Source organism: Chamaea fasciata, unplaced genomic scaffold (genome assembly GCF_029207755.1).
Source record: "Chamaea fasciata isolate MVZ Bird 193981 ecotype frontalis unplaced genomic scaffold, bChaFas1.0.hap1 SCAF_52, whole genome shotgun sequence".
NCBI classification, from domain to species: domain Eukaryota; kingdom Metazoa; phylum Chordata; class Aves; order Passeriformes; family Sylviidae; genus Chamaea; species Chamaea fasciata.
Window position 1 is genome coordinate 193,664 of NW_027094137.1, and position 142,422 is coordinate 336,085.

The 142,422-nt window shown below is 50.2% G+C and overlaps 1 pseudogene; it reads left to right on the top strand.

Moving 5' to 3' along the window:
* Positions 1-18,369: 18,369 nt before the first annotated feature.
* Positions 18,370-108,127, top strand: LOC136304145 (inhibitor of nuclear factor kappa-B kinase subunit beta-like; annotated as a pseudogene).
* Positions 108,128-142,422: the final 34,295 nt, after the last annotated feature.

Sequence of the window (142,422 nt, forward strand, 5' to 3'; positions counted from 1 at the left end):
ATATGGCTCTTTAAATAGGTATATTGGTATTCCTAGAAGTAAATATATCTAGTTTTCTATTTCCATATGTGTATTGACTTCTGTATTTTGAGGTGGGTGTATCTGGGTGTATCTTTCTATTTAAACGTGTATGGAGATGTATAGTTGTGTCATTGTATCGATTGAGATCTTTGTAGACGATGGTTTAGATAGAAATACTGATATTTTTGTATTCCTAGATGGGCTTTAGGCTTGCAGTAATACGTAATAAATTAAGTTGCTAAACACCTAATTGATCTTTGTGTCTAGTGACTTGTTGTAGATGTTGGCAATAAATTAAGTTTTCTTAACTGAAGTGGATATTTCTATATTTTTACATAGCATTGTAAAAATCTAATAAATTCCTTTTTTTAAGACTCAAATTGACATCGGCATAGTTCTGTATTGTCAGCGCAGGTGTAGCAATTTGTAATAAATGACATTTTTCATGTGAAATCAATTCTTGTGTATTTGTCGATCAGCAGTGCAGCTGTAGGAATCTGCAAGAAATTACAATTGTCAACTGCGATGGGTGTTTTGTGATTTGTGCTGTCCAGAGCAATGAGCAGTTGTAAATACTGGAGGATTTTGGCCATGGAAATCTCCATCCATGCCCAGCACATGCCCCACTTGCACTCAGGCTGGCCAAGGCAGGTGCAGATTTGGGATGGCAGCAGAGCCACACCTTGGCTGAGAACTCGCTCCAAAGGCCGCTGAGAAAACTCCGGGATTCCACGGAGCATCCAGCTCCAACCAGAGGCACCCAGGGAGGACAAATCCACCCGCCATGCCACGGGCAGCTCTTCAGGAAGCGCTCCAAGTGTCCCTCTGAAGGTCATCCTGGAGCCCAGGAGCCAACAGGGATCCTGAGCCAGCTCCGCTGCCTTTGGCAGCACTTTGCAAACGAGCTGCAGCAAGGGGGAGGCCGCAGGGCTGTGAGTGCTGCAGGCTGGGGATGAAGGAAGGGCCATGGACACCTGTGCTGACATGCTCCAGAATCCACAAGGATTCTGGGGGAGAACTGGCAAGCAACAAGTTCCCACAGCCACGACAGTGATGGAAGCCCTTGCTGTGAAGTTCCCTGGAGGAACTCCCAGGGGAGTTGCTGCTATAAGAACTAGTACCAGAAGGCACAAATGTAGGAACACTAGGAGATGGCCTCTAGGACCCACAGGCAATAGCTTAGGGAAAGATCAACTCTATATTTGATATATTCTATTGATTATGGCATATCAAAATATAGAATATGCAGCATTATATTTGATAAATTGCATCTATGATACATATAAATATGTACCATTGAGTGCAGTTTCATAAATATTTTCATTTCATATAGATCTGATACATTCTTCCCACTTGGGGGAGTGAAGATGTACTGCTGTTGAGAACCTTCTGCCCACACAGCAGCCAGCCCACAGGGCTGTGCGTGCACACCCACCCACCGTCCTTGTTCTTCTCGGCATCTTGGGGCTGCTGTTGGCACAGAACTGGGATGAATTGAACTCGACACACCTGTCCATGTCCAGCCTGTCATCAACGCTGATGTGGCAGGGCACAACACACAGCTCTCAAATCACTCACATTATCATACATGCTTTCATTCCTGCTGGGGAATGGGGAACTTAGAAACACCAAAGACACAGAAAAGAGGTGGAAAAAGTTGGGATCTTTGGTACACTGCTGGTACCCTCATGGAGGAACATTTGTTGGGTTTTTTAAGGTCATAACTTTCCAAAAACTAGCAAAGCTGCTCAGCATCGGTCACCCAGTTGTGAACGGTTTTCTTGACTCGGCAAAACTGCAGTGTTAACTGCGGACTCCGTCCTTGGTTCAAACCACCTGCCCTGACCTGCAGACAAAAGCACCAGCACCAGCAGAAGCTACATCAGCCACTTTTCTCCAAAAGCTCTCTTCAATATGCCAGAGGAAAGGAAAACATGTCAGACAGTGTGGACTAATGACAAGACTCTGAGCAACAGTTAAAAAGCCAAGGGCCGCAGCATTCTGGGACACCCCTCGTGCTCCAAGGCAGCCAGGCCGCCCTGGCTGCCCGGGACCCTGCGCTCCACGGGCTCTGCAGAGCTGCACAGCGGGGAGGCAGCCTCGGGCACCTCAGGCCCTGGGCACCAGTGGCCTTCTTGGTCTGGACGGCTGCCTCTGGGCAAATGCAGCCTGCTGGCCCTCTGCTCTTGGCCCTAGCCCGGCCTTGCAGGGCTAATCCTGCTCCCGCTCTGAAACGTGCTCAAGAGGGACTCATTTGTTTCCAGCTTTCCAGGGCATTGATTTGCACCACAAAATACTGAAGGACTAAGGCCTGAACAACAGGTCCTGAGCTAAATCTGCCCTCTGGATGACCCTTCCAACCAAACGTTCAATGGATCTGCTCCTTAACCAAGTGTTACTATCATTAGGATCTATGCATTCATTCATTGGTGAAACACGTCTTTTTCTTTCAGCATGAAGAAATCAGACAAGGCCACATCTGGCCTTGGTTCCTCTTTGAGCCCTGGACAGGCTCAGGGAGAAAACCAAGAGGAGAAGGAAATCAGATCTCCTGCCCCAGAAGGTCTGTCAGATTGCTCGTTCACCACTGTCAAAGCTGGGCTACTCTCACAGTGCAGTCAGAAGCCTGGTGGCCAAGAAAGGGGGAGGCAGTGTAGGATTTCCTAGTTCCTCGCAGTGACTTTCCCGAGCTTTGCTGGGACAGCTTTCCCCACCTGATGAGTGGATCTGGATGAAGGATAAAGTAAAAAGGGTGTCTGCTGATGTATCTTTCTTAACCACTAGAGGCAACCTTTTGTACCAGTGATAAGGTGCATTGCTTACCTTCTTCTTTTCTGATTTGTCTTTGCACTCCTGCATGATAGTAAATGACACTGTTGCTTCAGCTGGTGTCTGTGTCTGTGTCTGTGACTCTCCCTGTTGCAGACAGGTAAAAAATGTTATTAAAGAAAGGTCTTATGGAATACGGATGAGGCCATGCTACTTTAGCTAAGCAGCGAGCAATAGCCTGCAAGCTCCCAGTTGAAAACTGTTTAGAGAAAGAGAAGTTTGTTCACACAACAGCCTATTCTTAGGGAGAAAAACAAGTGCATCCGCATAAATATTAGCTCTGTTCCATCAGAACCCACCAAGGAAAAATGGAAACAACCTGAAACTTAGCATATACACACAAATGACCTTCTGACCAATAAATGAGGCAGTAAGGAAACTACCCGCCAACGGGTGTGGTGCATGAGGTCCCTGAAAACTGGACAAAAGAAGCGATGTGAATAAAGAATTGGCTTTTCCTGCATGAAGGCTATGGAGTCTTGGCTGATTCATTATAACATCTCCCCACCACCAAAACAAACACACAGCCAGTTGAGCACAAGACCTGCCTCTCTGCCAGCCCATTTCTTGGAAAACACCCGATTGCCATTTCTGCAAGTGCAATCCCCACTTTCCAACTACCTTTTCTGCAGCCAGGCGAGAAAAGTAGTCGCTCTCAGCTCCAGACACCTCCAGACACCAACTGCTTTCAGCAGTCACAAGCCTGAAATATCAACTTCCTTACTGAACCAGCCCACTGGGAGCTCACACAGGGAGGTCTTTTGTCCAAGGATACCCACACAAGAGCTCGAGGCTGGAGCAGTTTGAAATGCAACACCTCCAGAGTTTAAACCTCCCTTTATCAAATGAGAACATACCAACCTGCCCCAAAGGGAAAGGAAAGAGAAGCTCTTCTCCCGCAACAGCAAGCTCTGTGCTTCCTTTGGTTCCAGTGGAGAGTGGAGGCCATGGGCTACTCCTCACTTTGGGAAGGAACCCTGGGAAATGGCCTGACCTGGGAGACCAGCAGAGGGAAGTTCCCCAAAAGGTATGGAAAAGGATCTCTGCAGGGAAAAAGAAAAAAAAAAAAAAGAAAAAAAAAAAATAAAAAAAAAAAAAAAAGGTTAATTGAAACTTTTCAAAAAGTTCTCAGACAGAAATTTCTGCCCCAACATGACAACCCCAAAGTCTCTGTGGTTTTACAGGACACATCATTTTTGTCAGTGCCCCCAAGCACAATCAGCTCCCCAACAAGACTTCAAGACTAAAGGACAAACCTTCCCCCTCACCTCTCCACACCAGCTCTAGGGAGTCTCTGTCCATTGCAAGATCTCCTTGGTCAGTCTGCATTGGCAAGAGCTGGCTGCAGGAGGCATTTGCATTGGAAATCTCCCCAGATGGGGGGAAAAACAGAAGAAGCGATTCCTGAGGAAAGAAAATGGCAACGTCATTTGGGAAGACACCGGCGTGAGCGCCCTACAAGTGAAGGCCTTTCATCCCTGGCATAAAGCAACATCCATCCATGGGGCAGCACTAGCGTTTTGATGACAATGCTGACAAAATCACTGCCCCTTCCTGCTTCTGCTGCTGACTCCAAATCATGAAAGATGTTCCAACTCTGCAAAAAAACAGGCAGAGATGGCGAGAAAAAAAACAGTTAGTCTGCTGAAAAGGTGGCCAAAAGAATGCTTTCTCATGTCCCCTTTTCATCCTTTCCCCAGCCAAGACAAAGCAATGTCCTTTTCCCCCGTCACCGACGGTGACCCAGGCACAGGATGCAGCGTGGGGACAGAGTCCACCACTGCTCCCAGAGCCCACCCTGGCCACGGGCTTCCCGTGCCCTACCTTGCCGAGCCGAGTTGTGCTGATCTGTGCCGAGCCGTGCTGTGCTTGGCCGTGCCGTGCCGAGCCGAGCCGAACCGCAAAGTGCCGAGCCGTGCTGTGCTGCGGCCGTTGCCCTCCGGCCGTTGTGGCCACTGCTGGCGATGGACGCCATGCCGGAGCTGCCGCTGCCCGTTGGGCTCAGCGCCGGCACCTTCCCCGCCAAGCTGTGGCGCCTGGCAAACAGCCCCCGCGTCCGCTCCGTGCGCTGGGATAGCCAGGCCCGGGGGCTGCTCATCGACCGCTCCCTCTTGGAGCGGGAGCTGCTCGGCCCGGGCGGCTCCCAGGGGCCGGCCCCGCACACCTTCCGGGCCACGCAGTTATGCAACTTCCTGCACCAGCTGAACCGCTACGGCTTCCGCAAGGGGCCGGGTTGGCTTGGCGATGCCGGCGCCTGGCTCCACTACAGGAACCCCTGGTTTCGCCGCGACTGCCCCGACCTCCTGCTCCGCATCAGGCGCCGGAGCGCGGCCAACAGGCAGCAGCCGGCGGCGGGGCGGGAGGGGCGCAGGCGCCCGCCCTGCGGCTCCCAGCAGCTCCCCAGGGCGCGGCTGCTGCCGGACGGGCGGGACGGGCGCGCTGGCTTCAAGCCGCTGCCCAGGGAGCGGCTGTCGCTGCCGCCCGGGCGCCCGCCCTGCGGCTTCCTTCTGCTGCACAGGGACCGGCAGCTGTCCTGTTGTCCGCGGCAGGACTTTGTCCCTGGGGAGACCTGCTGTCTGCGGTCGGACTTGGTCACTGGCTGCCGAATGCCCCGGGGTAGACCTGCTGTCCGCAGCAGGACTCGTTTCCTGGGTAGACCTGCTTTCCGCCGCCGGACTTGTTTCCTGGGTAGACCTGTTATCCACGGCAGGGCTCGTTTCTTGGGGTAGACTTCCTGTCCACGGCAGGCGTTTGTCCCTGGGTAGACTTTTTATCCGCCGCCAGACAGTGCCTGGGGAGACCTGCTGTCTGCGGTAGGACTTGGTCCCTGGCTGTCGAATGCCCCGGGGTAGACCTGTTTTCCGCGGCAGGACTTGGTCCCTGGGTAAACCTGTTATCCATCGCCGGACTTGGTCCCTGGCTGCCGAATGCCCCGGGGTAGACCTGCTGTCCGCGGCAGGACTTGGTCCCTGGCTGCCCAGCCTCGGGGAAGACCTGTTGTCTACCGCTTCACTTGTTTCTTGGCTGCCCAAGTTCCGTGTAGACCTGTTTTCCGCGGCCGGACTTGGTCCATGGCTCTCCAACCCCTAGGTAGACCTGGTATCCGCCGCCGGACTTAGTCCCTTGCTGCACAACCCCTGCTTAGACCTGTTGCCTGCGGCAGGACTTGGTGCCGGGCTGCCCAACACTTGGGTAGACCTGTTGTCCGCCGCCGGACTTGGTCCCTGGCTGCCGAATGCCGGGGTAGACCTGTTCCCCCGCGCCGCCCGCCAAACCTGGCTCCAAAATCCTGGCTAGACCGCTCGTCCCGTCCCTGGACCTCCAGGACCCTGGGTAGACCTGTTGTCCGCTGCCGTTCTGACCCAGGACTTGGCTGGTGAATCCTGGGTACACCTGCTCTCCCGGGTCAGCCTTCGGACCTGGTTGGCGAAGCCCGGGAAGACCCATTCCCTTGCGCCAGCCCCAGCCCCAAAACCCCGCCTGCACGAGTCGTCCTCGTCCTGCCCCCGGACCAGACCGCCGCAACCCTGGCTACACCTGATCCCCTGCGCCGGGAGAGATGACAGTGAGATACAGCCATGGAAATTCCACGGCAATTCCGCCATTCCCAAGTGCCTCATTTCTCAAGCCCACATTCCCAGAGGAATTGCCCTTCCTCTCCCAAACCCACCTCTCTGCTCCACAGCTTCCTGACCATATCTGATGCCTTTTAGGGGCTCTTCCACACACGTGTGTTGCAACTAATGCTTCATCTGCTCCACCATCATCCCTTTGCATTCCCAGCACCTTGGGGTCATCCAGTTGGAACCATGGGACACTGCAAGGCTCCTGGATCCCAGCTGGAAGGAGATCAAATCCTACCCCTTGCAGCTGTACTGGGGGGATCCATGGATTCTTCATTGGAAAGGAGGTCACAGCTGGAAACCACCTGCACCGTGTGGAGACCTGGGAACAAGAAGAGAAGGGACCCATGGAGCTGTGTCCCAGCCCTGTTGGAAACCAGATAGAAATCTCCCAGGACCCCGTGCACACAGGCTAAGAGGCAGAAAAGAATGCAGGGCTTGCTTTGAAACTCTCAGAAAAACTGAGATCCATAAAGTCACACGGGCAAGAAGTGGGAATGGAAGTTTTAGTTTTAGGTGAGTAAAAAGCTGCCTTAAGTGCCTTAAGCACATCGGACACTGTATTAGTGGATAGAAAAGCCCTGAAGTCCAGTTTAAACTTCAGTAGCATTACCTCGCGCAAAGTTCACTAAGTCCTAGACATATCATAAACATAACAGAGCATTGCTGACATTGCTAGACTGAATCGAAAGGCTGTAGGCGTAGGCCCTTGTGTAAGAAACGACCACCATTGTCCCACAACTGTGTTAGACCAGGACAGGTGCAAAAAGACAGGAAGAGCATCGTGTTTGTAGCAGATTGGATGATTTAGGAATAGAATGCATTGGATTGGGGGTGCTGCTGCTGCCGCTTCTGCTTGGCACATGGGGACTCTGTGCTAGAAGCCATTTTGCAGAATGGCACAGACTGTAACGCTCTGACCTTGGTGAGACTTGTGTAACCATGTCAAAAACTACTTCTACAACAAGCAGCAGCCTCTCTTGATCCTCGCTTGGCCCGCTCCAACTTGCCAGCTGTCCCCACCAGCAATGTGCCCGCTGCTCCTGCGCGCTGCCAGCCCTTCCCTGGTGGTGACAGCAGCAGCTGCTCCTGCCACCGGCCAGCTCCTGTGCCTGGAGTCCCTTCCCGTGCTGGCAGCACAAGCTCCTTCTTGCCTTGAGCCCAATGCCAGCCTGCAGCTTGGGCTGGCTTTGCCAGCTCTCTTTTCCCAAGCCTTTGACTCCCAGGCTTCTGCCCCAGCCCAGGACATTTGTTATTTCCATCACCTGCTAGTTTGACACCATGAACCATTCTGGTTTTACCTAAGAGGTGAATCGTGAGGATTTGGGGGCTTTTTTTTGTCCACAATGTCCTGTTAAGAGCAAGAACACACTGTTCTTACACCTGGAATTGTGGCTGTTCCTACACCAATGATTCCGCACTGCATGACTAAAGAAAATCTCTCCTTTTCCTTACTAAGCTGAAGCTACAGCTTAGTGCAAATAGGTGTTAAAAGAGAATGAATGCCATAATCCCCCTTTTCTATTTTGGTCGGTTGTGGATACCTCCTCGAAGGATCCAGAACAACTCCAAAATGTTTTGCATACAGTGAAGAAAAAGCAAGCCAAAATTCCCTCTGGATGACAAGGTAAGAAAACCTGTTTGAATCACTGTCACTGTTTCTCACCACATCTGCTTAAACTGACAAGAAATTCAGCTGATTTTCTCTGAGAAAAACACAGTTCAGTTTTTGTTAAAATTTTAAAAGTTTAATAATAAACAATAAGAAGAGACATAAGAAAAGCAAAACTACAGCCGTCTGGGTGCCTGGTGTTTCCACCCAAAGCACAGCTTGCTAACAAAGGATCTTTCCTTTAAATACCATAGGTTATTGCGTATTCATAAATTTCGTATGTGATTTACACATTCCTTTTGACTTTAGGTGTTCCTGCTTAATTGCAACTTTTCTCTCCCACCATTCTTTCTTGCACATAAATTTTTCATGCCTCCACAAAGTCGTAAATCTCTTGATAACGAAGGCAATAAATTCTTCCCATTGGAGTCGTCGGTGTCCTTGCTATTGTGTCTATCCACATGAGATTATGTGAGGAATTTCTTCATTGCTTCTCCAATTTTTTTGTAATTTTTTTAACTAGTTACAAAAAGCATCTGCTATAGCCTAAAAACTGTATTTATCCCACTACTACAAGAGGGTATATTACTGTAGCATAACTTTCTACCATAACACATCTAAGATTAATTTTCATATTTGTAAAAAGACAAACACTTAATATGTATTTATAACAATGCTGAGGCAGTTTTGCAATGAAGCAGCAGCGTGTCATGGTGCTAAATAGGAATTTGGCATTACCTCTAATGTTCACTGCTGCAAAGTATAGTAGTACACAGCAAGGCAGACTGGGTTAGCACAGTCATTCCTCCCCTCCCCTTCCTCCTGTCCATCCCATTGTCTCCTCTGCAGAAGATGCAGGCTATGAAAACAAGGCAAGGTTGTTACCCATTTTTCTTCTGCCACAGGACTTGTTAGACACTGTGTTTTTTCAAAGGACTGCATGTGCCTCTCCCCAGTTTGCTTCTTTCTCATTCTACAGAAGAAGAGAGCTGAAGGAGTTTCAGGCATGTGAGTGCCTGATCTGTCTTTCCCTCTAAAGTCTGTGCCTCCCAAAGCCCTGGTTACCTGCTGTGCTTTGGCATGAGAGCCGTTCCAGCCCGAAACACAAGGGCAGTGGACTTCAACTGCAAAGCCTCTCTCTGCAATGGGATTGCTTTGAGCCTGCAGCCTCCATGGGCAAGGGCTTTGTGGGGCAGGGGCCATCACAGCCTGTGCCCTGCACACAGAGCAGGGAAAAGGAGCAGATCCTGCTGGCTTCTGCTGCTGCTGGTCCGAGCAGCAACTCCCTTGGGAGTTCCCCCAGGGAACTTCACACCAAGGGCTTCCGTCACTGTTGTGGCTGTGAGAACTTGTTGCTTCCCAGTTCTTCACCATCCTTGTGGATTTCTGAGCAGGTCAGCCCAAGTGTCCATGGCCCTTCCTTCATCCCCAGCCTGCAGCACTCACAGCCCTGCGGCCTCCCCCTTGCTGCAGCTCGTTTGCAAAGTGCTGCCAAAGGCAGCGGAGCTGGCTCAGGATCCCTGTTGGCTCCTGGGCTCCAGGATGACCTTCAGAGGGACACTTGGAGCGCTTCCTGAAGAGCTGCCCATGGCATGGTGGGTGGATTTGTCCTCCCTGGGTGCCTCTGGTTGGAGTTGAAGGCTCCGTGCAGTCCCGGAGTTTTCTCAGCCACCCTTGCAGTGAGTTCTCAGCCAAGGTGTGGCTCTGCTGCCATCCCAAATCTGTGCTTTTCTTGGCCAGCCTGAGTGCAAGTGAGGCATGTGCTGGGCACGGATGGAGATTTCCATGGCCAAAATCCTCCAGTATATAAAACTGCTCATTGCTCTGGACAGCACAAATCACAAAACACCCATCGCAGTTGACAACTGTATTTACTTGCAGATTCCTACAGCTGCACTGCTGATCGACAAATACACCAGAATTGATTTCACATGAAAAATGTCATTTATTACAAATTGCTTCACCGGCGCTAACACTATACAACTATGTATTTAATTTAACTATATATCTCAATTTAAGTTAAAAAAGGGATTTTTTAAATTTTTACAGCAATGCTATGTAAAAATATACAAATATCCACTTCAGTTAAGAAAACCTTAATTTATTGCCAACATCTACAACAACTCACTAGACACAAAGATCAATTAGGTGTTTAGCAACTTAATTTATTACATATTACTGCAAGCCTAAAGCCCATCTAGGAATACAAAAATATCAGTATTTCTATCTAAACCGTCGTCTACAAAGATCTCAATCGATACAATGACACAACTATACATCTCCAGACATGTTTAAATAGAAAGATACACCCAGATACACCCACCTCAAAATACAGAAGTCAATACACAGATGTAAATAGAAAACTAGATATATTTACTTCTAGGAATACCAATATACCTATTTAAAGAGCCATATAACTCCAACTGCATAAACAGAAATACTTACACAACTGTATTCATAGGAAATAGAATTAAAACACACATAGAACAGCATACTTACATATACATATACTTACATCCATATATACATATGTTATTACAAAGATGTATGCATATATACAGACACATATATATGTAGCATACATTTATAAATATACCAAGATACATACAGAAATATTCCTATACAAATAGTAACTTGCATATATAAATATCCATGAAATTATTCCTCTCTATGCTACAGTCCATATATCTTTAAACAGAAATCTAAGCAGAGGGATTCCCGCCGCCCCATCTTCAAAGCCTTTCACTCTGTTCTTGCTTCCTCCCCTGCAGAGCAGCACCCCTGGACAAGGACAGCAGATGGCACTGGCTCAGGGGACAGTGCCTGGGGCCACCGGCAGCTCCCAGCGCTCCAGGGACAGCCGGGGCTGGAACTGCTGCTCCGCCCGGCCCGGCCGCCAGCTCGGACCCAGCACAGCAACAGGGGACACAGGGGGCACAGGGGGAGAAACAAGAGCTGAAACAGGCAGCTGAGGGGGGGAAAAGGTAAAAATGCAGCCTAGACCAACACAAACATCACTCTATCCGTCTCTATCGATTCACAGACCATCACGGGGCTTTGTTTTGTGATGTCAGGGCACGGTTGCCACGTGGTCATGGTGACATCGCAAGGTTGCCTTGGTGCACGGAAGGCCTCAGGGGTGTCAGAGCAGCTCTTGGGCTTGCTTGGTGCAGGAACTTGGTCCTGTGCTTGAGGCTTTTGTCAGTGGGCAGCTGCTGACTGACAGGAGACTCCTTTTAGCTAGCGTTAGAGCGCACTCTGCAAACTTGCACAGCAGTTGCCACAATGATTGGGCAACTCGCCGCTGCAGTTTTCACTGTTTATGGAGTTACTTATTCCTGCTATTTCCTGACTAACCTGGCAGGTAAGTAGAGGTTTTCCCTGAGTGTCACCTAACCTGGTTTTTGTGTCTTCCTGCTCTTTCTTAGTGACTGAGTTGATTTGGAAACAGAAAGGCCATTGGGATGCCGCTTGGGTAAAGCTCCTGTCAACATGTTCAGCTCAAAAGGGGGCGTGTGTAGCCACGGCCGTGCGGGCAGCATTTGCAAGGGAACCTGCAGGGGTTGCGTTCCCTCCGTGGGAGAGTCTGTGGCAGCAGAGTTTGCCAATTCCTCCATTGCTGGGTCAAGCAGGACAACTTTGAAAATGTAGACTGGGAGGCCTTCTTGGAAGGTCTTCTAAAAATGCCGCGGTTGTCTCCAGTTTTCTCAAAGCATCTGCTTCATTTTCCCTTGTCCACTGCAGGTCACCTGAGCCGGGTATTCAGAGGTGCTGATCCCAAGGTGAGTAAGGAAAGAACATTTGATGTTCTTGGCGTTTAAGAATTGTGCAGCAAGCTGTGAGCTTGGCCTGTGGCAGTAGAGTGTAGAGGGCCAGCTGAGTAGGCTGCAAGAAAATCCATTTCCATGTCTACAGCAGCAAGAGCAGAGGCATCACTGCCTATTTCCTAATTTTCCATTCCAGAGCTTTAAAAGAACTAAAAGATCAGCTTTGCAGAGAGAATGTGCTTCCTGATAGTAGTCAGGGGGGAATATGTAATTTGGAGCAATTTGCAGTGTCCAGTTGAATCAGCCCATTAGAATTTAGTCTGAGGGACTTAGAATCCCCTTGCTCTCCAAGTTGATGATTTGTGCTTAGTAGAGCTGGTTCTAGAGCTGAAGAGAAAGAAGGTTCTAAATGATAGGTCATAGCCTGTGTCTCACGCTCCTGTCTGTCCACAGATCACTGAAGGAAGAACAGACTCCCCTCCGGCTTCCTCTGCTCCTGGACAAGAAGCCGAAGAGGAGCCAAATGACCACAAGGCTCCAGCTGTGGTCACACCACAGCCGGAACTTTCCCAGACAGTAAGTGCCACTTCTGGAGGGTGCTGTCTTTAGTGCGAGGCAGAGCTGCAAGTTTCTGAGCAGCCAGCTCTTGCTGTTGGTGGCTGAGGATGCTGAGTGCTGCAGTCCTGCCAGACCTAGCCATTCCCCTCAGCCAGTGACAGCTGGAAAATGGGCTTTGAGCTGCCATGTTTAGGCCCCAGCTTGCTGGGATTCTGATAGGGGCCAGCCTGGAGCAGGAAGGTTCCCTGTCTGCAGAGGAGGGAGCATGTCAAAGGCACTGTGCTCAGCCTTGGTGGATACGTAGGGGACGCTGTGGCCTGGGGACACCTGCCCCCTCCACAGACGTGCCAAGTACCCACAGGCACCAAAAGTCTTGATCTGAGAACACAAGCTCTTTGGGGTGGTTTGTCCCCGGGAGCTTCTTGGCTGTGCTTACCCGGGAGCATTTCAGAGACACACTGGGGACGTGGAGTTGCTGTTTGAAGACAGGGATCTTGGTGCCTTTGTTGCCAGTTTGTTCTTTTGCCTCTTCAGGCAGAGCAGGCAGTAGCAGAGCTGGCAGGCACTCGGAGTCCACCTGTCTTTTGGCTTTTAATAAGCTGCTAAGAGATGATGTGTTGTCCGTGAATCTTTGGGGGGCCACTCTTCTCCTGTGTGGCAAAAGACACGTTCCCTGTCAGCTTCCGAAGAGGCTGTTGGAGCTTCAGACCCAGATGGAGGCTGATTGTACTGCTAGTGTCACAGTGGGACAGAGTGAAGGGCAGGGAGAGGGGAATTCAATGGAGCTCCTGGGACTGAGGAGGCCAGGAATCCCCCAGGCACTGAAAGCACAGAGCCTTGTCATCTGCAGAGATCAGCACTGGGACAGGAGGGTTACAATGGAAGCAGAGGTGGGCAGGGAAGCAGAAAGAAGTGGCTGAATGAATATGATTTGTACGCTGAAAAAGGAAAAAGCTGAGCCTGATGGCATCTCCCAGTCACTTGCTCTGCATTTGTGTGTACAGAACATGGAGGCAGAGGCACAAGCAGAGCCGCCCAAACCTCCGAGTGACACGATGGCAGCGAGGAGGAAGAGCAGGGAAGACATCAGAAGAACTGAGGATCAATGGAAACTCCATCAGGAGAGGGGCAATCAACAAAACCATGTAAGCGGAGGAGTAGTAGCCACTCCCCTGATGGAAGGTTCTGTCTCCTGTTCTTTACGGAACTTTGGAGACAAGCTGCAGGCAGAGCTGCAGAAAACTCGGGCTAGGATCAAGGCATGGGAGAAGAGGCTGGAGGAAGAAATGGAGATTCAAACAGAATGCCGAGCGAAAATTTGTCTCCTCCTTGAGAAGCGAGAGGCTCTACAGAAACAAGTGAGTGAATGAGCAATAGCCACTGCAGTCACCAACCTGGTGCTTTCTGCCCTTCTTGCCTTTCCCCTGCAGAGCAGCAGGGGGGTGGGGTGATGCCTCTGAGTGCCATCCTGCTCCAGTGTGTGTCACAGGCACTCTGAAGGACACTCCCTGCTCTGCTGAATCTCAGCTGCTGCCCTGCACAGTGGCACTAGTGCTTTGGCCTTTTGGCCAGCAGTCATCTGAATGCATTCCTGCTGGCCTCTTCCTGCTCTCCTTGTTTCTTGAGGTGTTCTTGCAGGTGAACACGGTGACCCAGATGGATCTGGAAAGAAGCTGTCTGTATCCCTTGTGAATCTGGTCCTCTCCCTTTCCTCACAGTCGATGACTCTTGGCTTACCAGGACAAGCTGGACTCTCTGACTGCTTTGTTCTCTTTGACTTGAGGTGGAAGTGTTGACATCTCGCCTGGCAGCCTGCAAAGATTTCCATCAAGTGACTGGCAGCAAGGAGCCCCAAGATTCCTGTGAGGCACAGAAACTGTCCCAGGCAGCAGCGCTGCCGGTTGGGCACGTTCAGAAGATGCCGGAGGAAAAGAGGACTCCATGGGAGAAGGTAGAACATTTGAACAAAGAGCTGCAAGTGTGTCTGCAGCCCTTGGAGGAGGAAAAGCGTCCTTGGGAGAAAGTGGAATGGTCATTTTGGCAGTCACCCTTCAGAAAACCCACACAAATGCATTTTGGAGAAAATGGACAATGAATCTGGCCTTGCACTCCAGTCAAACCAGCCTTTGGCTTTGAGCCATCCAGTTTGAGGAGTGGACATCAGAACAAACCCATGGCAGAGCCCTGCATGTGGCTGACAGCATCTTGCTAAGGGCTTGCACTTGAAATGGGATCTGGGGCTAATCTCTGCCAGCCACTTTTCTTTCTGACACAAACTCCTTTGTTGTCTCAGATCTCCACAGGCTCTTCTGTTGAACCTGCAGCAGCAGCAGTGTCACCTGAAGGCACTAGTGCTGGCCAAGCTGTGCAGTGGAACCCGGGCAGTTCGTTCATCTCCAGCACTGACACGGCTTCTGCTCAGCAACAGGCGATGGAGGATGATGAGGATGAGTCCCTGGAGCTCCTGAGTATGTCTTGTGTCTTTCTTCTCTGAGTGACAGTGTATTGTGTGCACGTGCCAGCACAGCTGGACCCAATGATCCTCCTCCCTTTGGTGTCCCAGGAGCATTTAGGGCTCCCCACAGGAGAGGCTGTGCTCCAAGGCAGCAAGAGAGTGCTCTGGGTGTTCCCGCTGCCTCTGAGGGCAGCTTGGACGTGCCTGGGGTTTGCCTGAGCTTCCCCAGCTGCTAAAGGCAGAAGCAGGGGTTGTCCTTGCATCAGCAGAAGGCTGTGAGCTAGCAAATGATCTGGGCAAGTCCTGTGTGCTAGTGGCCAAACTGGATAGAATAGTCAGCTTCCTAAATTCTCCTTAGACTCCTGACTTCTCATCCGCCATCCGAGCAAAAAAAACCTTCACGGAAATTGATTGGTTTTGGCATTTTGTCTTTTGGTTGTGGTTTTAGTTTGGGGTTTTTTTCCGGATTTTTTTTGGGTAGAGGTTTTTCTCCATCTTGAAGGAGCTCTTCTGCCCCATGTGTCTTAGTGGCGTCATTTTGATGACTGTTCTTATTTACCACTACTACATCTGCAGGGTTTTTAATGAGAATATTTTATATTTGTCAGTGAGGACTCTTTGGAAAGAACATTAGGTGACAGCAGAAACAGAGAGCAAGAGCTGGTGTTTCTGGGCCCCCAATGAAAAAAAACAGATCCTTTTATTACAATCTGTATTTAATATCCTAGTTTTGTTCCTAGAAAGATACATCCAAGAGACATAGGCCTGGGACATGATCAGATAAAAGTGCACTGTAGGCATTTCTCAGGAGTGAGCCTCCAGCCCCTCTGCTGTATATTCCTCAGATCCATGGCACTTTTTCCTACCTGATTCCCAGTCATTCCCATGACTGTTAGAATGCTACCCACTGGCCCAAGCCCTGCTCAGATCAGTCTCTAGGAAAACACATCAAGCCCTTTGTGATTCTACAGCACAAGTCATTGAAGCTGCTTCTTGCCCAGAGCAGCTGCCGGTCCTGTGCCCTCAGATAAGACCTGGTGGGGCTGAGAAGAGAGCCCAGCTGACTCTCTGTCTCCCGTCACCTGTTGGCACAAAAGGGCACTGACGTGCACCTGGGTGTGTCTGCTCTCCAAGCCAATCCTGCCGTGTCCTCAGTGGGGGCAGCAGCTTGGAAGGGGCTGGGTGTGGCCGTGCCTTCTTGCCATTGCTTGTCAGTGCTGGTGCCTGGGCTTTGGCAGCTTTGTGGCGGTGGCTGCCCTGGCCCTGAGGGCTGGTGTGAGTGCCGAGGCTGGAGCCTTCCTTAGCTGGGAGAGTCCCGCTGCCGGCCGGCCGCTGCAGCGCGGAGCTGCCCCGAGGCAGCAGCCCCTGCTCTGGGCCGGCTCCTGCACGGCCTGGGCTGGGCTCACAGAGGGTCAGCATCTCCTCTGGGCAGCTGTCCGTGTCCCGCCGGCACCTGAGGAGCACTGCTGTCCCTGCTGCCCTTGCCCGCTGCGGGAAGGTGGGCACGTGTGCGGGGCTGAGAGGGCGAGTGCAATGGCAGGGACTGATCCCTGCTGTCAGGGGGAGGAGAAGCAGTGTGGTTCTTCACGTGGGCCACGGGCAAGGGCGTCTTCCAGCTCAGCCTGCTCATCAAGGGTGAGGGTCCTGCTGCTGAAGGCCCCTTGGGATTGGTTAGAGCATGAGCTGCTTGGGTTTACAAAGGGAAAGGCATTCTTTTGGCAAACTGCTGCAAGGTGGGGAAGATGCCCTCCTCTCCTGGGAATGCATCTCCCTGTGCTTTGTTTTCTGCCAAGGCATCTCTTCAAAGGACTGTAGAAATCAGTGCTGGCCTGCTTGTACTGCAGAGCTGCCTGTCTTGTTGCAATTGTTGTTGTTGTTGTTGTTACCCAGCTGGCCACAAAGGACTCAGAAGCCCAGACTCTAGAGCCCCAGCAGGGCTGCCTTTTATATCTCCTGGATAGTGGGATCTCTGCTTTCAAGTGAGCATCTTGCATTTTGTTTCCCTCAGGGCAAATGGGGAGCATGGAAAATCCCCGAAGGAAATACATTGAAGAGGAAATTGTTGGCAGAGGGTGAGTCCAACCACAGTTACTTGTACGCAATCATGGGGCAACGATTTGCTGCTGGAATATCTGTCAAGGGTGAAGTCAGGCAAGATGCAAACATATTCAGACACTGGGGTTAGTCTGCCCCATCTCTCAGTACCGGCCAGAATTTGGAAGTGTGGTCAGAAGGAATTGTCAGACACTTGGATTTCATTGCCAGAAACAGCAAGCACCCCTTTTTGTAGCAGGCAGATAACTGTTGCAAGGAACATTTCTTCCCAAGAGTTTGCTGAAGGAAATAGTGTGATCAGGATAAAAACTGCCCAGTTTAGAAACTGAAATCCAAGATGAAAGAATCACCTGGCCTTTTGAGCTGAGGCACTAAACCCCAATGCTTCAGAAACAGGCTCAGTGTCCATGCACTGGAGAGGAAAATGCATCATCTGCCTTCTGGCAGAGCCCTCCTGCATGCTGCAGGTTCGAGGCATTTCCAGCAGACATCTCCTGTCTGGGCTGGCTTTCACTCCAAGGTCTAAATGGCTTCTCCTTTCTTTGCTGCTGTTTTGTTTCTAGGGCTTTTGGAGAGGTTTGCAGAGCCATCGACACTGCCACAGGAAGACAGGTAAATGTCAAGAGCCCCTGCAGATTCTGCTGCTCTCCAGGGCTTTCCTCTCTCGTGTCAGCTGTGGCTGCAGCTGTGGCTAGAGCTGTGCTGCAAAGGCACAAGAAGCACAGACTGGTGCCAGCCTGCCAGCTGCATTTGGGACAGTCTTTGTCCTGCTCAGCTGCCAGAAGGAAGGCAAGGAGGGCAGCGGTTCCTTTCAGAGAAGGACGCTCTCCCTGGCTCTCAGTTGCTCCAACAAAGGTGGTGCCTTGGAGCATCTCACTGCTCTCTGGGGCTACGGCTTCAGAGTCCTGAATTCCCATTTCTGGCTGCCAGCAAATACATCTGAATGTTCCTGGCAGTTCCTTAGCCACCTGCAGTGCTGCACTTGGGAACTGCACGTAGGGAGAGATCTGCAAGGCGTCCCTAAAAGCCCCAAGCCCTGCCTATAGCCCGAGATGTATCCACAGAGTACCAAGGCACGCATTTCTTCCTCTGAAGTACAGACAGAGAAACAGAGAGTGTGCTCAGAGCTTTGGGGGGTGAGAGTTGACACACCATTTTTTACAAGTGGACAAGGCAAATTGTGGTCAGTGGCCACGTGTCCTGGAACTGGCCCCCAAAGGAGCAGAGAAATGAGCTGTAGGAATGTCAGTTCCTAATTACTCCTTTGTCTAATCGCAAGGCACTTTGGCAGAGCTCACCTGTGTCATTGCAAAATCACTCGCTCCATGTGTGTTGCGGTCTCATTCCACCAGCTTCTAAAGTTACTGATTTTCTGTGTCATTCTAGGTGGCCATTAAGAAAATCAATCTTCAAGGACCGAATAGGAATCAACAAGCGCTTAATGAAATCATGGTCATGAAGAAGAATAAGAGTCCCCACGTTGTGGATTATTTAGACAGGTGAGTGGTCATGGTCTCCTCCCATGAAGGTCTGTTTACATAGTAAAAGCATGCGAGGTTAAAACCCCACTTTGGACACTGGCAGAAAATAGAGCTGTTAATAATCAGTTAATTATTATTTCTCTACTCATCTCCAATGGATGGGAAGAGAGTGTATTTTGCCTGCATGTGTCTTCCCTGGCTTTCAAACACTGAGTTGGAACATTGGCCAAAAACCTGAATCAACCCTCCCATACTAAGTCAATACCTTGTAAGCTCACTGCCTCCATGTTGTCTCAGGATTGATTTTTTCAAGTTTCTTCAATGCTGATGAAGCATGCTAGAGAGGATTTCCCTTGGATTGTTGCCTCTTTTCCAGGGCTGGCTATGCCAGGAACACTAGGTGCTCCTTTCCAGAAATACCATGCGGGACAGGTTTTTCATCTTGGCTGATACTAAACTGTACTTTTTGCTTGCTGGCCATCTAAAATATCTCCTTTTTCACAAATGTGCTGTTCTCCTTGAGACTGCACAGACTGCAAACAATGCACAGCCTGAAGGGAGTGTCTATTCCTTGAATTCTGTCCTTGTCACAAAGGGACCCGGAAACAAGAATCAAGCAAAGAAACCAATGTATGCATGTTCATCTGCATGGCCTTGTTCCCTTCTTTCAGCTACCTTGTGCTCGACGAACTCTGGCTGGTGATGGAGTACATGGATGGAGGCTCTCTGGATGATGTCATCGCTGAGGTTCGCATATGTGAACACCACGTTGCAACCATCAGTCGAGAGGTGAGGGATCCCATCTGTGCGTCCCAGGGCTTGGGCAGGATTGTCTGGGAAAGGGGCTCAGGACAGGAGCGATTCCGTGAGCCAGGCTTTGTTTCTGTGAGGCTGATATGCTCTGGGCAAGCAAGAGCATCTCAAGCGAACTGCCTGCCAGTGCCCCTGCACTCACTGGACTCTGTTCTTGTCCTCTTCTCTCCTGCTGTTGCACTTTCACTCTGGCTCTTGTATTTGCTCTTCTCCATCTTGCCTCTCTAAACTTTGGCCTGTCTGCGCTGCATTCCTTGCCTGTAAAAGCAAAGGTGGGGGTGGCACTGTTTGAAAGGAGCAGCAAAGAAGAAAGACTCATTTCTCTGAGTCCTCAGCTGGAAAGGTTAGCAGTGCAGCCAGAGTGCTCTGTACTTCTGAGCACATGCACTGCAGCAGCAGTCATCCTGGCTGGTTTGCAGGGCAGAGTCTACACCAGCAGTTGCTGTTGCTCTTTGGCAAGCTGACATGCCTTTCTTTAGAAAGGTGCTGCTCTGCCTGTGTTGGAGCAGCGAGCTCTTGCCCTCAATGGCACTGTCTTCTGCCATTACTCCCCATTCCCCTGCAGAGGGAATCTTGGAGAGCTCTTTCCTTTGTTGTGTGATAAAATCACATCACTGATTTTTGCCCTCCCGTTTCTGGTTTCTCTCTCAGTGCCTGCAAGGACTGGATTTTCTCCATTCCAACCACGTGATACACCGAGATGTGAAGAGCCTCAACATCCTCCTCAAAACGGATGGCTCTGTCAAGCTGGGTCAGTATATTCTCGGTCAGGTGCAGCGTTCCAGGGATATGTGGGCTGTGGGGCTGCTTTTGAGTGAGTGCCAGCCCCCCCAGAATGGTGCTGGTGGCAGTGCAGGGAGCCTGTTGTGAGCTGACCACGCGGTGGCAACGTGCACAGACCTATGGCAAGGATCGAGCAGTGCACAATGGCATTGCTCTGTGTGTGTCCCTTCCAGAGGGAGGGGGCTACAAGTCTAAAGCTTCAGGGGAAGAAAAGACACTGCTGGAGGCCGTGTAAAAAATGTGGGGATTTTTGAAGCAGCCAATGCCATATTTCCTTGGCTAAAGTCCTGAGGAAACAGAGCAGGGACAGTTGTCCAGGAGATTCAGCAGCACATTCTCCAACTTCAACTGGGCAATTCTTTTCCTTGCTTTCCTAATTGCACAGGATTCAAATCAAAACGGTCTTTTGCTCTCTCCCCAGCTGATTTTGGCCTCTCTGCTCAACTCACCTATGAGCAGAGTAGACGGAGATCGGTGACCGGGACTGCTTGGTGGATGGTGCCTGAAATTGCAAAAGCTGAGTCCTATGGCCCCAAAGCAGACATCTGGTCTTTTGGAATTGTGGGCATTGAAATGGTGGAAGGAGAACCTCCTTACGGGAATAAAGGTCCTCTCTCGGTAAGGTGTAAATACTCTCTGATCCCGCTGTCTTTCTCCCCCATCCCACGTTCTGTGTGCCATTGGACAAAATGCCATTGCCATCTGCTGGAACTACTTCCACCACGGTCCCTTTCTGAAAATGTCCCTGCAGCACATCAGCATCTGCTGGGGTTTTGGTTGCATCCATGGGGGAACTCAAGCCTTAGCCCAGGCAGACAATCTCCCTTCTCAGGCAACACTGGGCTTTGGCTTAGAAGTCCTTCCAGCTCTTTTGGCCGTGTAGATGGCCCTACTAACAGGAAACAAGCATCTTAGAGCTGCTGTTATCTTTCCTGAAATGAAGGAAAGTAACCCAAACCCAACAAAGTTTCTAAAGCAGTGGTTTGGAGAGAAGTGTACCCCCATTCTTCTCACAGGGAAACTTGCCTTAACTGAGGGATTTCCTTTCTTTACTTTTAATTACCATTGTTTTCAAGAACCAAGGAAAAAGCTTGATGACTTTTATAGCAGCTGTGCTTAAGGGACCAACAAGTGCTGCAGAGATGCTTTTCATGTCATACTCCTTGGAAATACTAGAGTGAGTTAGTAGAGCAAAGTCCCTCTTCCAACTAGCCTGTCAAGCTGGTCAGGTGAATCCTCAGAGAAGCAAAGGTGCTTTTGCTGATGTAGTTTCCACTAAGGAGGTCAGTCAATGAAATCAGCTGCCAGGGCAAGATCTGCTGGATGCTGGAAAAGCTGTGACTGCATCAGGCTTTGGGTTTTTTGTTGGTCCAGGAAAGTCATCTCTTCCTCTGTGCCACGGCAGAAACTGCCACTGCAGAGTGCAGCTGAAACAATGGGATCTGGGAGAGCAGTTCCAGATGTGAAAGAAGCAGCTGAGAGACTCGTCTTTCCTTTTTCTCCAGGCTCGATTCCTGATAGCCACCAAAGGGATCCCAAAGCTGCAGCAGCCCAAGCTTCTCTCCCCTTTGCTGCGTGACTTCCTGAGCTGCTGCCTGCAGAGAGACGAGGAGCGGCGCTGGTCTGCCAAGGAGCTGCTGCAGGTAAAATGCCAAGGGGCTGCGGGGGAAACAGTGTCCCAGGGACGGGCTCCTCCTGCACTGAACTGCCAGGCATCAGATGAGCCTCGTCCTCCTCGCCTCCACTCTTGGTGCTGTTCAAATGAGAACAGCCAGGAATCCTAGACTGGGCTGGGCTGGCAGGGACCTGTAAGGGTCATCTGGTCCAAGTGCCCTGCAATGAGCAGGGGCGTCTTTCAAGAGATCAGGATGCTCAGACCTGAGATATTTCCAGGCCTGGGACATTTAGCAGCTCTTGCAGTAAGCTGTGCCACTGTTGTCCCACTGTTGCTCCTTAGACCTACTCTGACTCAATCCCCTTTTCATTGAAAAAAAGATTACCCTGCCTTTGGGGCTCTTAGCTTGGAAAGTAATGGTTCATTCTTGGCTTTTTTGTTTTCCTTTGTGCAGCATCCATTTGTAACATCGGCCAAGTCTACATCCAGCCTGGTGCCACTCATCCTTACCTTTAAGAGGTGGAAGGAGTTGACAGGAATGGACCAGTCACTTAAAAACTTTTTCTTCCATCACCAGCATTGTAGTAGATTGTAGAGTAGGATTTTAGCCTAGGATTGTAGGGTAGTATTTTGGCCTAGGATTGTAAATAAAGTTTCTGAAACCTCAAGTCATTTTGAAGATTCTCCTCCTTCTGAGCCTGTGAGAATGCTCAACATTTCCTTCTGAACTGTCCATTTTTGCTTAGAGGTGGAAAGTGACATTGATGCCTTCTTTGGTACGGTTTGAAGGGGGAGTAGGCTCTTCTTTCGTCATGCTCTCCGGACCGCAGTGCCTTTGGAATATGGCCCAGGGGCTGGGTTTTACCCAGCTGTGGCACTTGTGTTTGAGGCAGAAAGGGCAGTGGCATTTGCAGGCAGAACCAAAGGACGAGTGGGGCAGCCCAAATACCCTGTGCAGATGCAGGCCTTGAGCTCTGACTCGAGAGCATTTGGGTTGCTGCCACTTGCATTTGTATCCCTAAGTGCAATCTCTTTGTCTGGGGGAGAGTTTTGCCCAAGTGAGACAGCAGAAAGATCAGGGAGGCTGCTGGGAAAGGCGCAGAGCTGGTGCAGAGCTGTCAGCGGCTGCAGGGTGAGCCCAGGCCCCGCCTTGCCCAGGCTGGAGCCCCAGCAGAGCCCTGGCAGAGCCCGGAGCAGCCTGAGCCGGGGCAGAGGCAGCTGCAAGGAGGCCCTTGGAGCTGCAAGAGGCAGCAGCCCGGCCCTGGGTGCCTCTTGGGGGCCCCGGGCGAATCCTGCGCTCTCAGAGCCCAGCTGGCAGCCGGCTGCTCCCGAGGGGAAGCGTGGCCGTGCTGGGCACAGCACAGACCGGTGGCATCGGCCGTCCGGAGCGTGCACAGGAGCAGAGAAAGGCAAACCACAGGCGAGGGCTGCAGGCCTGGCTGAGGATTGCCACCCTTGTGCCGGCTGCCCTCTAACTCCTGGCCAAGGTGAGCAGTGTGTGCAGCGCTCTGGGCACAGGGGAGGGAGCCGGGCTGCTCCGCAGGCTCCGGCACAGGGCAGCCTCCTTCAGGCACGGCGCTTCTGCCGGGGGAACCGAGGCCAGCGGCAGGCAGGGACAGCTTGTCAGGTCACATCTGCAGGAGCCGGGGCCTCACACGGCTCTGGGAGGAAGCGCCTGCAGTGCTGGAGTTGTGCACTGAGCCAGAGCAAAGGGGTGAAATGCGGAGTGTTCTGCAGAAATATTCCGGGGCGCCAGGCCAGCCTGCTTTGAGCTCTCTGGCACACAGCAAGCACTGTGCAATGCAGCCCTGAGCTGCTGGGAGAGGGGTGTTAGAAAGGAGCCAACTCTTAGATGAAATTAAATGGGGAAAAAGTCCTCAAAGCCAAAGAGAACTGTTTCTGAGGAAGGATTCACCTGAGCTGGGTGTGTATCTCCCTCTCCCAAGAGCCAAACACACACACAACACACACACAGAAAATGCTGCTTTTTATTGCCTTTCCCAGCCCAGGGCGAACCGTGTCCCCTTTCCCTTTGGCGGGGAAATAGGAAACTTTTATTCTGTCCCCACCGCCTCCTTTTCTGTCCCCTCCCCTCTTACCCTACTTCCCTTTTGGTCTGGTCTTCACGCTGGCCCCTCTCCCAGCTCACAGCAACACCCAACAAATCAACTAGAACAAATCCAAACCCTAAATAACAACACCTAGAACCAACAACTTTCCTTCTTTCTTCTAATAACCCTTCAGCTGAAGCAAAATATTACCTCCTATCTCACTGAGGGAATCGGGTATGAGCCTGAGGCTTGTGCTTGAGCAGTGAACAGATTTGGGATTAGAAAGGTTTCAGTCAGCAATTTGTGTTTTTCTTTCTGAATTGCTGAAGGAAAGATACAATGTGGCTTCAGTCAGCAAAAACTATTTCAAGGTGCATTGAGGAAATGCTTGTGAGCAATTCCCAGAGAAAGAAAGTGTTGAGAAAATGTTGAACTGCAACAAATCGTGGATTCCCTTCCCATTAACAGTGTTGAACCCTCTATTCCCCCAGTGCAGTGATTGATGTGTGCAAGTGGCTACCTTAGCCTTGAGAATAGAGTAGTCTTCCTAAGAATGTAGCTGGAATGAATTCAAGGGGAAAAGAGTGGTTGTAGGAGGCTCTTGGGCATCAGAGGAGAATTGCAGGAATGGGATGTTCCCCAAATGACCACCAGAGACTCTCAAGAGAGCCCTACTCTCCTGTCAGTAACTTCTGAGAAGCGATTTAAATATGTCAACTAATTTGAGGGAATGTTTAACCTGTGAGTTTCAGCACAGTAATGAGTAGGTCTTGTTTCCATGGTTACAAATGAGTAGGTGGGATTTCTGGCTGAGCACGTGTTAGGAAAGTGATTCCCCACGCACCCAGCACTGAAATAAAGTCATGCCTCCTTTCTCACACCGAGCTGGCACCAGGGATCGGAGCCCTTCTTGGTAACTTTGATTTTAGTCGCTTCTATTGAAAGGTGAAAATGAAACCTTTTCCAGCTGTTCCCCTCGGGTTTACATTTCTGGGGGCCAAAGCTCTGTGCTGCAGGTGGCCCGCGTGTGTGCAGAGCAATGCAGCCTCCACAAAGCCCTTGGTTTCCCCACAAGTCATCATGATTTGTTGCCAGGTGTGCCCAGCTGTGGCAGGAGAAAGAGCCCGCAGTGCAGTGGGCGCCGTGCCCTGCCCAGCCAGGGCTCTCTGGCACAGAGGAGCAGCAGCAGCACCTTTCAACCCACTCCTGCCCTGGCCTCACCTGGGACACAGAAGCCTCTGGAAATCAGCACCAGCTGGCCCCTTCCCAGCCTGGAGCAGCTCCTGCTGGTGGGCACATCCTGCACTTCTGCTGCTTCCGAACAGGAATCAAGGCACAGGGGGAGACGGACATACAGAGAAGCCCTGGGCTAGTGCAATAAATGGGCAAATGCATGGGGGAATGTGTTAGGAATCATTTCAGCTGTCATGCCAATACTGCCTTCTCTCCTTTTCTCCCTTCACATTTCCTGTTCTTTTCCCTCTCACATTTCCACCCCTTCCCCCTCTCGAGTCTCACAGTTTTCCTGTCATGTTTGCCGCCCAAGTTTTACTTCTTTTCCCCACCCATTTCAGCTCCCTTTCCTCACACTTTGCCTCTCGCACTTCCCCAGCTTCCCGCTTTTTCCTGCTTTTTTGTTCTCTCACGATTCTCACAATTTCCCCCTCACTTATCCTGCCCTTTTCTCCCCTCATGCTTTTCTCCTTTCCTCAGTCATTTTTCTCCAAGTTGTCTCCTCATGTTTCTCACTTTTGCCCTCGTGTTTCCCAGGCTTTCCCTCTCCCATTTCTCCCACTTTTCCCCTCATGTTTATCATTCTTTCCCCCTCATGTTCCTAATACTTTTCCTCTAGCATTTTGTGCCCTTATTTCACTCCTGTTTTCTGTCATTTTTCCCATCCAACTTCCCACGCTTTTTTTCCCCCTAATGTTTTCTGCCTTTTTCTGCCCTCTGGTTTCTCCCTCTTTTCCCCTCAGGATTCTCACAATGTTCCCCTCACATTTGCTGCCTGTTTCTCTCTCTCTGCCAGTAATTTTCTCACTCTTTTCCCCTCACATTTCCCTCCATTTTTTCCTCTATGTTTTTCAGCCTTCCTTGATCATGTTTCTTAGAATTTTCCCGTCATATTTCCTGCCTTTTCCTCCTCTCACCTTCCTCTCCTATTTTCACTCACGTCTTCACCATTTTCCCCTCAGTTTTCTCAGCCTTTCCCACTCAGGTTTCCTTCCCTTTTCCTCCCTCACACTTCCCTCCTTTTTCCACTCCCATTTCTCACACTTGTCACCTCATGTTTTCTGCCTTTTTTCCCCTCACATTTCTTAACCCACTGAGTCCTGTCAGTGACTCTTCCTCTTCAGTAGTTGATGAGCTTCTTTTCTTCTTTCCTGCAATCCCCTCCTCCAAAGAATGGGTGCCAGAGCAGCGCTCCAAGAAGCCCCTGCCCGTGTGTCTGCTGAACAGAATGGCTGTGCTCGACTTGAACAATCTCGTGAAGAACAACCTAAACTGCAGTGGACTTTCAATTCCCTCTAGTCTTCATAGTGTTCTAAAGAAATGGGTACCCTGAGGGATACACGTCGCAGGTGCGCAGCCGCTGCACCATCCGCCTCAAGCAGATCCCATCTCCGTTTTCATCACCTCACACTCACTGTGACTCCTGCCTGGACGAAACCACTTGTGATGCTGCTTGATGCTAATTGGAGTCCATGTGCACAAGAAGTGCTTTTAGCCCTCTTTCAAAAAAAAAAAAAAAAAAAAGTTTTTATTTTAAAACATTCAATGCCTGGAGTTTCGTTCTATTTTCCCCTATTTGAATTGCCTTGACATCAAAGTACTGCCAGTTGGCGTTCCAAACTGGCTGGTCTGTGTTTGTGTGCACAGAGCAAAGGTGCCAGACCGTGTCCTTTTCCCGGGTGTCCGTTAATGTCCATTCCAACAGACACTGCAGGGGGGCTCAGCCTGCCCCACGCAGGATGGCAGCCAGAGGGCTGAGGCTGCGCCTCCTAGTGAGATCAGCCGCCCTGGCAGCCCGGCCCCAGCCGCCATCTTGTGTGTAGTTCTCCAGCCCTGGCCGCCATCTTGTGTGTGGCTCCCTCAGCCCTGGCCGCCATCTTTTGCACTGACCTAGTCCAGCTCTTAAGCGAATGTGTTGCTGTTGTGTCGGCAGTCAGGGTCCGCCCCAAAGACACCAACACCAGCAGGACCGGCTACAGGGAATGGCACGGGTTTGGCTCAAAGCAGCCAGTCCTGACTTGTCACTGTCCTTTATCCATGAACACGTCCCCATATGCAGCCACAGCAAATGTCCAACAGCAGCTCCATCAGCCACTTCCTCCCGCTGGCGTTGGCAGACACGCGGCAGCTGCAGCTCCTGCACTTCTGCCTCTTCCTGGGCATCTCCCTGGCTGCCCTCCTGGGCCACGGCCTGGTCACCAGCGCCGTAGCCTGCGGCCACCACCTGCACAGCCCCATGTTCTTCCTCCTGCTCAACCTGGCCCTCAGCGACCTGGGCTCCATCTGCACCACTGTCCGCAAAGCCACGCACAATTCCCTCTGGGACACCAGGACCGTCTCCTACGCAGGATGTGCTGCACTGCGGAGGATTTCGGCGAGGGAAGAATGCAATCAATCAATATGATTGCTAAAGCATTGTTCAACTTTATTGCTCATAACATCCGTTCTTATACTTTTGCCCGAAGCGTTCAGCATACTTGTCAAATTATAGTTGGTTAGCATACACTACTCATCTATACTTGATTGGCTATATCAAGCGTGAGAAGGTTCCTCCTCTTGGCATGCTGAAAACTTTGTATACGTGCTTACTGCTATGCTCTATTAACCACAAGTTCTTTTATCTTTGGCCTGTGTCCGTGCTTACTGCTGTCCCAAGGACAGCTTGTCTCAGCAGCGCGTAGGCTGCTAGCACTTGGTATCGGGCCATGAGGCCTCTAATGATCCGTGGCCTTGCACTGCTAACCATTCTTCAACAATTCCCTCTTTTTTATTTTGTGCAACAAACGCAGTGTGTTGAGTAGTTACTGTTTCTGCTACGCGATACATCATCTGTTGCAAGCAGCAAAAAAAGCAAGGTACCAAAAGGACAAGCAGTAAAATAACAATCACAATATTGATTACATGTTGCAGTAGGGAGGTTATCCAAGGCCCTCGCCCGAAAGATCTTAGCCAATCTGTTAAAGCCAAGCCTGTGTCTTGCTGCAAATCACTAGTGAGTTCTTGCAACTTAGCTATTTGGGTATGAATTGACATGGAGTGATATCTCTGTACTGCCTTGTCAAACTGCCAGAGCAGTTGTAGGTTTTCTCTTGCCCTTAAGTCTTCAATTAAGTGTACCGCCTCTAACCCTGGCTGTCCAGTATCGATGTGACTCTTGCAGGGTCATTAGCAGGACGGATCCATTTACTAGGTATCCATTGGGGCCCTGTGGGGGTAAGAACACAAACATAACCTCTACCCATGTACTGAACCTCTGCGGGACCTTCCCATACTCCAGTTTTGGGATCTCGGTACATGACTTTAAACAATGGCTTAGTTGCTTCCTCCTTTACTCCGCCTGAGTGGATGACCGCAGGGGGCTCCGAGTGGTCCCCCATTACACACAGATAGTTTAATACAAATAGTGTTTTTGATAGCATGGTCTGCACATCCACCTCCTCCTTCTATTTTAACAGATAATCCTTGAGTGTTTGGTGGGCTCGCTCCACAATCGCCTGACCTGTTGGTGAATGTGGGATACCTGTGATGTGTGTCACACCCCACTTCTGTAAGAACCTTTGGATCCTGCTGCTCACATATGCAGGGCCATTGTCTGTCTTAATCTGTTCTGGCACCCCCATCACCGCAAAGCAAGTAGTTAGGTGTCGTACCACGTGGAGAGCTTTCTCTCCCGGCTGCGCTGAAGCCCAAATAAATTTACTGAAAGGATCAATTGTAACATGCACATATTTCAATCTACCAAAGGAGGATACGTGAGTTACATCCATTTGCCAGATGTGATTGGCTCCAAGGCCCTGTGGGTTTACTCCCATCCCTAGTCCAGGCCCATGCTGACTACAGAGAGGACAGGATCTGACAATACCACGGGCATCATTCAGAGATATGCGAAACTGTTTCTTTAGGCCACGTGCATTCTGGTGAAAAGTCTCATGAGCAATACGTGCCTGCTGAAATCTGTCTTGTGGTACTGCAACAGAAACCAACTGATCAGTTATGGCATTACCCTGACCCAAACCTTCTGACCATTTGTGGCTTCGAATATGCAAAATTGCAAAAGGAGCTGAGCGCAGCCAAACAGCTTGCCTCAGCTGTCTCAAAAGTTCCCATAACCTGTCATTCTTTATATCCTTTATCAATGCATCCTCAATCCGCAGCACCACCCCTACTACGCATCATGAGTCTGTGACAATATTTACACCCTGACCAGGCCAATTCATAATGATCCAAAGGACAGCCCTTAATTCTAGCGTCTGCAATGTGTCCTCAGTAGTCGCGTCCACGTGCCCTCCTCCATCCATCCAGATCAAGGCAGAGCGTTTGCTTTGTGATGTCAGGGCACGGTTGCCACGTGGTCATGGTGACATCGCAAGGTTGCCTTGGTGCCCGGAAGGCCTCAGGGGTGTCAGAGCAGCTCTTGGGCTTGCTCGGTGCAGGAACTTGGTCCTGTGCTTGAGGCTTTTGTCAGTGGGCAGCTGCTGACTGACAGGAGACTCCTTTTAGCTAGCGTTAGAGCGCACTCTGCAAACTTGCACAGCAGTTGCCACAATGATTGGGCAACTCGCCGCTGCAGTTTTCACTGTTTATGGAGTTACTTATTCCTGCTATTTCCTGACTCACCTGGCAGGTAAGTAGAGGTTTTCCCTGAGTGTCACCTAACCTGGTTTTTGTGTCTTCCTGCTCTTTCTTAGTGACTGGGTTGATTTGGAAACAGAAAGGCCATTGGGATGCCGCTTGGGTAAAGCTCCTGTCAACATGTTCAGCTCAAAAGGGGGCGTGTGTAGCCACGGCCGTGTGGGCAGCATTTGCAAGGGAACCTGCAGGGGTTGCGTTCCCTCCGTGGGAGAGTCTGTGGCAGCAGAGTTTGCCAATTCCTCCATTGCTGGGTCAAGCAGGACAACTTTGAAAATGTAGACTGGGAGGCCTTCTTGGAAGGTCTTCTGAAAATGCTCTGGTTGTCTCCAGTTTTCTCAAAGCATCTGCTTCATTTTCCCTTGCCTACTGCAGGTCACCTGAGCCGGGTATTCAGAGGTGCTGATCCCAAGGTGAGTAAGGAAAGAACATTTGATGTTCCTGGTGTTTAAGAATCGTGCAGCAAGCTGTGAGCTTGGCCTGTGGCAGTAGAGTGTAGAGGGCCAGCTGAGTAGGCTGCAAGAAAATCCATTTCCATGTCTACAGCAGCAAGAGCAGAGGCATCACTGCCTATTTCCTAATTTTCCATTCCAGAGCTTTAAAAGAACTAAAAGAGAAGTTTTGCAGAGAGAATGGTGCTTCCTGATAGTAGTCAGGGGGAATATGTAATTTGGAGCAATTTGCAGTGTCCAGTTGAATCAGCCCATTAGAATTTCGGCAGAGTGACTTAGAATCCCCTTGCTCTCCAAGTTGATGATTTGTGCTTAGTAGAGCTGGTTCTAGAGCTGAAGAGAAAGAAGGTTCTAAATGAGCCTGTGTCTCACGCTCCTGTCTGTCCACAGATCACTGAAGGAAGAACAGACTCCCCTCCGGCTTCCTCTGCTCCTGGACAAGAAGCCGAAGAGGAGCCAAATGACCACAAGGCTCCAGCTGTTGTCACCCCACAGCCGGAACTTTCCCAGCCAGTAAGTGCCACTTCTGGAGGGTGCTGTCTTTAGTGCGAGGCAGAGCTGCAAGTTTCTGAGCAGCCAGCTCTTGCTGTTGGTGGCTGAGGATGATAAGTGCTGCAGTCCTGCCAGACCTAGCCATTCCCCTCAGCCAGTGACAGCTGGAAAATGGGCTTTGAGCTGCCGTGTTTAGGCCCCAGCTTGCTGGGATTCTGATAGGGGCCAGCCTGGAGCAGGAAGGTTCCCTGTCTGCAGAGGAGGGAGCATGTCAAAGGCACTGTGCTCAGCCTTGGTGGATACGTAGGGGACGCTGTGGCCTGGGGACACCTGTCCCTCTCCACAGACGTGCCAAGTACCCACAGGCACCAAAAGTCTTGATCTGAGAACACAAGCTCTTTGGGGTGGTTTGTCCCCGGGAGCTTCTTGGCTGTGCTTACCCGGGAGCATTTCAGAGACACACTGGGGATGTGGAGTTGCTGTTTGAAGACAGGGATTTTGGTGCCTTTGTTGCCAGGTTGTTCTTTTGCCTCTTCAGGCAGAGCAGGCAGTAGCAGAGCTGACAGGCACTCGGAGTCCACCTGTCTTTTGGCTTTTAAAGAGCTGCTAAGAGATGATGTGTTGTCCATGAATCTTTGGGGGGCCACTCTTCTCTTGTGTGGCAAAAGACACGTTCCCTGTCAGCTTCCAAAGAGGCTGTTGGAGCTTCAGACCCAGATGGAGGCTGATTGTACTGCTAGTGTCACAGTGGGACAGAGTGAAGGGCAGGGAGAGGGGAATTCAATGGAGCTCTTGGGACTGAGGAGGCCAGGAGTCCCCCAGGCACTGAAAGCACAGAGCCTTGTCATCTGCAGAGATCAGCACTGGGACAGGAGGGTTACAATGGAAGCAGAGGTGGGCAGGGAAGCAGAAAGAAGTGGCTGAATGAATATGATTTGTACGCTGAAAAAGGAAAAAGCTGAGCCTGATGGCATCTCCCAGTCACTTGCTCTGCATTTGTGTGTACAGAACGTGGAGGCAGAGGCACAAGCAGAGCCGCCCAAACCTCCGAGTGACACCATGGCAGCAAGGAGGAAGAGCAGGGAAGACATCAGAAGAACTGAGGATCAATGGAAACTCCATCAGGAGAGGGGCAATCAACAAAACCATGTAAGCGGAGGAGTAGTAGCCACTCCCCTGATGGAAAGTTCTGTCTCCTGTTCTTTACGGAACTTTGGAGACAAGCTGCAGGCAGAGCTGCAGAAAACTCGGGCTAGGATCAAGGCATGGGAGAAGAGGCTGGAGGAAGAAATGGAGATTCTAGCAGAAGACCGAGCGAAAATTTGTCTCCTCCTTGAGAAGCGAGAGGCTCTACAGAAACAAGTGAGTGAATGAGCAATAGCCACTGCAGTCACCAACCTGGTGCTTTCTGCCCTTCTTGCCTTTCCCCTGCAGAGCAGCAGGGGGGTGGGGTGATGCCTCTGAGTGCCATCCTGCTCCAGTGTGTGTCACAGGCACTCTGAAGGACACGCCCTGCTCTGCTGAATCTCAGCTGCTGCCCTGCACAGTGGCACTAGTGCTTTGGCCTTTTGGCCAGCAGTCATCTGAATGCATTCCTGCTGGCCTCTTCCTGCTCTCCTTGTTTCTTGAGGTGTTCTTGCAGGGGAACACGGTGACCCAGATGGATCTGGAAAGAAGCTGTCTGTATCCCTTGTGAATCTGGTCCTCTCCCTTTCCTCACAGTCGATGACTCTTGGCTGACAGGGACAAGCTGGACTCTCTGACTGCTTTGCTCTCTTTGACTTGAGGTGGAAGTGTTGACATCTCGCCTGGCAGCCTGCAAAGATTTCCATCAAGTGACTGGCAGCAAGGAGCCCCAAGATTCCTGTGAGGCACAGAAACTGTCCCAAGCAGCAGCGCTGCCGGTTGGACACGTTCAGAAGATGCCGGAGGAAAAGAGGACTCCATGGGAGAAGGTAGAACATTTGAACAAAGAGCTGCAAGTGTGTCTGCAGCCCTTGGAAGGGGAAAAGCGTCCTTGGGAGAAAGCGGAATGGTCATTTTGGCAGTCACCCTTCAGAAAATCCATGCAAATGCATTTTGGAGAAAATGGACAATGAATCTGGCCTTGCACTCCAGTCAAACCAGCCTTTGGCTTTGAGCCATCCAGTTTGAGGAGTGGACATCAGAACAAACCCATGGCAGAGCCCTGCATGTGGCTGACAGCATCTTGCTAAGGGCTTGCACTTGAAATGGGATCTGGGGCTAATCTCTGCCAGCCACTTTTCTTTCTGACACAAACTCCTTTGTTGTCTCAGATCTCCACAGGCTCTTCTGTTGAACCTGCAGCAGCAGCAGCAGTGTTACCTGAAGGCACCTGTGCTGGCCAAGCTGTGCAGTGGAAGCCGGGCAGTTCGTTCATCTCCAGCACTGACAGGGCTTCTGCTCAGCAACAGGAGACGGAGGATGATGAGGATGAGTCCCTGGAGCTCCTGAGTATGTCTTGTGTCTTTCTTCTCTGAGGGACAGTGTATTGTGTGCACGTGCCAGCACAGCTGGACCCAATGATTCTCCTCCCTTTGGTGTCCCAGGAGCATTTAGGGCTCCCCACAGGAGAGGCTGTGCTCCAAGGCAGCAAGAGAGTGCTCTGGGTGTTCCCGCTGCCTCTGAGGGCAGCTTGGACGTGCCTGGGGTTTGCCTGAGCTTCCCCAGCTGCTAAAGGCAGAAGCAGGGGTTGTCCTTGCATCAGCAGAAGGCTGTGAGCTAGCAAATGATCTGGGCAAGTCCTGTGTGCTAGTGGCCAAACTGGATAGAATAGTCAGCTTCCTAAATTCTCCTTAGACTCCTGACTTATCATCCGCCATCTGAGCAAAAAAAACCTTCACGGAAATTGATTGGTTTTGGCATTTTGTCTTTTGGTTGTGGTTTTAGTTTGGGTTTTTTCCCAGATTTTTTTGGGTAGAGGTTTTTTCTCCATCTTGAAGGAGCTCTTCTGCCCCATGAGTCTCAGTGGCGTAATTTTGATGACTGTTCCTATTTACCACTACTACATCTGCAGGTTTTTTAATGAGAAGATTATATATTTGTCAGTGAGGACTCTTTGGAAAGAACATCAGGTGACAGCAGAAACAGACAGCAAGAGCTGGTTTTTTTGTGCCCCCAATGAAAAAAACAGATCCTTTTATTACAATCTGTATTTAATATCCTAGTTTTGTTCCTAGAAAGATAAGTCCAAGAGACACAGGCCTGGGGCATGATCAGATAAAAGTGCACTGTAGGCATTTCTCAGGAGTGAGCCTCCAGCCCCTCTGCTGTATATTCCTCAGATCCATGGCACTTTTTCCTACCTGATTCCCAGTCATTCCCATGACTGTTAGAATGCTACCCACTGGCCCAAGCCCTGCTCAGATCAGTCTCTAGGAAAACACATCAAGCCCTTTGTGATTCTACAGCACAAGTCATTGAAGCTGCTTCTTGCCCAGAGCAGCTGCCGGTCCTGTGCCCTCAGATAAGAGCTGGTGGGGCTGAGAAGACAGCCCAGCTGACTCTCTGTCTCCCGTCACCTGTTGGCACAAAAGGGCACTGACGTGCACCTGGGTGTGTCTGCTCTCCAAGCCAATCCTGCCGTGTCCTCAGTGGGGGCACCAGCCTGGAAGGGGCTGGGTGTGGCTGTGCCTTCTTGCCATTGCTTGTCAGTGCTGGTGCCTGGGCTTTGGCAGCTTTGTGGCGGTGGCTGCCCTGGCCCTGAGGGCTGGTGTGAGCGCCGAGGCTGGAGCCTTCCTTAGCTGGGAGAGTGCCGCTGCCGGCTGGCCGCTGCAGCGCGGAGCTGCCCCGAGGCAGCAGCCCCTGCTCTGGGCCGGCTCCTGCACGGCCTGGGCTGGGCTCACAGAGGGTCAGCATCTCCTCTGGGCAGCTGTCCGTGTCCCGCCGGCACCTGAGGAGCACTGCTGTCCCTGCTGCCCTTGCCCGCTGCGGGAAGGTGGGCACGTGTGCGGGGCTGAGAGGGCGAGTGCAATGGCAGGGACTGATCCCTGCTGTCAGGGGGAGGAGAAGCAGTGTGGTTCTTCACGTGGGCCACGGGCAAGGGCGTCTTCCAGCTCAGCCTGCTCATCAAGGGTGAGGGTCCTGCTGCTGAAGGCCCCTTGGGATTGGTTAGAGCATGAGCTGCTTGGGTTTACAAAGGGAAAGGCATTCCTTTGGGAAACTGCTGCAAGGTGGGGAAGATGCCCTCCTCTCCTGGGAATGCATCTCCCTGTGCTTTGTTTTCTGCCAAGGCATCTCTTCAAAGGACTGTAGAAATCAGTGCTGGCCTGCTTGTGCTGCAGAGCTGCCTGTCTTGTTGCAATTGTTGTTGTTGTTGTTGTTACCCAGCTGGCCACAAAGGACTCAGAAGGCCAGACTGTACAGCCCCAGCAGGGCTGCCTTTTGTATCTCTTGGATGGTGGGATGTCTGCTTTCAAGTGAGCATCTTGCATTTTGTTTCCCTCAGGGCAAATGGCGAGCATGGAAAATCCCCGAAGGAAATACATTGAAGAGGAAATTGTTGGCAGAGGGTGAGTCCAACCACAGTTACTTGTACGCAATCATGGGGCAACGATTTGCTGCTGGAATATCTGTCAAGGGTGAAGTCAGGCAAGTTGCAAACATATTCAGACACTGGGGTTAGTCTGCCCCATCTCTCAGTACCAGCTAGAATTTGGAAGTGTGGTCAGAAGGAATTGTCAAAGACACTTGGATTTCATTGCCAGAAACAGCAACCACCGCTTTTTGTAGCAGGCAGATAACTGTTTGAAGGAACATTTCTTCCCAAGAGTTTGCTGAAGGAAATAGTGTGATCAGGATAAAAACTGCCCAGTTTAGAAACTGAAATCCAAGATGAAAGAATCACCTGGCCTTTTGAGCTGAGCCACTAAAGCCCAATGCTTCAGAAACAGGCTCAGTGCCCATGCACTGGAGAGGAAAATGCATCATCTGCCTTCTGGCAGAGCCCTCCTGCATGCTGCAGGTTGGAGGCATTTCCAGCAGACATCTCCTGTCTGGACTGGCTTTCACTCCAACGTCTAAATGGCTTCTCCTTTCTTTGCTGCTGTTTTGTTTCTAGGGCTTTTGGAGAGGTTTGCAGAGCCATCGACACTGCCACAGGACGACAGGTAAATGTCAAGAGCCCCTGCAGATTCTGCTGCTCTCCAGGGCTTTCCTCTCTCGTGTCAGCTGTGGCTGCAGCTGTGGCTAGAGCTGTGCTGCAAAGGCACAAGAAGCACAGACTGGTGCCAGCCTGCCAGCTGCATTTGGGACAGTCTTTGTCCTGCTGAGCTGCCAGAAGGAAGGCAAGGAGGGCAGCGGTTCCTTTCAGAGAAGGACGCTCTCCCTGGCTCTCAATTGCTCCAACAAAGGTGGTGCCTTGCAGCATCTCACTGCTCTCTGGGGCTACGGCTTCAGAGTCCTGAATTCCCATTTCTGGCTGCCAGCAAATACATCTGAATGTTCCTGGCAGTTCCTTAGCCACCTGCAGTGCTGCACTTGGGAACTGCACGTAGGGAGAGATCTGCAAGGCGTCCCTAAAAGCCCCAAGCCCTGCCTAGGTCCCGAGATGTATCCACAGAGTACCAAGGCACGCATTTCTTCCTCTGAAGTACGGACAGAGAAACAGAGAGTGTGCTCAGAGCTTTGGGGGGTGAGAGTTGACACACCATTTTTAACAAGTGGACAAGGCAAATTGTGGTCAGTGGCCACGTGTCCTGGAACTGGCCCCCAAAGGAGCAGAGAAATGAGCTGTAGGAATGTCAGTTCCTAATTACTCCTTTGTCTAATCGCAAGGCACTTTGGCAGAGCTCACCTGTGTCATTGCAAAATCACTCGCTCCATGTGTGTTGTGGTCTCATTCCACCAGCTTCTAAAGTTACTGATTTTCTGTGTCATTCTAGGTGGCCATTAAGAAAATCAATCTTCAAGGACCGAATAGGAATCAACAAGCGCTTAATGAAATCATGGTCATGAAGAAGAATAAGAGTCCCCACGTTGTGGATTATTTAGACAGGTGAGTGGTCATGGTCTCTTCCCATGAAGGTTTGTTTACATAGTAAAAGCATGTGAGGTTAAAACCCCACTTTGGACACTGGCAGAAAATAGAGCTGTTAATAATCAGTTAATTATTATTTCTCTACTCATCTCCAGTGGATGGGAAGAGAGTGTATTTTGCCTGCATGTGTCTTCCCTGGCTTTCAAACACTGAGTTGGAACATTGGCCAAAAACCTGAATCAACCCTCCCATACTAAGTCAATACCTTGTAAGCTCACTGCCTCCATGTTGTCTCAGGATTGATTTTTTCAAGTTTCTTCAATGCTGATGAAGCATGCTAGAGAGGATTTCCCTTGGATTGTTGCCCCTCTTTTCCAGGGCTGGCCATGCCAGGAACACTAGGTGTTCCTTTCCAGAAATACCATGCGGGACAGGTTTTTCATCTTGGCTGATACTAAAGTGTACTTTTTGCTTGCTGGCCATCTAAAATATCTCCTTTTTCACAGATGTGCTGTTCTCCTTGAGACTGCACAGACTGCAAACAATGCACAACCTGAAGGGAGTGTCTATTCCTTGAATTCTGTCTATGTCACAAAGGGACCCGGAAACAAGAATCAAGCAAAGAAACCAATGTATGCATGTTCATCTGCATGGCCTTGTTCCCTTCTTTCAGCTACCTTGTGCTCGACGAACTCTGGCTGGTGATGGAGTACATGGATGGAGGCTCTCTGGATGATGTCATCGCTGAGGTTCGCATATGTGAACACCACGTTGCAACCATCAGTCGAGAGGTGAGGGATCCCATCTGTGCGTCCCAGGGCTTGGGCAGGATTGTCTGGGAAAGGGGCTCAGGACAGGAGCGATTCCGTGAGCCAGGCTTTGTTTCTGTGTTGTTGATATGCTCTGGGCAAGCAAGAGCATCTCAAGCGAACTGCCTGCCAGTGCCCCTGCACTCACTGGACTCTGTTCTTGTCCTCTTCTCTCCTGCTGTTGCATTCTCACTCTGGCTCTTGTATTTGCTCTTCTCCATCTTGCCTCTCTAAACTTTGGCCTGTCTGCACTGCATTCCTTGCCTGTAAAAGCAAAGGTGGGGGTGGCACTGTTTGAAAGGAGCAGCAAAGAAGAGAGACTCATTTCTCTGAGTCCTCAGCTGGAAAGGTTAGCAGTGCAGCCAGAATGCTCTGTACTTCTGAGCACATCCACTGCAGCAGCAGTCATCCTGGCTGGTTTGCAGGGCAGAGTCTACACCAGCAGTTGCTGTTGCTCTTTGGCAAGCTGATATGCCTTTCTTTAGAAAGGTGCTGCCCTGCCTGTGTTGTAGCAGCGTGCTCTTGCCCTCAATGGCACTGTCTTCTGCCATTACTCCCCATTCCCCTGCAGAGGGAATCTTGGAGAGCTCTTTCCTTTCTTGTGTGATGAAATCACATCACTGATTTTTGCCCTCCTGTTTCTGGTTTCTCTCTCAGTGCCTGCAAGGACTGCATTTTCTCCATTCCAACCACGTGATACACCGAGATGTGAAGAGCCTCAACATCCTCCTCAAAACGGATGGCTCTGTCAAGCTGGGTCAGTATTTTCTTGGTCAGGTGCAGCATTCCAGGGATATGTGGGCTGTGGGGCTGCTTTTGAGTGAGAGCCAGCCCCCCCAAAACGGTGCTGGTGGCAGTGCAGGGAGCCTGTTGTGAGCTGACCACGCGGTGGCAACGTGCACAGACCTATGGCAAGGATCGAGCCGTCCACAGTGGCATTGCTCTGTGTGTGTCCCTTCCAGAGGGAGGGGGCTACAAGTCTAAAGCTTCAGGGGAACAAAAGACACTGCTGGAGGCCGTGTAAAAAATGTGGGGATTTTTGAAGCAGCCAATGCCATATTTCCTTGGCTAAAGTCCTGAGGAAACAGAGCAGGGAGAGTTGTCCAGGAGATTCAGCAGCATATTCTCCAACTTCAACTGGGCAATTCTTTTCCTTGCTTTCCTAATTGCACAGGATTCAAATAAAAACGGTCTTTTGCTTTCTCCCCAGCTGATTTTGGCCTCTCTGCTCAACTCACCCCTGAGCAGAGTAGACGGAGCTCGGTGACCGGGACTGCTTGGTGGATGGCGCCTGAAATTGCAAAAGCTGAGTCCTATGGCCCCAAAGCAGACATCTGGTCTTTTGGAATTGTGGGCATTGAAATGGTGGAAGGAGAACCTCCTTACGGGAATAAAGGTCCTCTCTCGGTAAGGTGTAAATACTCTCTGATCCCGCTGTCTTTCTCCCCCATCCCACGTTCCGTGTGCCATTGGACAAAATGCCATTGCCATCTGCTGGAACTACTTCCACCACGGTCCCTTTCTGAAAATGTCCCTGCAGCACATCAGCATCTGCTGGGGTTTTGGTTGCATCCATGGGGGAACTCAAGCCTTAGCCCAGGCAGACAATCTCCCTTCTCAGGCAACACTGGGCTTTGGCTTAGAAGTCGTTCCAGCTCTTTTGGCCGTGTAGATGGCCCTACTAACAGGAAACAAGCATCTTAGAGCTGCTGTTATCTTTCCTGAAATGAAGGAAAGTAACCCAAACCCAACAAAGTTTCTAAAGCAGTGGTTTGGAGAGAAGTGTACCCCCATTCTTCTCACAGGGAAACTTGCCTTAACTGAGGGATTTCCTTTCTTTACTTTTAATTACCATTGTTTTCAAGAACCAAGGAAAAAGCTTGATGACTTTTATAGCAGCTGTGCTTAAGGGACCAACAAGTGCTGCAGAGATGCTTTTCATGTCATACTCCTTGGAAATACTAGAGTGAGTTAGTAGAGCAAAGTCCCTCTTCCAACTAGCCTGTCAAGCTGCTCAGGTGAATCCTCGGAGAAGCAAAGGTGCTTTTGCTGATGTAGTTTCCACTAAGGAGGTCAGTCAATGAAATCAGCTGCCAGGGCAAGATCTGCTGGATGCTGGAAAAGCTGTGACTGCATCAGGCTTTGGGTTTTTTGTTGGTCCAGGAAAGTCATCTCTTCCTCTGTGCCACGGCAGAAACTGCCACTGCAGAGTGCAGCTGAAACAATGGGATCTGGGAGAGCAGTTCCAGATGTGAAAGAAGCAGCTGAGAGACTCGTCTTTCCTTTTTCTCCAGGCTCGATTCCTGATAGCCACCAAAGGGATCCCAAAGCTGCAGCAGCCCAAGCTTCTCTCCCCTTTGCTGCGTGACTTCCTGAGCTGCTGCCTGCAGAGAGACGAGGAGCGGCGCTGGTCTGCCAAGGAGCTGCTGCAGGTAAAATGCCAAGGGGCTGCGGGGGAAACAGTGTCCCAGGGACGGGCTCCTCCTGCACTGAAGTGCCAGGCATCAGATGAGCCTCGTCCTCCTCGCCTCCACTCTTGGTGCTGTTCAAATGAGAACAGCCAGGAATCCTAGACTGGGCTGGGCTGGCAGGGACCTGTAAGGGTCATCTGGTCCAAGTGCCCTGCAATGAGCAGGGGCGTCTTTCAAGAGATCAGGATGCTCAGACCTGAAATATTTCCAGGCCTGGGGCATTTAGCAGCTCTTGCAGTAAGCTGTGCCACTGTTGTCCCACTGTTGCTCCTTAGACCTACTCTGACTCAATCCCCTTTTCATTGAAAAAAAGATTACCCTGCCTTTGGGGCTCTTAGCTTGGAAAGTAATGGTTCATTCTTGGCTTTTTTGTTTTCCTTTGTGCAGCATCCATTTGTAACATCGGCCAAGCCTACATCCAGCCTGGTGCCACTCATCCTTACCTTTAAGAGGTGGAAGGAGTTGACAGGAATGGACCAGTCACTTAAAAACTTTTTCTTCCATCACCAGCATTGTAGTAGATTGTAGAGTAGGATTTTAGCCTAGGATTGTAGGGTAGTATTTTGGCCTAGGATTGTAAATAAAGTTTCTGAAACCTCAAGTCATTTTGAAGATTGTCCTCCTTCTGAGCCTGTGAGAATGCTCAACATTTCCTTCTGAACTGTCCATTTTTGCTTAGAGGTGGAAAGTGACATTGATGCCTTCTTTGGTACGGTTTGAAGGGGGAGTAGGCTCTTCTTTCGTCATGCTCTCCGGACCGCAGTGCCTTTGGAATATGGCCCAGGGGCTGGGTTTTACCCAGCTGTGGCACTTGTGTTTGAGGCAGAAAGGGCAGTGGCATTTGCAGGCAGAACCAAAGGACGAGTGGGGCAGCCCAAATACCCTGTGCAGATGCAGGCCTTGAGCTCTGACTCGAGAGCATTTGGGTTGCTGCCACTTGCATTTGTATCCCTAAGTGCAATCTCTTTGTCTGGGGGAGAGTTTTGCCCAAGTGAGACAGCAGAAAGATCAGGGAGGCTGCTGGGAAAGGCGCGGAGCTGGTGCAGAGCTGTCAGCGGCTGCAGGGTGAGCCCAGGCCCCGCCTTGCCCAGGCTGGAGCCCCAGCAGAGCCCTGGCAGAGCCCGGAGCAGCCTGAGCCGGGGCAGAGGCAGCTGCAAGGAGGCCCTTGGAGCTGCAAGAGGCAGCAGCCCGGCCCTGGGTGCCTCTTGGGGGCCCCGGGCGAATCCTGCGCTCTCAGAGCCCAGCTGGCAGCTGGCTGCTCCCGAGGGGAAGCGTGGCCGTGCTGGGCACAGCACAGACCGGTGGCATCGGCCGTCCGGAGCGTGCACAGGAGCAGAGAAAGGCAAACCACAGCCGAGGGCTGCAGGCCTGGCTGAGGATTGCCACCCTTGTGCCGGCTGCCCTCTAACTCCTGGCCAAGGCGAGCAGTGTGTGCAGCGCTCTGGGCACAGGGGAGGGAGCCGGGCTGCTCCGCAGGCTCCGGCACAGGGCAGCCTCCTTCAGGCACGGCGCTTCTGCCGGGGGAACCGAGGCCAGCGGCAGGCAGGGACAGCTTGTCAGGTCACATCTGCAGGAGCCGGGGCCTCACACGGCTCTGGGAGGAAGCGCCTGCAGTGCTGGAGTTGTGCACTGAGCCAGAGCAAAGGGGTGAAATGCGGAGTGTTCTGCAGAAATATTCCGGGGCGCCAGGCCAGCCTGCTTTGAGCTCTCTGGCACACAGCAAGCACTGTGCAATGCAGCCCTGAGCTGCTGGGAGAGGGGTGTTAGAAAGGAGCCAACTCTTAGATGAAATTAAATGGGGAGACAAAGTCATCAAAGCCAAAGAGAACTGTTTCTTAGGAAGGATTCACCTGAGCTGGGTGTGTATCTCCCTCTCCCAAGAGTCAAACACACACACAACACACACACAGAAAATGCTGCTTTTTATTGCCTTTCCCAGCCCAGGGCGAACCGTGTCCCCTTTCCCTTTGGCCGGGAAATAGGAAACTTGTATTCTGTCCCCACCGTCTCCTTTTCTGTCCCCTCCCCTCTTCTCCTACTTCCCTTTTGTTTTGGTCTTCATGCTGGCCCCTCTCCCAGCTCACAGCAACACCCAACAAATCAACTAGAACCAATCCAAACCCTAAATAACAACCCCAAGAACCAACAGCTTTCGTTCTTTCTTCTAATAACTCTGCAGCTGCAGCAAAATATTACCTCCTATCTCACTGAGGGAATCGGGCATGAGCCTGTGGCTCGTGCTTGAGCAGTGAACTGATTTGGAAGGGAGCAGAAGGGTTTCAGTAGGCAGTTTGTGTTTTTCTTCTGAATTGCTGAAGGAAAGACACACTCTGGCTTCAGTCAGCAAAAACATTTTCAAGGTGCATTGAGGACATGCTTGTGAGCAATTCCCAGAGAAGGCAGGTTTTGAGAAAATGTTGAACTGTAACAAATTGTGAATTCCCTTTGCATTAACAGAGTGTTGAGCCCTCTATTCCTCCGGAGCAGTGATTGATGTGTGCAAGTGGCTACCTTAGCCTTGAGAATAGAGTAGTCTTCCTAAGAATGTAGCTGGAATGAATTCAAGGGGAAAAGAGTGGTTGTAGGAGGCTCTTGGGCATCAGAGGAGAATTGCAGGAATGGGATGTTCCCCAAATGACCACCAGAGACTCTCAAGAGAGCCCTACTCTCCTGTCAGTAACTTCTGAGAAGTGATTTAAATATGTCAACTAATTTGAGGGAATGTTTAGCCTGTGAGTTTCAGCAAAGTAATGAGTAGGTCTTATTTCCATGGTTACAAATGAGTAGGTGGGATTTCTGGCTGAGCACGTGTTAGGAAAGTGATTCCCCACGCACCCAGCACTGAAATAAAGTCATGCCTCCTTTCTCACACCGAGCTGGCACCAGGGATCGGAGCCCTTCTTGGTAACTTTGATTTTAGTTGCTTCTATTGACAGGTGAAAATGAAACCTTTTCCAGCTGTTCCCCTCGGGTTTACCTTTCTGGGGGCCAAAGCTCTGTGCTGCAGGTGGCCCGGGTGTGTGCAGAGCAATGCAGCCTCCACAAAGCCCTTGGTTTCCCCACAAGTCGTCAGGATTTGTTGCCAGGTGTGCCCAGCTGTGGCAGGAGAAAGAGCCCGCAGTGCAGTGGGCACCGTGCCCTGCCCGGCCAGGGCTCTCTGGCACAGAGGAGCAGCAGCAGCACCTTTCAACCCACTCCTGCCCTGGCCTCACCTGGGACACAGAAGCCTCTGGAAATCAGCACCACCTGGCCCCTTCCCAGCCTGGAGCAGCTCCTGCTGGTGGGCACATCCTGCACTTCTGCTGCTTCCGAACAGGAATCAAGGCACAGGAGGAGACGGACATACAGAGAAGCCCTGGGCTAGTGCAATAAATGGGCAAATGCATGGGGGAATGTGTTAGGAATCATTTCAGCTGTCATGCCAATACTGCCTTCTCTCCTCTTCTCCCTTCACGTTTCCTGTTCTTTTCCCTCTCACATTTCCACTCCTTCCCCCTCTCGAGTCTCACAGTTTTCCTGTCATGTTTGCCTCCCAAGTTTTACTTCTTTTCCCCACCCATTTCAGCTCCCTTTCCTCACACTTTGCCTCTCACACTTCCCCAACTTCCCGCTTTTTCCTGCTTTTTTGTTCTCTCATGATTCTCACAATTTTCCCCTCACTTACCCTGCCCTTTTCTCCCCTCATGCTTTTCTCCTTTCCTCAGTCATTTTTCTCCAAGTTGTCTCCTCATGTTTCTCACTTTTGCCCTCGTGTTTCCCAGGCTTTCCCTCTCCCATTTCTCCCACTTTTCCCCTCATGTTTATCATTCTTTCCCCCTCATGTTCCTAATACTTTTCCTCTAGCATTTTGTGCCCTTTTTTCACTCCTGTTTTCTGTCACTTTTCCCATCCAACTTCCCACGCTTTTTTTCCCCCTAATGTTTTCTGCCTTTTTCTGCCCTCTGGTTTCTCCCTCTTTTCCCCTCAGGATTCTCACAATGTTCCTCTCACATTTGCTGCCTGTTTCTCTTTCTCTGCCAGTAATTTTCTCACTCTCTTCCCCTCACATTTCCCTCCATTTTTTCCTCTATGTTTTTCAGCCTTCCTTGATCATGTTTCTTAGAATTTTCCCGTCATATGTCATGTCTTTTCCTCCTCTCACCTTCCTCTCCTATTTTCACTCACATCTTCACCATTTTCCCCTCAGTTTTCTCAGCCTTTCCCACTCAGGTTTCCTTCCCTTTTCCTCCCTCACACTTCCCTCCTTTTTCCACTCCCATTTCTCACACTTGTCACCTCATGTTTTCTGCCTTTTTTCCCCTCACATTTCTTAACCCACTGAGTCCTGTCAGTGACTCTTCCTCTTCAGTAGTTGATGAGCTTCTTTTCTTCTTTCCTGCAATCCCCTCCTCCAAAGAATGGGTGCCAGAGCAGCGCTCCAAGAAGCCCCTGCCCGTGTGTCTGCTGAACAGAATGGCTGTGCTCGACTTGAACAATCTCGTGAAGAGTAACCTAAACTGCAGTGGACTTTCAATTCCCTCTAGTCTTCATAGTGTTCTAAAGAAATGGGTACCCTGAGGGATACACGTCGCAGGTGAGCAGCCGCTGCACCATCCGCCTCAAGCAGATCCCATCTCCGTTTTCATCACCTCACACTCACTGTGACTCCTGCCTGGACGAAACCACTTGTGATGCTGCTTGATGCTAATTGGAGTCCATGTGCACAAGAAGTGCTTTTAGCCCTCTTTCAAAAAAAAAAAAAAAAAAAAAAAGAAAAAAAAAAAAGAAGAAGTTTTTATTTTAAAACGTTCAATGCCTGGAGTTTCGTTCTATTTTCCCCTATTTGAATTGCCTTGACATCAAAGTACTGCCAGTTGGCGTTCCAAACTGGCTGGTCTGTGTTTGTGTGCACAGAGCAAAGGTGCCAGACCGTGTCCTTTTCCCGGGTGTCCGTTAATGTCCATTCCAACAGACACTGCAGGGGGGCTCAGCCTGCCCCACACAGGATGGCAGCCAGAGAGCTGAGGCTGCGCCTCCTAGTGAGATCAGCCGCCCTGGCAGCCCGGCCCCAGCCGCCATCTTGTGTGTGGTTCTCTAGCCCTGGCCGCCATCTTGTGTGTGGCTCCCTCAGCCCTGGCCGCCATCTTTTGCACTGACCTAGTCCAGCTCTTAAGCGAATGTGTTGCTGTTGTGTCAGCAGTCAGGGTCCGCCCCAAAGACACCAACACCAGCAGGACAGGCTACAGGGAATGGCACGGGTTTGGCTCAAAGCAGCCAGTCCTGACTTGTCACTGTCCTTTATCCATGAACACGTCCCCATATGCAGCCACAGCAAATGTCCAACAGCAGCTCCATCAGCCACTTCCTCCCGCTGGCGCTGGCAGACACGCGGCAGCTGCAGCTCCTGCACTTCTGCCTCTTCCTGGGCATCTCCCTGGCTGCCCTCCTGGGCCACGGCCTGGTCACCAGCGCCGTAGCCTGCGGCCACCACCTGCACAGCCCCATGTTCTTCCTCCTGCTCAACCTGGCCCTCAGCGACCTGGGCTCCATCTGCACCACTGTCCCCAAAGCCACGCACAATTCCCTCTGGGACACCAGGACCGTCTCCTACGCAGGATGTGCTGCACTGCGGAGGATTTCGGCGAGGGAAGAATGCAATCAATCAATATGATTGGTAAAGCATTGTTCAACTTTATTGCTCATAACATCCGTTCTTATACTTTTGCCCGAAGCGTTCAGCATACTTGTCAAATTATAGTTGGTTAGCATACACTACTCATCTATACTTGATTGGCTATATCAAGCGTGAGAATGTTCCTCCTCTTGGCATGCTGAAAACTTTGTATACGTGCTTACTGCTATGCTCTATTAACCACAAGTTCTTTTATCTTTGGCCTGTATCCGTGCTTACTGCTGTCCCAAGGACGGCTTGTCTCAGCAGCGCGTAGGCTGCTAGCACTTGGTATCGGGCCATAAGGCCTCTTATTATCCGTGGCCTTGCTCTGCTAACCGTTCTTCAACACCTGCCTTCCAGAGGAAATTAAAAATCTATGAGTTCTTCACCTTATTAAGCTATAAAATAAACTAAATGACAGTCACAGTAGCTTTAGTTATTAGGCCCATGTTTAGATAAGGGCCTGCAAATGGAAGCAATACAGCCACAACCACATGTCATCCAAACCAGGCTAAGTTAGACTACATGATGCAGCCTAATAAGGTTTTTATATCCAACGCACACAAAAGAAAGTACTAGGTTAGTTAAGAACCACTATTTCTCTTCCCTTTTCTTTTCTCAGTGCCCTCAAGCCCCACACTTGGGCGCCAAAATCTGTCTTGGTTTGGGAAGACAGGTATTTTCCAGGTAAAATTACAATCAGAGGCTCTTTGGCAAAGATTTGGGAAATAGCAATAGCAGTTCTTTACTAGTATGCAATACAAAGCAAACAAACACAACCCCCCCCCCCCCCCCCACCAAACAACTACAGCATTAATGATGAACGACAACAGTACCAAGAACTTTGAGGGCTTTGTTTCACAAAACCCAGGGCAGTTTGGTTTCGCTGTCCCTGCAGGATCCTCAGAGCACCAAGCTGGAACAGTGGAAAAGTCCCGGGCTGATAGCTGGGATGGCAGGGTGTCCCGGCAGGCAGGGGCAGGATGTCCCGGCAGCGCAGGGAGTGCAGGGTCACGCTGCAGCAAGAGGAGCAGCGCCAAAGAAGCCAAAGGCGAGGCCGTGCCTGGACCAGCTCCCGCGGGTGGCAGGAAAAACTCAGGATTCAGGCCAAACCGGTGATAGTAGATTTCCCAGGACTGGATCCCTTTGGCCACACAGTGAAACTCCTCCAGCCAGCAACAGCCGTTCTCTCTCTCCCCGAAGGCCGGAAAAAAGAAAAGCCCGCAGCTGCCTCAAGCTTGGTTTTTTATTTGCGTTATCTCCCCCTTCCACCTTTGCCCACCACTGTTTCGGTTAAGTACTCTCAAGTATCCAACACTTGGTCTCCTTGGCAACTTGTGGGGAAAAAAATCTTAAGAGAGAAAAGGAACAAACCTAACCCCCAACACCAGCTCAGGTGAATCCTTCCTAAGAAACAGTTCTCTTTGGCTTTGAGGACTTTTTCCCCATTTAATTTCATCTAAGAGTTGGCTCCTTTCTAACACCCCTCTCCCAGCAGCTCAGGGCTGCATTGCACAGTGCTTGCTGTGTGCCAGAGAGCTCAAAGCAGGCTGGCCTGGTGCCCCGGAATATTTCTGCAGAACACTCTGCATTTCACCCCTTTGCTCTGGCTCAGTGCACAACTCCAGGACTGCAGGCGCTTACTACCAGAGCTGCGTGAGGCCCCGGCTCCTGCAGATGTGACCTGACAAGATGTCCCTGCCTGCAGCTGGCCTCGTCCTTTGGTTCTGCCTGCAAATGCCACTGCCCTTTCTGCCTCAAACACAAGTGCCACAGCTGGGTAAAACCCAGCCCCTGGGCCATATTCCAAAGGCACTGCGGTCCGGAGAGCATGACGAAAGAAGAGCCTACTCCCCCTTCAAACCGTACCAAAGAAGGCATCAATGTCACTTTCCACCTCTAAGCAAAAATGGACAGTTCAGAAGGAAATGTTGAGCATTCTCACAGGCTCAGAAGGAGGACAATCTTCAAAATGACTTGAGGTTTCAGAAACTTTATTTACAATCCTAGGCCAAAATACTACCCTACAATCCTAGGCTAAAATCCTACTCTACAATCCTCCACAATGCTGGTGATGGAGGAAAATGTTTTTAAGTGACTGGTCCATTCCTGTCAACTCCTTCCACTTCTTAAAGGAAAGGATGAGTGGCACCAGGCTGGATGTAGGCTTGGCCGATGTTACAAATGGATGCTGCACAAAGGAAAACAAAAAAGCCAAGAATGAACAATTACTTTCCAAGCTAAGAGCCCCAAAGGCAGGGTAATCTTTTTTTCAATGAAAAGGGGATTGAGTCAGAGTAGGTCTAAGGAGCAACAGTGGGACAACAGTGGCACAGCTTACTGCAAGAGCTGCTAAATGTCCCAGGCCTGGAAATATTTCAGGTCTGAGCATCCTGATCTCTTGAAAGACGCCCCTGCTCATTGCAGGGCACTTGGACCAGATGACCCTTACAGGTCCCTGCCAGCCCAGCCCAGTCTAGGATTCCTGGCTGTTCTCATTTGAACAGCACCAAGAGTGGAGGCGAGGAGGACGAGGCTCATCTGATGCCTGGCAGTTCAGTGCAGGAGGAGCCCGTCCCTGGGACACTGTTTCCCCTGCAGCCCCTTGGCATTTTACCTGCAGCAGCTCCTTGGCAGACCAGCGCCGCTCCTCGTCTCTCTGCAGGCAGCAGCTCAGGAAGTCACGCAGCAAAGGGGAGAGGAGCTGGGGCTGCCGCAGCTCTGGGATCCCTTTGGTGGCTATCAGGAATCGAGCCTGGAGAAAAAGGAAAGACGAGTCTCTCAGCTGCTTCTTTCACATCTGGAACTGCTCTCCCAGATCCCATTGTTTCAGCTGCACTCTGCAGGGGCTGTTTCTGCCGTGGCACAGAGGAAGAGATGACTTTCCTGGACCAACAAAAAACCCAAAGCCTGATGCAGTCACAGCTTTTCCAGCATCCAGCAGATCTTGCCCTGGCAGCTGATTTCATTGACTGACCTCCTTAGTGGAAACTACATCAGCAAAAGCACCTTTGCTTCTCCGAGGATTCACCTGACCAGCTTGACAGGCTAGTTGGAAGAGGGACTTTGCTCTACTAACTCACTCTAGTATTTCCAAGGAGTATGACATGAAAAGCATCTCTGCAGCACTTGTTGGTCCCTTAAGCACAGCTGCTATAAAAGTCATCAAGCTTTTTCCTTGGTTCTTGAAAACAATGGTAATTAAAAGTAAAGAAAGGAAATCCCTCAGTTAAGGCAAGTTTCCCTGTGAGAAGAATGGGGGTACACTTCTCTCCAAACCACTGCTTTAGAAACTTTGTTGGGTTTGGGTTACTTTCCTTCATTTCAGGAAAGATAACAGCAGCTCTAAGGGCCATCTACACGGCCAAAAGAGCTGGAACGACTTCTAAGCCAAAGCCAAATGTTGCCTGAGAAGGGAGATTGTCTGCCTGGGCTAAGGCTTGAGTTCCCCCATGGATGCAACCAAAACCCCAGCAGATGCTGATGTGCTGCAGGGACATTTTCAGAAAGGGACCGTGGTGGAAGTAGTTCCAGCAGATGGCAATGGCATTTTGTCCAATGGCACATAGAACGTGGGATGGGGGAGAAAGACAGCGGGATCAGAGAGTATTTACACCTTACCGAGAGAGGACCTTTATGCCCGTAAGGAGGTTCTCCTTCCACCATTTCAATGCCCACAATTCCAAAAGACCAGATGTCTGCTTTGGGGCCATAGGACTCAGCTTTTGCAATTTCAGGCGCCATCCACCAAGCAGTCCCGGTCACCGATCTCCGTCTACTCTGCTCATAGGTGAGTTGAGCAGAGAGGCCAAAATCAGCTGGGGAGAGAGCAAAAGACCGTTTTTATTTGAATCCTGTGCAATTAGGAAAGCAAGGAAAAGAATTGCCCAGTTGAAGTTGGAGAATGTGCTGCTGAATCTCCTGGACAACTCTCCCTGCTCTGTTTCCTCAGGACTTTAGCCAAGGAAATATGGCATTGGCTGCTTCAAAAATCCCCACATTTTTTACACGGCCTCCAGCAGTGTCTTTTCTTCCCCTGAAGCTTTAGACTTGTAGCCCCCTCCCTCTGGAAGGGACACACAGAGAGCAATGCCACTGTGCACTGCTCGATCCTTGCCATAGGTCTGTGCACGTTGCAACCGCGTGGTCAGCTCACAACAGGCTCCCTGCACTGCCACCAGCACCATTTTGGGGGGGCTGGCACTCACTCAAAAGCAGCCCCACAGCCCACATATCCCTGGAACGCTGCACCTGACCGAGTATATACTGACCCAGCTTGACAGAGCCATCCGTTTTGAGGAGAATGTTGAGGCTCTTCACATCTCGGTGTATCACGTGGTTGGAATGGAGAAAATCCAGTCCTTGCAGGCACTGAGAGAGAAACCAGAAACGGGAGGGCAAAAATCAGTGATGTGATTTTATCACACAACAAAGGAAAGAGCTCTCCAAGATTCCCTCTGCAGGGGAATGAGGAGTAATGGCAGAAGACAGTGCCATTGAGGGCAAGAGCTCGCTGCTCCAACACAGGCAGGGCAGCACCTTTCTAAAGAAAGGCATGTCAGCTTGCCAAAGAGCAACAGCAACTGCTGGTGTAGACTCTGCCCTGCAAACCAGCCAGGACGACTGCTGCTGCAGTGGATGTGCTCAGAAGTACAGAGCATTCTGGCTGCACTGCTAACCTTTCCAGCTGAGGACTCAGAGAAATGAGTCTTTCTTCTTTGCTGCTCCTTTCAAACAGTGCCACCCCCACCTTTGCTTTTACAGGCAAGGAATGCAGCGCAGACAGGCCAAAGTTTAGAGAGGCAAGATGGAGAAGAGCAAATACAAGAGCCAGAGTGAGAATGCAACAGCAGGAGACAAGAGGACAAGAACAGAGTCCAGTGAGTGCAGGGGCACTGGCAGGCAGTTCACTTGAGATGCTCTTGCTTGCCCAGAGCATATCAGCCACACAGAAACAAAGCCTGGCTCACGGAATCACTCCTGTCCTGAGCCCCTTTCCCAGACAATCCTGCCCAAGCCCTGGGACGCACAGATGGGATCCCTCACCTCTCGACTGATGGTTGCAACGTGGTGTTCACATATGCGAACCTCAGCGATGACATCATCCAGAGAGCCTCCATCCATGTACTCCATCACCAGCCAGAGTTCGTCGAGCACAAGGTAGCTGAAAGAAGGGAACAAGGCCATGCAGATGAACATGCATACATTGGTTTCTTTGCTTGATTCTTGTTTCCGGGTCCCTTTGTGACAAGGACAGAATTCAAGGAATAGACACTCCCTTCAGGCTGTGCATTGTTTGCAGTCTGTGCAGTCTCAAGGAGAACAGCACATCTGTGAAAAAGGAGATATTTTAGATGGCCAGCAAGCAAAAAGTACAGTTTAGTATCAGCCAAGATGAAAAACCTGTCCCGCATGGTATTTCTGGAAAGGAGCACCTAGTGTTCCTGGCATGGCCAGCCCTGGAAAAGAGGGGCAACAATCCAAGGGAAATCCTCTCTAGCATGCTTCATCAGCATTGAAGAAACTTGAAAAAATCAATCCTGAGACAACATGGAGGCAGTGAGCTTACAAGGTATTGACTTAGTATGGGAGGGTTGATTCAGGTTTTTGGCCAATGTTCCAACTCAGTGTTTGAAAGCCAGGGAAGACACATGCAGGCAAAATACACTCTCTTCCCATCCATTGGAGATGAGTAGAGAAATAATAATTAACTGATTATTAACAGCTCTATTTTCTGCCAGTGTCCAAAGTGGGGTTTTAACCTCGCATGCTTTTACTATGGAAACAAACCTTCATGGGAAGAGACCATGACCACTCACCTGTCTAAATAATCCACAACGTGGGGACTCTTATTCTTCTTCATGATCATGATTTCATTAAGCGCTTGTTGATTCCTATTCGGTCCTTGAAGATTGATTTTCTTAATGGCCACCTAGAATGACACAGAAAATCAGTAACTTTAGAAGCTGGTGGAATGAGACCACAACACACATGGAGCGAGTGATTTTGCAATGACACAGGTGAGCTCTGCCAAAGTGCCTTGCGATTAGACAAAGGAGTAATTAGGAACTGACATTCCTACAGCTCATTTCTCTGCTCCTTTGGGGGCCAGTTCCAGGACACTTTGCCACTGACCACAATTTGCCTTGTCCACTTGTTAAAAATGGTGTGTCAACTCTCACCCCCCAAAGCTCTGAGCACACTCTCTGTTTCTCTGTCCGTACTTCAGAGGAAGAAATGCGTGCCTTGGTACTCTGTGGATACATCTCGGGCTATAGGCAGGGCTTGGGGCTTTTAGGGATGCCTTGCAGATCTCTCCCCTACATGCAGTTCCCAAGTGCAGCACTGCAGGTGGCTAAGGAACTGGCAGGAACATTCAGATGTATTTGCTGGCAGCCAGAAATGGGAATTCAGGACTCTGAAGCCGTAGCCCCAGAGAGCAGTGAGATGCTCCAAGGCACCACCTTTGTTGGAGCAATTGAGAGCCAGGGAGAGCGTCCTTCTCTGAAAGGAACCGCTGCCCTCCTTGCCTTCCTTCTGGCAGCTGAGCAGGACAAAGACTGTCCCAAATGCAGCTGGCTGGCTGGCACCCGTCTGTGCTTCTTGTGCCTTTGCAGCACAGCTCTAGCCACAGCTGCAGCCACAGCTGACACGAGAGAGGAAAGCCCTGGAGAGCAGCAGAATCTGCAGGGGCTCTTGACATTTACCTGTCTTCCTGTGGCAGTGTCGATGGCTCTGCAAACCTCTCCAAAAGCCCTAGAAACAAAACAGCAGCAAAGAAAGGAGAAGCCATTTAGACCTTGGAGTGAAAGCCAGTCCAGACAGGAGATGTCTGCTGGAAATGCCTCCAACCTGCAGCATGCAGGAGGGCTCTGCCAGAAGGCAGATGATGCATTTTCCTCTCCAGTGCATGGGCACTGAGCCTGTTTCTGAAGCATTGGGCTTTAGTGCCTCAGCTCAAAAGGCCAGGTGATTCTTTCATCTTGGATTTCAGTTTCTAAACTGGGCAGTTTTTATCCTGATCACACTATTTCCTTCAGCAAACTCTTGGGAAGAAATGTTCCTTCAAACAGTTATCTGCCTGCTACAAAAAGGGGTGGTTGCTGTTTCTGGCAATGAAATCCAAGTGTCTTTGACAATTCCTTCTGACCACACTTCCAAATTCTAGCTGGTACTGAGAGATGGGGCAGACTAACCCCAGTGTCTGAATATGTTTGCAACTTGCCTGACTTCACCCTTGACAGATATTCCAGCAGCAAATCGTTGCCCCATGATTGCGTACAAGTAACTGTGGTTGGACTCACCCTCTGCCAACAATTTCCTCTTCAATGTATTTCCTTCGGGGATTTTCCATGCTCGCCATTTGCCCTGAGGGAAACAAAATGCAAGATGCTCACTTGAAAGCAGACATCCCACCATCCAAGAGATACAAAAGGCAGCCCTGCTGGGGCTGTACAGTCTGGGCTTCTGAGTCCTTTGTGGCCAGCTGGGTAACAACAACAACAACAACAATTGCAACAAGACAGGCAGCTCTGCAGCACAAGCAGGCCAGCACAGAGAATGATTTTCTACAGTCCTTTGAAGAGATCTCTTGAAAGAAAAGAAAGCACAGGGAGATGCATTCCCAGGAGAGGAGGGCATCTTCCCCACCTTGCAGCAGTTTCCCAAAGGAATGCCTTTCCCTTTGTAAACCCAAGCAGCTCATGCTCTAACCAATCCCAAGGGGCCTTCAGCAGCAGGACCCTCACCCTTGATGAGCAGGCTGAGCTGGAAGACGCCCTTGCCCGTGGCCCACGTGAAGAACCACACTGCTTCTCCTCCCCCTGACAGCAGGGATCAGTCCCTGCCATTGCACTCGCCCTCTCAGCCCCGCACACGTGCCCACCTTCCCGCAGCGGGCAAGGGCAGCAGGGACAGCAGTGCTCCTCAGGTGCCGGCGGGACACGGACAGCTGCCCAGAGGAGATGCTGACCCTCTGTGAGCCCAGCCCAGGCCGTGCAGGAGCCGGCCCAGAGCAGGGGCTGCTGCCTCGGGGCAGCTCCGCGCTGCAGCGGCCGGCCGGCAGCGGCACTCTCCCAGCTAAGGAAGGCTCCAGCCTCGGCACTCACACCAGCCCTCAGGGCCAGGGCAGCCACCGCCACAAAGCTGCCAAAGCCCAGGCACCAGCACTGACAAGCAATGGCAAGAAGGCACGGCCACACCCAGCCCCTTCCAAGCTGGTGCCCCCACTGAGGACACGGCAGGATTGGCTTGGAGAGCAGACACACCCAGGTGCACGTCAGTGCCCTTTTGTGCCAACAGGTGACGGGAGACAGAGAGTCAGCTGGGCTCTCTTCTCAGCCCCACCAGGTCTCATCTGAGGGCACAGGACCGGCAGCTGCTCTGGGCAAGAAGCAGCTTCAATGACTTGTGCTGTAGAATCACAAAGGGCTTGATGTGTTTTCCTAGAGACTGATCTGAGCAGGGCTTGGGCCAGTGGGTAGCATTCTAACAGTCATGGGAATGACTGGGAATCAGGTAGGAAAAAGTGTCATGGATCTGAGGAATATACAGCAGAGGGGCTGGAGGCTCACTCCTGAGAAATGCCTACAGTGCACTTTTATCTGATCATGTCCCAGGCCTATGTCTCTTGGATGTATCTTTCTAGGAACAAAACTAGGATATGAAATACAGATTGTAATAAAAAGATCTGTTTTTTTCATTGGGGGCACAAAAAAACCAGCTCTTGCTCTCTGTTTCTGCTGTCACCTGATGTTCTTTCCAAAGAGTCCTCACTGACAAATATATAATATTCTCATTAAAAACCCTGCAGATGTAGTAGTGGTAAATAAGAACAGTCATCAAAATGACGTCACTAAGACACATGGGGCAGAAGAGCTCCTTCAAGATGGAGAAAAAACCTCTACCCAAAAAAAATCCGTAAAAAAACCTAAACTAAAACCACAACCAGAAGACAAAATGCCAAAACCAATCAATTTCTGTGAAGGTTTTTTTTGCTCGGATGGCGGATGAGAAGTCAGGAGTCTAAGGAGAATTTAGGAAGCTGACTATTCTGTCCAGTTTGGCCACTAGCACACAGGACTTGCCCAGATCATTTGCTAGCTCACAGCCTTCTGCTGATGCAAGGACAACCCCTGCTTCTGCCTTTAGCAGCTGGGGAAGCTCAGGCAAACCCCAGGCACGTCCAAGCTGCCCTCAGAGGCAGCGGGAACACCCAGAGCACTCTCTTGCTGCCTTGGAGCACAGCCTTTCCTGTGGGGAGCCCTAAATGCTCCTGGGACACCAAAGGGAGGAGAATCATTGGGTCCAGCTGTGCTGGCACGTGCACACAATACACTGTCCCTCAGAGAAGAAAGACACAAGACATACTCAGGAGCTTCAGGGACTCATCCTCATCATCCTCCATCGCCTGTTGCTGAGCAGAAGCCCTGTCAGTGCTGGAGATGAACGAACTGCCCGGCTTCCACTGCACAGCTTGGCCAGCACAGGTGCCTTCAGGTAACACTGCTGCTCCTGCAGGTTCAACAGAAGAGCCTGTGGAGATCTGAGACAACAAAGGAGTTTGTGTCAGAAAGAAAAGTGGCCGGCAGAGATTAGCCCCAGATCCCACTTCAAATGCAAGCCCTTAGCAAGATGCTGTCAGCCACATGCAGGGCACAAATCATCAACTTGGAGAGCAAGGGGATTCTAAGTCACTCTGACGAAATTCTAATGGGCTGACTCAACTGGACACTGCAAATTGCTCCAAATTACATATTCCCCCCTGACTACTATCAGGAAGCACATTCTCTGGCAAAACTTCTCTTTTAGTTCTTTTAAATCTCTGGAATGGAAAATTAGGAAATAGGCAGTGATGCCTCTGCTCTTGCTGCTGTAGACATGGAAATGGATTTTCTTGCAGCCTACTCAGCTGGCCCTCTACACTCTACTGCCACAGGCCAAGCTCACAGCTTGCTGCACAATTCTTAAACGCCAAGAACATCAAATGTTCTTTCCTTACTCACCTTGGGATCAGCACCTCTGAATACCCGGCTCAGGTGACCTGCAGTGGGCAAGGGAAAATGAAGCAGATGCTTTGAGAAAACTGGAGACAACCAGAGCATTTTTAGAAGACCTTCCAAGAAGGCCTCCCAGTCTACATTTTCAAAGTTGTCCTGCTTGACCCAGCAATGGAGGAATTGGCAAACTCTGCTGCCACAGACTCTCCCACGGAGGGAACGCAACCCCTGCAGGCTCCCTTGCAAATGCTGCCCGCACGGCCCTGGCTACACACACCCCCTTTTGAGCTGAACGTGTTGACAGCACCTTTACCCAAGCGGCATCTGGATGGCCTTTTTGTTTCCAAATCAACTCAGTCACTAAGAAAGAGCAGGAAGACACAAAAACCAGGTTAGGTGACACCCAGGGAAAACCTCTACTTACCTGCCAGGTGAGTCAGGAAATAGCAGGAATAGGCAACTCCATAAACAGTGAAAACTGCAGCGGCGAGTTGCCCAATCATTGTGGCAACTGCTGTGCAAGTTTGCAGAGTGCGCTCTAACGCTAGCTAAAAGGAGTCTCCTGTCAGTCAGCAGCTGCCCACTGACAAAAGCCTCAAGCACAGGACCAAGTTCCTGCACCGAGCAAGCCCAAGAGCTGCTCTGACACCCCTGAAGCCTTCCGGGCACCAAGGCAACCTTGCGATGTCACCATGACCACGTGGCAACCGTGCCCTGACATCACAAAGCAAAGCCCCGTGACGGTCTGTGAATTGATAGAGATGGATAGAGTGATGTTTGTGTAGGCCTAGGCTGCATTTTTACCTTTTCCCCCGCTCAGCTGCCTGTTTCAGCTCTTGTTTCTCCCCCTGTGCCCCCTGTGTCCCCTGTTGCTGTGCTGGGTCTGAGCTGGCGGCCGGGCCGGGCGGAGCAGCAGTTCCAGCCCCGGCTGTCCCTGGAGCGCTGGGAGCTGCCGGTGGCCCCAGGCACTGTCCCCTGAGCCAGTGACATCTGCTGTCCTTGTCCAGGGGTGCTGCTCTGCAGGGGAGGAAGCAAGAACAGAGTGAAAGGCTTTGAAGATGGGGCGGCGGCAATCCCTCTGCTTAGATTTCTATTTAAAGATATATGGACTGTAGCATAGAGAGGAATAATTACATGGATATTTATATATGCAAGTTACTATTTGTATAGGAATATTTCTGTATGTATCTTGGTATATTTATAAATGTATGCTACATATATATGTGTCTGTATATATGCATACATCTTTGTAATAACATATGTATATATGGATGTAAGTATATGTATATGTAAGTATGCTGTTCTATGTGTGTTTTAATTTTATTTCCTATGAATACAGTTGTGTAGGTATTTCTATTCATGCAGTTGGAGTTATATGGCTCTTTAAATAGGTATATTGGTATTCCTAGAAGTAAATATATCCAGTTTTCTATTTACATCTGTGTATTGACTTCTGTATTTTGAGGTGGGTGTATCTGGGTGTATCTTTCTATTTAAACATGTATGGAGATGTATAGTTGTGTCATTGTATCGATTGAGATCTTTGTAGACGACTGTTTAGATAGAAATACTGATATTTTTCTATTCCTAGATGGGCTTTAGGCTTGCAGTAATATGTAATAAATTAGGTTGCTAAACACCTAATTGATCTTTGTGTCTAGTGACTTGTTGTAGATGTTGGCAATAAATTAAGTTTTCTTAACTGAAGTGGATATTTCTATATTTTTACATAGCATTGTTGTAAAAATTTAAAAAATCCCTTTTTTAACTTAAATTGAGATATATAGTTGTATAGTGTCAGCGCCGGTGAAGCATTTTGCAATAAATGACATTTTTTATGTGAAATCAATTCTGGTGTATTTGTCCATCAGCAGCACAGCTGTAGGAATCAGCAAGAAATTACAATTGTCAACTGCGATGGGTGTTTTGTGATTTGTGCTGTCCAGAGCAATGAGCAGTTTTATATACTGGAGGATTTTGGCCATGGAAATCTCCATCCATGCCCAGCACATGCCCCACTTGCACTCAGGCTGGGCAAGGCAGGTGCAGATTTGGGAAGGCAGCAGAGCCACACCTTGGCTGAGAACTCGCTCCAAAGGCCGCTGAGAAAACTCCGGGATTCCACGGAGCATCCAGCTCCAACCAGAGGCACCCAGGGAGGACAAATCCACCCGCCATGCCACGGGCAGCTCTTCAGGAAGCGCTCCAAGTGTCCCTCTGAAGGTCATCCTGGAGCCCAGGAGCCAACAGGGATCCTGAGCCAGCTCCGCTGCCTTTGGCAGCACTTTGCAAACGAGCTGCAGCAAGGGGGAGGCCGCAGGGCTGTGAGTGCTGCAGGCTGGGGATGAAGGAAGGGCCATGGACACCTGTGCTGACATGCGCCAGAATCCACAAGGATTCTGGGGGAGAACTGGCAAGCAACAAGTTCCCACAGCCACGACAGTGATGAAGCCCTTGGTGTGAAGTTCCCTGGAGGAACTCCCAGGGGAGTTGCTGCTGTAAGAACTAGTACCAGAAGGCACAAATGTAGTAACACTAGGAGATGGCCTCTAGGACCCACAGGCAATAGCTTAGGGAAAGATCAACTCTATATTTGATATATTCTATTGATTATGGCATATCAAAATATAGAATATGCAGCATTATATTTGATAAATTGTATCTATGATACTTATAAATATGTACCATTGAGTGCAGTTTCATAAATATTTTCATTTCACATAGATCTGATATATTCTTCCCACTTGGGGGAGTGAAGATGTACTGCTGTTGAGAACCTTCTGCCCACACAGCAGCCAGCCCACAGCGCTGTGCGTGCACACCCACCCACCGTCCTTGTTCTTCTCGGCATCTTGGGGCTGCTGTTGGCACAGAACTGGGATGAATTGAACTCGACACACCTGTCCATGTCCAGCCTGTCATCAACGCTGATGTGGCAGGGCACAACACACAGCTCTCAAATCACTCACATTATCATCCATGCTTTCATTCCTGCTGGGGAATGGGGAACTTAGAAACACCAAAGACACAGAAAAGAGGTGGAAAAAGTTGGGATCTTTAGTACACTGCTGGTACCCTCATGTAGGAACATTTGTTGGGTTTTTTAAGGTGATAACTTTCCAAAAACTAGCAAAGCGGCTCAGCATCGGTCACCCAGTTGTGAATGGTTTTCTTGGCTTGGCAAAACTGCAGTGTTAACTGCGGACTCCGTCCTTGGTTCAAACCACCTGCCCTGACCTGCAGACAAAAGCACCAGCACCAGCAGAAGCTACATCAGCCACTTTTCTCCAAAAGCTCTCTTCAATATGCCAGAGGAAAGGAAAACATGTCAGACAGTGTGGACTAATGACAAGACTCTGAGCAACAGTTAAAAAGCAAAGGGCCGCAGCATTCTGGGACACCCCTCGTGCTCCAAGGCAGCCAGGCCGCCCTGGCTGCCCGGGACCCTGCGCTCCACGGGCTCTGCAGAGCTGCACAGTGGGGAGGCAGCCTCGGGCACCTCAGGCCCTGGGCACCAGTGGCCTTCTTGGTCTGGACGGCTGCCTCTGGGCAAATGCAGCCTGCTGGCCCTCTGCTCTTGGCCCTAGCCCGGCCTTGCAGGGCTAATCCTGCTCCCGCTCTGAAACGTGCTCAAGAGGGACTCATTTGTTTCCAGCTTTCCAGGGCATTGATTTGCACCACAAAATACTGAAGGACTAAGGCCTGAACAACAGGCCCTGAGCTAAATCTGCCCTCTGGATGACCCTTCCAACCAAACGTTCAATGGATCTGCTCCTTAACCAAGCGTTACTATCATTAGGATCTATGCATTCATTCATTGGTGAAACACGTCTTTACCTTTCAGCATGAAGAAACCAGACAAGGCCACATCTGGCCTTGCTTCCTCCTTGAGCCCTGGACAGGCTCAGGGAGAAAACCAAGAGGAGAAGGAAATCAGATCTCCTGCCCCAGAAGGTCTGTCAGATTGCTCGTTCAGCACTGTCAAAGCTGGGCTACTCTCACAGTGCAGTCAGAAGCCTGGTGGCCAAGAAAGGGGGAGGCAGTGTAGGATTTCCTAGTTCCTCGCAGTGACTTTCCCGAGCTTTGCTGGGACAGCTTTCCCCACCTGATGAGTGGATCTGGATGAAGGATAAAGTAAAAAGGGTGTCTGCTGATGTATCTTTCTTAACCACTAGAGGCAACCTTTTGTACCAGTGATGAGGTGCATTGCTTACCTTCTTCTTTTCTGATTTGTCTTTGCACTCCTGCATGATAGTAAATGACACTGTTGCTTCAGCTGGTGTATGTGTCTGTGTCTGTGACTCTCCCTGTTGCAGACAGGTAAAAAATGTTATTAAAGAAAGGTCTTATGGAATATGGATGAGGCCATGCTACTTTAGCTAAGCAGCTAGCAATAGCCTGCAAGCTCCCAGTTGAAAACTGTTTAGAGAAAGAGAAGTTTGTTCACACAACAGCCTATTCTTAGGGAGAAAAACAAGTGCATCTGCATAAATATTAGCTCTGTTCCATCAGAACCCACCAAGGAAAAATGGAAACAACCTGAAACTTAGCATATACACACAAATGATCTTCTGACCAATAAATGAGGCAGTAAGGAAACTACCCGCCAACGGGTGTGGTGCATGAGGCCCCTGAAAACTGGGCAAAAGAAGCGATGTGAATAAAGAATTGGCTTTATCTGCATGAAGGATATGGAGTCTCGGCTGATTCATTACAACACCTCCCCACCACCAAAACAAACATTCAGCCAGTTGAGCACAAGACCTGCCTCTCTGCCAGCCCATTTCTTGGAAAACACCCCTGATTGCCATCTCTGCAAGTGCAATCCCCACTTTCCAACTACCTTTTCTGCAGCCAGGCGAGAAAAGTAGTCGCTCTCAGCTCCGGACACCTCCAGACACCAACTGCTTTCAGCAGTCACAAGCCTGAAATATCAATTTCCTTACTGAACCAGCCCACTGGGAGCTCACACAGGGAGGCCTTTTGTCCAAGGATACCCACACCAGAGCTCGAGGCTGGAGCAGTTTGAAATGCAACACCTCCAGAGTTTAAACCTCCCTTTATCAAATGAGAACATACCAACCTGCCCCAAAGGGAAAGGAAAGAGAAGTTCTTCTCCCACAACAGCAAGCTCTGTGCTTCCTTTGGTTCCAGTGGAGAGTGGAGGCCATGGGCTACTCCTCACTTTGGGAAGGAACCTTGGGAAATGGCCTGACCTGGGAGACCAGCAGAGGGAAGTTCCCCAAAAGGTATGGAAAAGGATCTCTGCAGGGAAAAAGAAAAAAAAACAAACAAAAAAGGTTAATTGAAACTTTTCAAAAAGTTCTCAGACAGAAATTTCTGCCCCAACATGACAACCCCAAAGTCTCTGTGGTTTTTCAGGACACATCATTTTTGTCAGTCCCCCCAAGCACAATCAGCTCCCCAACAAGACTTCAAGACTAAAGGACAAACCTTCCCCCTTCACCTCTCCACACCAGCTCTAGGGAGTCTCTGTCCACTGCAAGATCTCCTTGGTCAGTCTGCATTGGCAAGAGCTGGCTGCAGGAGGCATTTGCATTGGAAATCTCCCCAGATGGGGGGAAAAACAGAAGAAGCGATTCCTGAGGAAAGAAAATGGCAACGTCATTTGGGAAGACAGCGGTGTGAGCTCCCTACAAGTGAAGGCCTTTCATCCCTGGCATAAAGCAACATCCATCCATGGGGCAGCACTAGCGTTTTGATGACAATGCTGACAAAATCACTGCCCCTTCCTGCTGCTGTTGCTGACAGCGAATCATGAGAAATGTTCCAACTCTGCAAAAAACAGGCAGAGATGGTGAGAAAAAAACAGTTAGTCTGCTGAAAAGGTGGCCAAAAGAATGCTTTCTAATGTCCCCTTTTCATCCTTTCCCCAGCTAAGACAAAGCAATGGCCTTTTCCTCCGTCACCGACGGTGACCCAGGCACAGGATGCAGCGTGGGGACAGAGTCCACCACAGCTCCCAGAGCCCACCCTGCCCAGGGGCTTCCCGTGCCGAGCCGAACCGAGCCGAGCCGAGCCGAGCCGAGCCGAACCGAGCCGAGCCGAGCCGAGCTGAACCGAGCCGAGCCGAGCCGAGCCGAGCCGAGCCGAGCCGAGCCGAGCCGAGCCGAACCGAGCCGAACCGAGCCGAGCCGAGCCGAGCTGAGCCAAGCCGAGCCGAGCCGAGCCGAGCCGAGCCGAGCCGAGCCGAGCTGAGCCGAGCCGCGGCCGTTGGTCTCCGGTCGTTGTGGCCACAGTTGGCGATGGACGCCATGCCGGAGCTGCCGCTGCCCGCCGGGCTCAGTGCCGGCACCTTCCCCGCCAAGCTGTGGCGCCTGGCAAACAGCCCCCGCGTCCGCTCCGTGCGCTGGGACAGCCAGGCGCGGGGGCTGCTCATCGACCGCTCCCTCTTGGAGCGGGAGCTGCTCGGCCCGGGCGGCTCCCAGGGGCCGGCCCCGCACACCTTCCGGGCCACGCAGTTTCGCAGCTTCCTGCGCCAGCTGAACCGCTACGGCTTCCGCAAGGGGCCGGGCTGGGTTGGCGCAGCCGCGCCGGGCGATGCCGGCGCCTGGCTCCACTACACGAACCCCTGGTTTCGCCGCGACTGCCCCGACCTCCTGCTCCGCATCAGGCGCCGGAGCGCGGCCAACAGGCAGCGGCCGGCGGCGGGGCGGGAGGGGCGCAGGCGCCCGCCCTGCGGCTTCAAGCCGCTGCCCAGGGAGCGGCCGCCGCTGCCGCCCGGGCGCCCGCCCCGCGGCTTCCTTCTGCTGCACAGGGAGCGGGTGCTGCCGGACGGCCGGGAGCTGCGCTGTCCCCGGCCCGGCCGCTTCCAGCAGCCGCCCAGGGAACGGCCGCTGCTCGCCTGGCGCCCGCCCTGCGGCTTCCACCTGCTGCCCAGGGAGCGGCCGGGGCCGGCCCGGCGGGAGGGGCCGAGCCGCTTCCAGGAGCTCTATGGGCAGTGGCCACTGCCCGCCCCGCGGGAGGTGCTGCGGATCCCGCCCTGCCACTTCCTCGGCTTCCACGGGGAGTGGCTGTGGCTGCACGGACAGGAGGGGGCCCCCAGCCGCTTCCAGGAGCTCTACGGGGGGCAGCTGCCCCCGCTCGACCGGGAGGTGCTCAGGATCCAGCCCTGCAGCTTCCAGCAGCTCCCCAGGGAGCAGCAGCCCCCAGCCTCCAACCCGCCAGGTAAGAAAAGAACTTTTGGCTGTTAGTGCCTCTTTGGTATTTGGTTGTTTTGTTTTCATGGTTTTCTCCTCTGTGCAGATCTTCAGGGCCGTGCTGAGGATCCCGTCTGAGCAGGGATGACGTCACAAAGCCTTTTCCACCTGCCGCCATCACCTGGCCGTGGTCTCCCTGTTCCTCAGCACGGTCATGTTTGCTCACCTGAAGCCCCCCTCCATCTCCTCCCCATCCCCGGATCTGGCCCTGTCAGTTCTGTTCTCGCTGGTGCCTCCAGCCGTGAACCCCCTCATCTGCAGCCTGAGGAAGCAGGAGCTCGAGGCTGCAGTGTGGAAGACTGATGGCTGGATGGTTTCACAAACATTAAACTGCTGGCCAGTTTCTCAAAATCACTTGTCATAAAAGTCATTTTTGATACCTCTTGTTGCTTTACTTTGGAGGTTCTTTTCCTTTGTTTTACTTTTGTAATATTGTCCACAAAGCCGTGTCACTGTTTGTGCCATTCCTCATCTTGTTTCTCTCCACCTTCCGTGTGGCCACAGACTGTGTCAATGAGGGACTGCACTCCTGGTGGCTCTCAAGGAACCCAAGGATCTGGCAGGCAAGTTTTCTGCAGAGATCCCCCTTTGGTTCTCTTCTCTGGATGAGAGCTGGGGGCAGATCAGTGCTGGCACAGCAGCTGTGCCCAGGAGCAGCAGCCCTTGGTGTTGGCAGCGCTGCTCCCGTGGCCCTGCCCCGCTGCCCTCCTGGCCCTGGTGTTGCTGTAGGGCCGGAGTGCTCTCGGCGCCGGGCACAGGGCTGGGGCTGGCAGTGCCGGGGCTGCAGCAGGGACAGGCCATGGGCTCCGCTGGGGCAGCGCTGACGCCTCAGGGCAGGGCCTCGCTGCTCCAGGCTCCTTGCCCAGGCTCTCTCCAGAACACGCCCAGGCCCAATGCTGTGCACGGAAAAGCCCCGTGAGCAGCCCCAGGGTGGCCGTGGGCAGGCTGGGGGCAAACAGCCCGGCTGGGGCTCTGCAGGGTCCCTGGGGGAGACGGGAAGGAGCAGCAGAGCAGGGGCTGATCCATCCCCACTGTGCTGGACACCCCCGGGCAGCGTCCCAGAGCGTCCTCATGCACCTGCCAACAGCATCCCCCCTCTGCAGCCCTGGCCTCTCTCCCAGCTCACACGGGGGCCGCATCCTTGCAGGCACAGACACGGCAGCTCTGGCTCAGGAGCCCCTGTTTGCAGTGCCCAGAGCAGGCCTGAGCACCCCCATGGTGTTGGTGTGGGGAGATGAACCTGAGGGAGCACAAATGCCATCAGCCCCTGGGGCCAGGAAGGGCTGGGGGACAGGAGGGAAACCACTCAGTTCTGTCGTGGCCTCTGAAGTCAGCCAGAAAGTTTGTTCCCATCAGCTGGGAGTTTCCTGTGCCACTGCAGATGTTGTTGCTCAGAGCCAAGCGCTGCCTGGCAGCCACCCCCAAATTGCCCTGAGCATTTCCTTTGCTTCACCCTGGCTTTCTTTTCCTGGTACAAATTTCTCCCTATTGCCCATCCCTGCTCTCTCCCCAGCAAACAGCCCATCCCTGGTTGCCCTTTCCTCTCTGGGCCCACTCCCCATTTCACTTCCTGAGTTGGCATCATGGGAACATCCCTTGGGGTGCAGGATCATCCTCCAAGTGCTTCAGGAATTGTCTGCAGGCTCCTGCAGTGCCTTGTGCTGCTCCCTTGCCAGAGGCACCACAGGCCAGGGGGGCACGTGTGGGCTGGTGTGTCTGGCTGTGGGGCTCCCTGTTCTGGGCCATGAGGAGGAGCTGCAGAGGCTCTGCAGGACTGACAGGATGGGCTTTGGGGCTGTGAGGAGAAGCTGAGGGACCTGGGCTGCTGCACCTTCTGGAGAGGAGGCCCAGGCCTCATCCTGCAACTGCTGCAAGGGTGGTTTCAGAGAATCACGGAATCAGCAAGGTTGGAAAAGACCTTGGACATCATCAAGTCCAACCTGTGCCCTGACACCACCTTGTCTCCCCTGAGCCTCGTCTTCTCCAGGATGAACAGCCCCAGATCCCTCAGCTGCTCCTCACAGGACTTGTGCTCCAGACCCCTCAGCACCCTTGTTGCCCTTCTCTGGACACGCTCCAGCCCCTCCATGTCCTTCCTAAACTGGGGGGCCCAGAACTGGGCGCAGCACTCGAGGTGCTGCCCAACCAGTGCCGAGCACAGGGGAAGAACCACTGCCCTGCTCCTGCTGGCCACACCATTCCTGATCCGTAGGAGTGCCAGGGGCTGGGTGAGGGAAATGGTGGGGAGGGGGTGGGACAAAGTCGGATTGATTGTGAGCCATGAAGGGTCTTGATTTTTCATATCTATTCAGACTGCATTAGAATGTGTTGGGGGTCAATATCATTTGGCCATTGCTGATATCAGTCTACAAACAGGATCATGAAACAGGTCAAAACAGTTCTCTCTGCCTTGTTTTCTATACATTATATTCACTTTGAATACACTTCTGAAATCTCTATAATTGACCACAGAAGAATTGAAAGCTTAAAATATTTCCAGGGGCTTTTCTTGTTTGAGCGTTTTGAACAAATATTGATGAGCCTTTCTCACTGAATTCCTGAACTGAAGAGCTCAAGAAAGAAGAGGCCCCTGCAGTAGTAAAATTCATCATCAACCTGCAAGGGGCTGAAGATCCATCCTCATCAGAGCAGGAATGAACAGAAATGGGCACAGCTTTCTGGCTGCCCCAGCTTGGGGATGGGCCCTGGGCCTGGAGCAGGAGCAGCTCTGCAGGGCCCCAAGGCTGGCGCTGTTGTGCTGGCCTGGGCAGATGGGATGGCAGCAGGGGCTGCAGAGCTCTCAGGACCTCAGGGACAGGGGAGCAGGGCACACAGGAAGCCTCTTCTGCCTTGGCCCAGCACCTTCCCCATGGCTGGGGCTGAGTCCTCTCTGAGCTGCAGCTGCTGCTGTGCCCTTGCGAGGGGCTGAGGCCGTGGGGCCCCTGCCCAGAGCCGCCTGCCCTGAGCAGAGCTGTGGGGCCAGAGGTGGCTGGGCTGTGCTGGGGAGAGACCCCTGGTGCTGCAGAGAGCTCAGGGCAGCTGGCAGAGCTTGCAGGGAGCTGGGCTGGGCTGAGCTGAGAGAGCCTGACCCAGAAACCATCAGTGTCCATCTCAGCCTGTGTGAGCGTGCAGGGGCAGGACTCAGGCCAGCCCTTGTGGGGCAGGGCCAGCGCCTGTGGAAGGCATTGAAAACAGGCAAGTGCCCCACAGAGGAGGCTGCTCTGTGCCCTTGGTGGCACGGACAGAGCAGGGAGGGGGCCAGGACATTTGTCACCAATGCCAGCCTCTGTCCCCAGGCATTGCCAGCCCCGGCTGCTCAGCCCAGGTTTGCGGGGCAGTTTGGCGCTGGCCCAGCTCCATCCTCCCGTGGGGCTCAGGGCCTGTTCCTGGCCATGGCCAGCCCTGCCCGGCCTCTCTGCTGGCCCAGAGCCCGGCAGAGCCTGGGGCAGGGCTGTCTGTGCGGGCCCACAGGGGCCACGGGCTGTGCAGGAGCTGGCAGAGGCTGCCCAGCAGGGAGGCCATGGGGCACAGAGCCCCAAGGCTGCTGTGGGCACCACGGCACAGGGGCCGTTCCCCCCCGCAGTGCTCCTGTCCCGCGCGGGGGCTGTGGCACCGTGGCTGGCCCAGGGCGGCACAAAGGGGCCACGCGGCCGCTGCCGGGGCTGACAGCAAGGCCAGGCACACGCGAGGAATTGCTGGGCATCGCCTGCCCTGGGCAGGGCTGACTGTGCCAAAGGCACAGCTCAGCTGCCCTCGGTGGCTGCAGGAAAAGTCCAGAGCCCAAAGAGCCTCCATGGCTGTGCTGGAGACCAGGGCTTGGGGAGGGAAAGGCAGGGCTGCTGCGGGATGGGCAGGGGATTGAATTCCAGCACTCATCCTGTTCTCTGATGATCCTGGCACCATGCTGGTCCCTGTTTCAGCCTGGAGCAGAGCAGATGTTTATGGGACAGGAGCCCTCTGGGGCTCTCCGGGACATGCACCTTGCAAGGTGCGCTGCTCCCGCTACAGCTGTTCTCTGAGAGATGCCAATCCCAGCTCGGCACCTCAGGGCACAAGTGGCACCGCCTGTTCATGCACACACAGCTGATGTCTGCCTGGAAAGGGGCACAGGTTTTCGTACTTGTGCATTTCATAATATACAAGCATATTTTTATTATCTGGGTCGTTTGAGTAGTTGAGGAAATGGCAAAGTTTTCCCACCAGAAATTTCCTGGATCTACTATATTCTTCTACTGATGGCATAACAAGAAATACTGCTCTTCTCTAGTTGTGTCAAAAAGATTCCGTTTATTATTTTCTTCACCTATTCCTTCTGGTGTTTCTAGCTCTCCTGTTTCAATTGCCATGACTACGGACATTTCTTTACTAGACCAGCTGGATCTATGTCCTTCCCGAGTCTCCCTGATTTCCTCCTCCAGACACTCTCTGGTCATTCAAGTGCCTCTCAACTGACTGGTTTCGTGCTTTGATCTTCAGGGAGTTACCCAATCTCTCTGAAGTTCACAGAAGTATCGTATCAGTCAACATCTTAAGTGTGTTTGTATCTATCACAGAATTTCCTTTTCGTATGTCTTTGTCGAAAACTCTTCCTGCATGGAAAGCCCTTGGGGATGGTGGACATGTCAGATGCTGCTGGGACATCACAGAGAGCTGAGGGAAGAGCTGGGATGCTTATTAAACTGTATGGTGTTCAACTTCTGTTTGTTGGCAAGAAACCTTTCTGTGCCTCCGAGTCTCACCAGTCCCGGAGCCCCAAAGGACACAAACCTGGTGAGTTGTGGTTCCCACTCCGGTGGCACTTGCACCTTGGCTCTGCACAGGAGAGCTCTTCATCCACTTGTTCTCTTTTCCTTCCTCTAGGCATGGAGGGAGCTCCTGTCTTCAGCGTGTGCAAAAAACAAATCTGGCCAGAATCGGGGCAGGGAGGCTTTGGGGAGACCTTGGGATCTGTGCTGGGCACAGGAGGTCTTTTCCATTGGTCTGAGAGTGTCTGCTGTGGAAAGTGGATGTTAATACCCAGCAGAGAAATGACTTTTGCATTTTACGCAGCTGTGCCTTCCCCTGGGTTTGTGTGCTGACAAGAAATGAACATCCCTCTGTGTCTCAGGCAGCTCCTCCAAGGAAAGCAGGTGGGAATTGGAGCCAAGGAGCTGAAAGCTGCAGGTGCAGCCTGGGGTGGAAGGAGCTCAGATTTGCACAAGGCTGCTCTGAGTCCCAGGGCTTGGATGGGGGAAATGGTGGGGTGGGGGTAGGGACAGAGTCTGATTGATTGTCAGTCAGGAAGGGCCTTGATTTTCATAGCTATTCAAAGTGAATTAGAAGGTACTTGTGATTTATTAAAAAAATATGAATATCGAGCTAATACTGATATCCAACCGAGGGGGACAAAAACTTTCTAACAGTTTAAAGTTAGAAAGTGTATGTCTGTTGCAGCACCGGGCGGCATGCGGGGTGGCTCCCAAATACACACCGCAATTTACAGACAATCACAGAGTCCTTTTATTTACAAAGATGTTGAATACCCAAAACACAAATGCGTATTCAGAGCCCCCCCCCCCCCATCCCATTCTCCGCTTAGTATGGTAACTAGCCAAAAAACAATTAAGCATGCTAGTTTGGCCTTGGAAATGGGTCGGTGCTCCTTTTCAAGGGGAGGGGGGCTTAAAATAAGAAAGTAAGATGAGTCGTCCTTGCTCTGAACTTTCTACCTTTTCAATGCAAATGTGACAAATGAGCTCTGGTAGGACTCCCATTTCTCCAGGTGCATGACTTTCAATGGGTTTCTGAATAGGGAGTTTCTGTAATCGTCTTGTGCTCCTAAATCTATTTATCAGGTTCTCTGTTCTTCATTACAAACCCAGCTAAGCAAAACATAAAGTTGACAAGCAATCAGTTATAGAGGCCTGGGAAAGTTAATTCAAATCTGGTTTCCCTTAACTAACCACAAACTTTTAATTTTTAGCAAACTTTAATTAATTCCTACAAAGCTTATCTCTAACTAAAATCTTAACCTCTCTAAAATCCTTAATTCTTTAAAGTCTATGTCTCACTTGGATTCAATGCCAATTGGAGATTGCACATATCAGTGTATTAATAGGGAATAAAACCTCTAAACAGGACCATAAAAATCTTTTCTCAGTGTCCTTTAAAATATTATACATTCACTTGGAGGACAGTTCTAAAATCTGTCCAATTAACCAGAAAAATTTGAAAACTTAAATCAAATTATTCCCAGAGGCTTGGCCTGTTAACATGTTCAGAATGTTGATGGAGCCCTGGGCCACTGAATTCCTGAACTGAAGAGATGAAGGCTGAACAAGCCTCTGGAGAAGTCCAACCCAGCAGCAGCCTCCAAGTGTCTGAGGGAGGGTGTCACAGCTCCCACTGAGGCCACCCCTGCCCAGAGACCGTGGGGGAATGGGCAGACAAGGAGAGCGTCCCTGGGGCTGGGCAAGCAGAACTCAGAGGCACCAGCGGGTCCAGGTGGGAAACGGAGTGTGGGATGTGGCTGTGAAAGCCCTGCCTGGGCTGTGCCAAGCAGGACAGAGAAGCCCTGAGCCCCAACCCCCAAACAACTCTCTCCGTGAGACATTGCAAAGGAATTACAATTGTTTGTGTACTCTGAGTTGGAAACAATGGAGAAGTACCGACAAGAGATTCTCAGAAGCTTAAAACAACAAAACAGCCTTTACTGGCAACCTTAGAAAATCAGAGAAACTTGAGCAAAAGCTTTACTATGACATTCAGTCAACAAAAAAACACTGCTCAAAGCGTTAACTTGGCCCATTCAACTTCACAAACTGGAAGCCTGCTCAATTTTAAGTTAAGCAAAATTTGCAAGAAGAGGGAATTAGAAGAGGAAGACACAGAAAGAGAGAAAGACAAATAAAATATAGAGAGATAGAGAGAAGAACACACCCTGCTACCAGCTCCTGGATTCCAGCAGTGTTCAGACAGAAATTCCAAGAGGAGCTAGGGTCAACGTGTGTGCTTGCCTTGTGGTCAGCCTAAAATACCCCTTGGTCTTCCTGGGCCCCTCCCCCAGATGGGACTTTGGGTCATCTGGTCACTCAGGAGCTGGGCTGGGGGCTGCAGAGGTGGGTGTGGAGCACTGCCTTTGGTGTGCCAGGGATTGGCAGACACTGCTGGGCTGGGATAGAGGCTCTGGGGGATTTGGGTTACAGGGTCAAGTCAATGCTTTGAGAAGTGCTGGGGTTCAGGGCAGGGTAAGGCTGCCTCTGCCCCTTCCTCCCCCTCACACGAAATGTTTCCAGCCAACAATCTCCTCCAGTCTCTCACAAGAGGCAATGTTGGAGGTGGAATCCCAATTCTGGCCATGGGCACCTGGACAAGAAGGACAGTTCTTTTCCGTAGGAAGGAAAGTACAGAGCCCCACGGTTTGGAAGGCAGGTGAGAGACTCACTAGGCCAAGGTCACCCAGACTTGTCATTAATGGCAGATTTTGTCTGGGAGCAGGCTTTGGATAGAGGGAATTTTTGGAGGTGGAATCCCAATCTCAGCCATGGGCACCTGGAGAAGCAGGACAGGGTTTTTTTCCCATTGGAAGGAAAGCACAAAGCCTTCCCTAGAGTTTTGGGGACAGATGGGAAGTGACCCTTGTGAAACCACTGCCAGCCAGACTTGTCCTGACAATATTCCCATGGGAACTATCCCTGGATATAAGGAAGTTTAGCAGTGAAATCTGAATTCTGGCCGTGGCTGGTGCATTTGCCAGCATTGCCATGGGTTAGCACAGGAGGGGGAGATTTCCCCTTCGAGAGAAGCTCGTATTTCAGTTTTTGCATTCAGGCAGCTCCAGATCCCTCAGCTTTGGTTGCACGGCAGCTGGAAATGCAAGCGCAGGAGCTCTCTTTGGGCCCAGCCACAGCAGGTGACAGCAAGGACAGGGCCCTGGCAGTGTGACATGTGCAGAGAGCGCCTTCAGCAAACGCTGGGGGCTGGAACTCTGTGCAGAAAAGGCCCCGGGGGTCTCTGCACCCAGGCTAAAGGAACAAAGTTCCATTTCTGGCCTGGCTGGGGAGCACCACAATGGTGCCTTTTCAGGGCAAGCTTCCATTGCCGGCTGTTCTCTGAGCCCCAGAGGGGATTCCGGGGGGCCAAGGGACTGAGAGAGGGACTGTGCAGGAGCCGGGAACAGTGAGAGAGCCCAGGCTCTGGATTTGTGTTTATTTTAGAACTTCCCGTGTGTCTAAAACATTCCTTGCGTGGTTCTGCCTTGGGAAAGGGGAACTTCCTTGGTGGCACCTTGGGCTTGGCACACACCTGAGGATGTTATAAATGATCAGAGCCAATTTCCAAAATCAAAGATTTATTTAACAAATTTGAAAAGCAATTTCGGGAAACGCCACGATAAATCAGGACAACATCGATCGAATGTTGGGTGGACAACCCGGGAGCAGCAAAGGGTGCTTCTCCGGAGTACTGCCCACAAATTCGGGGTCTCAGGGGAGGTGTTTTATACCATTTTTCTACCCTGAGGCGAAAACAAGACGGTAACAAAGAACCCGAAGAACATGACATCATGTACATAACATAATCATTGAAATGTCTGGTGTCCGCAAGGGATATCTGAAAGAGTTTCCTGAGAAATTGAGAAGACGTCTGAATGAAAAGTCTCCGAATCTTCTGTCAGAAGGTTTCTGCCCAGATTGGTATCGGATCTCCTGATGAGCTGTGAAGATGTGGTCAGCCCATGCTTAATGGGCCGTTTCCCGGTTACCTCTCTGGCAGATGTCAAGGTAACACCTTTGGACTGTGAAAAGACTGTGGTATGCAAAGAGATGCCCTGGAACTCTTTCCAGGAATTCAGGGGTTTTTTACATTCCACTGCAAAGTTTTAATACACACAATTTTAATCCACGAATTTAATACTATGTATCTATTACAAGGAGATTGTCTGTTTTCCATGGGGAGGCTCAGGGGTTTTAGATTGCTAAACTAAAAGAAAGGAAACCCCTCGTTGCCTGAGTGCACCCAGTTCTCCGAGCAAAGCAGGTCCCACGTGAGCGAGGAGAGGCAGGCTGGAGTTGGGGAATGTGGAGCAAGGTTGTCCACTGGGTCAGAGCTCAAGGCACAGCTTCTCTGAGCAGGCCAGACCTGCCTGCTTAGGAGAGTCCCGGGGTCAATATGAGTCACTGAATGCTGCAATCACCTCTGCTCTCAAGAGAAAAATACACCCTTGAAAATAGGAATGTGCGTTTATTAGAAGCCCTTTGAAATATTTCTCCGTAACTCAAGGAAAAAAGATCTCCCAGTGAATTGCAACAGACCACGGGGAAATCAAGGGAGAGCTGAGAGATGAATTTCAAAGGAGGTAAGGATTTGAGAAAAGTTAATGTTTTAGCTAAAGATAAGCTTTGCCAGAATTAGTTAAAGTAGGTAGATAGATAAGCTGTGCTGGAAAGAATTAGAAGTTAATGGTTAGATGAAAGGATTGCGATCAAGGATAACGATCCTGGATCTAAATAACTAATTGCTTGTCATTTTTGTGTTTGTTTAGCTGTGTTTATAATGAGAAACAGAAGAAACTGATAAATAGATTTAGGAACACAGACAATTGTAAATCCTCGAGCATCCTAAAACCCATTCAACAGTCACGGAGAAAGGAAACAGGAGTTTGACCAGTTATCATTTATCTTGATATCCATTGAAAAGGTTGAAAGTTTACAATGAGGAAGACTCCACTTACTTCCTTTTTTTACGCCCCCTCCCCATATAAAGGACCACTGACCCAATTCAAAGAACAAACTACACACGCTTAATAGCTTTTTAGCTAATTATAATATGAAGCAGAGAATGGGAGGTTTTAGTGCTATAAATATGTATTAGTATTTTGGATATTCAACACTTTTGAAAAGAAAGAGATTTTGTAACTTGGCAGTGCATTTTAGGGAGTGATCGCACACAACTGCCTGGCGTTGCATTAAACATATACTTTCTAACTCTAAACTGTTAGAGAGTCTTCTGTCTGTCACAGTTGGGTATCGATAGTAGATCAATATCCATATTTTAATAAGTCAGCAGTGGCACAGGAAACTCCCAGCTGATGGGAACAAACTTTCTGGCTGACTTCAGAGGCCTCAACAAAGTTGAGTGGTTTTCTCTCCTGTCCCCAGCCCTTCCTGGCCCCAGGGGCTGATGGCATTTGTGCTCCCTCAGGTTCATCTCCCCACACCAACACCATGGGGGTGCTCAGGCCTGCTCTGGGCACTGCAAACAGGGGCTCCTGAGCCAGAGCTGCCGTATCTGTGCCTGCAAGGATGCGGCCCCCGTGTGAGCTGGGAGAGAGGCCAGGGCTGCAGAGGGGGGATGTTGTTGGCAGGTGCATGAGGACGCTCTGGGACGCTGCCCGGGGGTGTCCAGCACAGTGGGGATGGATCAGCCCCTCCTCTGCTGCTCCTTCCCGTCTCCCCCAGGGACCCTGCAGAGCCCCAGCCGGGCTGTTTGCCCCCAGCCTGCCCACGGCCACCCTGGGGCTGCTCACGGGGCTTTTCCGTGCACAGCATTGGGCCTGGGCGTGTTCTGGAGAGAGCCTGGGCAAGGAGCCTGGAGCAGCGAGGCCCTGCCCTGAGGCGTCAGCGCTGCCCCAGCGGAGCCCATGGCCTGTCCCTGCTGCAGCCCCGGCACTGCCAGCCCCAGCCCTGTGCCCGGCGCCGAGAGCACTCCGGCCCTACAGCAACACCAGGGCCAGGAGGGCAGCAGGGCAGGGCCACGGGAGCAGCGCTGCCAACACCAAGGGCTGCTGCTCCTGGGCACAGCTGCTGTGCCAGCACTGATCTGCCCCCAGCTCTCATCCAGAGAAGAGAACCAAAGGGGGATCTCTGCAGAAAACTTGCCTGCCAGATCCTTGGGTTCCTTTAAAGCCACCAGGAGTGCAGCCCCTCATTGACACAGTCTGTGGCCACAGGGAAGGTGGAGACAAACAAAATGAGAAATGGCACAAACAGTGACACGGCTTTGTGGACAATATTACAAAAGTAAAACAAAGGAAAAGAACCTCCAAAGTAAAGCAACAAGAAGTATCAAAAATGACTTTTATGACAAGTGATTTTGAGACACTGGCCAGCAGTTTAATGTTTGTGAAACCATCCAGCCATCAGTCTTCCACACTGCAGCCTCGAGCTCCTGCTTCCTCAGGCTGCAGATGAGGGGGTTCAGGGCTGGAGGCACCAGCGAGAACAGAACTGACAGGGCCAGATCCGGGGATGGGGAGGAGATTGGGGGGGCTTCACATAGGCAAACATGGCAGTGCTGAGGAACAGGGAGACCACGGCCAGGTGAGGGAGGCAGGTGGAGAAGGCTTTGTGACGTCCCTGCTCAGATGGGATCCTCAGCACGGCCCTGATGATCTGCACATAGGAGAAAACAATGGACACAAAACAACGCAATCCTAAAGAGATGGAAAAACCAATGAACCCAAACTCCCTGAAGCAGTAGTTGGACTAGGAGAGCTTGAGGATCTGGTGAACCTCGTGGAAGAACTGGCCCAGCGCATTGCCATGGCACAGGGGCAGGGAAAATGCATTGGCCGTGTGCATGAGAGCATTGAGAAAGGCACTGGCCCCGGCAGCTGCTGCCATGTGGGCACAAGCTCTGCTGCCCAGGAGGGTCCCGTAGTGCAGGGGTTTGCAGATGGACACAGAGCGGTCATAGCACATGATGGTCAGGAGCAAATACTCTGCTGACATGAAGAACAGAAAGAAAAAGAGCCGTGCAGCACCTCCCTTGTAGGAGATGGTCCTGGTGTCCCAGAGGGAATTGTGCATGGCTTTGGGGACAGTGGTGCAGGCCGCTGAGGGCCAGGTTGAGCAGGAAGAAGAACATGGGGCTGTGCAGGTGGTGGCCGCAAGCTATGGCACTGATGATGAGGCCGTGGCCCAGGAGGGCAGCCAGGGAGATGCCCAGGAAGAGGCAGAAGTGCAGGAGCTGCAGCTGCCGCGTGTCTGCCAATGCCAGCAGGAGGGAAGCGGCTGATGGAGCTGCTGTTGGACATTTGCTGTGGCTGCACATGGGGACATGTTCATGGATAAAGGACAGTGACAAGTCAGGACAGGCTGCTTTGAGCCAAACATGGGTCATTCCCTGTAGACTGTCCCACTGTGATTCACCCACCCTTGTTCCTGCTCCGGGAAAACCTTCACCCAGGTCCCTGCCTGAGCTCCAGTTGTGCTGTCTGAGTGTGCCAGGAGCAGCCAGGCCTGTGCATGGGGGCTCTCCAGGAGCCGTCCCTGCCCCGCTGCCCTGGGTTTTTGGCCATGTGGCAGAGGGACAAGCCTGGATATTCAGGATTTGTCAGTGGAATCACTCCTAATGCAGAAAGGCTTGTTGCCATCTTCACTCCCACTTCTAAAGGGCATGGAGAACAGGAAGGAATTATAGGCATTATTTTCCTGCCCACACATCATTCCTGGTATACTGAGGTCAGAAATCCCCAGCATTTCTGCTGCACCAGACCTTGCCCAGAGCAGAGGGATCCCCGAATGTCTCACCCTCTCCAAAGGTCTCTGGGCAAGGTCCTCAGCACCCCCTTCTGCCAAGGACACTCACAGCTCCCTTGGCAAACCCAACAGCATTTCCTCAGCTGTGGCATCTCTGCACTTCCCCGTGGCACATTCAGGGAACTGCCAGAGGCTCTGGCACAGATCTGCAGGCAGGAGGGCAGCTCAGAGCTTGGAAGGACGCAGCAAGGAGATCCCCGGGTGTGCCCACGATGGGATCTCAGGGAGGGGGCTCAGCTCATTCCCCTTTCCCATGGACTGCTTTGCCCACAGCCACACAGGTCACAGGGAAGCTCGGACACCCCATTCCCATGGACACAGCTGCCTGGCAAGAATCCCAAGGGCAGTGCCTGGCTCAGCTGCTGCAAATGCCAGAGCCTCCCTGAGAGCACCAGATGACAGTGACAGTATCAGGGGAGGGCAGAACCAAGAGAAGATGTTGTGGGGCTGTGCCTGGGAGGGCAGGGCAGACACAGCCAGGCACTCAGGACAGTGTTCCCGTGCCCAGCTGTGCACAGCACCTCCCACACACCCACAGTGCCCTCCTGCCCCCAGCACTGCTCTGTTCAGCCCCCTCTCCTTCCCTGAGCCTCTCCCTGGGCCTGGACATTTCCCTCCTGAGAGGAGCCTTGTCCCTGCCAGTGCTCACAGAGCCCATGCCACCCTCTGCGCCCTGGGCCCAGCCCTACAGAAACCTGCCTGTCTGCAGGGCCCGGCCTGGGGCAGGGTCTGTCTGCAGCTGGGCAAGGGCAGCTCAGGAGAGCCCTGCTGGGCCCTGCAAAGGGGATGCTGCTGCTGCTGCTGAGGGCTGAGGAGTGGCTGAAGGCCCTTTAGGAGGCTCCCAGCAGAGAGACTGACCACCCAAAGTTACAAACCAGGAGTCTCTGTACATGATTAAACATGACTCTGATGATCCTAGGTGTCCCTTTCAACTCAGGATGTTCTGTGGTTCTGTGATTACAATTCCTGTTCTGCTTCACTCATCCTCTTGCCTATAATCAGAAGAGAAAAAAACCCCTTGCAACAGCGTTACAACAGTAAAGTAAAAACCAGACCTTTCTTGGAAACTTCCAGGTGTCTCAGTGGGAATGAGGAACACCCAGCCCCTGATTTCAACAATTGATTAGAGGTTGATTAATTAGGATATTTAACAGAAACATCGAATAGGAAATTCAGTATCCACAGCTACAAACCCCTGGGTCAACCCATTGGAGTAGGTCCAAGGGCTTCTTTGTGCCACTTTTTTTTCTGACTGCTCACACTCTGGTTTAAAAACAAAATGTTCATCTTGTAGGTCCACTTCCTGACAATAAGACTGGGCAGTATTTCAGGAATATATTTTGAAGCTTATTGTTCTAAAATCTAAGATAAAGGGTAGGAAATGTTGTAGAGTTAATTAAAGATTATAGTAATACAAGTATATAAAAGTAGTTGAATAGAGTCATAGTAGTTGAATAGAGTTGATTAAAGATGATAGTTTTATAACTACATAATAGTAGTTAACAGAGCTACGAATAAATGAAAAATGCATAAAAAGCAAAAATGTTTTTGTCATCACCCCAACTTTCCCATCCTTCTCCAAGCAGGAAATTGAAAACACTCTCAGGAAAGCTCCTGGTCTTTGCAGCAATACCAGGCTTAGCTTCCTTTGGCAAGTGTCCTCCGGAGCTGTGCCCAGGCTGGTCTGGAGCTGGGAGCAGCCCTGCCCCACACAGCCCCTCTCAGCAGCAGCACCTGCCCTGCTCAGGGTGGCTCCTTCCCCCCACAGCTTCTCCCCAGCGCTGGCAGCAGCTCCCCGGGCCAGCTGAGAGCTGTCCCTGGCAGGCAGCAGAGTCCCTGGCCCAGCGCAGCGCCCTGGGCTGCAGGACCCTGCTCTGCACGACAGCCCTGGGCACCCCTGGCTGCAGCCCCGGCTGCTCAGCCCTGCAGCAGAGCCCGGCAACAGGGAGCTGCCCTGTGCTGTGCCTCGGGTGCTGCAGCAGGGACACCCAGCCCTGCCCTGGGGCCACATGCCTGCTCTGCAGCCACGCTGAGAGTCCTCCTGGAAGGGCCTTAAAGCTGTGGGATGTGCCAGCTTCAGGAGATCCCTGCAGGAGCTGCAGCTTCTCTTCCCCCAGCCTGGGAGTGACTCTTCCTAACGCTGCGAGGATTTCTCCCCCAGTGAGCCCTCAGTGAGCTCTGCTCTGTGCTGCCAGCCCAGGCTGAGTTGAAGCCCTCTGTGCCTGTGTGCTGTGCCCGGGGTGGCTGCAGGCAGTGCCCCAGCCCTGCTGGGCTGGGCACAGGAGCTGCTCCTGGGCAGAGCTGTCTCTCTGCAGCGCTGCCCTTGCCAGGAGCTGCCTCTGTGCCAGGAGCCCGGCCCAGCTCGGCAGCACAGACACGGCACAAGGGCTTGAGTGACCCTCTCCAGGCTTGTGCTGGGGCCCTGAACATCAGTCCCTGAGAGGGAGCTGGAGAAACCTCTCAAGAATTCAAAGTCAGAATCCAGCTCCAAAGTTTCTTGAAGTTTTACTGGGTCCCGCTGAGGGACACGACAGAGAAAGTGTCCCCAGGCCCCAGCCAGAGCAGAGAACTGCAGGCAGTGATGACACGTGGGGACAAAGAGAAGCCAAGTCTTGGTGCCCTGGGCCACAGCAGCCTCTGTGCCACCAAGGGCCGTGAGGAGTCACCTTGTCCTGAGGCCCTGGGGCCTCCTGGCACAGCCCCGGCAAGGCTGGGCACTGTCAGCCCCTTGTCCTGCCCTCAGCATCCCCCTCCCATCCCAGTGGCCTCAAGGATGTGCTGGAAGGAGTCCCTGGGGAGCCTTGGTCAGGAATGGCCCTGGGGGCTCCTTAATGCTCCCAGGGACTGCAGGCTTTTCAAAGGACTTAGGGCTTTGCTTTTGCCTTGGAGTCTCAGAGAGGTTTGTGCAGTCACGGCCTCCAGTTATCTGCTTTAATTAGTCCCTTGAGAGGCTTTGTCAGTAATGACACTCAGTGCACTCATTAATGCTTCAAAGCACTTCAGGTTTTTAAAGGTACTTGATGCTTCCCTTTTAAAACTGACTTTGTGAAAGGTTTGTGCCATTGTTGCCCAAATTATCTACTTTAACAAGTCCTTTGTGATTCTCAATCAGTAAAAGCACTCAGTGGGGCTCATCAGTAATTCCGGCTACTCAAGGTTTATTCAAGGACTTTTTTTTGACACTGAGTCTGAGAGGTTTGTGCACTCGTGGCCTCCAATTATTTGCTCTAATCAGTCCCTTGAGATTTTTACTCAGTAACAACACTCGGTGGAGCTCATTCACGCTTCAAGGTAATCGGGGTCATTTAAGTACTTCTTTTTGCCACTGAGTCTCTGAGAGGTTTGTGCAATCATGGCCCCAATTATCTGCTTTAAGGAGTCCCTTGAGAGCTGTGCATTGACACTCAGTGGGGCTCATTCATGCTTTGAGATACTCAGGGTGTTTAAGGTACTTTGGGTTTTTCCTTCCCACACTGAGTCTCTGAGAGGTTTTGGTGCAATCCTGGCCTCCAATTCTCTCCTCCAAGGACTCCATGAGGAACCTGTGTCGGGGATGGACCTCAGGGTGACCCTTTAATGCTTCCAGACACTTTGGGTTTTTCCTCTGACTTTGACTCCTGGAAAGGTTTGTGCAATCTCTTCTCAGGCCCTGAGGTTCCAGGGCTCAGCACCAAATGCATCACTGGGCTTATTAGGAGAAAGCAAGTCCTGACAAACCACGGCTGTGCCTTGATTTCCTTCTGGCCTGGTGCAGTTCCTTAGGAAGTCTTTTTTCCTAGAGTTATGGAGAAATATTTCAAAGAGTGTCAAAGGAATCAACACTCTTCAAAGGGGGTATTTTTCTCTTGAGAGCAGAGGTCATTGCAGCATTCAAGTGACTGATACTGATCCAGGGTCTCTCCTAAGGAAGTCTGGCCTGGTCAGAGGAGCTGTGCCTTGAGGTCTGATCCACTTTGGACAACCATGCTCCACATTCCCTAACCCCATCCTGCCTCTCCTCACTCACCTGGGACCTGCTTTGCTCAGAGAACTGGGTTCACTCAGACAAAGAGAGGTTTTCTTCCTTTCTTAGCAATCAAAACCTCCTAAGTTCCAAACAATCTCCTCAATTTGTGGCAAGCCCAAGGTGTCACCAAGGAGGTTCCCCTTCCCCAAGGCAGAACCATGCAAGGAATGTTTTAGACACCAACGAAGATGCACAATAAACAAAAATTTAGAGTCGGCTGGAGGCAGAATTAGACCAACTCCTCAAGGACAGACAAGCTTTGAACTCCTTGCAAGTCAAAGCTCCAGGTGGGTTGTTGGGAGGTGTGTGAGTGAGGCAAGAGTGAGGGCAAGGGAAATGCAGAGAGCCCTGGAAGTGCTTCTGTGCACACAGGCTGTGGGGAAGGGCGCTGCAGCCCAGGCCTGGGCCAGGAGGGAGGCTGGATCATCATCCCAAGCTGCCCGGGGCCATGGCAAGGGGCTGTGGCCATGGACACTGGCCTGAGCCCAGTGCCTGGGCCCCTTGCCCAGGGCTGGTGTCAGTGGCCAGAGCCAGAGGGGATCCCTTGCTGGGGGCTGTGCCACGGCCACCTGCCCTGTGCCGCGCTGGCTGCTCAGGCGCCGCGGAACCAGCAGCAAATGCCGCTGCCAGGGCCAAAGGCAGCTCAGCCAGGCAGAAAGGGGCAGTGCTGGGCACTGGTTCCATGGCAGCCCTCACTGGGACAGCACACCTGGGTCACCTGTCCCGGCAACTGCCACGGAAACCTGGCTCATTGGGAATGCAATGGTGGACAAAGGTTTTAGGAGGGCCTGTCCCAATAGGACAAAGGGTGCTGGTTTTAAACTGAAGGAAGGGAGGTTCAGATGCGGAGAGATAAGGAAGAAATTTTTGAGCATGAGGCTGGTGATCCACCAGGACAGGCTTTCCCAGAGAGCTGGTCAATGCCCCCTCCCTGGAAACATTCAAGTCCAGCTGGAACAGGGCTCTGAACAACCCGATCTGGTGAAAGATGTCCCTGCTCATCGCAGGCGTTTGGATGAGATGAGCACTGCAGAGCTCTTCCCATCCCAACCATTCCAGGATTGCATGGGGAGAAGGGGCTGCTGGCTGGACTCCATCCACTCCCTTGACTCCTCCTTGTCTCTGCTGGAGCCCACATCCAGCAGCCAAAGCCAGCCCCTTCTCTGGCCTTTCCCCCCCTGCCCCAGGGGCTGCCAGAGCCAGGGAGGCACAGGTGACCTTGAGGCTTTGCAGGGCTCAGGCACAGCGGCTGTGCCAGAGTCAGGGCTGAGGTGTCACTCTGCGGGCTGGGGCAGAGCCCAGGCAGAAATGAGCCCTGAAGCAGCAGCTGTGCAGTGGGGGCCAGCAGGCTGGGCTGCCAAGGGAGGCTTCTGGCCATGGCCTGGAAGCAGCTGCTGCTGCCAAGGTGCCTTTGGTGCCTCGGGCTCTCCCTGGCACAGCTCCCAGCACGGCACTCTGCACTTGTGCCCGAGCCCTTCATTGTGTTGGCTTGGCCTGGGGCTTTTCCTGCAGCGGGACCTGCCCTGGTCATGGCACAGGAAAGGCAGTTCCTCATGGAGCAGGAGGCTCTGCCTGGAATGGGCTCAAACAAGTCCAACAAGGCCCTGTTTACTTCAAAATTGCTTCCTAGAGCACTATATTCTATATAATTGTTACAGCTCCTATACTGTGGAGTAAATAACTCTCTTTTCTCTATTTGCTCTGTTGTGTAAATAAATCTTTCTGTCTAATCCTGATCAGAATCAATCATAGCTGCATTTATGGAAATATATCTGGTATTGAATCGGTAATCCTGGGGGACAAATTGCATTGCAGTTCAATTCCACCTGTCCAGTCTTTTACACGTAAACCTTTGACAAAGTCTGAGACTAGGATTGGATCCAGCCACTCCCAGTCTCCTCTCTTAGATGGAATTTGAAAAGTCAGGCATCCTGGACGGGTTTGAGGATCCATGGTTCTGTTGGGTGTCATTTCTCCACCTCATGACTCAGCAGGAGTTTCTCCAGTGAAGAAATGAAGCTTTTGCCTGAAGCTCCCACTCTGCCCATGACAGGAAGCTGTCAGAGTCTGTCCAAGGATGTGATATGCCTCACGACTGTCTCCAATGATTGAGGACTGAGACCCCAGGCTCTGAAAGCAGCCCCTGGCCTGGCTGAGGTGGAACGCTTGCCAAGTCTCTGAGGACTGGTGTGCATCTCCATGAGAGCGGAGTGCAAGAACAATGGAACTGGTCACAGTGGACTGAGCCAAGGCTGCCTGTCCAAACTGGTCTGTCCGTACTGGAGGTACGGTTTGCAGCTTGTTCCTGAGCACTCAGCCTTTACACAGCTGGCTCCCGCTTTGGCTCTGTGCCCCTTGCTTTGCTTCCCGCCTTGACCAACCTATAAAACCTCTGGAGACCCCCGCTCACTTTTGTGATCACCCCACTGGAGAAGATCGCGTCTATAGGCATCGTCAGGCGTCGAAGACTCAACCCTCCACGTTCATAGTTATAAACCCCTTCCCCTCTTTCTCTCTCTTTCTTACTATTTTTTATTTCTCTCCCCACTATGGCATTTGTTGGCACTAAATAAAGGTGCATTTGTGATGGAGTAAACTGAGTTGTTCCCTGCTGTGTCTTTTGCGCTCTGAGATCCCTAAAACAAACCATCAGGTTCCCTGCATATATTTGTGGACCCTGACATGAAATGGGCGTCACGGACAGGATCTTGATGGACAGAGGGGTTGCGGGTTTTGTATAGCTTGTAACAGGGGAAGGACCCTCGTCTCAGCCGCACCTAGCACGCCACTTGGGTGAGCGCTGTTAGAAAGCAAGGGGGGCCAGGGAAAATTCCCGCACACTGTATACACCCAGGCGTATAGCACTCCCTGTCATCAGGATCTCACAAAAGGATCTCATTGTGCAAAAGATGGGACTGTAGTTAGGTTTGGGGTGGGTTTTTTTTGTGTTTTGGGCTGCTTGGTGTAGTTGAGGAGACAACCCTTTGTAACTAAGGTGAACCTCCCAGGCAGTTTTGGTCTCCTCGCCCATTCCAGGGAAGCAAAGGGAAACACAGTTTTAGCTGTGCCTTTGGTGTAACTTGAAGCGTACCTCCCTGAGAGTGGTTTTGGTCCCTTCACAAAATGAGTGAAAAAGATAAGAATGCATTTTATGCTTTGCTAGCTAAACATAGTGCTAGACCTTCTCCAGACGGAGAAAGGTGGGCACAGAATAATTGGTTTAACTTTGAAAAGATTGTAGATAGAATATATTCTTTGCAACATGATGCTAGATACAAACTGGGCAGAAATAAAACCATTCTTTGCTCAGTTTTGGGGGCCTTTCTTTTGGCAGCCATAGAGACCCGTACTGAGCGGGTAAGTGAAGAAAAAGCAGTAATAGAATCCCTACAAAATTTGGTAGAAGCTTTGCAAAAACAATTAGAACAGGAAAGAAATCAGAATTATTTGCTGCAAATTTCTCTTGCAGAAGAGCGAAGCAAAAACTTAAAATCTGCAAATTCACCCACAGAAATAGAAGGAAAGGAGACATACAACATTAAACAAATATACCCTCAGAAAGAATTAGTACACATGCAAAATTGTGGGGAACACTGTTGCTCCAACTTGAGACCTCTCATCAAAACAGAATATAATTATATAAATGAAGAAGATCATGATCCCCACATAACCACCAAAGAAATACCATACACAGCCACTGAATTAGCTAAATTAAAGACACAATACTCCCGCCTCCCTAGTGAATCAGAGACGGAGTATGTTTTCAGAGTTTCCCTCACAGGGGGCGACCAAATTAAATGAAGTGAACAAGAAGCAAGTGGCTACTGGGGACATGGAGTTTTCTTAACAACAGGAAACACACATGCTCCATGGTCCCTGACACAGTGTGCAGCTCACTGGGCAGGGGGGTTAAACCCCCTAGAGACGGGCGATCCTCTGGCAATAGTCGGCACCTCAGAGCAACTCCTAGAAAACATACACAAAGCTGCATGCTTGCAAATGATACAGGAAAGAAAATTAATCTCTGGCTGTGAGTCACCAATGCAACAGCCTGTCAAACCTGAGACTATGACCCCTTTAATCCGAGGTCTGCCAGAGTCTCTTAAACCAACAGCAATTCTTCTTCCAAAAACAATAGCATCTATCTCCTCGGTAGATAGACTTGAAAGATTTCTCGGACACACAAGAGATCAAACTGGTTCCACTGACTCCACTGACTCCTCACCTTTTACAGCTCTTAGCTCACAATCTAACAGCAGTTATAAACTTTGGACATGGAGTGAGGTAGCAGAGGAGTTAATAAGTTACAGTAGAAAATATGCACCAGTGAAGTACTGTCTTGGTTTGGGAAGACAGGTATCTGCCAGGTAAAATTACAACCAGAGGCTCCTTGGAAAAGATTTGGGAAATAGGAATAGCAATTCTTTACTAGTATGTAATGCAAAGCAAACAAACACAAAAAAAACCCCTCACCAAACAACTACAGAATTAATAACAAACGAAAACAGTATGTAGTGGTTTGAAAGCAAAACAAATGAGAGGCTCCAAGTCAGAGATACAATTTAATAGAAAAAAAGGAAAGAAAGTAAAATAAAATAGATGCAATAATACAAAAGACCACTGACAGAGTCAGAATACAACCTGAGCGGAGTGATGGAAGCAGTCCAGATGAGGTGGTCTTCCTGAAGCAGTGATCCTGTAGAAAGGTCTGGTAGCTCGGGTCCTCTGGGAATCCAGTGGGTAAGCGCCCCTCTGGTGTTCAGAGTCTCAGCTTATATCCAGGCTGGAATGCTTGGTTCCTCCCTCTGGGCGGAGCATCTCACAGTGGGATGGTGAGTCATGTGATAAGGCCTGATGGGCCCATTAACAGGAGGTAGTCCAGGAGGGGGTTATCTGTGAGCTGTGTAGCAAAGGTGCTGATGGCCCATTAACAGAAGATAAGCCAGAGTGGAGGAGGCAGGGAGCACTGCCTCACCTGGTTTCAACAGTTCATGAAGATGGTGATAGAATATACTTCAACCCAGGACAACTTGGAGCAAAAGTGTTGCAAATGAAAGTTTTAAATCCCAATGGATTTTGTGACAGCAGTTTTTCCTATACTGTGTGTAGCAGCCCAAGGATTTCATCAGTGGGGTGGTGGGTGCTTTTAGCTTTGTCCTGTGCCACTCTGGGATGTCATGAAACAGGACTTCAGCTGCCACCAGCCCGCGTTTCCCTCTGCCACCCCAGCTCCGTGGATCTTGTGTCCCCCAAAGCAGACACAAAGTTTTCCTGCTGCTCTCCCTTTGCACAAATCCACAGAGAGCTGGGATTGTTCCAAGTCTTGTCTCTCCATTGTGCCACATTCCTAAAGAACCAGCAGCCCATCCCGATGAATACAGCGAGTTACACTGATGCTTGTCAGCTCCATTTCCTGCCTAGAAATCCTGAAACTGCTTCTAAATGCTGCTCTCCTCAGCTCTTAGACATCTACTCACACAAAGCTGGGAAAAAATCCCCTGGCTTCCGGCTTACAAGTGAGCCAAAGTTAGAGCTCTGTGGAAAATCTCTATCCATCCCTATCCTTTTAATACATCTGTATGTGAGGTGTGCATGGATGTGTCTTGTATAGAAAGGAAGGAGTGCACAAGCACCGTGCCCGACACTTTCCCTCTCTATGTTCATTCCATACCCATGGGTACAAAGATATTATGGAACCCTGGCGCAGACAGTGCCTTCTGTGCATGGATACAGAGACATCTAAGAGCCCCTTGGTCATCCTGCTGGAAGGACGACAAAAAGGGAGTGGGAACTCAGCAGTGAGGAGAGCTGAGGGCTGGAGAGCAGCTCTGAATGACACTAAAATGTCTCTGGGCCTCTGAGACATTGCTACTCTTCAGCCAGTGACAGTCCCTAAGCCTGGGACTCAGTCTTCCTCATGCTGAGGGGCACCAAGGAAGGCAACAGTGTGATGGAGACTGGCATGGGCTGGGAACTCACTGGGGAAAAATAGAGAGCATTGTGAAGGAAAAGGCAGGTGGAGGACAGAACTGTTCAGAGAAGAGCTGAGCTACAGCTTGAGCAAGCTTAAAAATGTCATTTGGGGCCATCCCAGATTGATTTCATTTCAGAAGGTATTGAACAAGTTTATTTTTTGGGCGGTATCATGTTTTCTCTTGGAGATGTACACTCTGCAAACTTGAGCCGCATTGCCAAAATGCTCAAGGCAAGTCTCTGCTGCAGGGCACACCGTTTCTTCTTTGGCTGATCCCGGCCCGGTGCTGAGCCCAGCAGAGCCCTGGCAGAGCCCAGAGCAGCCTCAGCACCCGCAGAGCCCGGCTGCAAGGACAGAAACCAGAAACCGCCCGTCAGCTGAAGGCTCCTGTGCCCTTGTCCCAGCCGCCCGCGGTGCCCAGGCCACGCTGGCCGTGCTCAGGGCTGGGCCCAAAGCCGCCCATCATTGCTGGCAGGACGTGTGCCCAGCCTGCAGCCAGCCACGGCGCATCCAGCCCTCAGCAGCTGCCCAGAGCAAGATGCTCCTGTGCTGGCTGCCATCTCCCAAAAGCTCTTACCCCACCCGTGCCAAGAAGACGGGGACCCACCTCATGCCATCCGCCGCGGGAAGAAAAGCTGCTCCCAAACCACGTCCTCAGCCTTCTCCTAGGGCGCGGCCATCCACGCCACAGCTGGTCCCAAGCACTTCCCAATCCAAACTGGACACCACCTAGAACACTTCCTTTAGAAAAACAAACAACAAATTAACAGACAAAAGGGGGAAACAAGGGAAAAGGTAAAAGATGTGATCTCTGTCAGGGGCTTGAGGAAGGGCCAATTCCGACATGCTTGGGAAAAACCCACCCACCAGTGAGGGAATCCCATGTTTTCACTCTTCCCCCCTGCACTGCCCCCCAAAAAAATGGTGATCCCAAAGCAAACAAGGGCAGTGGAGCACCCCAAGCCCTTCCTTGCCTGCAAAGCAAAGCAGCCCATGGACAGGCTCTGGAGTCCCACCTCTGCTCCCACCTTGGGGGTTTGTTTGTGTCGGGCTGGCTGCCCCAGCCCCAGCCCAGGGCACGGTGGGTGGTGGGGGCTGTTGGCAGGGCCAGGAGCCAACTCCCATTTCGTAACCACCCCAGCCTGTGCCCCCAGCCCTGCCAAAAAGCAGCTTGGCAGCCCACTGAACAATCAGTTGGACCTGCCCCAGCAAAGGGAGGAACCTGTGGTTCCTGGACAGGCCGTGCAATGCCCAAATCTGGGAGCATCCCCCTGTGCGTGGACTCATCTGCAAATTGGCTGTGGAGCCTGGCTTTGAAGAAGATGCCAGAATCGAAGTCAATCATCTTCACCTTTGTGGTGGCCAGGTCCCAGAAGAGGTTTTCATCCTTGATGTTGTCCTCGCTGTCTCCAGCAGCAGCAGCCCCACCTTGTCCAGCTTCTCCAGGGGCTCCTTCTCGTTCCCTGGGGGTGAGACCAGGCTCTCAGGGCTCTGCCCAGGGCCCCAGCTGTCAGTGAACCAGGACAAGCAAAACCAGCCTGGATGGCAGCCACCAGTGCTGGGCAGAGCAGCTCGGCTCCAGCACGAGGGCTGCCTGTGCCCATCCCATGAGCCCTGTGCAGTGACACAGGCAGGACAAAAAGTCTGGCTTGCTCTGCTTCTGATCACCAAGGCATGTGTGCAGCTGGAACTTACCAGGGCACTGCATCAAAGTGTGCCTGTGGCTCTCTCCCTTCTTCTAGGGCAGATGAGTATCCTGCATCCAAGGATCACAGAACAGGTCTTCTAATGAGGGCCTGTCCAAGGAGTGCACTGATAAACACCACCTGATCAGATCTTGGCAATCTGGGGAGAGAAACCAGAAGCCACCAGTCAGTTGGAGAAAGCTCCTGTCCCACTATTCCCATGCCCAGGCCATGCTGCATGTGCTCAGAGCTGGGCCCAAACCTTCCCACCAATTCCCTGTTTTGGAGGAGATCAGGAGAGCAGGACATGTGCCACCTCCTCAGCAGCTGCCAGAGCAGGATGCTCACAAGCCAACTGCTGTTTCCCAGCACTGGTATTCCCCCCGTGCCCAGAGATGAGCCTCCACCTTGAGAGAGCCGTTGTGGCAGGGAGAGCTGATGGTCCCAGCTGATCATCTGACCCCTCCTGAAAGGGTGTCTTCCACAGACCATCTGGTGCAGCAGGATGCCCAGGGACCAGATGGTAGCTGGCTCGCCATAGTACCAGCCACAGTGGGTCCATTCCGGGGGGCTGTAGGATGGTGTTCCTATGGAATACAGATGGAGTTCATCAGGGGGATGCTGCTGCTCCCAGAGCCTGGCCCCAGCATCCCTGGGCATGCGGGGGCTGCACCAGTGGCACGTGGGGTGACCTGCTGCTCTCTCACCAGCACCAGTGACTTGTTTACAAACTCAGGGTTGCAAAAAAAGCTACTAGTGTCGGAAGGGGGCAGCGGAAGCCGTGGCAAGGCCTGGCCATGACATCCAAAGGAAAAACCCACTCAGCGCCGGGGAAAAACCATGCCCTCATCCTCCCTGCCTGCATTGCCCCAAAAAACATTATGAAGCCAGGGCAAATAAGGCAGGCAGAGCAGCCCAAGCCCATTCTTGCCTGCACACCAAACTGGCTGCTGCACTGCTTCTAGCCCCCGCTTCTCTGCTACTCTCACCCACAGGTGTTTTTGTCGAGCTGCCTGCCCCAACCCCAGCGCCAGTCCTGGGCAGAGTGGCTGGCAAAGGCTGCCAGCAGGGCTGGAAGCTGGCCCCCCACACACCCCTGCTCAAAAGCCACTTGGCTGAAGACTCAGTGCCGTGTCTGGCAGCAAAAGGGAGAGTCCCTGCTGCCACACCCAGGCTGGGCCATGAGATGCTGGGACCGGGAGCACACCCCTGCGTGGGCTCACCTGCAAATTGAGTGTATGCTCTCTCTTGCAGGTAGGTGCCACAGCCAAAGTCAATCAATTTGGCCTGCCCGGTAGCCAGGTCAACCAAGATGTTCTGGGGTTTGATGTCCCTGTGCAGGACCCCGCAGCTGGTGCAGTGCCGCACGGCTTCCAGGACCTGGCGGAACAGCTCCCGCGCCACCTCCTCGGACAGGAACCTCCGTGCCCGAATGAAATGCTGGAGGTCCTGACACCGCTCCGGGCGCTCCAGCACCATCACGATGCCGTTGGAGAACTCCACCCACTGCAGCAGCTGGACCACACCAGGGAAGCCAGTGGAGACCCTGTCCAGCAGCACGATCTCCAGCGGTGCGCTGGTGCCGTTGGGCTGTGGGAGGACCACGATGCCGTCAGTGGGGCTGAGGCCCTGCCAGGGGTGGGGAAGCGCTCACCCTGCCCGGGATGTTCTGCACCCTCCAGTGGCCGCACGCCCGCTCTCCCTCGAGGCGTCCTGGCGGATTCCACCCTGCCGGGCCTCGGCTCGTCCCCGCCCGGCACGCCCCGGCTTCTCCCGCTGGCCCCCGCTCACTCACCAGCTCTCCCCAGTGCCGGACGCGGTTCCGTGGCACCCTTTTGATGGCCACCTGCAGGGCAAGGGGAGCAGCGGGCTGAGCTCACCGCCCGCCCTGCCCAGCCCCATCCTCTTCCTCCTCCTCCGCCCTTCTCCTCCTCCTCCTGCACCCCCTCCTCCTGCGCCCGCCGCTCACCGGGGCGCCATCCGAAAGCCGCGTCGCCGCGAAGACAGTTCCGAAGCCGCCGCGCCCCAGCAGCGAACCCAGCCGGTACTGCTCCTGGAGGCCCCGCTGCGCCTTCCCTGCCGGAGAGACGCGGCTGTCAGCGCTCGGCCCGGGGCCAGGAACGGCCCCTGAGCGCCCCTCAACCACCCCAGGCCGGGCATCCCCAGGCGTTCGCTCCTGGGAAGGCGACACTGGCGGCTCGGGGCCGGCGGCCGCGCTGGCCAGCCGCGGAGCTCGGGCCGGGGAAGGCGCAGCGCAGGCGGCGGGAGCGGCCGCGCCGCGTGTGTCCGCGGGGCCCGGGAGGGGCCGGGGCCGGGCTCGGAACAGGCGGAGGCAAAGCGCGGCGATACTGTCCCTGGCCCAGGCACCGATCCCCGCCCAGCACCGCCATCGCCAGGACAGCCAGAGGCGGGCGGAGGCGAGAGCGCGGTGGGAGGCCCGGGGGCGGGGACGGGGCAGCCCCGCCCGGGGCCGGGGGCGGGCTGGGGGCATGGCCCGGCCCTGCAGGGGAGAGGGACACTGGGAGAGGAGGGGGACACCGGGACAGGGAGACTGGGAGCGGGTGTGGGACTGCAGGAGAGGGAGAGGAGAAGCAGGAGGGAGTCGCAAGAGGAGCTTTTTTTTTTGCTGCTGCTGCTGCTGCCGCTGCTGCTGCTGCTGCTGCCGCTGCTGCTGCTGCCGCTGCTGTCGCTGCTGCCGCTGCAACTGAAGCCCCGGGGCCGTTTCTCCCCGGGGCCGTTTGTCCGTCGCCCGCTCAGTCCCACGCCGAGCCCCGCACGCCCCGGGGGCAGCCCCTGAGCCTTCCAAACACGGGAACTTTGCCCTGTTGAGCCAAGACCCAGAGCCTTGACTCCTGCACTGTGGCAGAGCAATCCCCTTGGCTGCTGCTATGCATTGTCCCTGCTGAGGGTCACACACTGTCAGAGAACATTGCTTGAATGCAGAATTCGTACCTGGCCCAAGCACTGCACTTGCGTCTCCAGCATTGCTTTCCAAGAGAAACGGGGGTAGGCAAATTGTGTGTAGCTCATGGTATTTTACAGCGTCTAAAACTTGCCAAGTCATGGATCTTAGAGGTGAGATCTCTTTGTAGTTAATGGGATGGAGAAGTAGTGCAAAATGGAAAAGGGGAGCATAGAAATAAATAGAGAAAACCATCTTGGATTGGTTCTTTCCATTTTTGTTTCATTTTTTAAAAGCTGTTTCAGCTTTCCCAGAATCTTCTCCACAGTCCTGTCTGCTCTTTCCAAGAACCCTTCCTGGAGAACGAGCTGCAGCTTCTGTCACTAAATGTCCTACCAACGGCAGCAAGTTTGTGAAGGAAAATAAAAAATGGTTTTACAAATATATTAACGGCAAAAGGAAGGCTAAAAACCGACCTTTGTTCTCTGCTGGATGTGGGAGGGAACTTAGGAACTGCAGATGAGGAGATGGCAGAAGTGCTTAACGCCTTCTTTGCCTCAGTCTTTAGTGGGAATATGGCTTGTCCTCAGGACAGCTGCCCTCCTGGGCTGGTAGATGGTGTCAGGGAATAGAATGGTGCCCCTGTTATCCAGGAGGAGGCAGCCAGAGAACTGCTGAGCCAAATGGATGTTCACAGATCTGTGGGCCCAAGTGGGATCCACCACAGGGTGATGAGGGAGCTGGCAGATGAGCTTGTGAAGGCGCTCTCCATCATTTACCAACAGTCCTGGCTCACTGGTGAGGATCCGGAGGACCGGAAACTGGCCAGTGTGACAGCCACTCACAAAAAGGGTGGGAAGGAGGAACTGGTAATTAGAGGCCAGTTAGCCTGACCTCAGTACCCGGTAAGGTCACGGAGCAGTTTATATTGAGTGTCATCATGCAGCACCTACAGGACGGCCCGGGGATCAGAGCCAGCCAGCACGGGTTTAGGAGGGGCAGGTGTCGTTTGACCAACCTGCCTCTTCTATGAACAGGTGACCTGTGTGGTGGATGTGGGAGAGGCTTTGGATGTTGTCTGTTTGGACTTCAGCAAGGCCTTTGACACTGTCTCTCACAGCACACTCCTGGAAAAGCTGGCGGCCCACGGCTTGGACAGGAGCACTCTTTGCTGGGGAGGCAAAGGCAGAGGGTGGTGGGGAATGGCGCCGCATCCAGCTGGCAGCCGGTCACCAGTGGTGTTCCTCAGGGGTCTGTTCCTCGGGGCTCCTGGACTCAGCCCCAAATCCACCGGATAAAAAACCACCGAAATCCCTGTGGAGCTCTTGATCTTCCTTCAGTTGTCTTCAAGTCTCCATGGCTTGTGCAGCTGCTTGGAATCAGTTCGGAATTCTCTTAAGGAGGAAGATATCAAAGCGCACCTCGTGATTTTTGGTTTTTTAATTGCAGGAGTATTTTTTTTATTTTTCATTTCATTGAAGAGTTGACTGAAGCGTTCTTTAGGTGATCTTGGTGCGGAATGTCTCCTTAGGAGTTCTGAGCACAGCGAAGAATGAGCCCCTTGCAGGCTGACCCTGTTTGGACAACCTGCTTCTCACCCAACCTCACCACGTGTGACATCACCCACCTTGGACTGCGCTCCCAAAACATAAAAGAAAATTCAGCATTTTTTAATAAAAACAAACTTATGTAAATAATAAAATTAGAAAGTTATTTTTCAGTTTTATAATAACATTTTTCTATATTTTATTACCTAATTTTTATATTGACATTAAAAAATCAATATATTTTTAGGAACGAAAAAAGCTATTGGTCATTGGTTCTAAGTAACACACTTCCCTTCATGAATTGCTTGACCACTACTGGCTATTGATTTCTTCTTCTTCATGCTGATTTGCTCTATTTTTAGTCCTTTTGTCATCTTCTTTAGCATTTTCTCCGACAGGGTAAAAGGGGCAACTTTGGGGTTCATGGAGACATTTCTGGGGCACATTTGGGGCAGGGAATTTGGAGAGAACTTGAGGGTCTGGAGGACACATTTGGGAAGCGGGTGGACACTTGGAGGGGCACTTAGGGATTCTGTCGGACAATTCGGGGTCCAGGGGGGCACTTGGAGGTCAGGGAGGGGAATCCGGGGCCCTTCGGGGTCCGGGCGGGCACCTGGGGGGCTCTGAGGGGACTCTCTGGGGCGCGGGGGATGATGGGAGTTGTAGGCGCGGGTAGAACAGGGTTGAACGGCGCCGCGGAGCATCACGGGAGGTGGAGGCGCAGCTCCAATGGCTGTCGGCGGGGCGCGGGGCATGATGGGAGATGGAGTCACGGCTGGAGTAGCGCTCCAAGTGCGCCGCGGAGCATGCTGGGAGCTGTAGTCCCGGAAGTGGCTCGAACGGGGCGTCTGGGGCTCCGGGAAGGCGCTTTGGGGACACTTTTGTGTCCGAGCCGCGATTTGAGGTCCTCGGGGGGAACGTGTACGGCTCGGGAGCACTTGCGGGGAGCTTGGGGAGCTGTCACCGAGCTCTCTAGGGCGCGGGGCGGGGCAGGAGTTTTTAGGCGCAGAACCGTGTTCCGAGGGGCTCCGAGGCCAGGGGGGATGATTGGAGATGAATTCCCTGAAGTCGCTCTAAGGGGAATCTGTGGGGTCGGAGCGTTCAAGGGATCCGGGGACGCTTTGGGGGCGGGCGAATGGGCGCTGAGGGAACAGTTGGGGATCCTGGAGGGGCTGGGGGACGCTTGTTTAGTTCAACGTGGTTTTTTGCTCATGAAACGTACGTATTGTATTTAAAACTTAATATTCCATAGGTATGGGTTCTATAGGCGTAGATATCAATTAGCCTACGTGCAAAACCTAATATTCCATGTAAGAATGATGTTCTCTACTGTTAAAAGCAAAATTAACCAAAGCAAACAAAAAGGAGAGGGTTAACAATTAATGAGAAAGGAACAGAAAAGGTTGTTATGCCACTGTAAACTTTCACTCTGAGTCTACATTTCAAATAATACAGGTGACCCATCTGAAGGAGGATTTCTCCTCAGGGGAAATGTCTTTCTAAAAGTTTCCTTTGTTGCAAGGAGCTGCCTCTGTGCCAGGAGCCCGGCCCAGCTCAGCAGCACAGAAACAGCACAAGGACTTGAATGACCCTCCCGTGGATTTGGTGTTTCCATTCAACTCTGTCCCTGAAAGAGTGTTCCAAAAACTTCTCAAGAGCTCAAAGGTAAATTAAAACACTGAAGTTTTTTGCAGTTTTAATGGGACACACAGAGAGACCCAATGGAGAAAGTGTCCCCAGGTTCCATCACTGCAGGCACTGATGACAGGTGGGGACAGACAAGGCAAAGGTGTCTCTGGTGCTGAGCAAACCTGGATGTGTTCCATGAATCCAAAAGGCCAAGGCCTGAGCCCCGGCCCCTGGCAAGGCAGGGATCTGTGGGGCAGGGATCTGTGGGGTAGGGATCTGTGGGTCAGGGCACAGCCGTGGGTCAGGGCTCTATGGGTCAGGGCTCTGTGGGGCAGGGCTCTGTGGGTCAGGGCTCTGTGGGGCAGGGCTCAGCCATGGGTCACAGATCCGTGGGTCAGGGCTCTGTGGGTCAGGGCTCAGCCGTGGGTCACAGATCCGTGGGTCAGGGCTCTGTGGGTCAGGGCTCTGTGGGTCAGGGTTCGGCCGTGGGTCACAGATCCGTGGGTCAGGGCTCTGTGGGTCAGGGCTCAGCCGTGGGTCAGGGCTCTGTGGGTCAGGGCTCAGCCATGGGTCACAGATCCGTGGGTCAGGGCTCTGTGGGTCAGGGCTCAGCCGTGGGTCACAGATCCGTGGGTCAGGGCTCTGTGGGTCAGGGCTCAGCCGTGGGTCACAGATCCGTGGGTCAGGGCTCTGTGGGTCAGGGCTCTGTGGGTCAGGGCTCAGCTGTGGGTCACAGATCCGTGGGTCAGGGCTCTGTGGGTCAGGGCTCAGCCGTGGGTCACAGATCCGTGGGTCAGGGCTCTGTGGGTCAGGGCTCTGTGGGTCAGGGTTCGGCCGTGGGTCACAGATCCGTGGGTCAGGGCTCAGCCGTGGGGCTCACCGTGGCAGGGGTTGCTCAGGAGGTCACTCGGGGGGCGCCGGATCCTGTGGGGCGGCTCCAGCGGCTCCTGTGGGGCAGAGACGGGGGCGGGACAATCTGTGGGGCAGGAGCCATCTGGGGGGCGGGGATGGGATCTGTGGGGCGGGGTTTGGGATTCGGGATCTATGGGGCAGAGCGGGGATCCCTCAAAATTCCCACAAAAATCCCCAAATTTCCCAAAAACTCCAAATTTCCCCCCCCCAAAAATTCCAATTTTTTTCCTCGAAAAAATTCCCAAAATTTTCCCCCATTTTTCCCAATTTTTCCCAATTTTTCCCCATTTTTCCCAATTTTTCCCCAATTTTTCCCCATTTTTCCCAATTTTTCCCAATTTTTCCCCATTTTTCTCAATTTTTCCCAATTTTTTATAATATTCTGAAAGTTTCCCACAGAATCCTTAAAAAATTCCCCCAAAATTCCCCAAAATTTTCCACAAAAATTCCCAAATCTTTCAAATCCCCCCAAATGTTCCCATTTTTTCCCCCAATTTTCCCAAATTTTGGGGGCTTTCCCCCAAATTTTCCCCAAAAATCCCCTTAAAAACGACCCCAAACCATCAAAAAATCCCAAAATTTTCCCGATTTTCCCCCAAAATCACCTAAAAATTCCCCCCAAAATCCCCAAATTCCCAATTTTCACCCCAAATCTCCCAAAATTTCCCCAAAATTCTCCCAGATTTTCCAAATCCTCCATTTTCCCCCCAGAATTCCCCTAAAAACGACCCCAAAAATCCCAAATTTCCCCCAAATTCTCAAATTTTCACCCCAAATTTCGGGTTTTTCCCCCAAAACTTTCCAACCTCGAGGGCCACCAGTGGGCGCTCTGCAGGGAGAGAATTTGGCGGATTTTGGGAAAATTTGGGGGAATTTTGGAGAGTTTTGTAGGAATTTTGGGAGAATTTTGATGATTTGGAGTCATTTTGGGGCAAATTTGGGGGAATTTTTTGGGAAATTTGGGAGAATTTGGGGGAAAATTTGGGTAATTTGGAAAAAATTGGGGGTATTTTGGGAAAATTCAGGGGATTTGGGGGGAAATTTTGGGGGATTTTGGGAGGAATTTGGGAAAAAATTTGGGACTTTTGGGGGGAAATTTGGGGTTTTTTCCAGAAATTTCGGGGTTATTTGGGGGAATTTTGGGAAAATTTGGGAATTTTAGGGGGAAATCCGGGGGATTCGGAGGAATTCAAAGAAGGAATGGTGAAATCCTGGGAATTTTTGGACCATTTTGGGTCATATCAGGGGAAATTTTGGGTGATTTGGGAGGGAAATTTTGGGAATTTTGGGGGATTTTTGTGATTTTTGAAGAAATTTTGGGATTTTTTTTAGATTTTGGTGAAATTTGGGAGAATTTGGAGGATTTTTGAAAAATTTTTGAGAATTTTGGGGAATTTGAGGGGATTTTTGACAAAATTTTGGGAAATTTTTTTGAATTTTGGTAAAATTTGGGGAAATTTTGAGGAAATTTTGGGAATTTTTGTGGGCTGTTTTTGGGGGGAATTTCGGGAGAATTTTGGTTGATTTTGGGGGGATTTGGGGACAATTTTGGGGGAGATATTTGTGGAATTTTGAAGAATTTTGGGGGATTTTTGAAGAAATTTTGGGAATTTTTGGGGAGATTTTGGTAAAATTTGGAGATTTTTTGGGACTTTTGAGGAAATTTTGGGAATTTTTTTATATTTTGGGGAAATTTGAGGGGAATTTTGGGGATTTTTGGGGAAATTTGGGGCGGATTTTTTGGGGGGGAAATTCGGGACAATTTTGGGGTCATTTGGGGCCTCGGTGTATCCCGTCATGCCCCACGCCGCTTTGCGCCACGGTGTATCCCGTCATTCCCCGTGGTGCCCCTTTGCGCCTCGGTGTATCCCGTCATGCCCTGCGGCGCCACTTTGCGCCTCGGTGTATCCCGTCATTCCCCGCGCTGCTTTGCGCCTCGGTGTATCCCGTTGTGCCCCGCGGTGCCGCTTTGCGCCTCGGTGTATCCCGTCATGCCCTGCGGTGCCACTTTGTGCCTCGGTGTATCCTGTTGTGCCCCGCGGTGCCGCTTTGCGCCTCGGTGTATCCCGTCATTCCCCGCGCTGCTTTGCGCCTCGGTGTATCCCGTCATGCCCTGCGGTGCCACTTTGTGCCTCGGTGTATCCCGTCGTGCCCCGCGGCGCCGCTTTGCGCCTCGGTGTATCCCGTCATGCCCTGAGGCGCCGCTTTGCGCCTCGGTGTATCCCGTCATGCCCTGCGGTGCTCTGTGCCTCGGTTTATCCCATCATTCCCCCGGCGCCGCTTTGCTCCTCGGCGTACAAATGACGTCACCCGCATTTATTTCGCCTCTCATTTGCATAAATTTACATAAGGCTGGCGCATCAGTGAGGTGGGCGGGGTCAGAGCCACGCCCAGGCCCCTCCCAGTACAAACCAGCAACTCCCAGTCCCTGTGGTAAGTGATGTCATTCGCATTTATTTGTGCTCTCAGTTACATAAATTTGCATCTTGGCGCGGTGGGCGGGGTCAGAGCCGCGTTGGCCCCTCGCACTCCCTCCCAGTACAACCCAGTAACCCCCAGGCCCCGCCCAGTTTGTCCCGCCCTTATCGCTCCATATAAGGGAAGGGGGCGTGGCCTGACAAAGGGCGTGGTCGGTTCACCTGTGGGGGGAGGGGCAAAGGTTAAACCACACCCAGAAACCCCAAAACCAGTTTAAACCAGAATAAACCAGTAACCCCCAAACCCACTCCCAGTCCATCCCAGTATAAACCAGTGACCCCAAACCCACTCCCAGTCCATCCCAGTATAAACCAGTGACCCCAAACCCAGTCCCAGTCCATCCCAGTATAAACCAGTGACCCCCAGTCCCCGTCCCAGTGCCCTCACCTGTCCGTACTGGTTTGAACTGGGATCTCTCGATGCTCGGTGGCCTCCAGGGAGCGGCTCAGGGCCAGGGCCCGGCGCTGGGGGATACTGGGAGTTACTGGTTTATACTGGTTTGTACTGGTTTGTACTGGGTTATACTGGTTTGTACTGGTTTGGGGGTTTTCCTTACTGGTTTGTACTGGGACAGGGTTTAGGGGTCACTGGGATGAAGTGGGATGAACTGGGAAGGGATTTGAGGTGACTGGTTTGTACTGGTTTATACTGGTTTGGGGTTTTTCTTTACTGGTTTGTACTGGGAGGGGGTTTGGGGGTTTTTTGGGATTTTTGGGGAGAATTTTGGGGATTTTGGGGCATCAAAAATCCCAATTTTCAGTCGGAATTTTGGGTGAATTTGGGGGATTTGGGGGCTTTAAAAATCCAAATTTTTAGTGGGAATTTTTGGGTGAATTTTGGGGATTTTGGGGCTCCTAAAAATTCCAATTTTTAGTGGGAATTTTGGGGTCATTTTTGGGGATTTGGGGCCTCCAAAAATCTCAATTTTAGTGAGAATTTTGGGGGATTTTGGGTGGGAATTTTGGGGTGAATTTGGGTAATTTTAGGGCTTCAAAAATCCCATTTTTCAATCAGAACTTTGGGGTCATTTTTGGGGATTTTGGGGCTCTGAAATCCTGATTTTTGGGGCGAATTTTTAGGTCAATTTTTGGGATTTTGGGGCTCTGAAATCCCGATTTTTAATGGGAATTTTTGGGGTAATTTTTGGGGCATTTTAGGTGAATTTTGGGGGATTTTGGGGCTCTAAAAGTTCCAATTTTTAGTGGGAATTTTGGGGTGAATTTAGGGGATTTTGGGTGGAAATTTTGGGGTGAATTTAGGGGATTTTGGGACTTTAAAAATTCCAATTTTTGGGTGAATTTTTGGGATTTTGGGGGCTCTAAAAATCCCAATTTTTAGTGGGAATTTTGGGGTTTTTTGAGGGATTTTAGGTGGGAATTTTGGGGGGAATTTTGGGGATTTTGGGGCTTTAAAAATTCCCACTTTCAGCAGGAAATTTTGGGGTGATTTTTGGGGATTTTTGGGCTCTAAAAAATCTCAATTTTAGTGGGAATTTTGGGTGGGAATTTTGGGGTGATTTTGAGGGATTTTGGGGCTTAAAAAATCTCAGTTTTCAGTCGGGATTTTGGGGTCATTGTTTGGGATTTTGGGGCTCTGAAATCTCGATTTTTAGTGGGAATTTTTGGGGGTCATTTTTGGGGCATTTTGGGTGAATTTTGGGGGATTTTGGGGCTCTAAAAGTTTCTATTTTCTATTCCTATTCCTATTCGTCTTGGGTCTCACACTGCCGTCTTCGGCTCGTCTGCCGTGCCCTCAGCGCTACAACAACGCTGCTACCTAGAGCCGCCGCTTTGCCTGACTTAACGTCTGTGCTGCGGCAGTCCCTTGGGGTGTTGGATTAACATTTTCGGCTGCAGCAGTCTCATTGCAGTTTGGGTCTTTTCTGGACGGTAGCAACAGACTCCCTTGCACTCCTGTGCAGGGCTCATTGCTGTACCTTCTAGACAGATCTGTAATGCATACATGTTGAAGAAACACACTGTCTTCCGTATGAAGTGCCAGGAGTTAAAATGAGTCTAGATCCGTGAAAGATGGAAACCTTTAGAATTCACTAACTCAATTTCTCAAAGCATTTGTGACCATGTTGGGCTTTGCGTGGTGACCACGAGCACATGAAAGTGTATAGCAGTTTCAGAACATCATGTATACTTGCCTAATTTTTGTTCTACAGACTGAACCATCCCAATGTGGTGGCTGCCCGCGATGTCCCTGAAGGGATGCAGAAGCTCGCACCAAATGACTTGCCATTGTTGGCCATGGAGTACTGCCAAGGTGGAGACCTCCGCAAGGTGGGGTCCCTAGGATGGTAACCTAGGAATGGATCACCTTCTGATCTGATCCTAGGTTTTCTACTGAAGTTTTCCCTTCAAACCTTTGCTTTCATACCCTGATGTTTCCTATTTCTAGTCATGGCATCAACAAGTGTTGGTGGCTTGGTCCTTGGTATTATGTTCAGCTTTTGAAGACTTAAGTGCTTTGTATTTTTTTAGGTGCAAGTGACACTGTGAGGAGTTTGCACACAGAGAATGAGGGCAAGTGTAGGGGACGTGCGACGGTATTTGAGTATGGCCAAGACCATTGTAGGGTAGGTGCATCTGTAGGCTGTACCCTTCCTGAAAGTGATGAACTCTTGTCTGTCATAGGAAGAGATAACACATGGTAGTTCTAATCCTAAGGCTTTTCTGACCTTTGCTATAATCTGCCCATAGCTAAAACACAGACCTTAGGCCTCAGATTGGAGTTGATACTGTCAGGCAAAGAGGGATGGAACAAATAGGAGGATGAAAACGGGATGACAGTGACTTCTTTCATCTTCTTTCCCATGCAATTAAACCAAGGCACAAAGCTGTAATTGCTGCTACCGCAGGTCACAGTCCATAGAGTTTTGTGCTTCTGGAGAATTTAATTGCTGTTGCTGAAACTTCTTGCATCCCTGAGAATTTGTGGAACTCTGGAGTTCACTCGGGATAGAGAAGGGAAAGACTACATTCTGTGTTCCTTACTTGCAGTACCTGGACCAGCTGGAGAATTGCTGTGGCTTGCGGGAAGAAACTATTCTTATCTTGTTATCTGACATTGGTAAGTGGTGGCAGTACCTTCAGTTGTCTGAACTATGGAAACCCTTTTAGTCCTGAGTCCACTCTCCAAATATACAGTAGTGACCTTAGTGACTCCATTTCAGACTGACCTTTTATGATCTTGATCATCTCCCAAAAGTGTTGGGAGTCTGGGGAGGTTCTTGCCTACTGGAAGCTAGCCAGCATTACTACAGTTTACAGGAAGGATGTAAGGGAACATCCAGAGAGAGAACTCAATTTGTGTCCAGAGTTCTATGGTGCTGACTTTACCCCTGACACTCAGCGTTTCGTTGTATGTTTGATTGTACAAGGTCTGATGTGAAAGCCATGCTTATTACTAGATAGAATAGATGAATCCTTACTGAGCTCATGCTCGGTACTGTTACTCAGCTCTAACAACTGGCTTTTTCTGTCTCAGCTTCTGCTCTCAGATACCTTCATGAGAACAGGATCATCCATAGAGACTTGAAGCCAGAGAACATTGTGCTGCAGCAAGGAGAGCAAAGGGTAAGCAGGAAGCCGTCGTCTCTACCTGCACAGACAAGTAAACTTACAAGGAACCTGCATGTGCTTCATGCAGTTACATGGTCCCTCTGCAAGAGCACTCAGCCCAGGATAACACCTGTCTCAGGTCACTGTCACATAGTATTCTGTGTGCAGCTGAGGTGAGACGTTGTATTAGACGTCTGTTAACACCTGACATTTTGACTTTCAACTATTAAGGAAAGAAGCAGACTGTCCTGATTGACCAAAGATCGGAAGGAGCTAGAGGTGTGACTGCTAAGTGTGCTCCAACACCTTCAAATTCATTGTGGTTTTAGAAATCTACAGTAGCCTCCCATTTCTGCTTCTATCTCTTCACTGGCACCTTTCCTGCATAGCTTTGAAGAGCCAGACCTTTTCTTTCTGCTGTATGATGTGCTTTTAACAGGACTTCAGTCTGGCATTCTTATTCTCTGTTGTGTGTTTCAGTTAATACACAGAATCATTGACCTTGGTTATGCTAAGGAGTTGGATCAGGGGAGCCTGTGCACATCCTTTGTTGGGACACTGCAGTACTTGGTAAGAAAGGAATTCAGCTAGAAGAGCAGCTACTGCCTTCTAGAGGGATAGAATTAACCGTTACCAAGCTTTGGGCTGGGATTAGGTACTTGCACGGTATGGGGTGCGTTTGTGGTGCTGAAGCTAGCAAAGGTGACTGCTTTTTTGCTGACACTGGGTTTTGCTGAGACTGGGTTTTGTGCTACCTGCATCTGTTATAAATAAGCAGGAGTGCCAGTAACCTATGCTACTCACTCCAGGAGGGTCTTAAAGCCCGTGAGAGGCAGCGTTCAGTAATGTCTTTAATTATTTGTACAAATGTTAATGAGATGTTAAGGGACAGAGAAAGCTAAGAGCTTTCTGGCCAAAGCCATCTGGCTTTGTCTCATGCGTGTAAACTGTATCAGGCTCCAGAGCTGCTGGAACAGCAGAAGTATAGGGTGACAGTGGATTCCTGGAGCTTTGGCACGCTTGCCTTTGAGTGCATTACAGGCTTCCGACCATTCCTACCCAACTGGCAGCCAGTGCAATGGTGAGTGAACCGTGGCTGGGTGGTAAGTGGGCATGATGTGACTTTCCTGTTTACAGGAAGCAGAAGTGTGGTCCCTTGATTCTGAGGATAATATCCCTATGTTTCTTGCCCTTTTGGAAAGTGACCCCTTTCACAGGGGCTTGACTCACCTGAGCAAGTTCAGCATTCCTGATCCTTGCTCTATGGGATAAGGGCTGACTCCCGCAGGGCAGGTAACAGAAACCAAAGTGGCATCTGTATTACATGTCAAGAGTAGCTTTTAAGAGCCTACTAGCATGCAGGCTGGGAAAGGCGGGCAATTTTTTCACCATTGTACTCGCTTACATTGGGCATACTAAAGTGCGTCAGAAGAGTGAGCTGGATATTGTTGTTTCAGAAGACTTATCCGGAGAAGTCAAGTTTTCTAGCAGTTTGCCCTGCCCCAACAATCTAAACAGGTGAGTACTGGAAATTGCTGTGCTGAGATAAACTGATTCTTCTGCAAAAGGACCAAGTTTGTGTTATATGCCTTACTGTGTTAATCTGTGAATACATTGAGTGTGTGACACAGGCAGTACTACTGTCGCTTGTCAAATTTGTGTAGTCTTGGTTTCTGCCTTCTAAACGCTGCGTTTGTGATGGGGAGAGGTGGAGTGCTGGAGGGAGAAGGAGGGGGGCAGTTTTGTCAGTCCTCCCACACAGAACAGGCCGTATCGTTACTGCAAATGCACTTTTTCCCTTTTCTGATCTCCTGGTTTTTGTTGCTCAGTGTTTTGTCTGGGAGGCTGGAGAAATGGCCGCAACTCATGTTAATGTGGCACCCACGTCAGAGAGGTACAGATCCTACATATGAACCCAATGGGTGTTTCAAAGCATTGGATGACATTTTGAACTTGAAGGTAAGCAATATGTCTGTATTACCCTAAAAAGTTTTCCAGAGAGCAGTTTCCTGAGCCTCTGAATCCTAGACTTAGGAGGAAGAGTGAGGCAGAAACTCATAGAACTGTCTCCTGACCGTTAGTGACAGGTGCTTTCCTCTTGCTTCTTTGAGGACAAATACTCCCTGAGCTTGTTGGGAGTAGCGAATAGCTTCTGTGCATGCTTGGTTCCATATTCTGAGAGAGGATTCTACAGGTATTTAACTGCCATGTGGCCTCTCTTCCCCTTGATGGAGGACAAGAACTTTGCCATAATGCTAGGAAGTAGCTGATTCTGCCAAGTGCTTTGAAGAGTTTCTTGGTGGTCATTTTTTCGGTCCCTCAATCTCTGCTCTAAGATGACCAATGTATCTTCAGCATTTCTCATGCCATGCTACTCTTCTGGTAGTTGCTTCATGTTTTGGACATGGTTACGGGAACTGTGCACACCTACCCTGTGACAGAGGAAGAGACTCTGCAGAGTGTGAAGGCCAGGATTCAGTCAGATACAGGAATTCCAGAACAGGACCAGGAACTAGTGCAGGAAGCAGGACTTGAATTGTTTTCTCAGAAGTTGGTCACTAAACATACAGCTGATGGCAAGGTGAGTCTCGGTATTCCCTTTCTTAAGTTTGAGTGAATCAGAAGTCACTGCACTCGCTTTGGGATCACAGCACTCCCTGCTGTTGTGGCATGCTTTTGTCATGGTAACCTCACAGACCTAACAGCCACTGTAGCGTAGGCAGCCTGTTGCCTTTGGTGCTCTGTGTTTGGTTGAGGAGGACTCTTCTGTTTGTGGTGTTGCCAAGGCTTGCTCTTCCCAAGAAAACCTGGTTGGGTCTTTTGTCTTCTGCAGGTGAATGATACTGCAGCAGCAGACACAGACCTTCTCTTCCTCTTTGATAACAAGAAAGTTTCCTGAGGCTCAGGTGGCCTTGCGTCCTCATCCAGAAAGTGTTGGCTGCATCCGTAAGGACTCCTCTGGCATGAATATGAAGGGCGGGGCGGGGTCAGTGTTGAGAGGGGCGTCTGTGTTTTGTGGTCTGTATCGTGCACAAAGAGTAGAGGGAGCTTTTGCGTATTGGGACTGAAGAAGCAGGAAAATGGACTGTCATTCATTCAGTTTATCAGAATAACTAAAAAAGGGAGGGGTTTGATTTTGACATGCTAGGGGAGCTGCACAGGGGTTATCCTGCTCTAGGCTTTGCAGGCAGTAACATGCCCCTCAAAGGAGCAATGTTTTGGTCTGTTTTGTGGTAACACAGTATTCCTGCTTCACGCTGATATGACCATTTCCCTTTCTCCCACCTCCTCTGTTTTCAGTTCAGGATCCAAAGAAGAATCTCCACTTTTTCCAGTTGCGGAAGGTGTGGGGTCAGATCTGGCAGACGATGCGGATGCTGAAAGAGGACTGTAATCGGCTTCAGCAGGGGCAGCGAGCAGCCATGTACGGTGGCCGTTTCTCCACAATACTTATCTCTGTCTTTGTGCGCTGGTGGAAGGGAAGACAGAAATGGGACCCTGTTGGAATGGGGAAGCCCGTGATTGGAGCTGTATGCAATTCATGAAAAGTGGAGAGTTAGCCCTTTGGCACAACTGCATTTGTCCTCACCACTGTCTCAAGTATCTGTTTTGGATGTAAATGAAAGCCTGGTGGATTTCTACTTTCAGAGGCTAATAGGACCTTCTTGTCCTTGCAGGATGAATCTGTTGCATTACAATAGTACCCTCTGGAAGATGAAGAATTCTATGGCCTCCCTTTCTCAGCAGCTGAAAGCAAAGCTGGACTTCTTTAAAACAAGCATCCAAATTGACCTGGAAAAGTATAAAGAGTAGATTGAGTTTGGAATTAGTGAGTATAGCATCTGGCAAACGGGTCTTTTCATGACTCTTATCCTCACAAAAACACCTGCCTCCTTCTCTGTGAACCTGAGAAAGCCAGTCACTCTTCTTTGATTCCTGTAGCTTCTGAGAAGCTGCTGTTTGCCTGGAGAGAGATGGAGCAAGCTGTGGAACTTTGTGGGCGGGTATGTTTCTAAATCTAACTGCTAGTCATAAAGAGGTTTGTTTTTGTTATCTCTCCCCTCCTCCCCCTTTAGCTTCATTGTCCCTGCCTTAAATAGAAGCCCCTTGTATCTGCACTGATGTCAGATTTCACATTGCCTTGGTTTGTGTGGCACAATTTTTGTCCATTATTAGCACTACATGAAGCTCATTCTGTTGTAAGGCTTAGGGGGAAACGGGAGATCTTGGCGAAGCCCCAGAAACGTCTTGGAATTTCCTTGAATTGAAACGACTCGTTTGTCTTTGGCCAAGGCTGCTGTTTGCATCTTGTTGGTTTGTTTAGAAATAAGAATGAGAAAGGAAGAACCAGTGTGAGTGTGAGTGGTAGTGTCTCTAGGTATGAGACTGTTGTGTTGCTTATGTTCTACCCTGCTTTCAGGAAGATGGTGTGGAGCAGGTAGTGAAGAGGATGATGGCCCTGCAGACAGACATTGTGGACCTGCAGAGAAGCCCGCTAGGTCGTAAACAAGGAGGAACACTGGAGGATTTGTGAGTTGAACTACCTTGAGCTTCAGATGCAGGAGTGTTTCTGGCTAAGCTTACTCACTAGAGGACAGTGAAAGGGCTGTTTCTTCCACCCAAATTGTGGGGGACTGGGAGCACTTTAACACTAAAGATGTTTTTTGACTCATCTGTCATTGTTCTGAAATGGCAGACAGGTATAGAAAAGATTTGAGTTCTCAAACTATTTGTTCCATGTTTTGGTTCTTTGGAAATCCTTTTCTTTCCTGCTTTTTACTTCTAGAGAAGAACAAGCCAGAGAGCTGTACCGAAGACTCAGAGAGAAGCCAAGAGGTAAAAGACGCTTTAGCTCAAGGTCAGCTTGCTTTGTGTGTAACTTTGGAGATGTAGTAACGATCATTGAGAAAACTAGCTGACTTCTAGGCCTGCCCAGACACTAGCAGCACATGGGCTCTCCTGGATTGCCTTTTCTCGAGAGGGAAGTCAGGGAGTCAGTTTCACACTAGGCCAGCCTTCCTTTCTTGGTGCTTTGTGAGCTGTTCTCGAAACTCCTCTGGAGCTCTTCTCAGAGCAGGCTGTTGCCACAAGCAACAAACAACCTTTCTGGGTAGAAAGGATGAAAGACACGACTGTTCCTTTGATACAGTCCCAACTCTCCTTTTCAAGTTCTTTAAATTTTGAAGAAGGTGGCTAAAATTCAGTGTAATTCATCCCACTCAAACTCGCATATCCTGAACTTTGGCTGTTTCAGGATTAAAGCAGTAGTGGAAATGAGCCGCTAAGAATCTTCTCACTCTGTCCTATAAACCGACCTTTTTGTGTAATATTGGCTCTCATTCCATATCAGAGGAGAGGCGGTGACAGCCAGGAAATAGTACGACTGCTTCTACAGGCAATCCAGACCTTTGAAAAAGAAGTTTGAGTCATTTATGCTCAGCTCAGGTGAGCTTTGCACATTTTATTCAGAGTTGAGAGAAGGTATTTTCTCTTCCAGCAAGAGAAGGTTTAAAACTCATTGCATACGGCTCTTGAGATCTTGCAGTGTTAACAGAAAATAATTAACTTCAGAAATGTTCTACTGCAGTGGCCCATGTGTGATCTGATTAGTTTTTATTTTTTTAATAGTAAAACTGTAGTTTGCAAACAGAAGGCATTGGAATTGTTCCCCAGAGTGGAGAAAGTGATGAATCTGATGAGTGAAGATGAGGAAACAGTTGTTAGGCTTCAGGAGAAACGAAAGAAAGAACTGTGGAACTTGCTGAAAATTGCTTGTGTAAGTAAAATAAGAACTCCCCTTTAACCTGAGAATATGGTTTGTAGCACAGGCTACTGAAACAATAGTAAATTGAGTGTATCCTATGGTTCTTTTCTTTATTTTGTATCAGTATGAAAGCCAAGTTCCAGGTTGTCTCATATTCCCGGCTGCTGAAAACTAGTGGGAACAATTGCACTCTGAATATTCTGTGTTTTCTTCAGAGTAAAGTGCGTGGTCCTGTTACTGGCAGTCCAGAGAGCGTGAACACATCCCGTCTTGGTAGCTCAGGTCAACTGCTGCTGCAAGTCCCTTCTGGAACATTCAATTTATCAGAATCTGTAAGAAAAAGGTGAGGCAAAGTCTGGAGTTCTTCGGCTGCTAATGCCACCACTACAAAGCTAGGCTTCCTGCTTTGTGAAATAATGGCCCACAGGGTTTCTCATATTTTACACTTTGTGTTCAGCTTGCATTGTCAGCAGCCTTAGTTTACTTGGTAGTTAAGACTTCCTGGGGCTTTCAGATCTTCCATATGAAAATTGGGTATCATGTATGGCTTCACTTCCCCCAGCCTCAGTAACAAAAGTGGTTTTTTGGTTTTCTTCCTTTAATCTGAGATGGTTGGGCTCACTTGGAAGTACACTGCCAGCAAGAACTGTTGAAGTATTGTCATGTAAGGTCACAGTAGCTGAGCTGTGTCATTGAGACTGCTGCATGCGTAGTTCCGGCTTGCTTAAATGAACTGGGTTACCACTTGGAATGAAAGACCTTGGTTTTGTTTTTGCCTGTTGCCCCATCCTTAAGTTTATAGGCTTCTCAGCTTTTCCTCTAGCAACCGTGTTTCCACCTAATAAGAACCCAATTCCATCTTGGAATACATTTCCTTTCCCCCATTTAGTAAATCAGGGGCTGCCACCAACTTTTCATTTGCAGTATGAAATACAAGCCTATGACCTGACTAACTTCAGTGTTCTGCAGCGTATCTGCCAGAAGTATTTCTTGATGACAGAGGCAGCATCTCTTTAAACTGCCACAGAAATTAATAGTGTAATAATTGCCCCTTTCAGTGAGGAGCTGCTGCTGGAATCTCGGAAACTTTGTAGCCAACTAGAAAATGTGATGCATGACACAATGAAGGATCAAGAGCAGAGTTTCCTGGTAATGTATTCACTCTTCTGTAAATGGACTAAGGAAGTGCCTGGCTTCGAAGTTCTGAATGTGCAACTTTGCCACCACTAACACAGCTAAATGAAATCTGCATTTTACTCATGGCCAAGGGGGAGAGTAGGAGATGCACAGAGATAGGAAGCACCGGTTCCCTCATAATCTGCCGCCTGACATACTCTGCTTGCCAAAACTGGGAGCCACGTGCTGGGAACTTGCTGCGCTAAACAGTAAGGGATGGGGCAAAGCACTTGGCTGTTGTACAAAACTACTGCAAAACTGCACACAAATTTGGGATGAGCGGGTGTCAGGGATCCTTAATTTAACAATGCAGAATATTGAAGAGAGAGTAAAATACTGGAGAGTGCAAGTAGGTTGTTTCCTTGACAGCAGTCACGTGGCTCATCATGAAATTGACCAACTTGTTCCCAGTAAATTTTTTATAACTCTTAACACACTTTACCTTTATTTTAGAAAAAGCTCAACTGTAGCCTGGTGTTGAATTTCATTTATTCTTTCGGCTCTAGACTGGAGCTGGCTGCAGCTTCAGGTAGAAGAAACAAACAATCCAGAACAAACCCAGATGTAGAATCACTCTGGTTGCCTCTGAAGCCATGCTGCTTTGGGAAGCCAACTGTGAAAAGCTGCTGCCTCTGAGAAGGGAATATCAGCTGCCTTCTACTGTCACCAACTGCTTATGTGATACATATGGCTTAGCTTTTAGTATCCACTTCTCAGACACTTTCACAAAGATACATTAGGGAATGCCTGTTCTAACTGCTTGGAGAATGTTCTTAATTGTGCCTTAAGACAGCAGATCTCTGTCCTGATACGTCTTCCCTTAGGCATCGCCTGGGGCTGTTTTGCTGCATTTTAGGCTTTCTAATGAACAATGGACAAGGTATACCCAGTCACTGGTAGATGTCACCTTCCTAATGAACTGTGAACTTAATTGCTTAACTTTGCTGATTTGCACTTTTTTTCTTTAAGTGTAATGGTTGTACTTACCTAATACTTGTTTCCTGTCTGGGAACAAAATTATCTAAAACATGTAAACTTTTGGTTTGCTCTTTTTGATGCGCTCAATAACACTATAATGGAAAAAGCTGCTTTCACTGTGCAGGTCTCTAAAACGTGAGAGGTGTAAGAATGTTAGCCTAGAAACCAAAGAAGGAAATCTTCAGTGTACAGGTATCGTGTAACAAAGCATTTGCAGATTATCTATTAACCATGCTTAAAGTTGCATGAAAAGATGAAAAAAAGACCAAAAAAGCCAGCTGGATGGAACCTTGGTGAGAGTCAACACACACCAACCTTGTGTTCTGACTGTGACCAATTTATTTCATTCTGTTGTAACCCCAAATTTCCACTACAACACAGAGACCTCCTTTTATAAAAGGCTGTGAAGTATAGGACATGCAAAATGCAATACAATAATGGGGAGAGGTTGGATTTTCTTTTGGTTTTTTGGAACAGATTTAAAATACAGGAAACTGAAATGTGGCACAAACATCACAACTTCCATGCATGCCTTCAAGTGTCTTCCTTTGTTGTGCTGGCACACTCTGGACTTCAGCATTGGGTTAAAGTCATTCTTGGGCAGAGTAGAAAGTTCACACTTCTTCAAATTTCCGAGTAATATTAAGGCTGAAATGCACCGGGTACACTTTTCCTTCATCTTCCAGAGCACCACCAGTTGTTTGACTTAAAGCTGTGTTAGGCTTCCAGCTCAAATCCCAGCCCAATTTTGTGACCTCCAGCACTGAAATTCTTGCCATCAATCAAGCCCGAGAGGGTCAGCTTTACACCTACAAAAGCAAGTCACGAGAACCATCATGCACTGACATCCCAGTACAGTGCTCTTCCTCAGGTCCTTGACCTCACTAATGTGGCTTAGTTGCCACAGGAACTTGCATCCATAGACATCCTTTAGTTCTCTGAGTCTGCGTAGACTTCTAGCTCCTTTGTTCATCTAGTCTGTTCTTAAGATGACAGTGAATTAAACCATAGTGTAGTACTTAACACCATTTGCTGCTACCAGTGAGAACTGCGTACCAGATCGAAGGGCATGAGTGTAACCAATTCCAATGAGGCTGGCATTGTTCACTTTAGCCTATAGGAAAAAAAAATCACAGTATTTATAAACTGTGTAAGTATTCATACAGAAGTATCCCAGTCCCCTGAGAAGGTGGTCTATGCATTAACACTCTTGAGCTACTTGGAGACCAACCTCTCTTAGAAGCATGTTCCAGTCTTTTCCTTTTCTCAGGAGTTTTCAGCTTAAGCAAATGGTGCAAATTCTGCCTTCACAGAATGCCATGCTGTTTTTCACTGCCTCCTCTATTATGTCTTTATATCTTTTAAAGAGCTACTTACTGCAGTCCCTCAGAGCCTGTCTTGTTCACATCACTCAGGAGTGATTTTCTTTTTTCTTCTAATGAGCAAGAAATACATGAATATGCAATCCCCTTTTTGCATTACTAAGTTTTGAGCTCTTAACAACAGTATTTCTCATTTTCAATTTTGGTTCAGTGGTCCTGGAACTAATTGTTGTTTTGAAACATAAATGCTTGCTACTTCAGTTCTTGGTCTTAAAACACACACGTCAGCTAACTTTCAGCGGTTAACTTACTGTTAGGAGAAGGCTGTAAGCTCAGGTAAACTTCCACCATTGTAATTATAATATGGTTTTACATTATGGATTTAAGAATTAAAAGGACACTTTCATTGTCTTTTAAAAGACATTTTTCAGCACAGTAGCATGCTATTCCAAGCACACTAGTCAGACTATTTCACTATGGACAAAATTATATTTCAGATTTCTTTTCCTCCATAAGTTCACAAGTACGATGTGTGAGGTCCCAATTTAAATTTGAACCACAACAGAAGCCACAGTTCGCAATCTACCATACTTCCTCAGTAACTAGTTAAAGCAACTGCTTCATTACAAATTTTCAGTATTTAGGGGAGCTTGAAATACTCATTTCTGTAACAAAATTCTTACCACAACGGAAGTCTTCTCATCCATTTGGTACTTTCCAGCAATACCAAAACGTGTGTTGTTACTGCCAGCAGTCCATGCAAGATTGACTGATGTCTCAACCTTATTAGTAACCTTCTGATAAACAGACCCACCAAACTCAGTGCCGTCATTCCTGTTTGTAATAGATGCAAGTGTGTCAGGCCTTGCTTTGTTTAGCAACTCTTTAGATTAACCCTTCCCCACAATGATTTGACATTATCTCCTAAAATGAACCAAGAGATCCAACACTTCCCTGAACCCAGGCTCACTACTTCCTAGCTGGAGCTGGCAGACTCCTGCTCCTATTTTTTTTTTGCACAAAGCATGTTTTGCTTGCAGAACGGAACAAGACTTGCCAGAGACCTACAGTTTAAGGTTCTGACAAAAAAAACCAAACCAAACAAACCAAAAACAAAACAAACCCACCCAGATAACCTGGTTGCTTGTCTCAAGTAAGCCAGTGTGCAGTAACACATAAAGGAGACTTCAGTTATGAGAATAAGACTGAAAACAATGTTGTTGAGTTATAATCGTTTAAATACACCATCTTCAAAGCGTCTCAGGCCACCTGAATGCCAAGATTAGGGCTACGCAGCGATGACAGCTGGAAACAAACACAATGCCACGCATGCCTTTCTCCTTCATCGTGGGCATTTCTGAGGGAGAAAGTTTCTGTGTGGAGAGTGTGATTGATAACTGGCTAGCTGCAAAAGGTCACGTAGACATGAGGGAGCTTTGCTGAGCACACAGGCACTCTCATGAGAACCAGCAAGGCAGCAAGCTTCGCATGTCCTTGAGCACAGCTGGGATACGATAACAAGACCTTGTAGCTGAAAGATATGAGGGAGAAGCACGGTAAAACAAAAACTTACTCAAACTATGTAACCACAAAGAAATGTAGAAAGAGGCGTAGCTGACTTTTAGTCTGAGCACCAATCCTGAGCTTAACCTTTCCAATATGCATGAGCTTATTAGTGTTATTATAAAAGCATTGTATGAATTATCAATAAACGAGATTTGCCGATCACTCATATTGAGTGCTATATTTCTCCCGCCGCGGATTTCCCACAAGAACAGACCTTCCAGTTCTTAAAATCTTCTTAGTAGGAGGTGTGATGGTGCACTTTGAGTAAATTGTGGTCAATTCTGTCTCCTAATAGCTGGCATCTTCAGATTCTACTGGTGGTGTTGTGAATGTCTTTTCAAGAGTTGAGAAGGAAAGTGTCTTTTAAGGATTCTGATCTTCCAGTGTGATGCGTAGATACCAGTCAACATGTAGACTGATGACAGGCACAGACAGTATTCTTGGCAATTGCTTAGAAAATAAACAAAACATCAGGCAGTAGAATAATCCTGTCAACAAGGAGGATAACAGTAACTTTTCCAAGGGACAAATGTCAATGTCACTTTCAGTTACATTGCAGGAAAAAATGATAAAAGAAATGGGTGTGACCCAGAATTCCCACAGCCAAGAGGATATGTGAGTACCAGTTTGGCTGAAATGACTGTTGCTTGTCATTCCCCAGTGACAGTTTTGAGAAGTCATCACAGGCTCTTTTAATTTGTGAATACTGATGTGTATAAGTCAGGTGTCGGTATATGTATTTTCACATCCTTTTTTTTGCTTTTTCCATTGTGCAGCAGGTAATCTCAGAACAGCAGTGGCTGTGCTGAAGCAATATAAATAGTAATCTCTGATTTTTTCCAATGATGTTTGATTGCCAAGTGATATCCTCAGCAAAGTTGGTCAGACCCTCTCAGTCCTACTCCTTGTAGCTTCTGAGTATGGAGATTGTAGAAGGCCTTACTGAAGCTGACAGAAGTAATTTTCATTGCCTTCAGTGACTTTTCAATTGGGCTGAAAGTGCTGGTTGGTCTCAAAAATACTTTGTGAGCTTTGATCTAATGAGTGGAGACCAGTGGTAAATCAAAATGGAAGGAAGAGCTTTGTGGGCAAAATGCAGTACAGGTTAATTTGCTTTTTCAAATTCTACCTTATTTAAATTTTACATCAGAAGTTGTGGAGGTCTAAATCCCTACTACCACCTTAAGGTATCTCTGCCTCATCATTGCTTAAGACACTGACTGAATGCACATAGTTTAATTTAAAGTTGATTGCATTTAACAACAGAATTTTTTAAAGCCTTTAGTCGTGTAATAATGGTAGATAGCACTTCATTTAGTCAAGAATGACCCGATACAGTTATCTATCATTTACATTAGCAATGTTGAACCGACAGTAAATTCAATTAATTCTTCAATTTTATGCTCTTAATATTTAAAAACCTGAATCCACTTTAAAATCAATTTGCATTATTTTGAGGATGGGATTCTTAATGTTAAGCTCCTATTAAATCCGCATTTTCTCTACTGTAGGGTTGCTTTGAAGTTTTTTGTCATGTTTTTGTGGAATGTTGGTCTTAAGCAGTTTTTGTGGGTTTGTCTGTGACTTAAGGAGCTCTCTATTGGATACTGATCTATGCAGTTGAAATAGAACACTGGAAAAACATGATTTATAACAAGTGTTCTCATAGCAGACCAGGAGGTTGGGTTGATATTTCTTCTTCTTCCATCAAGGAACACCCGTGGCTGTGGGCTATAATTTATAACAACAGTGCTGCTTTGACCGCTTTTGGTTACTGTGGGCTTGTTTTCAGGAATGATGAGTATGTAGTTATCCCATCTTGAAAGAAATACATAGCACATGTGTTTATTTGGATTAATTAGTATGGTTTTATATCACAGTTGGTAGAAAGCTGGAAGAAAAGCCCAAGAGTAAAGGAATAAAGGAGGCAAACCAAACAACTGAGGGTTGTGACTGTGGTTAAAGTCCCTTATGAATTCTGAGTGCTCCAGCAGCGGTTTTCTGTGAGTCACTCTTTGAAGCTGCCCCATCATTTTGTTATATATATTCCAATATATGTCAGTCCTGTCAGACCCTAGAGAGAACACTTGCAGTGAGTAATTTCAGGTCTGAGTGCCACAACCAGGCTGCTGAGAAAGCTGGCCCAGCCTTTTTTGTTCTTGTTGTTTCTGATGGTTTGAGCTGCAAGTTCACTCAGTTGAGCTGCTCTGTGCTCCAGCTCTGTTTCTTTAGTGATGCTGCAATACTTGCTGCACGGCAACTCAATTGGAAAACAAAGAAATTAATGATACAGACAGAAGATCTGTTCCCAAAGCAGGGTGAAATTCTGGTGGAAGGGCTTCTGCTGCTTGAATTTTAAACACTGTGCTGTGAAACCTCTGACGTCATCTGTGGGTTAGTGGTTGTATCACCTGGGATAGTCCATCCAGGCCCTGTTGATGCAAACGTGCTTTTCACTGGTGCTGCTCCCTATTTTGGAGAATATCTGAAAATAAGGTGTGAGCAAGTACTGAAAATTTCAATTTTTGCTCCTATTTACCCACTTGCCTGCTGTTTTCATTTTGAAGTAGGGTGTCAGATAGAATCTGTCTAATGGCAACGGTGTAAAAAGCATGCCTTCAGTTCCAAACTGAAACCCCTTGCAGTCAGCAGATGTCCCAGCTCAAGGAAAATGGCTTGCAAGCCCAAAACATTCACTTTCCCTGCCTCATTTCTAATGGTCTTACCAAGGAAACAGCAAGACTTGGATTGTGCTTACTCTTTGCAATGAAGAAGTTATTAATGCTGCGTTTTCATGCTCCCATCGTCGTTGTACTCCAAATGTCTGTTCTGTGGAATGGGCAGGATTAGGCTGTTTAAGACAAAGCCATTCCACATTTACAGTGCCTGTAAGGTCCATAGTAAGAGCCCTAAATAGAAGTATCATTTTCAAGATGCCTTCTATTTTACAAGCAGCCAAACAGAAAATGAAACCCTGGGTTGAATTGTAGTCTTCCTGAAGGAAGTGTCAAAGCCTAACAAGGGAGCTTGACCCAACTTTGTACTTGTTGTTGAGTGAAATAAACTTTAATTCTTAATGAATCCAAACACTGTTAATGAATCCAATACTACTACTTTACTGAAAAAAGCTGTAATTACTGGACAATCCCCTGATTTTCAGCTGCTGTAAATCACTCTATCTTCACAGAATGGAGAGGGGCACTTCATTTAACAACACTGAAGAATTAAGACAGGGAAATGGCATAAAAATCAGAAAGGATCTTAGAATCAGGGGAAACAGAGTAAAGAAAAACATGTGAAGTTGGGCGTTGCTTCTGTGAAAAGACAAGTTGTACATCCATGTACATGTAGCTGCATTAAGGAAAAGCATTAGTATTCAAGCCGAATGATGTCATGGGAAAACCGATTTGTTTTTTTTAAGCATGCAAAACTTCTGTCAGTTGAAAGGGGATAAGAACAGCATATTAATCTATTTCCCTCCTTACCTGTGTTTTTGTGAAGTAGTTAGGATTGCTGGCATTTTCCATCTGGAATTTTATGCCAGTGGCAGATCCCTGACTGTGATGGTAGAAGGGTAAGGACCTCATCCAAATGCATCAACAGGAATAGTGTCTCACTTTGAAACTGCCAAGTATTTCAGACCGGTGCCTAATAATGCAAAACCTTGTTGTAAATATGTGTGAAGTGTAATTTATCTAATGTAATTATGAGATGTTTAGAGCCAGTCATTTGAAATAGACTCCACTCCTCTGTTAACTTTTGACATTGGAAAGACTGTAATCATGTTGCAGACCATCAGCCCTTGGATTAAAATTTCAACCTACAGTGAGCTTCAAACTGCTTTGCATTTACCCTTAGAAGAAAAGGGAGGTTGAATAATTTTTGTTACGTTGATTTATCTTAGGAAAATGGGTGTCAAGGTTCTGAATTACAGTAATTATTGTAAGCATGTAAAATATTATCAACTACAAGATCCACATGATGTGGTGTGGATGGATTAGTGCACATGCTAAGACCAATTTGAGAACATTTCAAGTTTTGCTACGTTTGCGAGGGCTAGTTACATCCACTTAAAATACAGATTGGCTCTAAAATGGCAGTGGTTTGCAGGTCCAAAGTGTTAGGACTTTGGTTAAAGCAAAAGGAAGAAAATAATTCTTTTTCTTTTAGCTTGTCATGCAGTTTGTGCTAAGGCTTTCAGTAGTACTTTATTGTGACAGCTCATTTTCCTTTTCATTTGATGCCCTCATATACACCTTGTTGCTCTACTAAACTAGAAAGATTTAGTTTCTTAAAGAGCCTTCAATGAAGCTGTTATAAAGCCTTTTCTCAAAACAACAAATATGAAGCCTGAACACATGAGATTACATTGTTTTAGTTTATGTTGCTTTTTTGAGGAAATAAAAACAGGAGAGAGCAAGAGTTTATTGCTTAAGAAGTATCAGCTATTATCATCAAAAGGGTTCATAATTTTGAGTTTCATTTTTATTTTGACCAGAACACTTTTAGATAATAAATGTTGCAATTGAATCTTGTCTTTTTTAGGAAGCTGTTAAAACAAGCTAAATGCTTTCCATTTATGGATAACAAACTGATGCTCTAAGTTTAGGAATTACTGTGCCAAAATTTGAGTATTTTTTTGATTTCCTTGTAACCTGTAAAACTGACTGTTTCTGGTTATTCTGGGACCTTTGAACTAGGGGTCTTACCTCAGGTGGGATGTCAAAAGAATATATAGATTGTGATGCTGTTTTCTCTCCATTACTAGGAACAGTTTTTGATCTGGGCAAGTTTGGATTCAGACAATACTGCTAGATTTCTACTTGAGAATCTGCCTTTTGTGGCCTGTTTTATGGGTATTTTCACTTTTTTCATTGCAAGTTTTTAGGATTTTCTAAGCGTGTGATTCTAAAAGAGCAGCACCCAAATTAATTGCATCTTCTGAGTACATAAGAACTACTTTATGGCATTTTAACCTGCAAACGCTATGATAGCGTGTGTGGAAATGGAATTTACCTCACTTGGTGGACTTGAAATATATCCCTAAGCAGTAATTGCAACATCTTATCAAATTGTCGAGCAGGAAACCAACCTTTTTCTAAATGGAATTTTTATGAACTGTTTTAAGGACTGTTTACTGGAAAGCTGCCTAATCACTGCCTTCCCTGGGTAATGGCTGAAATATGTGTGCTGAATTAGTAGCAGGAAGATGCTCAACTACTCTGGCAGGGAACAGTTGATACTGCTTTTGCTAATGCATGTAAATCACAGGAAAAATTCTGAATATGGAGAAAATTTTTATCAATAGCCCCATTTAATTGTATCCTTCATTTGAACGGTGCCTTGCTTCAGCGATTTTTAAGGAAATTATTGAGACTGTTTCTTAAGTGGTAGAAGTAATAATTAAAACCCGTCCATTAAAGCATTTGGGAATACATTTAATTGATAGAAAGATTAGGTATATCAGGGGAAAAATCCACTTTGCTGGCATTCTTCTGGTTTTGGGTCTTGGCAAAGGAACTAAAATGGGTTAAGAGGAAATTGCTTGTTCCACAGTGTGCTGTGTGTGGCTTCCTGGGGATTTTACCTTTACGGTGAGTGTTCCTCTGAACACAATGAAGCTGCAAGCGTGTGCTAAATCCAGTTAAGGAGATTTCCAGTCTAGTCTTTTGGCTCTGGAAGAGTCCCTAACTGTGCACCTGGGACATAGGATTGTCCAAAAGTGTCCCCATTGCACATTGCGAGGAATCCTGGTCTTCATTCTGCTGGTTTAGTTTGATGTTTCCATATTCTTCTAAAAAAGAATAATTGCTTTCTGTTCAGTGCCTGCATTCACAGCTGTCTGGTTTTTACCTTTTCTTCAGCTGCCTCTTCTCCACACAAGTGCCCTTGTCTACTTAACTCTTTCTTTTATGGCAGCTGTTCAATAGCTGGAGTTAAGCTTCTTGCCCTACTCTGAATTTCCAATTTCCCATTTGAGGATGAGGCAATCACCGCTGACTTCCCAGAGGGCACTCCTTCGCTTAGTTATCCAGCTCTTAGCAGCTTTGAAAGGGACAGAGAAATGGAAGGGAATAGCTTTGGTTCATAACTATTTTTGCATTAATAATAATTAAAGTTAAGATCAATGACTGTAGTACAGATGACTACCAATAGTGCTATATAGCCCCTTTGGGAACTGAAATTGTGTGAAATAATTCAAAATAGCTTCCCTAGAATTGTTATTCTGTGAGCAGCAGTAGCTCTGTTTTAAGGCTGGCGTGGTGTCAGGAGGTCTCTGGGCATGCCAGGAGTTTCAGGTTGCTCACTTTTCTTTTATTTTTGCCCGTCTCCAAGTGTTTCCATTCTACATTCGGTCTTCCTGAAAATATTTGTGTGTCTTCCTTCATTTGGACATTGCAAAGCATGACTGCTTTTGTGGAGGACTTTTCACCCTTTCCCGGTCTTGTGCCTTTTGTTTCTTTTGGATGTAAATCCAAGCAAGCTGCCAAACTTTTATATCTTATTGAGATTTAGCAGTGGTGTCAGCGAGTACAAAAAAGAGTTCAACATGTTTTATTGTTATCAAAAGCATTTCCAGGAGTGGGAATGAGGGATAGGAATCCAGGGCACAGGGATGGTGGATCCCTGTTTATCTCTGTAGTATTTTAGAGTGTGTTTCAGTGTATCCCTGAACCTCTTTTGCAAATATTGTTAAAAAGGCAGTGCTTCCCAAAGCAAGAAATGAACCCAGGAAAAAAAAAATCTCACAGTCTTATCACAGCATGCTTTTTCTTTCTTATAAAACCAACATAATCAAAATAAAAACCAACCAAACCAAAACCAAAAACCTCAAAAACTAACCAAGCAAAAAACCCCCCCCAAGCCCCCAAAAAACTAAAACAAAAAAACCCCAAGCTTCTATCCAGTAAATAAGACTTAAGTTTTAAGATTTATAACTACAGAAGGTGTCTTGATCACAGCTGAAAGAGGTTTGTAGTTATGCACGGCAGGCCTGTGAATTCCTTAGCAAACCTATGATTTTCTTCTTTTCTGAAGTATGTCTGTGAAATGTTTTGGAGTTTTGTATTGGAAAATATTTTTCTGCAACACACATTTTAGTGGGAATAAATAAAAACGCCAACTAGTATAAAGATGGAATCATGTCTTTAGGAATTTATACTAGAATAATCTTGAATCTAGAGGAAACTTGAATGTGGGGAGGAGAGTGGAGGTATTGAAAATCTGAGAGGGTTTTTGCTCGCACCAGTTGTGTTTTCATGCTGTTTACTTGGGCTAATATAGTTCATGCTGCACTGCAAAACTTTTAGGTGCCTTCAGCATGTTGAATAAGAAGCTGTAGTTTTATAAAATAGCATTTATTTTGTTGTGGATGGGCTGCTTTATCACCTACATACAAGGACTCGCAATCACATACGTTGTATCTCATGTTAAACAAGGATTTAGGAGAACTCCATGGAGTTCAATGAGCCCATTTCTAGCTGTGTTGACAGCAGATTTCTGCCCAGATGCCGGATAAGCATACTTGGTATTTTGAAAAGTTTTTCCAGGCTCCAGCTCTTTTGAAGCAGGCACTTAATGAGCTTCTGTGTATTTAGCAACCTTCATCAGATGCCTTTACATCAACTTGTGCAGGCTGCCGTTGGGCTCGTATGAAAAATCAGGCGTACGTTCTAAAATGTGAGAATGCTTTTTTTCTCTGTGAATGTTTGAGGGATCTCGTGCTCCTTTACCACAATTTAGTCATTCAGGCCTGAGGTGCTCTGGTCCCAGGGAAGATCGATAGGATGTTGCCATTACGGCCGTGTCTGTCAATCACAGCCAGATTCAGGCGGTCAGGAAGGATTGTAAATTTGTGCCAACCAGTCACAGATGTTCCAGCTGTGCAGACATGTGGCACTATTTATTCTACTCTTTTTTCATAAAGGCCACAGGGGGGAAAACATTGTCCCTACCCAGAGACTGCAGCCGTTCTCCTGAAAGCACCTTTCAATCTTCCTCTCCATGCTGGGATGATGGCATTAGGTCTTTTTAGCCCTCACATGTTTGTTTCAAACTCCCACAGCTCACAAAATTAATTTCTGTTGGGAACACAATGTGGTGATGAGGCAGGTTATTCTGGCTGGGCTTTTCCTTTATCTGCTATACAAAGCAACTGATTCACTTTCTATTAATTACCACCAGCTATGGGGACTGCCTGGTGTTTTTCCTTTGGACTTTCAGCCTTTTGAGCTCGTTCTCAGGTTTGCTGTTTGGAAAAGCAGAGATGACAGGAGCGGGAAGGAAGGATACAGGAGAAAGAGGCTGACTTACCCAAACCTTAAAGCACATCTCAGCTGGGAATGGTTATTGTGTGTGGAGCACTATATTTTACTTATATGCAGCACAATATTACTTGTCTCAACTTCCCTCCTCCCCCAACCCTATGAAAGGAAATTCTAAAAAACTGCTTTTTAACTAATTATAAGAAATCCAATAACACTAGCAGCTTATTTCTTTCTGACTAAATGTAATGAGATTGGAGCATTGCTTCATCAGGAGAATGACCTAATACAATAGCTCATTGAACCATGAAAGATTCATTAAAACTACCTTGCAAGGGGATTTTTTGGGCAATGTTTTATGTGGTGGACTTTTTTTCTTTTAAAAATAACTCCCAAGTCTAAAGCAGTTACTGCATGTAGTTGTAATCAATTTTGTAACACTAGGCAACAGAACTGGTTTTTAATTACCTCTTATGTTCTAAAGATGTTACAGAAAAATCCTCACAGCTGAGCTGCACTTCATTTGTTGGAGGCTGAGGTTTGCAGCCAGGTGACTTTGCAAAATACCCAGATGTTACACACTGGGATTTTGCACAAAACTTCAGGAGTTGGTGATAATTTTCAAACTGCCAGAAAATTTCCATTTCCTGCTGACCTAAATGAAAGAATCTATCCCTTCCCTGAGATGTGAGTGGCAATGTGTCTGTACAGCTTTTAGAGTTGGCTTCTCACAAAGGGTACATGATGCCCATTTGCCCCTCAGCTTTGTATCTATTACTAAATGATGCATTTTAAACTGTTCTTTGTATCCATGATAACTGTGGGTTCTGAAGCAGTAGAGACTTTAATACACTAAGCTTGAGGTATAAAAATGAGGCATCTGTCAGAAAAAAATATGGACTGACTTACAACCTCTATAATTAAGGTGTCAGGAAATCTCAAGCTGTTAAAATCTATTTTGAGCTACCCTAAAACATTACATCCAACAAGACAATATCCAATAACAGTAAGAGAAGGGGCAGAAGGTAAGATGATGGTTTGCAAATGCATAAAAAAAGGAACTAAAAAACTAGATATGGAATTCTAGAGTTCAGTTCAATTGATGTAACTGTCCCCATCATCCTTTCTGCTGCCAGTAGGAAAATGTCCAGAGCATGTGTTTAAGCAACACGCACTAAAGCCTGTGGGCATGTTTGACTCTTTCTGGCAGTGTGCACAAACCCAGGCTGCTTCCACAGGTGAGAGAGGTAAATGCTCTTTCCTCCTGAGATACATCTGAAAAAATCCTAAAAGGAGCACCTTGTAATCTGGGGAAAAACCAAAAGGTTTCTCTTTCTACTGAAATCTTGGAGTGAAATAAAAGGAACCTGCAGAAATCAGCCTCTCTCTTTCTTTACACTGAGTTACTGAGCCCTGCGCCTCTCAGGGTCGTTCACCTGCTGCCCCAAAGCGTTTCCTAGGTGTTCAAACAACAACAACAACATTAAAATAGGAACTAACACTCAAATAACAGCAGATCCCTGCTTTGGCAGGCTTTTCCCTCAGGGCAAACCATCTTTTGCCGCTTTTCTTTTGCAGCGCAGAAGAGCAGGAGAGGCTCAGGAGACAGAAGGACGATGATTTGGCCAAATTGCTGCCAAAAGCTGATGCCTTTAGTTTAAGGAATAAATACCTGTCCAAACTTGGAACTCAGGTATCATTGATTAAAAACCAGAATGCTGAGGGGTTTATTTAAAGGATTTGGCGGTTTTTACCAGCCAGCAACTCCACCTCTGAGTGAAATCCCTGGGATTTGTTCTCAGGAAGAAACCTCCCAGTAATGAAAAATCTAATGAAGAGAAAGGATTCGAAGGTTAGCCCATTTCAGAAGCTGAGGAATGTCTTGAACTTTATTTTTTTGCAGCTCCCAGCTCATTACTCCTCCTGTTTCTCAATCCTGGCCCACAGAAGTGTGTTGAAATAGCAGCTTGGCCCTGTGGAGAAGCAGGAATCCACTGAATTTCCTGGGACGCAGAGCCCAGCGCCAGCAGATGCTCCGTGCTTTGCGGCAAGCCTAGATCCTAGATTTCCAATATTGCCTAAAAACTCCTCCTTCCTGGACAATCCAGAGGATCCTGATGGGGGATGGTGGCTCTGGTGGAACCTCTGAGTACCTGCTCCAGCCTCTTGGCTCTAATTACTCCGTGAGTAGCTGAGTCAGGGGCCAGGGGTTGCTCTCTGGCTGTGAAATGGGAAAATTCCATCAGGAAAGTGCTGGGATGAGCCTGGAGGGAGGTGGGGCTTCTCCAGCCTCTCCTTCTTGGACACCTTCCTTGCTCTGCTTCGTTTTTCTGGGGGAGGAAAAGGTGAGGAGAAGCTCCCCAGGGAATATTGCAGAGGAATCTCCAGTTCCAGAAGTACAAAAAGTGCCCAGCCTCAGGAATTTATCCCAGCTCAGGAACAGCACTAACCTCTCCAAGCCTGAACAATGTGAAAACCGATTTATTTTTTAAGACTTAGTGACTAAAACCAATAAAAAGAGGTAATGCAAGGACTGGATTTTGCTTCCAGAGGGAAAAGCCTTGAATTCTATGCTGGAACTCATCATTTTCCCATCATTTCAGTGGGAAGCTCCTTGCTGAACAGGGACTTCCCAGGGCTCCTGCAGAGTGCACTTTGCTTTGCTTTCATTCCTCCTGGAGGTAATTGGATCAATTATCTCTGACCCGAGCTGAGCTTGCTGTAAAGGGGCAGGAGGTTTGTGGAGCCCCAGGAATGGGGAATATTCCTGGGATACTCCAGGAAATGTTCCTGGGATGGCTCCAGGGAATCCTGGTGTGCCACAAAAAGCTCAGGAGCCTTTGACGTTTGTTTGGCTGCAGGGAGAGGAGTCCGTTAGAATCAAAAAGCTGCATTTGGTGTAGAATATCCTGAATTTCATCGTTTCAATCTAAGCAGAACTCCCAGTCTTAAAGCTTGGTTTTAAAAGAGATTTTTGTGCAGTGGAGATTTCTTTGACGTGCCTGGAAAATTCTCATCTTCCCGAGGGACATTTTGAGTGAAAGTTCTGGATTCTGGAGGACAATGAGGGGACCCAAAGGAGCAGTTTGGGAGCTCCCTGTCCCCCTGAGCTGTCCTGGTCCTTTCTGGGCTCCTCGGGACCAGCCCTGAGGCTTTGATTGGACGCTTTCCTTGTGAATTTGGGGTGGTTTTTAAAGAAAACCTTTCGTTGGACACTGTCACCCGTGCTTTTTGGTTGTTGAGGGTTCTGGTGTTGCCTTCGGAGGCTTTGGGAAGGGAACTTTATCCCAAGAAATCCTCCCTTTTCCAGGGACCTCTCACTAGAGGTCAGCACTGCCGCGCTGCCGGCTCGGGAATGTTGGATGGTTGGGATTAAAACCCCCGAGGCTGCAGCTGCTGGGGCTTGTTTGGGTGCCTGATGTGCACCAGCCTTGGTCCTGGCACGAGGTGTCCATCCTGGGGTGTCCATCCCTGGCAGTGTCCAAGGCCGGGCTAGACATTGGGGTTTGGAGCACCCTGACATGGTGGAAGGTGATTTTGAAGGTCCTTCCAGCCCAAACCAGTCTGTGATCCCATGGAACCGAGTCCAGTCTTTGGGAAAAGCACCTCAGTGCCTTCAATCAGCTTCTCTTTGAATGTTTATTAATGGAAGGCAAAGCAAAGGGATGAGCTGGGAGGGAAAAAAGGGGAGGGGCATGGTCTGAGGGCTGAAGACATGGAGCTGTCAAAAGGGAGGAAGGGTGGAGGGAAAAGGGACGGATGGTGTAGCAAGGCAGGGAGAGGGTTGAAGGCACGGGAGCTTCCCACAGGCATCAGCTGCGTCAATCATCAGCTGTGCCTGGAGCTCCGGCTCCTCCGTCTCCAGGCGGTCTCATCTTCTGTGGCCCCTGAAGGTCTTCTAAGGCCACCGGTTCTTCTGAGCTAGCAGATGACTGCAGTTCTGCAATTCGCTCCTCGAACATCAACTGGACAAAGAGGCTTATCCGGGAGGGGCTGTCGTCGTCTCTCAGGGCCTGAAGAGCTGGAAGAGACAGGCACAGAGCCCCGGTCAGAGCCCGGATGTGCGGGAGTCCAAGGAGACCCTCCTGCCAAGGGCCATCCGAGCCAGCTCCTGCCGTGGCCGCCACAAGAGAGGAGAGAGAGGCCAACGGGATTCGCCGCAAGGTGCTAAACACGAATCGCCCCGCCCGCGTCCCCGAAATCTCTCCGTGTTCTGCGCACGCCAGCCCTTGTCCGCACAGGGAGCCAGGCCCTCCGCAGGCAGGACAGGGATTGCAGCCCCCTGCGCGAGCATTGCGGCTCCCCCCGGCAGCCCGGCTGAGAACCCGCTGCCCTCACTCACCCTCGCTGAGGGCCTGGAGCTCTTCCTTCTGCCTCCTCAGGCGCACCCCGGCGATCCCTGGGAACACAGAGCCTGTCAGGGCCCCAGCGGCACGGCGCCCTGCCGGCGGCGCTGCCAGCCCTGTGGCCACACGGCCTCCTGCCCCGGCAGGGCTCGGCCCGGGCCCTTGCCGCATCCTGCCGCCCCAGGGCACGGCCGCAGAGGGCGGCAGCAGCCCCGAGGGCAGGCGCGGCTCCACGGCGCCGGGCGCGGATGCCGCTGCCGGGACGGGGGCTGGGGCTGGGGCTGGGGCTGGAGGGAGCCCGGGCTCGTGGCTCACCGATGAGCTTGATGGCCGCCTCTCGCAGGGGCTCCTGTGGGTGCTCCAGGTAGGGCAGGGCCAGGCGCAGGTGTTCGGCCGCTCGGCTCCTGTCGTCTGCCAGCTGGAGAGAACGGCAGGAGGGAGGGAAGGGTTGGCGCGGGCTCAGCCCCTCGGCCGGGCGCTCCCGGCGCCCAGCCCCGGCCTGCGCTGCCCGCACAGCCCCGAGGCCCGGCCAGCGGGCGCCGGGCTCCGGAGGGGGCGGCGGGCCGGGCGCTGCCCGGGGAGCCGCGGTGCCGCCCCGCCCCGCGGCCCCGCTGGGCCGGCGCTCCGTCGGCGCCCGACTCGGGGCACAGGAGCCTGGAGAAGAGCCCGCGCGGCCCAGGGAAGGGAGCGGCGTGTGGGGCGCAGGCCGGAGCCCCTGCGTGCGGCGCTGGGCAGGGGCCACGGCTGCCAGCCCCGCACACCGAGCCCCGCCGTCAGGGGGCTTCTCCAGAGGCCGTCCTTACCACGCACTCGGCGAACTTGAACAGCTTCTCCGTCTTCAGCACGTGCTGGAGGTCGCTCCTCTTCAGGAAGCCGGCCGCACAATGCAGCGTTTCCCGAGAGGCCTGGAGAGCAGCAGAGACGGGAGCTGGCAGCGCAGCCCAGCCCAGGGCACGGGCCCTGCGTCCCTGCGCCAGGGCCAGCAGGAGGCTGCGAGCCGGGAGAGGTGCCCGGGCAGGAGGCAGCCGAGCCCCCTGTCAGGGATGCACCGGCATCACACAACGCCTCACCTTGGCCACGCGCTCGTTCACCTCGTGGCAGTGCAAGTAGAGTGGGAGCAGGCTCTGGCTCACAACTGTGTTCAGTGGCTCTTTGCCCTCATCCGCTACCAAGCCCATCACCTTTTGGAAAAGCTGAATGGAGAGCAGCTGCACCTGGCTGTTGTCCTGAAGGAAAGGAAGGAGAAGAGGCCTCAGCACCAATTTCCCCAGCCCAGCCGGGCAAAAGCCTAAAAATCCCCAGGGCACAAAGTTTCTGGGCAGCAGCTAATGCCCGTGGCACGCAGAGCCTTACGTTTCCAAAGAGCCACAGGAGGAGGTCGGCTAGCTTCAGGGCAGTGGTCCTGCCGATCACGGTGTCTTTCCGCTGGCACACATTGGTGAGCGCAGAGAGGGACATGGCGACCACCTCTCCGTCGGCATCACCAAGCCGCTCCAGGAGGCTTGGAAGCAGGCTGCGTACACCTCCGGCCTGTATGGAACACAAGGCTGTGCTGGGAAGCCACCAACAGCTGCAGCGCCAACACCGCCCTGGCTCTGCTAGCCCACCCTGCCGCTGCTGGGCCCAGAGGCCAAAGGCCTGTCCCGAAGCACTCGAGCAGCTGGAGCAGGAGGCAGGAGAGCTGGGAGCAGCTGCCTCAGCTCCTGAAGCCCAGCCAGCCCAAGGGGCTGCTTTCCCCAGCGCAGCTTCAGCCGCTGCCCCCTTCTCACCATCGAGGGCTCCTCGCTGAGCAGCACAAGGCCTTTGAGCGCCAGGTGACGTCTCTGCCTGCACGTGCCCCGCAGGTGCCTTGACATCTCCTCCAGGACACGGCCTGCGCATTCCCTCAGGTCCAGGTACTCGATGACCTGAAAGGCACAGGGCAGTGACAGGTGACCCGAACAGCAGGAGCCCAGAAGCGCACAGGGCCGGGCCCAGGCAGCAGCAGCAGCAGCAGCACAGGGCTCGGGCACCGGCCCAGGCAGCTGCAGCTACGAGAGGGCAGAGGGCTGAGAGGCAGCTGAGCGAGGCAGCGCTGGCTCACCTCCACCAGGAATGCCAGGGAGGGCAGATCCCAGCGTGGCTCCTCCCTGCTTAGTGGCTGGAGTAGGTAGAAGCCAATGCGGGAACAGGTGTGGCCCAAGTGACGGCGCATCTCCCTGTCAGGGGGAAAAAGGCAGCAAGAGCCTGAGGTGGGGGGGGACAGTCTTCTCCCAGGAGGTCTAACTCACAGGTCCGGTCTTTCCCCAGTATCCCTGGAGGGGGATGTGGGCGCTTTGGGAGGCGGCCCCTTCTGGGCACCCTCCTCTGCCAGCCTTTTCCAGTCGGCTTGGCCGTCCCTCGGTGACGAGGCCCTCGAGGCCATGAGCACAAGGACTGTGTGGGGCACAGGGGACAAATGTGGGAGAGAAGGGGTTCTCACCTGGCCAGCAGACCCACGGCATAGTGCTGGGTGTCAGCACAGAGCAGCGTGTCCCAGCCACGCTTGCGCTCCATAGCCATCATCTCTGTGTTCCACCACATTTGGCTGAACAGAGCCTTCATGGCCTGCACTGCAAACCTGTGTGCAGAGCAAAACCCAGGTCACACGGCGAGCGCTGGCGCCGGCCACAAGGACATTGAAAAGACAGGAGGACTGGCACCTGTTGGGGTTGCTGGGAAGGCCGTGTTCCTCCTGGCACGCTCTCCAGAAGTCAGCAACTTCCACTGGCATCTCTTGTGTGGTGATGACAATGTGGAAGAGGAGAGCAACAAACAGATGGGCTGAATGAAGGAGCACTGCCCTGTGGCATTTGGGCACCTGGACAGTCAGCCACAGCCCCAGAGTTGCCTGCAAAAGAAGCAGCCCGAGACAGAGCTCAGTGCTAAGATGTCCGTGTGGCAGGGCCCGAGGGGAGACGCGGGGGGAGCGACGGGCCTGGAGCCCCCTGAGCCTGCCCTAAGCCAGTGCCTGAGGCAGGGAGAGGACGGAGAGCTGATGGAGAGGCGACCGGGGAGCGAGCAGAGGCCGGTTCCAGAAGCTCACCGCCAGGGCAAAAACGTCCTCGTCGTCGCCATCGGAGGTGGTCGTTGTATGCAGAGGCCAATCCTCCATCACGCGGATGAGTGCTGGCAGCACCTTCTCCGCTGTCACAGCCGACGAGCCTATGGCTCTCCACATGCTTGCAGCAGCTCTGTGGGATTGGAGCTCTGTGTCAGGGCCGTCTCAGTCACAGTAGCATGCCCTGTGCAGCTGTGGAGGCCCAGGTGACAGAGCCCTGGTGCCCTGAGGGGCAGGGAGGGAGCATGGCAGCAGGCTGGTGGAACAGAGGGGCCCAAGGGTCCTGGACCGCTCCGCCTGTCTGGCAGAGCCCATTGGACAGGCTCTGCAGGGCAATGGGCCCTAAAGGCTGCTGAGCCCTGAGCTCTCAAGGCAGGTGGGCCCCATACCTGTCACACGTTGGGGCACAGCGCAGGAGGGTCAGCACAACGTCAGCAGGTTGCTCTTCAGCCAGCCTCAGAAAGTCCAAGCGCATCCTGGCATCCAAAGTGACACAGGTTGCCAGTCTCTGGTGAAGGTCCTTCACCATGGCTGGCACCTGGAGGAGACATGGGGAAGACCTGGAGCTCTGTCCAAGGGAGCAGCTTTCCCCAAGAAGTGCTTCCCCTCCCGCCACACTCTCCTGGCCTCCAAGACTCAGGGTCTCTTTTGTGTTGGTGTTTCTGAAGGCCACGGACTCAGTCACTGCCATGTCCGTATTTGCTGCGTCACTGATTGCAGCATCCAAGCGCTGAGCCAAATCTGGGCTGACATTGGGCTCTGCCTGGAGCTCAGTCAGCCTGCGGTCAGGCTCAGCTGTTGCACGGCTTCTGGTCATCCTAAGGCGAACGGGCACGAGCCTCCGGAACATCTGCAGGAGAGCAAAGGACAGGGAAGAGAGACGCGTTCCATGGAGTGCTCCAAGCGCGGAGCTCGGCCGAGCAGTGACAGCAGGCCCAGCCCAGGCGGGGATGGCTGCACGTACCTTCAGTGATCTGCGGAAGCGGCCACGGGTGGGCTTCTTCTCCTGTGTCTGCTCCATGGTTGCATCTGGCAAAGAGCGAGCGCAGCCAGAGCTGAGGGCTTGCAGGAGAGGCCAGAGAAGCCAGCCCTGCTCTCCCCAGGCAGGGACAGCCCCGGGATGCCCCAGGGGATGGAGCACAGCTGCTGCAGGGGCAGCCTCGGCCCCTCTTCCATCCTGTCAGTGAGCGGAATGGGAATGGGGATGGGATGGGGCCAAGCTGTCCGCAGTCATCGGCCTTGTGGCCCGGCTCTGCCACTCACCATCCTGCTGTGGCTGGAACTGCTCCAGCTCTTGAGGGGGTTGTGCTGGAGCATCTCCAGGGCTCGTATTTCTTCTCCTCCAGCAAACTGTGAAGAGGTTGAGAAATCTGCCCGCCATGTCAGCGTCTGGCCTCGAGGGCACCTTCAGACAGATGTCGCTGAGGAAACCAGGGAAAACCCTGAGGCAACAAGTCGTGCAGTTGTGCCTTGAAGGCACCTGCGACAAAGAAGCCTCAGGAAGGCTGCAGGACAGCAAGTCCTGCACACTGGTCTTGAGGGCTCCTGCCACAATGACAGGAGACTCCTTGTGGTGCTTCAGGTCACCAGATCCTGTGGTCTGGCCGCGAGGGCACCGACCGCAGGGTTGGGAGATGCCTCGGGAAAGCTCCGAGTCACCAAGTCCCGCAGTCTGGCCGCGAGGTCAGCTGCAGGAGCAGCGCTTCGGAAAGGCTCCGGGTCGGGCACAAACGAGCGGGCTGTGTGGGAACTCCTCACAGCACCTCTCCGGCGCGTCCTGTCCCGTGGCGTGCTCCGAGCACTGTGGCGTGGCTGCGTTGTTGCCAGCACCTATGTCACCGCGTGTCACAAAGGCTCCTCGGACACCCTGTGCTGTTCCCTGCCACGGTGACCATGCTGCTGCACCGTGTCACAAAGGGCCCATGCACACCCTGCCACCTGCCCCGGCCCTGCCCCCGCTCCACCCAAAGTGGCCCAGGTCGGAAGGAATCCCTCGGCCCAAGTGTCTAAGAGAGCCCAACAGGACCTTGAATGATTTGATGGCTCGAGCCATCGGCAACCGCTGCCCTGCTCTGCGGGCTCAGGGCGGCAGAAGGAGCCCCCAGGGCTGCCGACGCAGCCGCAGCGGGAAGGGCACGGGGCCTGCCGCAGAAGCTGGCACGGCCTCCCTTCTCTCAGCTGATAATTGTCTTCAACCAAAGTCAGACTTTCACTTCAAAGCCAGCTCAGTGCAGGCAAACCCTTGGGCAGCTAAGATCTCCAAAAGGCTGCTCGATCCAAAATGACCATTTCCTCTTTAATTTCTCTTTTTGGGTCACTGCTGATCCTCTCCTCCTCTTCCCCCTTCCACTCAGCTGAGTTGGCAAAGGCTGGATTAGCCACTTTATCCTTATGGATGAGCATGGCAACTTGTTTTGGTTTGGGAAGACAGGTATTTGCTAGGTAAAAGTTGGAGGGTTTTTTGGAACGGAGAGTGTAAACTTTTTTTTTGCTAAATTATAAATTTACAATTAGAGGTTTTTAGGCAAAGATTTGGGAAATAGGAATAGCAGTTTTTTATTAGTATGTATTACAAAGTAAACAAACAAACCCCCTTCAAATAACTACAGTATTAATAACAAAAGAAAAACAGTATTAAGAACTTTGAGGGTTTTGTCTTACAAAACTTCGGGCAGTTTGTTTTCGGTGTTCTTGCAGGATTTTTAGAGCAGCAAGCTGAAAGAGGGGAAAGTTTCGGGCTGGTAGCTGGGATGGCAGGGTGTCCCGGCAGCGCGGGGCTGCAGGGTCACTCTGCAGCAAGAGGAGCAGCGCTGAAGAAGCCGAAGGCGGGGCAGGGCTGGCTTAACTCCTGCGGGTGGCAGAGAAGGCTCCGGATTCCGGCTGAACTGGCCAGAGTAGATTTTTGAGGACTGGATTTTTTTTGGCTACAGTGAAACTTTTCCAGTTAGCAACAGTTTAGCCGGTTTTTTTCTTTTTTTTTTTTTGAAGGTCCGGAGGGGGGGAAAAAAAAAAAAAGGACAGCTTCTAGCTGCTTTAAGCTTTGTTTTTTACTTGCGTGGGGGTTTTTTGTTACTTTGTTTCTGTTTTTGTTTCAGCTAAGTATTTTGAAGTGTTTAACATTTGGTCTCTTTGGTAACTTATGGGGAAAAAATTCTTTAGAGAAAGAAGGAACAAACCTAACTCCCAACATTATCTACTTTGAATTTTTTTTTTACACTAACATATTATATTGCGTTTAAACTGTTAATAAATATATATATATTTATATATATATACATGCAAATATGGATACAGTCACATTGTCATGGGTAGTTTACTTTAAGACAAGGTTTTTTTAAGATATGCATTTTTTTTTTATTATTTTTTTGCATTATTTACCAGGTGCAACTTGGTTTCTGAGCGAAGACAATTTCACGGATGGGATTGTTTTTGCTGGAGGCAGGATTAATTTAAACAGGTTTTTTCAGTATACTTTTCATGTGTACTATTGGAACTTTATTTTTTGTTGTTGTTTGCATGGGCTTAGATTGGGCAGGATTTGCTCGGTTGGTGGAACTTTGAGTGTTTACTAGCTATGTGGCTTTTGCTAAATTAATACTTTAGGTTTTGAAAGTTTTTTTTACTTAGTGCTTTTAAGGTAGCTTTAAGCAGGTTATTGCACTGTTTAATTTTTTCGACCGCTGGTGCATGATAAGGAATATGGCATACTTACTTAATGCTGTGTTTTTTAGCTTAGGTGCTTATAAGACAATTTTTGAAATGGGTTTTATTGTTTGATTTGATTTTTTCAGGGGTGCGGTGTTTTCACAGGACGTGTTTTTTTAGGCTCAGGATGGTGTTTTGGACAGTAGCATGAGGCACAGGGTAGGTTTTTAACTATTTAGTGATGGCTTTTACTATGGTTAGTACATAGCGCCTGCCCTGGTGGGTTTGGGGAAGGGTGATGTAGTTAATTAGTTAGGTTTTTTTATATTTATATTTGGACTACTGCTTTCTATACTCTAAGGGCTTTACTTGTTTGGCTTGCTTGATTGCAGCACGTGTTTTATAGTTATGGATAACTTGAGAAATGCTGTCTATGGTTAAATTTACTTCTTGGTTTTGGGCTCACTTGGAGGTGGCATTTTTGCTTGGATGATTTGAGGCATTATGGGCTTATTGAGCTAGGAACAACTTTTTTCTGTCTTGCTAATTTAAATTTATTTTTGATACTTTTATTTTGGCAGCTTGATTGACTTGCTTATTATTTTGGTGTTTTTTATTAGCTCGATTCTTGGGAACATGGGGATTTACGTGGCAGATTTTTACAGGTAATTTTTTTACACGAGTGGCAATGGTTTTTTTTTCATCAGCAGCCTAGATTGTTTTTTTTTTACGTTGCAAGTTGGCCTTTTTCTACTTTTTTAGCCAACTCTACGGAGCATTGGCTACTATTTACGAATTAGTGTAGAGGTAGAGCTTTGGCTACTCTTTGTTTTTAGCAATGTCAAGGGTTAATTGGACAGCTTTGAGTTTAGCATGCTGACTTGATTTTTTTTTTCCTTTCAGTGGCTTTTGCAACTTGTTGTGTGGGGTTTTATACGGCTGCTTTCTACTTGCGGTTCATTTTTACAATGCAACGGGAACCGTCAGTTAAAAGGGCATACCGTGGTTTTTTTGCCGGCAGTTGGTTGTACGGAGGAGCTTTTTTAGCTTGTGTCACTTGTTCTTGCTTTTCTTTGTTTGTGAGACTAAAGTTGGTTTTTTTTCTTTTCTGGTCCGTTTGTAATTATTTTTAAAATGTGTGGGCGATCTGGGTTTTTAATACGGGCGCGCTGTGTGATGAGGGCAGTCTATTTGCTCTATGTGGCGTCGGTGGCATGGTGGGTGGAGGCAAATGAGGATTCGGTACCTTCAAATGTTCACAGAACCATGGAATTCCACACTGGATGGGTTGGAAGGGACCTTAAATCTCTCATTCCCAAGCCCTGCCATGGGCGGGGACACCTCCCACTGTCCCAGGCTGCTCCAGCCTGGCCTGGGACACTTCCAGGAATCCAGGGGCAGCCACAGCTGCTCTGGGAATTCCATCCTAGCCCTCACCAACCTCCCAGGGAGGGATTTGGGTTATAATATTTGGGTTTGGCTTAGGATATAAAAGCATGTCCAGGATGGGTTAGGTAATTTGGGTTTTTTTCCAAAAAAAAATCCCTTCAGAATTGTGGAATTTTATTCTTCCAGGTTCTAGAATATGCTGAATTATTTGTATGGATGAAATGAATGAAATTATCCCAGATGAAATAATTTGCTGCCACTTAAGAGCCTGCTGCTATAATTATTTATTAAGCATAGATCTCTTTAGATTGGTGATGTGTTTACCAACACCACAGTGCCACATCTACATAAATTATAAATAAATACATCTATATATATATAGTGTAACCCATGATTGAAGTGATGTTCTGCCTGAATCCCTGATATCACCCACCTTTCCCTCTGGAAGGATTTTTAATTTGAGTATTTAAGGGAGAACTTTCCCCTTTTTGTGTGTGTTAGCCATTGCAGAGTTTCCCTGCAGAAAGCTCCAACCTGTGTTGACATTTTACTTTCCTTTCTTCCCCTGATCCTGCCTGCCCTTGATTCCAGAGGAGAACAATGGGAGGGGAGTGAGTGCTGAGGGTATTTACAGCACAATCATGGGAAACGCTCCCATCACCACTGAGCCCTTTTCCTTCCCCTGGCAAATCCTCTGGCTCTGCTCCAGCCTCGGGATCCACGAGCCTCTTCCTTGAGGGAATTGTTATCAACCTGGAAAACTCCTGTATTCCAGTGGCACAAGGAGACATCCGAGATCCACCTTCCTGGTGCATTCAGAAGGTGCTGCTGGGGGAGTTACACTGATCTGAACAGCTCCAAAGGTCAGAGATTTCTTTGTAATCAATTCCTTTTCCCAGCCTTCTGAAGTCTAATGATCAGCTTTCCATGTTTGTTGTGGTGGTTGCAGGGTTTGAGGGGCAGCAGAGTAAATTTGATTTAGGGATAAATTGCCATTTCTTCACAAGACTCTGAAAAGGGAGGGGAGGGATGTTAATATTTCATGTGGCTGGGAGAGGAAACGCCTGGCAGTGCCAGGGGAAGAGTCACAGCACCTGGGCTGAACTCACCCAGGTTTTTTTGGCAGCAGTGATCTCATTGCTCATCATGGACAGAACAGAAAACAATTCTGCCCCAGGGCAGGAGAAGCCTGGCTCAGGAGGGGCCATCACTGCAGTCACAGAAGGTTTCAGTGAGCTGGAGAAGGCAACAGAAATGGGATGTGTGCTAAAAGAAATGTGAGGGGGTAGAAGGTCAATACCAGAAATCAAACCAAATTAATCCTTCCTTTTTTTGTTTTTGCTGTGTTTCCATCTGTTTCCATCTTTCCATTTGCAGTGTTTCCAAAGCAAGGAAGGGGCAGGAGTTTAGGAGGGGCTGGTTCAGCTCAGCCTTGCTGATAAAGCAATTTGGGTTTTCCCTCATCAATCTGTTTCATTAACTACAAATGCAGAATTGGAGAAGTTGTTGGATATTTTTGCGTTTTTCTGCAGCTGGCGGCAGGAGACTTTGCTCAGACCGGGGGTTGGGGCTGTCCAGCCTGGAGAAGAGAAAGACCTGGGGAGATTTCATTGGGGCCTCCCAAGACCACAAGGGAGCCTGAAAGAGCTGCAGAGGGACCTTGGACAAGGACCTGGAGCGCCAGGACAAGGAGGAATGGCTTTAAACTACGGGAGGAGAGATTTAGATGGGATCTTGGGAAGGAATTCCTCCCTGGGAGGGTGGGGAGGGCTGGGCTGGAATTCCCAGAACAGCTGTGGCTGCCCCTGGATCCCTGGGAGTGTCCAAGGCCAGGTTGGAGCCCCTGGGACAGTGGGAGGTGTCCCTGCCCGTGGCAGGGTGGGGCTTGAAGGTCCTTCCATCCCAAATTCCATGATTCCAACCCAAAGATAACCTGGATTGGAGGCAGCAGTGCCTGGGGGCTAAAGCACCTTCCCAGCTGTTATCAGAACAGGAGTTGCAGACATTTTATCCCTGGGTTTTCTTCCTTGTCCCTCAGCTGGGAGGTGATGGGAATGACCAGCAGGAGCTTCCCCATGCCCTGGGAGTGGGACACTGGGAATGGGACACTGGGAGTGGGACACTTTGGGAATGGGATACTTTGGGAGTGGGACACTGGGAGTGGAACACTGGGAATGGGACACTGGGAGTGGGAAACTTTGGGAGTGGGACACTTTGGGAATGGGACACTGGGAATGGGACACATTGGGACATTTTGGGAGTGGGGACACTGTGGGAATGAGACTCTTTGGGAATGGGACTCTTTGAGAATGGGACACTGGGAATGGGACTCTTTGGGAATGGGACACTAGGAATGGGACACTTTGGGAATGGGACACTGGGAATGGGACACTGGGAATGGGACACTGGGAATGGGACATTTTGGGACAGTTTGGGAACGGGACTCTTTGGGAGTGGGACGCTTTGGGAGCGGCACTTTTACAACCATTATTGGCTTTGTGGTTTATCCTGAGACAACAGACCCAACCATAAATTGTCACTTCAGGGCCAGCATTTAGTGCCAGCTCAGGGAAATGCAGGGTGGTTGTGGCAGGTATTAAACACCCCCAATAAATCCTGGAGGAGGATCCCAGGGTAACCATGCCTGCTTGCCAAATCTGTTTGCAGAGCGCACAAAAGCAACGAGGAAAACATTGCAACAGCACAAAGGTTTTCTCACAGCTCCACCACAGGCTGCTGCCTCGGCAAAGCTGATTGTTGGTGCTTTTCTTCCAGCCCCAAACTGGGACTGAGCCAGGCCCTGCATCCATTGGGACTGGGATGCTGTGGCTGTAGGATAAACCCCCAGCCAAGCCCCGCAGGGAGCCATTTATCCTGTTTGGAGCCCGTTTATTTTTCCTCCTTCCCCTGAAGATGTGTGTGAGGAGCAGAGATTCAGCCAGGCCCTCTTCCCAGGCCCATGGGATGTGTGTTTCTTTCCCGTTTCCTGGAAGCGCTCGGCGTTTGGGGAAGGTTTCTGGGCCACGAGGAGCTGCTGGACACCATCCACAGCCCCTCTCAGGCATTTTCTGCTGGGTGGGACTCCCTGAAAATCCCTTCAGCTTTGTAGGGAAAGCACTTTTCCTACGGGGCACACAGGGTGTGAGGCTGGCTCTGGGAAAGAAATATTCCCAGGGAAGAAAGGCTGGGAACGTGCTGACGGCAGCACTGCTCTTTCAGGTGTCACTGTAAGAAGCTTCTAAAAAGCTCCATTTCTGCTTGGTGGGCAGAAAGTGCAGGAAAAAGTGCTGGGAATGTCCACGTGGACTTCAATTAGCATCAAGCAGCATCACAAGTGGTTTCGTCCAGGCAGGAGTCACAGTGAGTGTGAGGTGATGAAAACGGAGATGGGATCTGCTTGAGGCGGATGGTGCAGCGGCTGCGCACCTGCGACGTGTATCCCTCAGGGTACCCATTTCTTTAGAACACTATGAAGACTAGAGGGAATTGAAAGTCCACTGCAGTTTAGGTTGTTCTTCACGAGATTGTTCAAGTCGAGCACAGCCATTCTGTTCAGCAGACACACGGGCAGGGGCTTCTTGGAGCGCTGCTCTGGCACCCATTCTTTGGAGGAGGGGATTGCAGGAAAGAAGAAAAGAAGCTCATCAACTACTGAAGAGGAAGAGTCACTGACAGGAAGCAGTGGGTAAAGAAATGTGAGGGGAAAAAAGGCAGAAAACATGAGGTGACAAGTGTGAGAAATGGGAGTGGAAAAAGGAGGGAAGTGTGAGGGAGGAAAAGGGAAGGAAACCTGAGTGGGAAAGGCTGAGAAAACTGAGGGGAAAATGGTGAAGACGTGAGTGAAAATAGGAGAGGAAGGTGAGAGGAGGAAAAGGCAGGACATATGACGGGAAAATTCTAAGAAACATGATCAGGGAAGGCTGAAAAACATAGAGGAAAAAATGGAGGGAAATGTGAGGGGAAGAGAGTGAGAAAATTACTGGCAGAGAGAGAGAAACAGGCAGCAAATGTGAGGGGAACATTGTGAGAATCCTGAGGGGAAAAGAGGGAGAAACCAGAGGGCAGAAAAAGGCAGAAAACATTAGGGGGAAAAAAGGGTGGGAAGTTGGATGGGAAAAGTGGCAGAAAACAGGAGTGAAAAAAGGGCAGAAAATGCTAGAGGAAAAGTAGAAGCAACATGAGGGGGAAAGAATGATAAACGTGAGGGGAAAAGTGGGAGAAATGTAAGAGGGAAAGCCTGGGAAACATGAGGGCAAAAGTGAGAAACATGAGGAGACAACTTGGAGAAAAATGACTGAGGAAAGGAGAAAAGCATGAGGGGGGAAAAGGGCAGGATAAGTGAGGGGAAAATTGTGAGAATCGTGAGAGAACAAAAAAGCAGGAAAAAGCGGGAAGTTGGGGAAATGTGAGAGGCAAAGCGTGAGGAAAGGGAGCTGAAAAGGGTGGGGAAAATGAGTAAAACTTGGGAGGCAAACATGAGAGGAAAACTGTGAGACTCGAGAGGGGGAAGGGGTGGAAATGTGAGAGGGAAAAGAACAGGAAACGTGAAGGGAGAAGAGGAGAGAAGGCAGTATTGGCATGACAGCTGAAATGATTCCTAACACATTCCCCCATGCATTTGCCCATTTATTGCACTAGCCCAGGGCTTCTCTGTATGTCCGTCTCCCCCTGTGCCTTGATTCCTGTTTGGAAGCAGCAGAAGTGCAGGATGTGCCCACCAGCAGGAGCTGCTCCAAGCTGGGAAGGGGCCAGGTGGTGCTGATTTCCAGAGGCTTCTGTGTCCCAGGTGAGGCCAGGGCAGGAGTGGGTTGAAAGGTGCTGCTGCTGCTCCTCTGTGCCAGAGAGCCCTGGCTGGGCAGGGCACGGCGCCCACTGCACTGCGGGCTCTTTCTCCTGCCACAGCTGGGCACACCTGGCAACAAATCATGACGACTTGTGGGGAAACCAAGGGCTTTGTGGAGGCTGCATTGCTCTGCACACACCCGGGCCACCTGCAGCACAGAGCTTTGGCCCCCAGAAATGTAAACCCGAGGGGAACAGCTGGAAAAGGTTTCATTTTCACCTGTCAATAGATGACTTCATTTCAGTGCTGGGTGCGTGGGGAATCACTTTCCTAACACGTGCTCAGCCAGAAATCCCGCCTACTCATTTGTAACCATGGAAATAAGACCTACTCATTACTTTGCTGAAACTCACAGGCTAAACATTCCCTCAAATTAGTTGACATATTTAAATCACTTCTCAGAAGTTACTGACAGGAGAGTAGGGCTCTCTTGAGAGTCTCGGGTGGTCATTTGGGGAACATCCCATTGCTGCAATTCTCCTCTGATGCTCAAGAGCCTCCTACAACCACTCTTTTCCCCTTGAATGCATCCCAGCTACATTCTTGGGAAGACTATTCTCAAGGCTAAGGTAGCCACTTGCACACATCAATCACTGCTCTGGAGGAATAGAGGGCTCAACAGTCTGTTAATGCAAAGGGAATTCACAATTTGTCACAGTTCAATATTTTCTCAAAACCTGCCTTCTCTGGGCATTGCTCACAAGCATTTCTTTAATTCACCTTGAAAATGTTTTTGCTGACTGAAGCCACATTGTGTCTTTCCTTCAGCAATTCAGAAGAAAAACACAAACTGCCTGCTGAAACCCTTCTGCTCCCTTCCAAATCAGTTCACTGCTCAAGCACGAGCCACAGGCTCCTGCCCGATTCCCTCTGTGAGATAGGAGGTAATATTTTGCTGCAGCTGCAGGGTTATGAGAAGAAAGGACGAAAGCTGTTGGTTCTTGGGGTTGTTATTTAGGGTTTGGATTTGTTCTAGTTGATTTGTTGGGTGTTGCTGGGAGAGGGGCCAGCGTGAAGACCAAACCAAAAGGGAAGTAGGAGAAGAGGGGAGGGGACAGAAAAGGAGACGGTGGGGACAGAATACAAGTTTCCTATTTCCCGGCCAAAGGGAAAGGGGACACGGTTCGCCCTGGGCTGGGAAAGGCAATAAAAAGCAGCATTTTCTGTGTGTGTGTTGTGTGTGTGTTTGGCTCTTGGGAGAGGGAGATAGACACCCAGCTCAGGTGAATCCTTCCTAAGAAACAGTTCTCTTTGGCTTTGATGACGTTGTCACCCCATTAAATTTCATCTGACAGTTGGCTCCTCTCTAACACCTCTCTATCTCCCAGCAGCTCAGGGCTGCATTGCACAGTGCTTGCTGTGTGCCAGAGAGCACAAAGCAGGCTGGCCTGGCGCCCCGGAATATTTCTGCAGAACACTCTGCATTTCACTCTTTTGCTCTGGCTCAGTGCACAACTCCAGCACTGCAGGCGCTTCCTCCCAGAGCCGTGTGAGGCCCCGGCTCCTGCAGATGTGACCTGACAAGCTGTCCCTGCCTGCCGCTGGCCTCGGTTCCCCCGGCAGAAGCGCCGTGCCTGAAGGAGGCTGCCCTGTGCCGGAGCCTGCGGAGCAGCCCGGCTCCCTCCCCTGTGCCCAGAGCGCTGCACACACTGCTCGCCTTGGCCAGGAGTTAGAGGGCAGCCGGCACAAGGGTGGCAATCCTCAGCCAGGCCTGCAGCCCTCGCCTGTGGTTTGCCTTTCTCTGCTCCTGTGCACGCTCCGGACGGCCGATGCCACCGGTCTGTGCTGTGCCCAGCACGGCCACGCTTCCCCTCGGGAGAGCCTTCCCCACTTTCCAACTGTACCAAAGAAGCCATCAATGTCACTCTCCACCTCTAAGAAAAAACTGACACTTCAGGAGAAAATGTTCAGCTTTGTCAGAGGCTCAGAAGGAGGGGAATCTTTGAAAGGAGTTGAGGTTTCACAAACTTTATTTCCAATCCTATGCTACTATCCTACTCCACTGTCCTAGCTGCAATCCTACTCTACAGTCCTATTCTACAATCCTTCTCTATACTGGTGTTGGAGAAAACAGTTGTCTGATTCCTGTCTCCTCCTTCCACTCTTTCACTGAAGTGATCAGTGGCACCAGGCTGGACACAGGCTTGGCTGATGTTACAAATGGATGCTGCACAAAGAAAAAAAAAAAAAACAAGAATGAACCATTACTTTGCAAGCTAAGAGCCTCAAAGGCAGGGCAATATTTTTCAAAGGAAAAGGAGATTGAATCAGAGTACGTCTAAGGAGCAACAGTGGGGCCACATTGGCACAGCTTGCTGCAAGAGCTGCTATGTGCCCCAGGCCTGGAAATATCTCTGGTCTGAGCATCCTGATCTCTTGAAAGAGGTCCCTGGTCATATTGCAGGGCACTTGGAGCAGGTGACCCTTACAGGCCCTTGCCAGCCCAGCCCAGTCTAGGATTCCTGACTGTTCTCATTTGAACAGCACCAAGAGTGGAGGTGAGGAGGAGGAGGCTCCCCTGATGCCTTGCACTTCAGTGCAGGAGGAGCCCGTCCCTGGGACACTGTTTCCCCTGCAGCCCCTTGGCATTTTACCTGCAGCAGCTCCTTGGCAGACCAGCGCCGCGCCTCGTCTCTCTGCAGGCAGCAGCTCAGGAAGTCACACAGCAAAGGGGAGAGGAGCTTGGGCTGCTGCAGCTTTGGGATCCCTTTGGTGGCTATCAGGAATCGAGCCTGGAGAAAAAGGAAAGACGAGTCTCTCAGCTGCTTCTTTCACATCTGGAACTGCTCTCCCAGATCCCATTGTTTCAGCTGCACTCTGCAGTGGCACTTTCTGCCGTGGCACAGAGGCAGAGATGACTTTCCTGACCAACAAAACACCCAAAGCCCGATGCAGCCACAGCTTTCCCAGAATCCAGCAGCTCTTGCCTTGGCAGTTGATTTCATTGACTGGCCTTGTTAGTGGAAACAATAGCAGCAAAAGCAGGTTTCCTTCTCTGAGGGTTCACCTGAGCAGCTTGACAGGCTATTTGGAAGAGGGACTTTGCTCTACTAACTCACTCTACTATTTCCAAAGATAATTACATGAAAAGCATCTCTGCAGCTCTTGTTGGTCCCTTAAGCACAGCTGCCATCAAACCAAAGTCATCAAGCTTTTTCCTTGGTTCTTGAAAACAATGGGAATTGCAAGCAAAGAAAGGAAATCCCTCAGTTATTCCTCAGGTAAGGAAACAAACATTTGGAATCTCATCTTCCACACAGACACATGAAGATGCATGCACAAATGTCTTGGGACGAAAATGCCTCTTTGGGCACACAGGAAACACCTGCACCTCCGTCTCTCATCAGACTGCAAATTTCAGCTTCCCTTAGGCAGCAAAAGGAAAATTTTGGTGGTCAAAGCAGAAGAGGGAGAAACGCCATCCATGTGGTAGCCCTCTGCTCATTTGGACACTCAAATCAATGCATTAATGGCATGGCCATCCTAGAAAGTGCCTGGAAACAAAGGGGTGGGTTTGGCCGGCTCTCCACATGGCCAGGCTTCATCTTAGTGACATGGAGGTGACGGCTTGGGTTAGGAAAGAAAGACGGTCACTGAGTGTTTCAGCAGCACCGCACAAGAAGCACAAGAGACTCTGTGGCCTTCACACCCTCTTGTTAAGGTTTCAGGCAAATTTCCTTGTGAGAAGAATGGGGGTGCACTTCTTCTCTCCAAACCACTGTTTTATAAACATCCTCGGGTTTGGGTTACTTCATTTCAGGAAAGATAACACCACTTCTAAGATGCTTGTTTGCTGCTATTAGGGCTGTCTACAAAGCCAAAAGAGCTGGAACGACTTCTAAGCCAAAGCCCAGTGTTGCCTGAGAAGGGAGATTGTTTGCCTGGGCTAAGGCTTGAGTTCCCCCACGGATGCAACCAAAACCCCAGCAGATGCTGATGTGCTGCCGGGACATTTTCAGAAAGGGACTGTGGTGGAAGTAGTTCCAGCGGATGGCAATGGCATTTTGTCCAGTGGCACACACAAAGTGGGATGGGGGAGAAAGACAGCGGGATCAGAGAGTATTTACACCTTACCATGGCAGAATTTTCCTCCCAGTCAGGAGCTTCTCCTTCCACCATTTCAATGACCACGATTCCCAAAGACCATATGTCCACTTTGGGGCCATAGGGTTCACCGTTCACTTCAGGTGCCATCCACTGAAGAGTCCCGACCACCGATCTCCGTCTACTCTGCTCAGGGGTGAGTTGAGCAGAGAGGCCAAAATCAGCTGGGGAGAGAGCAAAAGACCGTTTTTATTTGAATCCTGTGCAATTAGGAAAGCACGCAAAAGAATTTCCCGGTAGAAGTTTGAGAATGTGCTCTTGAACCTCCTGGACAACTGTCCCTGCTGTGTTTCCTCAGGACTTTAGCCAAGGAAATATGGTGCTGGCTGCTTCAGAAATCCCCACATTTTTAACACGGCCTCCAGCAGGGGCTTTTCAAACTTTAGACATGTAGCTCCCTCCCTCTGGAAGGGACACGCACAGAGCAATGCCACTGTGGACTGCTCGAGCCTTGCCATAGGTCTGTGCACGTTGCCACCGCGTGGTCAGCTCACAACAGGCTCCCTGCACTGCCACCAGCACCATTTTGGGGGGGCTGGCACTCACTCAAAAGCAGCCCCACAGCCCACATATCCCTGGAACGCTGCACCTGCCCAAGAATATACTGACCCAGCTTGACAGAGCCATCCGTTTTGAGAAGGATGTTGAGGCTTTTCAAATCTCTGTGCATCACGTGGTTGACGTGGAGAAAATGCAGTCCTTGCAGGCACTGAGAGAGAAACCAGAAACAGGAGGGCAAAAATCAGTGATGTGATTTCATCACACAAGAAAGGAAACAGCTCTCCAAGATTCCCTCTCCAGGGGAATGAGGAGTAATGGCAGAACACAGTGCCACTGAGGGGAAGAGCTCGCTGCTCCAACACAGGCAGAGCAGCACCTTTCTAAAGAAAGGCATGTCAGCTTGTCAAAGAGCAACAGCAACTGCTGGTGTAGACTCTGCCCTGCAAACCAGCCAGGATGACTGCTGCTGCAGTGGATGTGCTCAGAAGCACACAGCACTCTGGCTGCACTGCTAACCTTTCCAGCTGAGGACTCAGAGAAATGAGTCTCTCTTTCTTCTTTGCTGTTCCTTTCAAATGCTCCCACCATCACCACCTTTGCTTTTACAGGCAAGGAATGCAGTGCCAACTGACCAAAGTTTAGAGAGGCAAGATGGAGAAGAGCAAATACAAGAGCCAGAGTGAAAATGCAACAGCCGGAGACAAGAGGACAAGAACAGAGTCCAGTGAGTGCAGGGGCACTGGCAGGCAGTTCATTTGAGAGGCTCTTGCTTGCCCAGAGCATATCAGCCACACAGAAACAAAGCCTGGCTCATGGAATCGCTCCTGTTCTGAGCCCCTTTCCCAGACAATCCTGCCCAAGCTCTGGGAAGCACAGCTGGGATCCCCGACTGACCTCCCGACTGATGATGGCAATCTCGTCTTCTGTCAGGCGAGTCTTTTGGATTGTGTCGTAAAGACTGCCTCCATCCATGTACTCCATCACCAGCCACAGTTCTTCATGCACAAGGTAGCTGAAAGAAGGGAACAAGGCCATGCAGATGAACATGCATTCGTTGGCTCCTTTGCTTGATTCTTGTTTCTGGGTTGCTTTGTGACAAGGACAGAATTAAAAGAATTAAAGACATTCCCTCCGGGCTGTGGGTTGTTTGCAGTCTGTGCAGTCTCAAGGAGAACAGCACATCTGTCAAAAGGAGATGTCTCTGATGGCCAGCAATCAAAAAGTACAGTTTAGTATCAGCCAAGATGAAAAACCTGTCCCGCGTGGTATTTCTGGAAAGAAGCACCTAGTGTTCCTGGCATGGCCAGCCCTGGAAAAGAGGGGCAACAATCCAAGGGAAATCCTCCCTAGCATGCTTCATCAGCATTGAAGAAACCTTAAAAAATCCATCCTGAGACAACATGGAGGCAGCGAACTTACAGGGTACTGACTTCTTATGGTAGAGTTGATGCAGGTTTTTGAACAATTTTTCAACTATGTGTTGGAAAGCCAGGGATGACTCACGGAGATAAACTGCACTCTCTTCCCATCCATTGGAGATGAGTAGAGAAATAATAATGAAGCAATAATTAACAGCTTTCTTTTCTGCTAGTGTCCAAAGTGGGGTT